The following is a 144,179-nucleotide window of genomic DNA, read 5'->3' as shown; positions in this document are numbered from 1 at the left end:
ACTCAAAGCAATAATGGCCTGAATTATAAATTTTGCCTCATTTTAATGCTACAATTTTTATTATTCTCTGTGCACGCTGTTTGTTTATGGTCCTTTATTTTGTTTCTAATAATAGATGCCATTTACAGTTAATTTATCACCAATTGATAGAGATGGCCCTCTGGTTGTCCTGCCATTACCTGCTCTTGCTTAGCCATGCAAAAGAGATTTGTTACACAAGCGTCACATGATATTCAGCCTATGAAGCAGTTACCTTTGAGAGCTGTTTGTTAATAATGTAGTGAGGAAGGTCGTTTGAATGAAATGCCAAAGAGACACAGAGTTTTAGGGAGTCTTTTTAACTGAAAGTGTTAATGAAAGTGAATATGATACTGTAATGTCAGTGTTCATTTTCATATTATTATTTTTAAAATCGGTGTGAAACCATGAAACCAGAGTTCAAGAAGTGTAACTTTTGAATGGTGTTGCTGGTGTCAGGGAGCTTCTTTTTCTCCCTCTACTGGGCAGGTGAAAGGTGACATGCGTGTGATATCCTACTGGGACAGTCTCTCATTATTGCCTATGTTGGGGACCTTGCAGATAACCTCACACTGCAATTAATCACACCAGCCTTAATTATCTCATTATGAAAGCCAATTCATCCTTCATGCTGATCCTCACAGAGAAGGAGCAAAGGGGGGAAAAAAGGGGGGGTGAGGCGGGTGGGGGGCGAGAAAATTAAGTGAAAGGTGGATTTTTGAATAATCCCAAAAGATATGACTACAGGAATATCTTTATAACTCTACCTCCCCACTTTTTTCTCTCTCTCTCTCTCTCTCTCTCTCTTCTTACCTGGTTGGCTGTCTCACTTGCTGACAGGAACTGTCGAGTGAGAGATCTCTCCTGCAGCAGACGGCGGTGACGCCTCATCAGACTTCCAGCAAGCCCTGTGGCCCCTGATGGCGCCACAGCTGGGTGGATGGACATGATCACTCACTCACAGACAGGATTAACCCCCCCAACTGCATCGGTCTTTGCTGTCCTGTTTCTAATCTCTGTCTCCTGGCCTCTGCCTGTCTTCTCGCTTCAGATTGTCTCTATCCCACAGCGCTCGTGTCCATGTCACAGTGGTGTTAAGTCTAGACAAAGCAGGCTGTAGCCCAAATTCTTAAGACTGCTATTTACCGAACAGGCTTTGAGGGATTTTGTCGGTAGCACACAGGGTTGTGCTGTAAAACTTTTAAGACTATTGCAACATTTTGGGTGATTGCAACCATTTCAAAATCTTTTGCATCTTTAGCTTTTTTTGCATCAGATGGCACGCGAGAGAACAAAAGAAAAACAATTATTTATGATAAGCTCAAACAATCCTTATAATGCATATTTCATATCAATTCTCTTCCATATGATGATAAGGCTTTATCATTTTTCCTTTGAAATAGAGTACATGATCAAAGATTCTTTTGTCAGAAAAAGATTGGACTATCATTTGACTTTAACGGCATTAAAATATGTCCCATTATAGTCCAAGGCTCTATGATCAGACACGTTATCTGTGCTGTTTCTAAAAATGCACTCTTTAATTTTAATGTCTATTTGCTGCCTGTGAATCACACTGCTGTGCTGAAAACTCACTGATCTTTCTCCAATAAACATAAAATGGAAATTAATAGCGTCTGAGAGCTCTTTAATCTGACTTAAATATTCTTGTAAAAACAGGCCCCTTTTACTTTGAGTTTCTCCTAATCAGATTTTAGATACATTTTAGCTCAGTTGATCTCTAATGATTTTCCTTGTTACTGAGCCTTGGTGTCACATAAAAATAAGCTAATTATGTAAAACGGCAAAAGGAAAAAGAGTGCACAGCTTTATATGATATCGAAAGAGAGCCACACTAGAAAACTGGATGTCTTACTGTACTGTCATCAATATCATCACAAGCAAAAGAGTTATTAAAAAAAAACTTAAATGTAAGGCTAACTGGCTGTTATTATATTTTAAAATACATTTACACATTTACTCTATTTGGGTTATGAAAAATATCCTGGATATCTAAAATAAATAATTTCTGATTGAATCATCGGTCTGCCGAAATGTAAAGTGAGGTTGAAAAATAACCACAAAAACACATTATAAATACATTAGATATATAAATGCATGGACACACAGAGAGAATCTATAAAATGCTTCCAATGCGATATGCAGCGCAAACTTCAAAGCTTATTCAGTTCATTGCCACGGTCGTTTAACTTCCCGTGATGCAAGGCGCACAGCCACCACACTGACATGCATTTCAACCAGCGCCATAACACACACCAGCACTGCCCACTTTGGCTGCACTCTTCACACCAGCTAAAGCTTTTAGGGTCCCGGCGGACACACAGAACAGTGTCATGCTGAGCTGCTTTGATAGAGAAAGCATACGTTCTGTCGCAAGCAAGATGGGTTGGGAGGGAAAGGAAGGGAAAAGAAACTGACAAAACACTACATCAAAGTGTGGTAGCAGAACAGATCTCTCGTGTGGCTGAGTCGTTTACTGTCTCACACATGCATGTGGTGCACATCACATGTACAGTTTTACATGCATTACAAGTTATGAATATTCCAAGGTGAAATGATTCCTCATGACTGTTCCAGAGAAGTGCCTTTTCTCTTCTGTGATCTTTTCCCTACTCCTTTGGTCTTGTTAAAGATCGGCTCAGAACAAAACTAGTTCTGCAGACATAAACTTGTAGTCTTGTACTGCATTATGACCCCACCCTACCACTGGAGTAGCTGTAGCTCTTTTATCTTTCTCTGTTGGTGTAATTTCTAATAATGGACTTTTCTTTCCACCTTTTCTACAACAGTCTAAAATCATTAATGAGTAAATCTCAGAATTTAAACAAAGATATGATAATTTGTTTATATTCTGTAACCTGCTGTGAGTCTCTTTGAAGCTCTATAGCCAATACTGTTGAGATGCTGGCTGTTCATGTATCAGGTTTTAAAATACATGAGCAACATGTCTCTGCATGAATAGGCACTATCTTGCTCAATAGGAGGGATTATAATGATCATAATATTGATTAAACACTTTCCAACACATCATTTGAATTGTCAAGAAGCTACAAAAGTTACTTTCATTTTTTTTTTAGATATGTGCATACTTAAAAGTAAAAAAACAAACAAACAAAAAAAAACACAACAAAACTAATAAAGGACTAATTATCTTTAATTCAAAGCCCAACGCAGCACACATTTGTATCCCTCGGCAAATACTTCCCTTTGGGGATATGCCACCTGTCTGGCTCTTTCCTGCAGTCTACACTTGTCAGATGTTCCACCCATGATACAGGAACTAATTGGGCATGAAGGTGAGAAACCAAGAAGCATCCTGTACAAGCCCTCTGCAACACACACCTGTCATAACGGAGCTAAACTCAACAGTATGGCAGGTAAAGTACTCAGGGTTGTGTGTATAAGAACTTGTCAAGTTGATAAAATGGATAAGTGATCCTAAAAAAAGGATGTGTATACCTAACCAAAGACAGACTGATTTCATATTTTCAATGCTGAATGGAAATTCCTGTTTATTTATTTATTTTAATCTTCACGGCTGCAGTGGCATTGCGAAGAATTAAGTTTGATATGAGCCTATGAAGTCCGACAATGCTTAACCTCACTGTGATGTCCCAATACACTTGACTGAAGTCTTCCTTCAATGAGTCAAAGTAGAGGTTATTTAATCAAACAAGCAGCCTCGTGATATAAGTTGTAGGAACCTGTCATCCAAACCTCTTCTTCCACTCTTATTTTGAACCCAAAACAATGTAAACCAAATGGCCCAAGTGTGAATGCTGAGTGTAGATTACATCAGATTTATGTGTTCCAGAAAAAAACAAAAAAAAAACAATATTGCAGCATCAAATATTCATAGTCGTCTGTGATCAGCATACAGCCCCATTGATCCATATGGAAAATGCAGCTGCCGGTAATACAGACATGATCTATCAGCGGCAGGAGAAATAAGACTGAGGAACGTGGAGTGCAAGGGAAATTTGCAATCACATGGAGAAAATACATGAATTTCCTGGAGTGAAGTATGAAGGTGAAAGATGTTGCGCCTACGTGAAATTGGAAGCAGACACAACTCTTACATAAATATGATCCTTGGACAAGTGGCTTTCTCCATCCTGACAGCTTATTTTCTGGGCAGACAGATGAGTGATGTTTCAATGGGTGTGACAGGAAGAGAGTGGCTGACAGTGGTTTTCTGTTTTTTTTCCGCCATGCCATGAGGACAAGAGAAGCTTCATTTTTCTTTTCTTTTTTTTTTGCACTGTATCGAGAAAGAGGGACAGGATATGTTAAGTGATGGAGAGAGGTTTCCTGATAGAAAAAGATTTTTAGAGGAGAACATGTTTTTGAGTTTAAGTAAAAATGGGAATAGGGCTAGAAAGAAAGAGGTGCATCACAGATTAAGAGGAAGCCTCTCCAGTTTAAAACATTTTTCTTTTAGGAGTGTGCAGTACTCACCTGAGGACTATTTCCCCCATCAGCAATAACAAAATATAATACTCTGTTTTATTTGTACTTATTTTTCTAGTCATATTTTATTTCAAGTTACATGTAAGAAAAAATAGCCTTAAAACAAAATCTCAATAGTTTGTCTCATCCTCACAGATTTACTTGATGGCAATATTTTGAAACACTCAAGGTCACCACAGCAGAAACTAAAAGCATCACGCCACTTTGACAAATTGTTAAAAGGACAAAATATAAATGTTAGAGACCACAGTGTGTCTGCCACAGTAAATTACAGGTAACTGCACAGAAAAAATCACAAGACAACAAGACATCATTTTAATGTTCTGATAGCGTTTTAAAAAAGGAGTTTCAGACAACGGGGAGAGTGCAGATGAATGCCATGGCAGAGCTTTACAAGTGAGCAGAAGGATTTTGAAGTCAGTTCAGAGTTGAAGCTGGAATAGCCATGTAAAACGTGAAAGTAGGGTGGTCGCATGTCTCTGTTCATCCTTTGCCATGTCAAAAAAACAACAATGACTAATAATATGCTGTGTTGCTGCGCATCTACTCCATCTGCTAATACAAAGATTGAATATGGACATTTTGAGTGGTATAAAGTAGTTTACAAGTCCTCCATATGAATGACAAAGTGCATTATTTGTCATTTAAAACTGCCAGACTGACATCCCTGTAGACATCTTTCACAGCAGACATTCTGAACTGAAGAAAACCACAGGTGTAAAATATAACATTAATCATAGCTGCATGCCTTTTCCTTGATGACAAATCAAAATATCTGCTGTGAAGAAAATACTTACTAGCAGGACATTATTGTTATTATATACATTATTATTGTTAAGGTTTAATTAGATTTATGAAAAGTTTGTGGTTTGGATTAATCCTTTTAAAAATTGTGGTTGGGGTGGTGTTTAGCTCAGTTGGTAGAGCAGCCGCCCCATGTGCAAAGGCTCAGTCCCTGCTGCGGAAATCAGGGTTCAAATCCAACCTGTGGTTTGTTCCCCATCTCTCTTTCCCCACATTCCTGTCACTCTTAAGCTGTCTCTATCAAAATAAAGTTTGAAAAGGCCAAAAAATAATATTTAAAAAGTCCGAAAATGTATTGAAATGTATTGACACCATCCACCTCGACCTCCTCCCTCTGCTAACTTGACTCTGTGACAAAGACAAAGTTCTTCATACTTTGTTCCTGATGGACAAGAATCATAAGTCACTTAAACATAAATGTATATAGTTTTGGGATATTTTCTAAAAAGACTGATCTGACAGAGCCACTGTTAGAAGAAGATTGATGGAAGATTGAAAAATAAAAGAATTTCCCCTCCAGAGATCAATAAATGACAATATTTTGATTTTGAGCTTTAGTAGTAGTAGTAGTATAGCTCAAATGATGTAGTGATGCAATATAAGAGGGGAAGTTACTCAGTTTGGTTAAAATGTAGTGCTAGTCTTATAAATTATTTATGAGGCACATACTGTGCCTGTGAATATATCTGTGAATCAAAGACTGGATTCAATTAGATGTGATTATTTTGGTGTCATGCTGATTAGAGAGATGAGATGTGCATGTGTGGGTGTTTTGTTCTGTATTTCTCAGATAATCTTCTTTATTGACTGTTTACTGACATTTTTGTTATTGATTTAATTTACAGTGAATGTTGCAAAAAATAGGTTTCCCGAAATTGCCTAATTCTTCGGACTATGTGATGACGTCGGTTGACATTTCCATTCAATTAACTTGGATGGATATTTTTGTACCGTACTGTTTAGTCTGTTCTCGGGCACAGCATCACAAGGATGCTTAGGGAGAAGATGGATTTAAGTGCATGTGGAGAATATTATTTATAGCAATTATCTGCCAGTGGGTTATTTTTACCCCTATAGACAGTGAGCCACAGTATCGCTGCAGGTCATACAGGATTGTTCATATATTTGTTGTCACTTCAACATGGATCTTTATGATTTACATCATTATATTACATTATTAAGAAGATAATAAGGCTGTACCAGCATTTACACCATTTTCAGGGAAGTCAGGGACACACATGATGTATGGGTTAATAGCTATTTGCAGTCATAAGTTAAACTGAACTAAAGCATCTCTACCTCAATATAAATAAGTGTACAGTAAATAGAGAGAGAGAGGGTTCATTACCTATAAAAGACAGTAGATGCGTCAAACAGAGAGGAGTGTAAGATCTGAGGTTCAAGACGCTTTAAACGAGCTCAGAACCATAGGAATGAACAAAGATAATGCTTTCTTACTACCTGTTTTATACAGGGTTTTTGTTATCTCATGCGGAAACTTATGTTGGGGTACCTGTAGTTATCTGTGCAGTGCACAGAAGCAGTGATGCTTGATTTCTTTGAAAAGTTCATTTGGATTTGGCTGATGAGTTAGAACAGCAAACATCAAACGTTGTCAATGAAAACATTTCAGTGTAAAATGGAAAGTTGAATTTGTCTTTATTTTGCCACATGATACCAATCCTAAAACACCAAATGACAACTGAATCAGGAGAGACAAGTAAATGATGTAAACACAACTGTTTATTATAACTCACAAAATGTGATGATTAAGTCTTGACAGAAAGTCTCTGGTGTCTAGACAGGGAGATGTTTTGTGATCAAGGGGCATTGGCCCTGAGTAGCAACAAGATAAATCCCCCCATGGAGTCCAGACACTGGCAATGGTTGCTGATGACTCTGCTGAGACTGAAAGGCTGATGAAATGATGGAAATGATGAATCTGCCAAGACTGGACAGAGATTGGAAGGTGGAGGGGCACGCAGAACAGCAGCGCGAATGCACTGTAGGCAGAGAGAGAGGATCATATTTTAAAAGGCAACAGCAAGATGATAGGCTAACAATGCAGGTGTGTCGCCGTGCTATAGGATGAGAACAGCTGATATCATGATTGACAGCCCCAGATAATGACAGCAGGGGAATTAGAATGAGCATCTGTGAGAAGAGTAAACAGCAGTATGGAAAGAGGAATTAACTACAGACCTATATGCAAAAGACTTCCTGGACTTTTGCTAGAGCTTTGTTAGGTTGATAGCTTTAGTGCAGTATTATCGCCTGGTAGCAAATAAAAGGGAAAATTATGACTTTGAAGTCCTGATATTCTGCCACATCAGTGATCCTAATGTTTATTCATTTTATCTGATAAATATTATTATTATGTTTGGCCCCAAGTGCAAAGCAAGCTGAGTCCCCTCGGCCTACGCAGTGTTTCAAGTACATTGTAACCTTAAAATAATTTCTCTGTCACTGTTGCTTTACTTTATTGTTCAGTAGGAGGATCTAAACCAACTTCATTTGCATGAAATCTTGTTATTTTTCATTTTACCTGGTCATCTGGAATCAGAGGATGCTGCTTATCAATGTATTATCTTCACAGAGCTCCCAAAATCAATCAGCACCGCTGGTCAAACCTCACAGGAAAGATATCTGCTTACATCCTCAGTTTAAACCAGACCCAGCTGCATAAAGATGTTTCTAATGTCTGTGGATCCTATGAAATATTCACATTTAACTGGTTGAGACACTGCTGTCTGCCCATTGACCTCACAGGGAGGGAAAACAAAGTAACCTTTAATGTTCTTCACCTGGCTTTGTTTTAAATTAATCTGTGCTTGTGTCTTTTGCTTTAATAGACAAAAGGCTATTGACGTTTACTTTTCACATTATCTTGATGTGATCTGGATGAGCAATGAGAGTCATTTCAATGCAGGACGAACCAAGCAATCATACATTTTAATAAACGATTCTGTCAAATGCATGGTTTGAGTAGAATGCCTTTGAAACTGTAGATATGCATCAAAGGAAAATATGACTAAGCCAGCAGCCTACCCCAGTGTTGCTGAAACAGGAAAAATACCCTGTCAGTAATTTAGAATGTGAACAGTTTGTTAGAATCTGAAAACGATGGCAGCAGAATAATTATTGTTGACAAGTCGATTGATAGAGTGTTGGGCTGTTGACAAATTGCAATAACAAATTCCTGTTTCTGTCAGCCACTTTTGTGTATTACCATTTCCTTTTATATGAACAGAACCATAAAAATTGACATCTGAATTGATACAATCTGTCATTTACAATATATTTCATATTTCTTTGTCAAATTTAGAGATCTGCACAAATGGCATTTTGATACAAAAAAACCCCAAACAAAACAAAAACGATATTCCTGTTTTATATAGAAACGGTTGATAATATGAATGTCACTGTCATGGCTTTAAGCAAGAGAAATGGTCTGTGCTGTGGAACAACGGCACAGTTGAGATGCACCAAACACAGATCTGCAAAAAGTGTCTTGGAGTAAGTCATAACACAATATTTTAATAATTTCACAATCTTACAAGTTGGCAAAGGCTATTGCTTCTATTTGTGGTCCAACCAGTCACTTTGATGACTAACATTAATGACCAGAAGTGTTTTTCCAAACTTCAGAAGTCCCGGTGGTTGCTCGAAATGTTTCCAAAAAACAGTTGCACAAACGTGGCAAATCAGCACTACAGACATTTGTATCAAAGCAAAAGTTCTAATGAATTTAAATAATTAATTACAAGTCTGAGTTTTAAGTTGTAAATGTGGGATAGTGAGGTTTGTGGTTTGGTGCCTTAGGGAGGTGGTGCGTACAGTTTGTGTAAGTAAGTAAGATGTTATTCTACAAGAGCAAAGGAAATGCATCTGAACAGTGCATCTCAGAGCAACACATTAAGCCTCCTTCTCTTTGCTTGTTCAGTCATGATGGGGAGAACCAGTGGAGTGCATTCAAAAATACTTTTAAAGGATCTGCTAAGAATAATCCAGCAGTCTCCATTGGACTCATTAGGCAAGTAGGCTATTGTTTTTTACAGGAAGTTTTTCTTTCATTTGCAATTTCATCTATTTACAATTTCAGTCAACGCAATTAGCATCTGGAAAAAGTAATTCGCTAAATGTTATATTGTTTAATTTGAACGCATCCACATCTACACGTCACCCTTTTGGAACAAATACAATGAGATCCCCAAATAAATGAAACAGACTAAATGTACTTCCGGAAAACAACATCAACACTGGTGTTGATGTTATTGACATAAAGTGCTCCCATAATGAGGACCTGAGCACCCCCACAGGGACAATTAGGAGCAATGAGAGAGTTATGCTGACATCGCTGATCTGTAGAATAATTAACACCTCTGCCCTTCGTGTTATCCCTGAGGAGAGACCTTATTCACCACAGTGGTGCGTAAGGCTGCTGGAAAGTTTTACACAACTGTAATAAACACATGCTAGGGCACATTATTGTAAACATTTAGCAGTCTTGCAGATTTAATACCTAGTAAATATTGAAGACACATTTTGCGGTGTCACTTTAATACACATTTAGTTTTGGCAATTTAGGGGCCGAGGAGCAATTTAGCTTTTTGTCGTTTGCTTTGTAAGTGGCCTCATTTATGTGTAACTCTTTGTGCAGTGTTTGGTGATTAGTATATCCATTTTCAATGAAAGTAACAAGCACATTTTCCATTAGTCCATCATTTTGTTTTATTTTTCAGTCCATCCAGTCCTGCCTGTTACAGCAGAAGCAAGCAATAATTGTAATTACTCAACAATTCACTTACCATTTGGTAAAAATTAGGTGTTCTAATCAATATGGAAAATGCTTGAGAGGGGTCCAAGTTCAGACTCCATCTCTGTCTGGAGACTCTCCGCCTCCAGTCCAGCCAGTCAATGCTGACTTCAGTCCCCAGGCACTGTTAGTCACCTCTCAGCAGGCTATGATGCAGTATTCAATGTTTAAGTAATGAAAAGTACTTCCAAGACTATTAAATTTCACTTGACTGTTTGAAGGCATGAAAAGCTATTTGAACAAGATGATGGATAACTGAAAAGTCACAAACACAGTTTGCCTTCAGTTTAGTTTTACTTAAATAAATCACCACACACATTCAAGTGGAACCTAAATAAATACATACTGAGTATACATTATCTGACTGTTTAACACATGATTTTTGGGTCCCATTTTAGATGGTCTTAGTGACATTTAAAGTGTTATTGACTGCATGTTTTTTTGCCTTGTGAGAAGAATGTTTGAAATTCTAGTCTGAATTACATTTCCACATTTATTCTTTTTTTTTAGGTAATTGCTGCCCCTTACTGTTCTAATATTTATTTTTGACAGCTTTTAAAAGATGCATGCAGGGAAAATATGACCCTGCAGTAGTAAACAAAAATTACTGTCAGAAATATTCCCCCCTAACACAAAATCTGTCGCAATGCTCAATATGTCCATCATTTAATTTTTGCTGGACATTTAGGAATGAAAAAAAATGAAAAAAAGAAAATATCTGTATTGGTCATTGGATGAAAGTAGGGTGAATTAGCTGAGCTTTAGATATTCTCTTGGAATAATAGTGTCAGGCACAAGAAAAGGCCAGAGTGGTATGATAATATTCATAACTGAAAAGAACAGCCCCTGTTCCCCCAGGTACCCAGTGACTCCTTGTCAATTTAGTAAATTATATTTCCATTATTTTCTTTTCATTCCACTTATTAAAATGGTTGGGAAATTAATGAGGGATATAACCGCAATACAAATTTGCCGTGAAGCACTGTTTTTTTTTTCTTCTCTGCTGATCACAGTGCTCTTGAAGGATAGAGAGTGTGAAACAGGGGAATAGGAGAGAGTTTGTGTGTTGGGGATGGGGCGTGGAAAGGGAAAAGTTGTGGGGTGAGTTAAGAGGACCCTTGGCAGCAGCTTTAAGAGTCATAGATAAAAGTGAGGAGGTAATGTGACTAGGCTGAGCAGGTGAGGAGCACTGAGATCAGCCTAGAGGAGAGATAATTACACAGAAGCACAGGGATTACCATGATTCTAGATGAAGTGGAAAAGCCATGCAAAGCATATTATTATGATGAGAGGAAGTAGAACTAGATCTGTATATAATTTATCCTCCGTGGCAGCATGAAAGGGGAGGATTGAGGAACTTATTTATCCCTAGAGGAGTTCAAGGTATTAAGGCCTAAATAATAAGCAGGGAGACATCAATGGATGCCACAGAAAGAGCATCAACCTTATCAAATATCATGATGTCCGCTAGATTATCGTATTTTCCGGACTATAGAGCGCACCTGAATATAAGCCGCACCCACTAAGTTAAAAAAAAAAGAAAAAAAAAAGACATAAGCCACACCGGACTATAAGCCGCCGATATCCAGGTTGAGAAATTAGATATTTACCGGATACACAGAAAGATTTTGTGCCGTAAATGTTTATTTATATACCTGAACTGATGGTTTCCGAACAGTGCCTAAGACACGGCAGTAAAAGTGCTCACCATGGATTCATTAACGCCAAGCTTACGTGCAGCAGCTCTGTTTCCTTCCTGGATAGCCAGATCGATGGCCTTCAACTTAAAAGCTGCATCATACAAACTTCTTTGTGTGCTTTCCACGATGAGGGGGTGAGACTTCCCCTGTCTGCCTAGTTTTTGCACTTCCTGTTAGAGCGCCCCCTGGTGGCCGAAGAAAAATCGATAGAAAAGCTGCATTTCATAAGCCGCATGGTTCAAAGCGTGGGGAAAAGGTAGCGGCTTATAATCCAGAAAATACGGTAATAAACAGATATATTATGGGTGAGATCACCCATCCTAAATTCTTTTTTTCTGAAAAGTAAATACAGAAATAGTCATTATTGTTTGTTTACATTAAGAGTTATGCCAACTACACAAAATGCTGAGATCAGAAATCCATACATAATAAAATATACATACATACATACATATGTAATATGTGTTAAAATATTCATATATGATTCAGTCAAGGATCCCAGCACGTGTAGTTTCTCACATTAAGCAAAAATCCAAGAAGCTACACTTTATAATAGTATGAAGCATACTTTTGACCAGAGAAGTGGATGAGCTTTCATAGTTGTATCACAGTTTCAAGGTGTGTGCTAACATTTCTGTTTCTTGTTTTTTTGTTTTTTTTTTTATCTATAGACAGTAGTTGCTTGTTTCATACTGTAGAGCATTGGTGTCCCTTTTATGCATTTCTGCTAGCTGTGATTTTGTCAGCATATAATTAGCCATAGTAGGTGGGCAAATTAGTCTCAGGAGTATGTTCTGTTCATGCCCTGGCATGATGTAACACAGACTTGTAGCACAGAGTAATATAGGTTTTCTACTACTGTACCTAACTACATTTGTGGTGATGATATAAACCTAATTATGATAATTTTACAGTTATTTAATATGCTCTTATCTATTGGGTCCCTTGCGTAATCTTTATCTTCTTCCTGATCTCTTATCTCTTGTGATTTTTATGAAACATACAGTGATATCAGGCTACTTGACTTCATATCACAACACAATGCTATCACAGAAGAAAAGCATGGGGAAATACTGAGCCTGAAACGTTTTAATACAGGTACTCCACTAAACTACAAATTCATGTACCTGCTATTTGTAGTCGCTTGTGCTGACTTAAAGAAAAAAAGAAAAGAAAAAAAAAAGCAGCACCAAATAAAAAACAACATATTTTGAGTTTCAAAAAATTAGCTTGGCCTGTGTTGATACTGACCTCCAACATAGTTTAAAAAATTCACCAATTAGATTTGCAATCTCAAACACAAGTTGTAAAAACAGCCCTTAAAAGTATTCTGCTGAATTTTGCATCAGGTCCCAGTTTGGTTCATGACAAAAAAAAGGAAAGAAAAAAAGAAGGCCAGATTCCTGTTAAATATGCAGTGGATATTTATAATCCTAAGAGAACAAATTGTAATGATTTTGGAGACACCCTCCTCCTCTGACATTTGGCCTAGCTCTACCATCACACCAAGAAAAAGCTGAATCTAACCGGTAGATTTGGTTTCTGGTATTGTGCAGCAGATTGCGGATGACTCATCTCATCGTTGAGAGCCTTTGGGGGTAGAGAGGGCACCTCAGAGGTGTCTGGCAGGGTGGTTCAAGGCAAAGTTGATTGGACCCACTGTGAGGCTGAAGTCATGGTTGAAACTGCTGATTCTCTACCAAGTGACTCACAACTTGCCACAATGGCAGCAACAATAGAGGAAGGGCTGAGTCGATGGATGTTAAGAAGATGAATTCTCCATTACATGCACTACTCAACTGAAATTCAACCTGAGGAGTAAGACGGTGTAACTGCAGCTTAAACAAAATTTCACACAGACAAAACATCATGGCTCAGTGGCAAGGATCAAGACTGAAGGGTCAAACATTGGTCAGCCTTGTCTCCTTTGCCTTACAGTGTTAAAGTGTTAGGACACCAAGTATCAGTAGCAGAGACATTCAACTGTAGATCACCTCTATGTCCATAGTTCATGTGGAGAATGAGTCCATCCGTTTCCCTTATCTGATCAAGTTGGGAGAATCTTCAACTTCAACTCATAATACTCTGGGTGAGTTTCCACCACTTCACACATTTAGTTGCTGAGTCCATTGCTCCAATGCTGTTGTTGTAGCCAGGAAGAGATTAATGAGAGATTGAGAAACAGATACAGTACCAGCCACTCAGAATTGCCCCCAGTCGGATATATACATTCATTCCAACCAGATAAGCAAGGGCCTGTCATGGACCTGTCATGAACCAGCCAACAATTCAAGCCAGCTGTATCTGTACAAGTACACACTTAACTATTATTTCAAATGCAACCAAACAGCGTCACTGGTCTAAACAATGTTGATGTCTGTGCTTATGAAAGCCTTTATCAGAATATGAAGTTCTAACATTAGATTGCTTTGACTAGTCTTGGACTTTCTTGAGCAGTGATTGCCAGTTTTACTATGTTAAGATTGGTGGGTATATTTCCTGTGCTGTTCCAACACTTCCAACGCACTGCATCCCTCTGTTATGTTCTTCCAACCTCACACCGAAACATCACCCTGGGCTGCCAACAGAAGTGTGGAGAGAGTGCTTTTCACAGTTAGCACGGCAGATTTCATACACAGCAGTAGATCTGACATCAGTGGAGTCTTTTTGCTGAACCAAAAGTCTTCTGATCAGCGTGTTAAACTTCATCGCAGTGTTAATGGTCTATGGTTTTAAAATGTTCTTTACTTCTAAGGTTTTGAAACTTTTTTTCCGTTGTTGATGTTTTTGTTCTGTAACAATAAAAGTAAATATTGGGGGATAAAGAAAATGAATGCATAATGCCATCAACTTCTGTCACTTTTTAAAGAATCACATGTTTTCCAAAAGGTTGACAAGCACACAGTGTTACAGTGCCACATAATTACTACCAATTCATACTGCAGTTCTGTGACAGAGCTACATCAATGCAGCTATTGTCAGCATGTAACCTGCAGTGTTCTTTCTCCTGGTACTGCTGCATTCTTCTGAACAATATCATTATAAATACAAACTGTACTGAAGAAAATAACTCAGCTTCGAACATTTCTTCTTTTAAATGTGCACGGCACTCACAGAGAACCAGTTAAATGAAAACAGTACATCAGTACTGCTGAACTTACAAAACACTCACTGATTTCCACTGACAGTGGCTATCTGATTCTCTTTGAAAGACTAAAAATGAAATTGCAGATAGTTTTATTTTATTCATTAAGGAACATACTGCTGACAGTAACATCATAAACTTGTTTTATACTGTGATAGGTAATAATAGGCCTATATATTGTAAGTTAGTATTGGGAATGTACATTGAAAAGCATGAGGTCTTAACAAAGTGTATCATATGTTTTAACAAAATCTATCAAAGGTTCTGACATTTTATAGATAGAGTTCTCAGGACTTTGGTGACATTTTAGGGCATCAAAATATGTCACCGAAGTCCCGAGAACTCTATCCTAAACCGTGCTTGCGAGGTGGATAAATATGCTCTCATTTTTCATCCTCTGTCTTGCCAAGCCGAGCAAACTATCCTCCATTTGCTAAGGTCTTTGCCAATAAAGACAGAAATTTGATATCTTAAGATAACAGAAATGATATTACCCAGAAGCCATAACTGAGTCCTGTCAGAGAGGAGACGGAGTGAATGATTGCCCCCAGTTATGCAAGAGCTGATCTATCCCATTAGGGTTTGGTGTAGGCGCAAGCCCAGGGCTTGTGCCGCTGAGGCTCACTAGCGGTTATTGCCTGACATGAAAATTCTTCTTCAAGCGTAAAGTGTCAGAAAGTAGGATTGATGCCTCTGCTCATTATTGCTTCTGCATTTTGGGATGAGAAAGGTAATATTGGCTTGGAAAAAAATATGAATCGCAAAGCCATGTGATTGATATTTATGGGGACCTTGTGGCAGTTGAGATTTCAACTGATATAAATGAAAGGATACCAAATAAAATGTAAATAAATAAACATAAAGAATATAACATAAAATAACATACATCATACATTACAGACATCACTCACAAACTCTTTTAAAGCTGTTTTCTGCTACACACATACAGACCTACGTTTAGTGCATACATTGAAGCACATATTGTAGTAATATAAACGACTGTTGGCTGTTGGGAGCTCTCAGGAGTGTTATGACCAATTTATCCGCTTGATATGGCCCACCCTCTGCGGCCTCCATTCAGACCATATTTCACAGGGTAGAGTAACAGCACTACCTCAAAAGTGTTGTGTTTTGGATTCTCTTTCTGTTGCACTGAACAATAGGATGCTTTCGAGGTGGAAGACAGGAAAGGCCCCAGACTAGTCCTCAAGATGGTTTATTTACACAAACCAAAATAATATTTAAAATGAAAAATGTCAGTCATGACTTCATACAGGAATCTTTTGTATTTGGACCCAGAAGTATTTTTGTTGGTTTACTTCTCACCATATGTGCATACTGTATACACAGGCTTGAAATGTTTTCCTCAGAGAATAATTCAAGGTCTCTGCAATGGCAGAAGGAAGAACTTGTATCATGATTTCTGGATTGCTGTTGATTTTCTTTTTTCAAACGTTTTGTTTTTTGCCGCTGAGGTTCATTGTAATGGAGTGATGGCAGACATCTGCTGCAGACATCTTCAACCCTCGCCAAATCAGACTGAAACAATTTGGATGGGGAGATAGGATTCCCGGTAAGAGAATCAGTGTATGACCCTTTAGTTCAGACTAAGGTCTGGCTGTTTTAGACCATTTATTGTAACATCTTCCCACATATCTACATTTCACAAAATCATGACCAGACCCTGGTACAAAATATACAACAGATTTGTAGTAACAGTACCTTTGGGATTGAAATGACCTTTCAGGGTACATACAGAAACATAGTATTCACAGAAGATCACACAGTGCATGTAAACAGAGCTATTACATTTCACTCCTTATGATTGAGGTGATTAATGAATGTCTGGAAATAAGCCTGAGCGAGACCAGTGCAATTCGTTACGGTGCTTTGCCATGTTAACTTAGCTCAAGTTTAAGCTTCACTGGCTAATAGTTACATAAGTAAGGGTCCAATTTAAAGTAGTTTCAAATCATTAACTGGTGTTGTCTGGTACAATATAGTTCAGGCATGGCAAAATCATTTGAAATACGGCACATTGAACTAGTGGAATACAAGAATACAAACCTACCCTGATGTGTTTCCGAGATTTTTATTTAATGTGTTTTAGAACCATAAAACCACTTTTTTAACATGGTTGAAAATGTATAAAATGACCTCTGGCCTTTCTCTTATTATCTAGTTTAGTATCAGTTTATATGTGCACTAGAGGTTTAAAATGTTCATATCACACTTACATCAATGGATCAAGCCTTCTGGATTGTATTGCTTTCAAACTTTTGATGGTGTAAATCATGCTTATATAAGATGAGCACAGACAACCCCCTTTAGAAGATGAATGTGAAATCAGCCTTCTAGTGTCAAACAGCACCCACATCATTCTGTACAGTGAAGGTAAAACATCCAAGTGAAGTAACAATAAGCAAAACATCTTTACAGTGTATGAATATAACAGTGTTTCTGTGATTGTTTCAGGAAAGTTATTAACAGTGGGGTACCAGTAAGTTTCTCTACTGGTCAAATGTCAAACATTTACACCAACATTGTTCACGTTTTCGATTTTGTAATGCTTAACTGTTACTAGTACTATAGATTAAAAAAAAAAAAAGAATAAATCATAAAAAATAAAATCATTTGCCCTTGAAATCTAAGTTACCTCTGTAGCATCATAGAGTGTCTCAGCAGCGCCTATTTTGTATTACTACAGCTTTACCAGCCACATAGTTGACTGTGTTTTTTAAAACATAACATTGTCAATGGTCTTGACATAGTTTCAGACACCGTTGGAGCCACATGCTGTCTACCAACAAGACAGATGGGAGCTGGAAGGAAGCCCCAGGGGAAAGGGGGCTTATGTCTCAGTTTCACCGCAACAATGGAGCACGTGCGCTTGGTATTGTTGCTATTGTTCACTCACACAGTGTGCATCAGCTGACTAGAAAACTACATCACATTCTGTCTAAGAACTATTGATCTTGAGTTACAGGGCCTCACGGTATTTTAACGGATGAAGAGGTTTCCTTGGCAATCTTCTGCTGTGAGTGGGGCCCCAGTGACCTCGGCACCTGGCAGATGCATCATTCAAACAGGAACAGGAAAGTGATGACTTCCACCAATCACATCATGACAGTTAATGGTGTTTGGCTGTTTTAACCAATCAAATATCTCTGTATCAATTCAAGCGGCTTTTTCTCTCTCTTTTTTTTTTTTTAACCCTGAGTGACGTACAACCCTTTATATCCTGAACTGCCTTGAAATTAACAAAGCTTTAAATTGCATTATATTCAGGCTGACGGTTATAGTCACGAGATTGAGTAAGCTTTTTATTGAATAAAATCCTCAAAAGGTAACATTTAAGGGGTGTCGTTTAGCTCAGTCATGTACGAAGGCTCAGTCCTTGCTGCAGCAGCCCAGGGTTCGAATCCGACCTGTGGCTCTTATCATTCCCTGTCTCTCATTCCCTGTCTCTCTTTCCGGTCACTCTTCAGCTGTCTCTATCAAATAAAGCTCGAAAAGGCCAAAAAAATCTTTAAAAAAGGTGAAACAATGTATTATATTGTGTAATTTAATTATTTAATTTAGCATTCACTTGGGTCAAGCAACACTGCTTGGGTAAATGGATTTAACTGGAAAGCTTTAGTAGGCTTTAGTACTTTTACCTTGTGCAATACAGTATGCATATGACAGTGGGTTTCTTTTAGGAATGTTGTTCTGTGGGGGAGTACTGTATATAAAGAATAACCTTGTATTATGGAGAGAAAAAAAATAAATATAGTGCAAAAAAAAAATGTTACATAAGATTATTTTAAAGTTGTTTTTATTTATGCATTGAGAATCTCTAACAAAACGTATTTTTACCAACGCTAACCGTCTGCATTTAATGCAATACAACCAAATTTTCATTATTACTACACCCTGTTGTTGTCTGTGATGGTTGAGGTTTTTAAATTTGAATTTGTCAATTTAAAATGTATAAACGGTTTCAATAGGCAGCTGGGTTAAAGAGTAATACAAGCAGCTTGAGTATTGAGGAAGCTGATGAAGGAAACCTCTTTGAATGGGAGGGGCTGCACCATTGGACTGCTTTCTATTGTTGACCATCTGTAAGTGTGCCACACACACACACACACACACACACACACACACACACACACACACACACACACACACACACACACACACACTTTTGGCCAAGAGCCAGAGGGTGGTGTAAATAGACCTATAGGGGGAAGGGCAATTTCTACCGTTGAAAGTAATTATTTTCTTAAGGGTTTTTACATGGCCTTTTTGAAAGTGGGGGTTGGATGTTGAGAGGTCATTTAAGGAAATGGAATTTCTTTTCCGTTGGTTGAGGGGAAAGTTTTTCTTGTTGGGAACTGACAGATGTGGGTTGAGAACATCACAGAACAAAAAAGAAAACAACAGATTTTGGATACCAGCACTGTTATGGGAGACAACAATTATCATGTTGTGTTTATTGTAAATAAAAAATATGTCAGCAAAGATCAAATTAGTGCTGAGTAGTCTAATCGAAAATCAAATCTAACTGACTCGTTTGTGTATTGTTTTGCATAGTTTCACTTTTACAAGTTGATCTAATGTGTGTGTGTGTGTGTGTCTTTGTGTCTCAGCTAATCTTCTTACTTGGGATTGTATGGATTGGGTGTCATCCAATTTGATTGACAGTGACCTTGCAACACAAGCAAAAGACCCACCACCTGTCATCAGATTTTAATTCAAATAATGCTAAATCCTGATTGGCGCTCTTGAGTGACTTCACATTTTTTTCTTTACATCTGTGCACCATCTACTTCCAGCTAGTGAGAGACTAAAAAGACAAGCACAGAAATAACTTGATTAAATAAAAAAAGCACAATGCAAGATTACATCATTATAGTAAAAAGTAAAAAAAAAAGAAAAAAAAGAAAGTGGTTTTCTTGGTCTTTTAAAAAGTGTTTAAAATATATTTTTATTGGTTGAAAGGACAATTCATTAGGGACTGACAAATGCCACAGAATATGGTAGAAATAGTGTTGTAATTTTATTTTGTTAGTTATAATCTCCTGAAAATCAGAATTCCTTTTGTTCCCATAAAGCAAGACACATTATTCTGTGACCACAAGATACAATTTGTTCCCACATTTTGGTTAATTCATCACAAAAGTGTAGAGAGCCATCACACTAGACCAGCCTTTGTTCCCTGAAGCATGAAGCACAGTGCACCTGCTTCAGGTATTATGTAAGGTATGTTTTGCGCATCCACATATTCTTGCATGCAGATGCAGTGAGCTCACAAGCACACCAACTGAAGACTGACAATTAAAGTCCGTGTAAAGGCAATTCTGTGTTTTCTTTCAAAACACAATAAATATGTTGGAAAATGTTTGCTGAAAAAACGTGGAAAAACTTTGAAAGATACATTACAGGACAAGCACCGTAGGGAGCGCAGCCTCAACACCAACCACAGTGAGTGACAGACCGACTGAGAGATTAAATAATCATTGTCTTTTTTACATGGGAAATGTGTGCTTATGAGGGGTGCCTTCACGTCCCTATAACTTGCATAGTGAGCATACAGTATAGGGCTGCCCGGCTCTGCACGATGACAGAAACGCATCCACTTATGTGTCCAATTTAACCCCTGAGTATACCCACCCAGAATGCACACAGCTCATTCAACACGACCATTAGCTATACCCTAAATTAAAAAAGAGAAAAGCTATGTGCCAGCTGGTAATATATGTTTAGTCTTGCATAGCCAGACCTCAGATCTCCACAGTGCTGTGTCAGCGCTGGAGAAAATTATTAAAACTTTTCGAATGTATTCAGTGACTCTTAGCCATTGTGCGTGTGTTTGCTCCATTACATTCTAAAGTTCATGTTTAAAGCAGATTCCTTTTGGGAGAAGAATGAAATGCTATTCCCACATTTTGAAAGACAGTTACACTCAATCAGGTAAAACAATATGACAGTAACCTCCCACTAAACACACACTAGACCATGTCATAACATACCCCTACCTCAAAAATTAATGAACTGAGGGTTTGCTATGTATTGACCACTGGTCTTTCCCCATAGTCCACCATGTTGAACTGCCATGTTTTGACAGTAACCAAAATGGACAAACTTAACATTGGCTCTAGAGAGGGCCTTTCATGTTTTCACTGTAGTTTCTCCTTTATGCTGGGAAGGAGAGGGTGAGGCTAGGGAGTTGCAATCAACAACTACATCACAAGCTCACACTCTCAGTACCAGAAGGTGATTTAGGCAAGGCCACAGCAACTGAGCCTGATTGACTTCAAACAATACTACAAGCAGACAAACAACAAAGCCATGGTCTGTCTGTATGTTTTTTTTTTCTTTGTTGTTTTTTTTTTTCTTTTTTGGGACGCCGAGTCTCACGCAAGATAGAGGTGCCCATTGCCGCCCTGTCTAGGAGCCACTGAAACATCAAAGTACTAAAAGTGTCTTTCAAGTCTACAGGGGCCAGCCGGTCACCTGATTGCACTGGCTAGAGAAGCTCTTTTAGTGTGATCATCCAAAAAGGCGTACACGTGGTCAGTAGGTGCAGAAATGGCATCAAATCTTGAGAACCAGAAAATAACCAGAATAGACTTTTTCCTCCCTCTCCCCATCAGGAAAAATGGCTGACTTGACATAGCATGGCTGCAACAATAAAGACTGATCTGCTGGGAGCTTAAAGCCCTCATGAAGTCAAAAATTCCAGGTAGTTCCAGATATTCGTATTGGTATTCTTCAATTTGACATTTCCTTGTTAAATGATAAAAAGTTGTTGATCCTGCATTCGTGGGCGTATACTAATGTTGCATCCAATGAAACGGTCTCTTGCTTGTGATGCTGCTGGAGTGGAGTGATTCCTGTTTGATACAGTCTATGAGCATCTATGGCCAGGCCTCACTGATTACTGTAAAAAGCAACAGCTTTCTAACTTTATTTTGTGATGTTTAGTGAAAGTGGATCATATTTTATACAGAATATACTGTATTTGCTGTTTTTGTCTTCTGGTTGCTCAGTTTTAACGCTTGTGTAATTTACAGAGTTTCCTGATGGATACATAGCCTTTAGTCTAACAACTTGCTAATTAACTGCTGCTAACTGAATCTGCCATTAGAAATGGGCTCAGCACCTGGACCAAACCGGGACTCAGCACAACCTTTGACAACACTATGGGGTGATTTACTGACATTCCTGATTAAAAGATTGCAAAGTAGTGAAAAGTAGCCACTTCTGGTTTCTAAGGTTGAGGTTTCTGTCCTGGGTCAGACTGTGTTCACTCAGAGCTATTGGCCATTCCAATCAACATTTGTGATTCAGCCTGTCAGCCTGTTTTTACAGGAAATACATAAATACACTCTGCTTTACTTTTCTGGTCAGAGGCCCAAAACTGTCAGTTTTCCTATGCCTCCAGAATGTCTCAAGACGTTTGTTGTTGTAGAACGTTTTGTCTGCAGATAGAAAAAGGGCAACATACTTTGTCACCAAAATATATAAAATGGCTTCACCTGCTCACATTTCAAACATAACTAGAAGCGTTTGTGGTTGGAAACTGTTATGGGATCATGTCCTTGTCTCTGCACTACTGACTTGTAATGTTTGCTTTGGGTGCATGCATTGAGAGGGATCAGCTCGAGGGGGAATAGGGTGAGAGAGAAGGCATATCACTGTATACTCAAACTGCAGTAGGGGGACATCAACAAAAGTGGAAAAAAAAGTATGAAGATCTTAAATTGAATTATGTGAAGTGTCTGTTATGTGCTCTTGACCGGCAGTCTACAGATATAGAAGATGTGCAGCATCATCGGTTGTATGAGTCATAGGCTACAGTGAAAACTGTTTATTTTGCTCAGATTCATAGCAATTTTATTTTGCAGTCAGTCAGGACCGGTTGCAAAAATTAATAATCAAGGTAGTTACATTAGCTGAGATATTCCAAAATGTGGATTAAGTAAACTCATCTCAGATTTATTTCTGCAGTATCTCAAGGGCATGTTGCCAATTAAATATTTAAGAATAACACACATAATCACAAGTATAGCAAAGCAGTTTTCTTATAAAAAAAAAGCTACAAGGAAAGAAGTCCATGGCCTAATTTTCCATTATACCAGGAGGAAGGCCAGAGGTGCAAACTATATGATATGTGCTGAACACAAACATCAATAGTCTGAAAGATGCTAAGTACATGTGCATCCTGGTGCTTTTCCTTTCCATTTTGCAGTGTAGGTGATGTCTGGTATATGAAGCCATTACTATTGTATAAAACATTTATTATGATTTATTCATTCTTTTCCTTTTAGGGGTTCAAGGGCTGGGTCTCAGTATATTGTACATTGAATGAAAGCCTTAGAACAAATCAGATAAAAAACAGCTTTTGCTTTTGGAATGCAATTTTTTTACTATTTATATAATATTTTGATATACTAGCAAGAAAGATGACCATCGATCTGATTACAATGCTAACTGGTCATATGGCAGAAACATTGTTGCTTTTAAAAAAATAGTGGATCTATGGTACGACACAATTTATCTCTGGCCTTGACCATTCTGATTATTTGTCTGAACTCAAATTCAGTTAACTTTGGGTTTCAGCACACTAATAGATCGATATAAGAAATTCACTGTCCTGTATTTGGAGTTGTTGTTTTAGATACACAGAGACAGGATTAGTATAAAAGGTCATGGTTTTAGTAGCATCCAGGGAAGTCACTTGTCCTGCTTCCAGTGATAAGAAACGATAACTCTGAATCACCAAGGACAGAGAACAGCTGCACTGTTCTCTGTAGGCAGATATTTCCAAGCATGTCACACTTTTGGCCACACCCCAATCAGTGGTGTCAAAACTATTAAAAGCAGATTAAAAACACCTGCTTGCATTATCAGTTATTATGTAATACACTTGTGTACTATTGCATTTGAGGCTACTTCAATACCTGTTATTGCACACATTTCTCTCCAAAATTCAGATGGCCAAGTCAAGAAGGAGCAACCCAGAAGATTTCAATGCCATTAGCCACCCTGCTCAATAATCAGCTTAATTTGCTAAGAAAACAAACTGGGGCCAGATGGTGAGGCTGATGAGTGTTCATCGATCTGGGGTCCCTCTTGCATACTTGCTTAATTTTGGAAATGGAGGGGATGGCCTAAAGGGTGAGATGGGAAACTCTAGGGCAGATGTGACTTCACTCCTCTATGCTAAGTACAACACTCAAAATATGAGTGGTATAAGAGCTTTGAAGCAGCCCTTAGTTTGAACTTGCCCCAATAGTGAGCCTGTGTTCACATAGGTATTTTTTTTCTAACTGCAGCCAGTTAGCTAAGCTTGTGTTAAATAGAACTTCTCATCGAGGTAATATGAACATTTTGAGAATAACTCTTACTTTGGTCTATTCAAATTTGCAAATACTGTTTTAAGACTCTTAAAGCTATATTTGAGAATCCCAATCTGATAATTAAAGTAGTGTTTGATGTGCTCTTGTTTCTCAGGTAGAGGAGATTGATCCTTCATCTTATCAGATAGTGGTTTTGTTCGAGTAACGTTTAACCTACAGTCAGAGGTCATGACACCTTCATTTTTATCTTATAAAATAAACATTTTTGCAACCCTTCACATAGTGTTAAAAGTAAATATTTAAATAAAATGCAAGTTTGATTTTAAGAAAGAGTGTGTTGCATAATATAGCCATTATCTTGACACTGTAATACCACACAATAGATCTTAATATTTAAATCAGTTTTTTCTTTGAAGTTTCAAACGATACGGAAGATTTTGGAATTAAAAGTGAGCCAGAAGTGAGCAGCAATTTCATCTGGATTTGACCCGAGTGACCCTTCTACTTAGGCTGAGATATTAGTCTCACATTCCTGTGAGATAGAACAGGCAGCTTATTAAAAACAACCCTTCATTACCATAAGACATAGCAAAGCACTTGGCTTCCTAATCTTTGGGAGGCTCCAGATGAATATCTATCCTTAACCCAAAAGTTGTTATGGACAATGCAGCAGAATGCAGTGCTGTGAGAGGGGACTGGTGGTGGTTGGTGTTGATTTTTAGCTGGTGTTATGGCCAAATAACTATTGTCTCTGTGAAATCTTGTTTAGTCATGCTATGATTTTCCTTCATTGGCAAGGACATGGTTGTTGAATATTGGTGTCTGTGAGTGGAGGAGGGAAAGCAGAGAGAAACAGATGGTATCAGGATCAGGGTTACACACATTTAGCTAAAGTTAACAAAAAAGTGAGCACGGAAATGTTTTGGAGATTGAAGGGAATATTAACCTGGTCATTAAGCTAATTTTCAAGAGTGAAACAGATAGTAAGTAAGTATCTGATTATGATCTCTGATGAAGATCAAATGACCAGTGGCGTGGGATAACCTGAATCTACGCCAGGGTATGACGAACACAGGAAGGCAATGACATGCTGGCTGAATACTAATTGATCTGGATATAATGTGATGGCGAGTGCTGTCTAGAATAGCTGGCAAGCCTGGCTTCAACTCTACCGGTAGCAAGAGACCACGAAACAGATTGAGCTGATTATGCTGATTATGTTAGCAGGAAAAGAGACAAGCAGTGCTGATAGCAATGGAGGAAAGAGGCCTGCCTAATGAACAACTGACTTATTTGCTGGACATGCAAGTAGATAGAACCATTATGTTGATATAAGCTGCTTACTTTAATGGTTTGACTGAGGTGTCTAGGCTTATTGTGGGATTTTGTCCTGGCATAACAAGTAAAAATCTAATTATGTATCTCACAATTAGGCACTTTTGTCCAAGTATTTTATTTTTCAAAGTAATGGAGGGCTTATACCCTACTCTTATTGAATCTTATGAATAAAAATTATATATATTTTAGAAGCTCTCATTGTGAAAGCCTTACGTACTATTGTTTTAGTTTTCACACTTAATAATGGAAATTATAATTTTGTGTGAATAAAAGTGTATGTTGTGTAAAAGGATTTCAGTTAAATTGGAAGGCGTTTGAGAAGGTTTTTCAGGAAGTTGAGGAGAGAGGCCATTTCAAAATACAGGGAAATTACTGTTGTTACTTCTTTTGCCACCCTGATGTCTGCTCAACAGCTTCCGAGTAGCCTCATCAAAGCAGCAGAGTTACTTAACAATATGTCAGATTATCAGAAACCTGTCAAATGCGACAACAATTAGCCAAGTGTGGACGCGGTGGATAGTTCTCTAGCAAGTGTAGTGCCAAAAAAGGTATTGTTTGTGGAAGTGTGTACAGCCTGTTATTCTAACACTTATAATGTAATGCAAATACACATATTATTATTATTATTTTTATTATTATGTCCTAATAGCAGGTATGTTATGAAAGATGTGTCTTTGTGAAACTGAATAATTACAAAGGCAAAGTGTCTGCTCTTTATAGCATAATCAGGCATGACAAGCCTCACTTTATGGTAAGCGTACATGTTAGCTTAAATGAATCCACTCCTCCCAGTCATTGTAATACTCATATTCCTCAAAGTACCGGTCCTACACCTTACATACAAAGCTCTTCATGCTCATAGTACCTTACTACCCTTCTAGAACGCTGCGATCTTAGGACGCTGGGTTCCTTGTGGTTCCTATAGTTTCCAAAAGTAGATTGGGAGCTCCTCCTCGAGCTCCTCCTCTGTGGAACAAACTACCATTCTGGGTTCGGGAGGCAGACATGGTCAACACTTTTGAGAATAGACTTAAGACTTTCCTTTTTGATAGAGCTTAAAGTTAGGGCTGGCTCAGGTCATCTCTCTGCTACTGTAATTGTACAATATGTCTCTGTTGATTTGTTCTGTACACGTGACATCTATTGCATGTCTGACCGTCCTGGGAGAGGGATCCCTCCTCTGTGGCTCTTCCTGAGGTTTCTTCCACCTTTTTTCCCTGTTAAAGGTTTTTTGTGGCAAGTTTTTCCTCACTCGAACCGAAGGTCTAAGGACAGAGGGTGTCACTCCCTGTACAGATGTATTTTGTGACTTTGGGCTATACAAATAAAATTTGATTTGATTTGACATTTATGTGCTGTTATGCTTAACATGCTTCTTTATGTTTAGAAATTAGACTGTAACAAGTAACACTGTAACCACAGTATGGTTGTTGAATCTGCAGAGGCTGCTTTTTGGGTGAAAACATATTACATCGGCTAAAAAAATAAGGAATTCTTCTAACATGGATTTTTGGATTTTATTTTCAAAAGTATACTGAATTGGATCCATTAGACTATCGTATTGCAAAAGATAAAAGGGCATGAAAAAGCATGATGTAGAAAAAGAAGCAGCCTTGGCCTGGTAGTATCTTCTGTATAATGAATTTAATCATTCATTTCACTTATGTATTCATGGTACTGTACTCACTGTTCCAAGCAGCAGAACTTCCTTTGAGGAGAAATCAAATTGTTCCTTTTGTGACAGTGTTTTGCTAAAGAGGATACTTTCAGACAGACTACCAGCTTTCCTCATCTCCTCATCATTTATTTAAATTAAGATAACTAGAAAATCTGTGAAATATATTTTTTCATCATATGCATTGCATATACACCTGCTACAGCCCACACATGAGTGAGTTTCTGAAAAAGAAAAAGCTTGTATATTGCTTAGTTTCCCACGTTACAGAGAACTGAGAAGAGGTTCTGTTGCCAAGGCTTCCTGAATGTAAATGATCTGGAAATTTAGCTTTATAATATTTGGTGGTGATGCCTTTAAAGAAAATATTGCTGCCTCAAAGCAGAGTGTGCATAATGAGATTTCGTGTTGCTTTCCTAAAACTCTATAATGATGTCAACCTTAATGTATTTGGATCATAATCCACTGTTAATGTAAAATATGCTTCTCTATCCAGCTTAATCAATTAGGATTAAAAACAATATTCAGAATCCTGTGAGTAAACAGAGCTCCCATATCTGGCCTCATAATTGAAGGGGGGGAGAAAAATGAAAGCAGTGAGATTTTCAAACCAAAAACAAAGTCACCCATTTTCTCTGTCTTGTCTTGTTGATTCTCTTTTTCACACAGCGCTGTATGTAAGTTGGTTCCATACAAGTTGTGTACTCTTTTTAATCCATTTCTTTTTGGTGTGCCGGTGTGGATTTCTACTGAATCAGAGGTGGGCAATAGAAAGGCTAAGGCTTCAACAGAGAACAGAGGTTTTTTCCTGTTCTTCTTCTCCCAGCATTAATGGCTAGAGCATTCCTATTACCTGCTCTGAGCCCTGAAGATGGGATTCCTGTGGTGCAGTCTGGGAGCTGCTCTGCTGCGCTGCATTGTGATGAGTTCTCCACTGATGTTTTCCTGCTCTCGCTCCTCTCAACTCTGCCAGTCCTACTTTTCTCTCCCGCCTGTCTTCAACCATGGTGTAGTAGCTTTCTCAATATGTCTAGCACTTTTGTGCTGCTTTTTTCTATCTTCTTGCTGAATTTATTTGTACTCTTTCCGAACCTTTTCTTCTTGTGCGTGTGTCTGTGCACATGTGCACATCTTTTCTTACTATGCTGCTATGCTACTATCTGTTGTTACTATTCCTATTACCAAACTACTACTGTGGATGTGAGTGGAATAATATCAAGAAATGCACTCAAAAATGAAAATTGAATTGGTGCATATTTCCAAGTGGGCTATTAATAAAGATATCAGGTTTTTAAATTGTCATCCTCTGACCACAACCAACAGAACAATCTGTACCATGTAAAAAAGAAAAGATAATGTAAGATAAGTGACATGTTATTAGAATGGATTATGCTTTAAATCAGCAAAATATTTAATTCAGTCTTACATTTATTATGAAGCTAAAAGCATAAGGATATAATGAATCCATATATTATATTCAGCACATGAGCAATGACAAAACCATCTGAGAGTTTTATCTTAGAGAAACGACGGAAGCTTCTTTGGTCTTTACTGTCAGTTTCTCTCCCTATTTTCATCTTGTGTCCTCTTGCTCGTTTCTCTCTTTCTACTAATGCCTCTCTGTGTTGTCACTCCACATCCCACTATCAGACACCATTGCTGTCTCATCTCTTCATACTCTCTTGGGAACCCTGTTTGTCTCCTTATTCCCTTTGCATCCTCCTCTCCTACTTTCTCTTTCTTCCCAGGAGTCTCCTGTCACCTCCTATGGTCCCAAGTGGTACATCTTGGAACAAACAACCCTGAGACGCCAATGCAATGTGGAGGGTTAAAATGAATATAAACACAAGAGCATCTAGAATATTTAATTGACAATGAAATGCTTCAGTGGTATGTTCAGTACAAGGATATCTCCAATACTCTACTAATTAAAACTTGGAACATGTGCATATCCTTGTGGGTGTCTTTGGGTGCATCTCTATGCATTTGAAATATTCCACAGATGGACTTGATAAAGCGGAGATGAATTCCATATTCCCCAAACAACTCCTCACTGCTTCCCCAGGCTATTGCCCCTCCTGCTTTTACACCCATCCCGGGGGTAGTTTTGACAAGGGAGCCTCTTATGCTGTGGGGTTGACAGGAACCGATATCTCCCCCACCTGAGCCTGCATGAAGTCTGGGTCTCTCATCACAGAACTGGCTGTCTGACAGCTCATCCATTCAGCCTGGCCCCACTAGGCCTTGCCCCAGTGCTTGCTGCCTTAACTGGGCCTCCATAACAAACCTCTTCACTGTGTTGACTGTGTAAAGCAAAAAGGGTTTAGAGCTGAAACTGGCCAGTCTGTGTGGTGCCCTGGTCTCAAGGGCTTGTAAGGTGGTTGAAATGAAAGGGGTAGAGGAGGAAAGGCTAAGGGAGTGCAACAGGGAAAACGAAGTAAGGCAGAATGAAGAGAGATGTTACAGTCAATAAGTAACCAAATACAGCAGTGGTGGGCAGACCAGGCATTCCTCTTCTCAGTCCCTTGTGGTTAGCACAGCGAGCCATTTTTCAAGTTAAAAGAAGGATTTGGGTTAGATGTGCAGGCCCATGAGAGTCAATGTGGCATTTGCACTATGCGTACCTAGTATGGGTATCTGCTGAAAAAAGAAAAGGAGGCACAGCTACTGTGGGCTGTAATAATAATCTCTCAGTGTTACTTTCACTCCCCATGACAACAGTAAACTTCACTGTGATGAAGGATTCAGCTGAAGGGAGGAAGAAGACCTTCAGTTAAACAATCTTTTGTCAAGTCACTATTTCTGAGGTCAGAACAAGCTCAACAAGTTTTTATTATATTTATACACAACTGAAAACTAAACTATTTATAAATGATGAATTGGTGTTTAAAGTGTTACCAAAGAAAGACAAAATGAGAACCAGGAACGTCATAAAACACTGTTGAGTTTGGTAGAAGACAGTGAAAGAATATCAAACAATAATATAAATACACCTTCATTGAGAAGAATATGGGCTTAAGACACCGTTTTAATCACTTAGACCTAGATACTGAGGAGCTCAACCAAAATAGCTCAGTGTTCCGCCCCGCTTATTCCCTCACGTCTGAGTGGGTGCACCATTGCTGAATAACCTCCTCCACACTGATGGTGGCCAGCTTCTACTACAGATGGAGGGAAATTGGATGGATAGAAAAAGAAATAGAAATAGGACAAGCTAGGCCTGAAGCAAATAAAACATAAGTGGAAATCAATTTTATCATCCAATTATCATTTTGGCCTGACCCCTGTGCACTCAATATTACTAGTTTCAATAATAGATTTAAAACCGCTTTCCTTATATCCTAATTAGAATTACTACAAAAAATACAGATGGCCATCTTATGAGATCACTATCATATGAATTTGCATGTGTATATTAGATTACTAGTTTTTGACCGTTGATGTTCAATGAATTATCAATAGCAGGATGTATGTAGAAAAAAAAACTACTGTAGGTATTCAAAAGGTATAAATGGATCTACTAAATGTTTTTGAACCTGCTTAAAGTATACATTTTTAAATAGCCATGCAAGGACCTACTTTGTCTCCATTTGGTTTCTGTTTCTTCAAATCGTCAATTCCTGAAGTACTCCCAACTCCTGCACTGTTGAGGGTCATTGCGGTCACACGTCCAAACCTGTGCCTGCTGCTTAATTTCATGGTGTTCATTGGCCTGCAGTGTTCATTGGCCTGCAGTGTGTGCATGAATCACGATCTGAAACTGTAGGTGCTAACTTAACCTCTGTGTAACCTGAACCAAAACTAAACACAAGCAGAACCAAACAAAGTCAAAGTTGGTTCCTGAAAGGCACCAGCTTTCCAGGAGGGACCAAAGGGCTCCAAGTAGGGGACAGCAATCCCTAAACAAGGCACGAGGGCCTATACAGTCAGGATCTAAAAAAGGAAACAGATCCAGGCCAGCACAACAAATATACTATCTTAAGGTCACAGAAATATCTCCAATAAGGCTATTTTGGATGAACTATTGAGTCTCTATGGGAACAAATAACATAATTATGAACTGGCTGCTGCACACTGTGAATACGCAGATTGCTTACCGTGGCCACTGAAAAGGAAATGGGCTGCACTTTGGAGTGCAGTCCCTGGAGATTGGCTACAAACACGCAGATGAAAGGTTGCAATATTCAGAAAAAGTACCCCCATCCAAAAAATGACTTAATTACAGTAATGTGAGTAGCTGTAATTCATGACTTCCACCCCTGATGAAATCACACACCCACATACTCATGACAAATAATATTAAATGAATCCAACAAAAGTTCTAACAGGATGAACATATTCTGTTTCCTCAAAATAAAAATAATAAACTTGAGGGCCTTCAGTGTATAAGCAAGATTAATCATATACTGAGAAATTGTCCAGCTGCCATTGGCCAGGGACAGTCACAACTATGTAAACTATATTCCTCTGATGCTTACGGCTGCCAGAGAAAAACTATTTTGTCTGAATGTGCACACAATCCGGTGCCACACGAGTTATGCTTATTGGATTCTTTCACAGCGATCTGCATAACTTGTGTGCTAGATAAAATGCTACCAACCTCACCAGATAAACGTCTACACTGACTAATTTTAATATCCAAATGCATGAAGTATAGTTAGGGAAAAAATGTAGGGTAGTATTCATCAAACTGTCAGAGAGTGAAACTTTAAGAAAAACAACAAAAAAACAGATCCTTGGGAGAAGTGCTGGCGCAGCGTAACAAGTCCTGCAGGAATTAATTGTACAGATATAACTAATTCACTATGTGGCTTTGATGGGCAGAAGATGAAAACTCATTTTTCAGGTTTACATCAAATCGGTGACAATAAACAAGATTTTATGTACATCTGCAATTAACTCGACACTTACCTCCAACTTAATGAGGGGGCAGCTATAGCCCTAAAATAGCTCAAAACTGTTATTGTAATTACTTATTTTTTATAGAAATAAAGTGAGTGGATCACAGTTATCTCACATAGGCATTTTCCATACTTACATAAATCTTAATACAGTCATTTATTCAGTATGTATATGTGCATTTTAAACAGTCAGAGCAACATCTACAATAGATTTACCCTAGCAAGCTCTTGCACTAAACATTAATTTTAGATTCTTGCATGTTGTGTTGGCCGACTGTTAGCTGTTGTTAAAGTTAGTCTAGAATTTCCTATTGTTTATGATGCAAAACACATGCACAATAGTTCTCCACTGTTAGCTGCCTGTATGACGGTTTGTTGGTTGGTTTGATGCCAGGCAATCATTGGTAAACACTGAGTTTGCACTGAGTTGTTCTTTGGAGATATTGGCTCCTGAAAGAATAGATGGATCCTCACACTCTACATTATACACTTCTAAGGTTAAGATAATCTTAACAGTAGAGGTTTTGAAAGCGGGTAGGTAGTCTTCCCAGGGGCTCTCTCCTCCAAACCGTTTCACATTAGTCAAAATTAGATCACACAGAATAGCCTAAATGTGTGTGATTTGGTTAAGGAGATAGTTCAGAGAAACAGTAGTTTCGGGGAAACATTGCCATTTTTCTTCCTTTGCCAGAAACTAACAAATGAGAGAGAGACCTTTTATATGTATTTGGTGTAGTCTTAAGTATTAAGTATTAAGACTAAGTTAAAGTGTGCCTTGTTCAGGAACATATCGAAATGAGAAGGTTGATACAGTAACCGTTGAGGTTAACAAAATAATTTATTAAATACAACTCAATATAAGCTAACTGCACTGGGATAAGTCAGCCATTAGTAGTGAAGTGAGGGTGTTGGGTGCCACGAAACTGTAGGTGGAAAATAAACTATGTGTAACATAAACCTAAGCTAAACTAAACACAATCAAAACCAAAGTGAGTGCCTGAAAGGAATCAGCCTTTCAGTAGGGAGTGAGAGGAAGTCATCTTGAAATTATCCAATTTATGAAGGCTCCCAGCAGGGGACAGCAATCCCTGAATGAGGTGGGAAGGGCCAAAGACAATCAGGAAGACTAAGAGGAAACAGATCCATGCAAGCACAACACATATACCATCTTAAAGCATCGGCCCATCACAGACGTCGCCGCAATATATGGTTATTTTGGCTCAATTGTTTAGTGTCTATGGGAGTAAATAACATAATTATGATCCGATAGGCCTCCAGGAGTGAAACTAAGCAAGTTAAGTATTGCTGGGGTGTCTTTGTGGTATCTCAGACTTTGTGCCCAATACATCAAGTCTCTGAGAACCCCTGGTATAGTATGTTAGAAAAGCAGCGTGACAATTGGACTGTTTTATTAGTATTAGTATTATTATGAAAGATAAAACTCACCTAAACCAAATAGTTCTCTTACTTGAAGAACATTCAGGTACCACATGCCTAGAAAACACTATCTGATGAACTGTATGTAATTGTGTTTCACTTCCCTGTCGCACAATATGCAGACACCATGCATGTTTGTTGAATAGCAGAGGTCGTTGACCTTTGCCCACATGAACTACTTGTGGAGCGTGTAGGCCTGTTTATGTGCCTTGTGTGTGCTTCTGTCACTCTGAGACACTCCACTGACAGCCAACAATGACCTCTGCCAGCATGTCACAGACCTGGACTGCTCTCAAGATAATGGACAAATTATGCAAGGAGCTGAACAAATAGAATGAACGGGCTCCTACCCAACTCCCCTCTTCTAGTGACACAGACATGATTCCAGTTCAAAAACACTGAGAAATTTGATTTTCCATGTTCAAATCTATAATTCTTACACTTCTAACAGAAGAATTACACTTTGATTCAATAAAATGGGGACTTTTTGTGTATGGAAGGGCGAAATCAATTCCTGAAGGATGTAATCCCCCAACACTGTGACATCTGAGACAAACAAAGCAAAGCATGCTCACAAAGCAATGGGACCCATCACCAATTAGTTTCACCAACTCCATCAGGAAGAAAAAACCTATGCATGCAGTCACAATGACCAATACAAAGGCCGTGCACTTGAGGATAACAAGTGTGTATTAAAATGTACTTTTGAGTTTAAACCAAAGAAATACATATTTATAAGAAGAGTACCCTTAAAAAAACAGTCTGAATTTATTTAATTTCTTTCAAAAATGTTAAGAAATAAACAAAAATAACTGTCTGTGTATTTATAAAAAAAAACAAAAAAAAAAAACAACAACAAATATACATGTACAATTCTTCTCTAGAAGAGACACAAATGACTGTACAAAATTTCATAGTAATCTAATAGACTGAAAGACTCACATACAGCCGTGGTACTAATGTGGCCAAAAGTAATCCAGACTGTCTTCTCTAACAAGTAAATGAAGATTGCTGATAGGAATTGCAAGACACTGATCCGGCACTACAAATATGCAGCCAAAGCCAGATGATGAGCCTTTTAAAGGTGAATCTAAGGTTATGGTTGACGGTTTAGTTTAACACTGAATAATCTGCGAATAACTATTTGTGCAGTTATTGCCACTGTAGTACAATTAAATTAGTGCAGTACAACCACACAACGATAAATGCTAGAAATGAAGAGTGTCTCCTTCAAAATAAAGGCTGCTGATGTTGGTATATTGATTAACAGGGTGGAAGTTACACCTACAGTCTCCATATCCAGTAAAATTGCCAATGGTTGAGTGAAACCTGGTACTTATACTTAAGGGCCTCCAACATAATGAATTCAAATATAGAAGTGACCCTTACCAGCATCTTTTGTTTTAATAGAGTGGGATGGGTTACATCTGCTGGGTTGGATGGTAGCATTTCCACCACTAAAATTGATGTAATTATTTTAAGTGTGCCAGGGGAGACACTGCACAGATGCAGGCCAGCACAATGTGGCTGAGGTTAGTAATAAAACTTAAAGCAATTGTAACAGTTTCCACAGAGACCGGTAGTAATCCATATGGGAACCTTGCAGAGATTAAAGCTTTTGACCTCAGTTTGGACCCTTGTAGGCAGTCAGGGCCAGCAAAGTTTCATTTAGCTGGATAAATGACACTGGAAAGAAACTGATTCAACTCAAAGTGATGACTTAACTTTTTCCTCTGGTTCTCTCTAAACGTCAGTCTAACAGCATGATTAGTGCATTTTAGTTGTTTTTTATTTTCTTCAGCATAAAACATTTCATTTCTGATTTGTCATAAGTTTCTGATATAGATATAGATCGATATAGATATATATTCTGCCTTGTTCCCATTTACTGCAGAAAAAATGCAGAGAATTGTCATTTCTGTTTTTCTTCTTTATGATGACCACCTTAGCTATTCTTGATAATGCTAAACACATTATTAAACATTTTGGGGCTTTACTTTAAAGAGCCCCAGCAAACATGATCTAAGCCTTTTAAAATACTCTGCTATGAATAATAATTTGTGTCTGATATGGTTTTCAATTAGCTAGTTCAATGAACTACTCATTACTCATCAACAATACAGAAATCTATGAATATGCAAATATTTTTATTTATTAATCTTTTTTATTTCCAAGTTTAACAGCTTCACTGAAAAGTCCATTATGTGCAATGTGAACAGAACAGCCTCCTAGTATCAAATTTTGCACGTACATCTTTCTGCACAGTGAAGGTCAAACGTCCAGTACTGTCGCAGTGAGCAAAACACATTTTGCCTGGTGGGGGACTTCTATCTTACTCCAGCCAATAAAATCCAACTTTAGTCAAACAAGAAGATAAACATAACTGATTCATTTTCTTGAATAGTTTGTAATTTTCAATATCAATAATCAGAAGTTGTGACTTTCTCAACTCCGATAAAGTCTAATATTTTTGCTGCCAGCTAGTAAGAACTGCAGTTTAAGACATTTGTCCAGGGACTTAATAACTCAGCTGTTGTTGTCAGCTTGCTTGCTCAACAAGCTCAAAATTTCCAATGTTTTTTATTTAATACAATGAACAATAGTTCCTTTGTCCCATTTTAAACTGCAACTTCAATCTTGTATTCTATTAAAGTCATCAAGCAATGATGAATTCAACACACACAAAAAAAGAGTTCTAAATGGTAATTACAGATAATCTGATTGATCGTGTGAGGCAACAATCCTCCATCTGTAAAATTATCCCGCACCTGGGCTGGGCTAACACACATGATGATAGCAGTCTGACCTACATGTTGATAAATGATAAATTGCCCATGAGTTTGTGTGATTCTGCTTTTTTTTTCTCATTTGTGGGAGAACAACATGCCCCATCTCCACTGTTATGTAGGAGAACAGGAGTATAAAAGTACCCTCTCTCACACATTTCCTCAGGTTCATGCTCACATCCACAATTATTCTTTAGTGGAGCATAGAATACAGTGATCTAGACATCTGGAAGTTAAAGGTGGTCAGCTCAAGAAAGCCAAAATGCAAAGATACCAAGACAGTGGTATGCATGTTTCCATTACCTCAGACAAAGACTCTGAAAAACCCTGAGGGTCTGAGCGACAAACACACTCACATATTTACATAAATGCAATACACTTTTTGTGACAGGATTTGTCATACTGCATTTTTATCTTACAGATCAGTCAAAGAAATGTAAACAAGATGCACACACTGGATGTGATCCTGAGATCATCTAAGAATATGCAGTATCTATAACTAAAACAGAAACCCTGCTGTGGTAAGCCGCACATACTGACATACAGTATTCAGGGGAGGATTAGGAGTGCCATGATTGCATGGGCCAGATGGCTTGAACAAGTAAGTGCCAATAGATATAACAGTGCCACTCAATGGCTCTGCCACCAAACCCATTTTGATTAAGCCCAAGATACTAATGTCTGGCAGTAGTACTGCTTGCTACCCAGTCTGATGTCTTGATGACAGGATCTTCAGTCCCCAGTATGAAACAATCACTCCCACGCAGGTTCTGTCTGAAGCCTTGAGACAAGACCCCAGGAGAAAACGAGAAATCGAAAATATGGTGTAAATTGTGACAGAGGGCGACAGATTTTCTGAGTAATATAAAACAGTGAAACAAAAGCACAATGCTGTCTTTCAACCTCTACTGAGATGCAGAGGTGTATTTTTGTCATCACAACAACACCTGGATTTGCACAATACTCAATACAAAAGAGACAAGTGGTCATGGCAGAACCTCCAAAAATTAATTTCAACTGAGATGTGTCTGAAATAAAAACCTTGGAAGCATATTTCATTTTGATCGTTTTCTGTGTTCCTCCACCGCAAATACCTTATGTAAGTGTGGTCTTTTAAGCACACATGTTTGGTCCTGGTGCAGTAATAGAAAATTAAAACATTGCCTCAGAGCATGAGGATGAGTAGAAAGCCCTGTTTGAAGTTCAGTTTCAAGAAAGAGAGCCACGGTTTATTAGACAATGAGCTCAATAAATATTTAGACAGCGATACATTTAAGCTTCATACTCACATATTTTTTAGATGTGAAATAACAATAACTACTGGGATATTTGCTCAATTTCTGCTTTAATTAAGCAAAGGTTTAACCAAGATATAGTTAAGCGGTAACAGACAGCAGCGCTTACAATAGTGTCCCTTTTTTTGGTGGCACAAGTAAACAAAAATATATAAACTACGCTCACACTGTGTCTACACAGGAGGTGTAACGTGAGCAGCAGGTGAGAAGAGCAGCAGCAGCTTCGTTGCTCGATCTGTGTCTATCAGAATGGATTCAGGTACAAATTTGTGTTTAGGTGATCTGGGTTTTTGCAGCCCACAAATATACAGTCACTGTAGTTACTTTAGAAAGGCTGAAATGCTGTCTCTTAGGCATGCTTCAATGTAGCTGTAAATGCAGCTGGAGCCAGCAGGCACTTAGGTCAGCATAAATACTAGAAGGGGGAGCTAGCCTGGCACTGTCCAAAATTGTCATATTTTTACTTCTAAACTAACAACTTTTTGTTCCAGACACAATCTAAGTGTAACAATAGAGGTTTACAGAGAGTTGTGTGCTGAAACTGCATCTTGTGCTATGACCACCTGGACATTTGCCATAATTGTGCAGGCTCCAAGAAACCCGTTTCCAATTTTTAAGTTAAGCTAATTGTTTGCAGATCTCGATTAATATTGAACAGATGGTTCATTAACCTAAAGGCCAGTGCAGCTACCCTCTAATATTAACAATTAGTGTTAGATTCAACATCAAACTGTTTGATGTTTGTTATAATTCGCCAAATCAATGAAAAGAAGAAACATTTTGAAATAATGTCAGCAAATAGTCAGTGTTATAGCCCACATTTGAGAAAATGTGAGTGGGAATGTCAAAACTGCAGACAAAAAAATGAAGACATGCAGCAGTTTATACATTAGTTAGAAATATCTGTATTTAGACCAACAGACACTATTATTTAGTAAGTATAAGTCTCTGTGAGTGTGGCCATGTTTTGCTATTTCAATTAAGGATGTTCATCTTCTTGTATTCACTTTAAAAAAGGAGCAGACAATCTTCTAACTCTTGGCAGAACCAAGAGTCTAGGGTAGTTTCTTGTGAAAGAAACTTTTGGCACAAAGATACAAGTTTCTAAAATGTTGCCATGATTTCCATGTTTAATTTTTGGATAACGGTGATGTCTGTGCAGTTAGGTAACAACTACAGAAACATGTATAACAGAACATTTTAATGTTTCCATTTTTCTGTTTCTGTTATTTATGATTATATAAAACGTCTTATACTTGCTTACTGTATGTTGTGCAGAGTGACGCTGTTGCAAATGAAAAATGAAAATGCCTTTCATATGCTGTCCACCTCCAGTGGTGCTATTTCCAACAACACACTGGTTGTAGAAAAGGTAGAATTATTATTATTATTATTTTTAAATCAGTAAGAAAGAAGTTCAGCTTTTTAAATGGGTCATACTAAAATAAAAAATGTCTCCAGGTAAAGATAAATATATATTGAGTAACAAGTGCTGTCTCCCTTCTTCCTCTTTTATACTTAAAATACCAAACTGAGAGCATTGTATCACTTTCGTCTTAGTCAATTCCAGGCATTGACGGGAGATCAATAAGACATGCTGTTCTCCTCTCATGGTGTTTGGAGATCATGTCAGGATGGAGTGATGAATGGCAGAAGAACAGGCTCAGCAGTAGGGAAAAATGAGCTGGATGGGGAACAGAGGGTCAACAAGGTTAATGATGTTGGCCATGATTATTTGCAGGTGTGAATGATCTGAGATTAATCATTTAGGAGGAAGGCTTGAATGACAGCAGGTGAGAAATGGCAATGATAAAAGTGGTGAAAACACTCACGAGCTCTACAAAACCTTAACTGAGCTGGACCAACACGATGAAGTAAGGGGAAATAATGCAGCTGGTCATGCTTCACTGTGTGCATAAGGATAAATCAAGAACTACAGGCCATGCACTCTGCAACTAGTGACTTGAGACCTGTGCCCTTTGTGAAAACTAAATCAAAACACTGGATTGTATCATCTGGATGGATTGTTCTATCATCACTTAATAATTGTACTGAGAATTTGTCAGAAACCTTAACTAATAGCAAATGATATTTAGTATCTTAAGAGTTCCCTCCAGGTTGTAGTGCTGGATAAGTAATTAAAGAAGTAATTAAATTGTGTCTGTGGTATGGGCCACACAGATTTATTTGACTTTAGTTCTGCACTTGTACATCAATGACAAACTTACTTGCAATCTAATAGATTTTTTTTAAGAATAGTGTGACAAATTAAACATTAATCTACTAGCCAGTGTAGCACCATTTTATATTTAACAAATCAGCTGCATGCAAATTATCGTTCAAAAGAATCGAGTTACTTCCTAAGAATGCAAAATCCTTCTTATGCAGAACTGAAGACATGACTAAAACGGTGTTTGCAGAATTAGCTTAATTGTACAAACAGATGTATCTGCATAGTTTGTTTCTCAACCAAAAAATAAATAAAATCTTACTGCACTGTGCATGTGACATGACAGACACGTTGTGCTCAGTTGTCCGGCCGGACCAAAGAAGATTACCCAAGGCACTGACAAGAGGAAATACATGTATGTTTTTAAGACACACATGAGAGCCCCAGAAAGCAGCTGATATAGATTTATCGGCTCTGCTTAAAATGCATCAGCACGTACATCTAGAGCCAGCTGTCTGTGTGCCGCAATCAGCAGCACAGTTCTGGGAATACTATAGCAACAAGGATAATGTGTGGGTACAGTTCCAGAAGGAAAGGCTGTGATATTGGAATCTCCATGTGAATTTCATATACATACATATTTCCCTTATTGTATATACTGTGTGTGTGTGTGTGTGTGTGTGTGTAAGTATTTAACACATTATTATTATTTTATTAAACAAGTTTCACTGCAGCTTGTTTTGACCTTACACAGTATTAACTCAATAAAACTATGCAGATAAAGAAATCAATGGAGTGGAATGAGAATAAGAATAAGAATAAGAAATGGACTGAACATGCTAAATTAAATTTATAAATAACACTTGGTGGAGAAGCCTTTGTTTGTAATGACAGCCTCAAGACACGAGAAACAGGCTTTAAATCTTGAATATCTTCAGTTCTTGTGATTCACTCGGCCAATCTCGCCTTAATTTTCCTCCTCTGGCACTCTCTCCCTCACACTTGACCAATACTCTTGCTCTGACATTTCAGGCTGAGGATAGACGGGTTTGATCAGTCTGATCGTCTCATGGCCACCGCAGCAGCGTGACGTTGGGTTGCATTTCAATGTACCCTACAGCATGTTTGTATTCAGTGTACTAAGATTATTTCTTTTGTACAACATTTGTAAAGCCAATGGGGTCAAAACAATAGCAAAAGACATAGTCTGCACCAGACTTTGTTAGACAGCTTTCACACCAGCCTTAAGGAGCTGAATCCAGTGAGCAAAAACACCTGTGGTCGTTTGAACCGAACCTGGACCCTGAACCTGGACCCTGTCCGTGCGTTTTTGCAAAGGAGCAGCCAAATATTCTGTGCAGTGTGCAGTTTTACCTTAACATGTTTGCATACTCCTGATCAATTTTTTGGTCAACACTGACGCATATGCTTGACACTTAAGTCACAATTTCACACTGAACCTGACTGCAAAGTATGCTATTTTCATACATTACATAGCCATAGTCTACTGTTCACAAAAGCAATTTTTCTGTCACAGCTAAAAGAAAAAAAAAACAACTGTTTTTGCAATTGGCTTTATATGAGCACTGTCTGCTGTTAAATACATAGGTTAATTAATTTTTTCACAGATGATAAAAATGAAGTCATTATGATAGAGGTTTATTAATTAAAATGATAAAATAATGAATAAATTCCATAACGAATAGCCTAGGTTGCAATATGAAGATAAATATAAGAATATAAATATATTAATTTAGTGTCTTTTTACTGGGCAATGTCATGTTTCGCATGTACTGTTGAAAAAAAAATAGACTTAGCACAAATGAACGTGGCAGGTCATGGTTACACAGCTGAGACAAGAGTCCATACAATAAAATGATATATATGTAGTGTATATAAAATGATATTATCTGTTGCGTGAGACGTCTATCTGAGCATGTCTGGTGAGCTTTTAGTCTAGACACATGGTTAAAGTTAAAATTATGTGGCATTATATTGAGGTTGGGTTAAAGAGTAAGTAATGGTTTGTTAATGGCCTTCAGGTATAGAAATATCATCCATTTACAGTATGTATGTGTTAAAAGCAGGAGAAGGAAGGAAGCTGACGATCTATGTGGCCCGTTTACATGCATAACACATGCACCCATATGTAGATGCATACACATCTAATTCCAACCATTATTTTAAACGTGTACATGCATATGCATTTCCCATGATGCTCTTCAAAATCCTGTGGTGGTATTTAAAACCACATCTGGCATTTAATGTGATGCAGAGATTATTCATCATGGCTGGACACACTGTCCTTAAGTGTCATGGGGTAAGTATGTAGATTGCTTCCGCAATAGATGCATCAGGCTCAACTCGTGGGAATAACATGGCTTGTCACAAGTATCGCAGATGCTGTTTTATTGTGTAGCATTTAAATTCTTGTAATTTAATGATTATGACAAGGTCCATTTTCATAAGGCACACATTTAATCACGAAGGCAGGATTTTTCTGCCAGAAGCCTGTCATTGTGGTAAAACCACACAGCATGGAGCTGAAGCTAATCAATAAAGTGACCTCCCACAGAGCTGTTTATGTCTCATGCATTTGACAAATAATCAATTGATAAAAGTGGAATTATAAACTTGAACCAATCAGCTGTTTTATTCAGAGTCGCCAGCAATTCCTACATTAGCTGCATGACTGAGCAGCATACTTAAAAAATGATGGATAGGAAACTGAAGCAGGGAACAACATAAAGGCCACATCCACTGTATTGCTGTACAGGCTTGCAGCAATGGTAACTGTGGATACATGGTGGGGATGACAGCAGATGATTCACTGCATATAAATATGATATGTTGCAATGGAGAAACACGAATGGATTTCACATATCGCAGGTGCTACAGGGCTACGTTTTTATTCTCGATGACAACACTGAATTAATTGAGTTAATCTTGGTGTATTACCAATTTAAAGAAAGCCACTCAACATTCCAGTCTTCTATGACATGCAAATCCACAAACTCAACCACTAAACGTGTCTGCATTACAATATACTCACTGTATCTCACATTATTGTTTAAGTGTAAGATAATTCTTGAATCAGATCAATTCTAAAATGTAATACGTTCTTCCTTGGCCCATGCTATATCCTCCATAAGAATCAAGAATCAAGCCAGTAGTTGCTCTGTATTGCTGACAGACAAACAAACCAGCAGCACTCAAAACATAACCACCTTGCCAGAGGTAATAAAATCACCATTGTCTTGAGGCATATTCTAAAATGAACTATACATTTTGTAACAGGTAATTCAATTGCAGAATCTGGATCAGTTATATCCAAAGCACAGGTAGACCCAAAGTGACCATGCTATCAGATGATCATTACATAAAGCTTGGCTCCCTGAGGGACAGAAAAGCAACTACATTGCAGATATAGAATTTTCTAAATTAAGAATCCAATCATTTTCCAATCAGCAAAATCACTGTCTTGCAGTGGTCTCAGAGGATGAGTAGCAGTTTCTAAACCGGAGGGAAAACAAGGCCAAACACTCAAATTGGCTAAAATAAAAAGTCCTACAGTAGTCACTGATGAATCCTAACTTGAGATTTATGGTAATAAAGGTCATGTAAGGAGACAAATGCGAGAGAGATTGATACTGCAGGATATCAAACCCAAAGTAAAACATAATCTGGAGTTGGACATCTGCACCCTGACCAAGGAGAAGTAGCACTCTCTGGTATCTTTATGGAGAAGGATTCATGCACCAGGATAATGACTCTAAACACGGTTTAAAGTTTTGCAAGTACTATTTCACGACCAAAGAAGGCCAAGAAGTTGTGACTGTCATGGACTTTCTTCCACAGTCAACTGACCTCAACTCTATTCAACATTTATGAGGGCACCCAAGGTCTGAAGAGGCTATGCACTTTGTGACATCACAACAAGGTCTTTGGAACATTGTCATATTATGCTGTAATAACATGAGTCATCAGGTTTTGTAGAGATATTTAAGCAAAATAAATACTAGATATTCTATTTTAAAGATTCAACCTCACATATTTGACCTTTATGTTTTGCATCTGGAGATAATTTTAATAGGCATCTGGAAATCAGATGGCAGTTCCATCATAATTATTTTATCCCTGTAATAGATACATAATTAAAACACTGAGTACAAGATTATATGTGTTGGAAGTTAAAACATAAGAAAATAACTTTTCTGTCCATATTGTCCAGAAATGTAGTGCTACAGTGGCACAAGGACAAAAATAAGAACCGATAGGGAACTTAAAGATCCATAAAAATACTGAAAACAGTGATATAGAAACTCCATATAGTACAATATAGGTTCAACTCACAAAACAAAATGACAGGGGGAAGCAAATGCAAGAGGAAAGACAGGGATGACAGCCTTGATCTTATACCCATTCAGTCCGGTTGAGCTGAATTCTCCCTGACGAACTCAACTCAAAGATCCTTCAAGGATTTGTTCAGTAGTTCCAGTGAGTGGTATGTGGATCCATATTTCAGAACCACAATTGGACAGTTGAGAGATCGAAGGACTTTCTTGAAGTAATTTCACTTTCAAGTGTTCTAAATATCAGCGGCTCTTTATGGTTAGTTGTAAATGCACTTGCTTTCTTGTATGCGAATTCAAATTTTCCACTGTGAGTGTGCAACATTATAAAGAAGATGAAACACAATCCATTCTTCCCAGTGAATGACATTTTTTGCACCATGCAGTTCTCCACTTTATACTTTGTTTCTTTCATAAGTTTCTCTCAAGGATAAGCCTGTCTGAACTCTATTCTCATTACATAACTATTGATGCACTGTAGAAGCTACTGTACTGCTTTTTAAAAGGTACGGAGTGGGGCTGATTTAATTGGCCATGATTGATGACAACCTCTTCAACTTTCAAAGATAATTTACATCTCCAAATGCAACCTCTTTTACAACCGCTCTGTACTACCCGTGGATCCTGTTACAAAATTACTAAAAATCTTTTGTCATGGCCTATTGAGCCTTTATTCGCAGAGAGAGGGCCTTTCTACTTTTAAAATAGATCCTGTCCTGAAAGGCAGAACTCCCAGAGCAAAAACACATAATCACCCACACACCCATGACTTTAGCCATAAACAATAATGAGGTAATAGCTAGTCTCATTAATTTCAGTGCAGGCTGCATGCGCTATGAAACAGTACATCCTTCAAAGGACCTGAGATATTTCAGAACTGTACCCAGACAAGGTCAGAAAGTGACCTTGCGAAATGAGGGATAGGTTGGTTTGAATGTGCACCTGTCCTGAGAATCCAACATCTCAGGGCTCTGTTGCTCTTAATAAATTGTGCAGGCAGGAGCTGCGGCAAAGGCACAAGCTGTCTTTGTGCTAGTTTCACAACCAGAGGCACAGTTTGACACTGAGTGGGATTAAGAGGAAAGCATAATCAATGGGCGTGGTAGGGGTTAACATCAGCCTTGACCTATTAATTCACCTGTTTTCATTCCCAATAAAAGCAGTGCACTTAAAAGAGTGGATCTGTTATAGGTGTTTTTTTTCTCATGCAGACATGCCCTGAGTGAATATATTGCATCTTAATTAATGAGCTTGAATATGGGGGATAGGGGATAACACATTTGGTTCGTTTGTTTATTCGGTCCAAGGTGAACCTTCTCTCACTGTAGGAAAAAGTTTTCCTGGACTAAAGTGGCACTATTTATCTAGCCCACTGAACATGTGTTTATGTCAGAAGATAGAACAACTCAGGGTGAGACCTTGATACCAACACTCTTTGGCACATGTGCCTACAGCTGAGCTCATGGTACATCAAACAGTCATAGGTGCAGGACACAAGATTTTAAAAACAGCACATAATCATGAAGTCTTCACTGTTCTAAACAAGAAAACAAGACTTGACCAAAGACCTTTAGATTTTAAAGCCTAAATATTAAACTGTCAGCATCAGTCTGTGAATTTCTAGCAGGAGCCACCAACATGATTAGCTGGTGAGGTCAGGGTTACTTTCATGATCTCCGAATCAATCTCTCAAAATGAAGACAAGAAAAAAAAAAATCAATAACATAACAGTATATTTGGCTGTATATATGGTCAACAAAAATCCCAAATCTCAGAACAAATATGTTTGTGATCTTTCTACATCTGTCTGTCATCTGTCCTTAAGTGCAAGGCAAGTTATTTGGTGCACTTCAGAAGCATTTGTTGACAGTCCCTCTGACGGTAGTCAATAAAAAAAATAAAAAAGAAAAGGTTATATGGTATGTAGCTGTCGCAGGGTTGTAACAAGCCCATGACAACACCAAACAACAAACAAACAACGTTAGTTAGTAATGTATCTAGTAGTTATGTAAGTAATGTAAACGTTATCTAGGATTTGGGTTAGCAAACTGTTGTTATCAATTCTCAGAGCCAGCACATCAGCTCAGGACGACGATACTCCCAGCTCTCCTGGCACTATAGCTAACATCATAACAGCAACATATCCTGGCAAAGTAGAAATGCTGAATATCTGTGGGCATTCAATTTTGTTACCTGAAACACAAATCCTGGCTAGATTAACAAATTAGTGTTGTGTGGCTCTGTCCGAACCACTTTGTGTATTTCCTGTTTACCGAGCCAGTACTGTGTACAAACACAGACGCTCACAGTTGTTCTTGGGGAGACTGTCATAAAATTTGAAAAATAAGTGTAGTGCATCACAATCAAGTTACCTGGAATAACATTAACACCTTTAAATATTTGTAAAAGCCCTGGAATAATGGCACTCATGCAAACCCTCACATCGCAAATAAATAAAAACACTATTTTTTTAGAATACGTTCAAAGAAGATATTTCCTAAATTGGATCATTTTCAAAAACCAATCTGAAACCAACATCACTCCTGATTATAATTGGTCTAATCCTAAAAGATGATTGGGCTGATTCACTCCACACACACACACGACTTCATAATCAGAAGAGTTGGTGTAGATATTAGTATTCTGTTATTTTTGTTCAATCTTTTTATACCCATACCAACGATGTCCTTGATGCCAAACAATCCAAATGATATCAGTATTAACTTGACTCTGGGTTTCGCCACATTGAGATTAGAATTTAATAAAGAAAAATCACGAACTAAATTGTACATTATTATTCTGAAGGTAAAGTCAAAAAGAGGGCAAGCGCAGAATCAAAACAAGAGTTTATGTCGCTGTAAACCAGCAGTAAGTGCACTGGTGTTAGGTTCATAAATCAAGGAGCTGAACATACTTGTTATAATGGCAACAGATTACCTTGAAAAATAACCAATGATCCAAACACCACTCTGTTTTTTGTTTTTTTCCACTAAGGTACTAAGGAAACTTACATCAGCAGGGGAAGTGGTAAACATATTTTTTCACCACTTAAATAACTTGAATCTGGGATATTACTCTAAAACACAGCTGTTTTCTTTATAATTAAATGTAAAACTACAAAACCACAATAGCTTGGCAGTTTTATTACTCTTGCAGGCTTTCTTCATTTCCTTAATGATGAGCTTCTGACAAAAAGTGAGACTTTGTCTTTAAATTTTAAACATAAGACCATGAAATCCTTCCAACCCAAGTATTTTTGTCACCATGTTCCTCCTGAATTGTTCTCACTGCCGAGGTTGAAATTTTATATCTGCTTACTGTGTCTCATGATGCTACTGGATGCTTAAATTTCATTCGAGAATCAATAATCTATCTATCTACCTGGCTCTATCTGTGCAAAATCTCAGGCTGATGTAAACAAATCAGGCTTTCTTAAAATGGTGAATGACCATTGTTAACATATGGCCCCACACAATAGAAATAAACAATTTTCTAAAGTGTATTTTTAAAGGCTATTCAATGTAGGACTAAAAAGGATAGCAACAAAATGAAAGTTTGCCCAGTTGGCTTCAAAGATTTAGTTTTGAGAAGAGAGAAGTCACAAGGACATTTTCCAAAGGGCAAAATTTGGAACATTCCACAACACTGTTCAGTATGATTTACAATAAGGCTGACTGATGGACATTAAAGAGTCGGTCAGAAAACCTCTGCATCTGTCCATGAAAATCTAGAGGTCAAGGAAGCTCTAAAATAAAACATTACCTTAAAACACAACACAATATAAAGCATTCTAATTCATTCCAGTGGGAGTGCCAGGGTTAGGCTCACACTCCTTCCCCTCCTCCTCTCCACTCTAACTAATGAGAAGCTATAAATGAGGAGGTTTGGATAGTGTTTATCTATGTGGCTCTGAGGGGGCCAAGGTGCCCTCACACACAGCAGTGTGTAGAGAGGGTGACTGCTGGGCATAATACTTCACACATCAGCTGCCTCTCACATATGGCTGTCCTCGCCTGGCCCTGGCTCCTGCCCCATCTGCCTTCCCACCTCAGTCCCAAAAGTTTGTTTTTCCAACCTGTGATTGGCTGCCTCCGAGTCCTTATTGTGTTGCCACGTGGCCCCGAAAGCCAGCCGTTCTATCATTCCATGCCCTCTTCTTCATTGTCATGTGCACCTAACAAATCTGCCCTTCTCCACTCAAAGCAAGCCCAGTCATCCTCCTACCCCATAACCTTCCCTCCCCCCCTCTGGATCACTGCCCTCGTCCTGCCAAGCTTGGCGTAGGGTCACATCTGGAATAGAGAATTATTGCCTCCCCATCCCGACCCTCCCTTCCATCTATTCACAGATGGCCTGTTGATTATAAGCCCTCTACTGTACAGTGAATGCAGCTCGTCCATGGTTGGTGGAAGCATGTCAAGGGCTGCAATACTTATATTGTTATATTTGGGCTTTTATTTTGGAAAACTGCATTAATTACTAACATTTTTAACATTGCAGTCTTAATATTTACACTGAAGTAATGATCTGTTCAGGTCTGATCATAGCAATTGGCCTGCTGCTTGATAAGGCCAGAGAGTAACCCTCTGATCTGTTAAATAAGTGAGCTGGATCAGACGAAGAAGCAGGAGTATAACCCTTTTTGGCTACAGTTGGAGCTTGAGGAGCCATGAGGTTAATCCTGACATATGTTGCCTTTTTCGAATAGAGAGGATTCCCTGCCATGTATCTCTGAAAGCTTGTCTCCTTTTGACTTTCACACTGCTCACATTTTTACTGTATCAAAACAGCTATCACCAAATTGGATGTTTATAGTACAGAGACCAAGTGCTCTTTTACCTGCCACTGAGCAATACACTGTATGTTATTCTGCACTCTATATTGATTACATGGTATGGAAAAAGCACTACAATGTACAGTGAATCCTTGCACAAGTATTATTTGCAGAGAATCTCTGCACTAAAGGCAGGTAGGCGATGTTATCAAATTATCTACAGGGTTTTGTATTCATGCAAACAGGATCTTGTATTACATTTATTCTCTGTGTTAAATTTATGTAAACAATGTATTCTATTTTTTTTTTTTTTTTTTACCTTAATGTTAAAAGAGCCCGGGGATGGTATTTTCCAGACAATTATGTGCATCAGGGATCTATGAACAGCTGCTGGATTCTCTCAGTTGTAGAAGGTGTTGGCGTTTACACTGGTGCGGTCTAAAGATTAAAAAACAAAAGCCACAAGTGGGAGACTGCATATTACCTTTGTCTAAAGCGTCTTTATTGTAAAATTCCAGCTGCTACTAGTCAAGGGGATACACTGATTTCTAGAATTTAAAATATAAATGTGTCTCGTCCTGTGAACCTACAAGACTTTAATTTTCTGTGCAATATAAACTAGTCATTTAATATACATGAGCGTAATTATGTTTTTGCTTAACAATTTAGCTCTGCTTAAACTAGAATACTTCAAATGAGGTGCATTAGAGTGAATAAAAGTGAGAAACAAACACAACATTGACTTGCAATGTATGAGTTTCGAATATCCAAAGCCAGTTTGAGATTAGAAATGGTTTGAGACACCCATAATTTGGCATTATCGTACTGTAGCATTTCTCCATAAATATGAAAGAAATTCATTTCATAACGCATCACCTGCACCATATGTCCCTTTACCCATGTATAGCCAAAACCTATTATTTTGAAACTGCTTACAGCTGTTCTTGCTCAGGAGTTTGGCAAATGCAGTCTGTCAACATCATCACACCACTGAAAGCCAGAGGGGTGATAGTGAAGCCAAAGAATGAGTTTTCAAATTTGGGCAATCTTTCTATCAGCTGCTTATCTGCTTGGCCAACGGAATAAAAGGAAGATTTCTTTATCTGAAATAACTGCAACCTTCACAAGATGGATTGCATGGGTAAAATCGTCTAACTAAAATAAAATTGCATTTAGAGTCAGAGTTTTGACATAAACTGAGTAACACAGGCGATTTCTGTTCATCAACCCAGGATGTTTAAGCTACATTTCTTAATATTTTAAAGAAAGGAGAGTATGGAAGGATTAAATAAACAAAGTGTTTCCTGTCATCGTAATAATGTTGCCAAATCTTTTCAGCACAATTTAGTTTTTACTTAACATAACTGTGTCACTTGCAGTGTTTTCCCACAGAGGCTTGCAACGGTGTCCTTTTGCTATTTAAAACACGCTGTTAGTACTGTACTATGACTTTCTTTCTACATTCATACTAAAAGTAGAGCACAGGAACCCTGGGAATAAGCCTGCACAACAAAGGAAAAACAGATGTAGAGGAAACATGCGTTGGTTATAGTAATAAACAAAGCATAATAGAAAAAGAAACCAAGGTTGCTGGAGTTTTGAAAGGTTTCGACTTTTCACGTTTACCAGTAAGCAGCTTCGCTGAACTGTGTTCACATTGTACGTCATCTATTTGTTATAAAAGTAAAGTTATGGACTCTACTTTCATACCAAAAAAATAGGGAAAGAAGGCTTTGTTTCTTCAACCCAGATGATTGTAATGCAGGAACATCCAAAACGTCTATCCTCTTTTAATTTTTCTATACAATTCTCCTTGCTGACATGGCCAGTTTGTTTTGCTTTCTTTATTCCATGCATGGAGAAAGGGAGACAATCCTATTATTCTGGTACTTCCCATTCAAACAGAATCACTGTAGCACACAAGAGGACAAGAGGTACCGTATATTAATAATAGATTTAAAAAACACCAAATGTCAAATGAAGGTAAATATTGCAGAATGGAGTGCAGTTCAGTGTTAAGCCATTGCAACTTGATTCATCTGCAGGAGCCTTTTGTGCATGCCCAAATAGTTGGCCTAGGGAATTTCTGTCTGAAATCGCATTTGGCAAGCTTCCCTTAAACACCTCTTTCCCCTGATAGCTCTCTGCTGGTAGATACTGGCAGCGCAGGTCTATCTATATTTAGCATCAGTGATTATCGTAGTATTACTGGCAGATGTTTTATGATGCAACATGTGTAATATATTAAAAAGATACAAAAATAGGAGGATCATCTTTTAACATTGACTTGTACCTTGTTTTGCCCTCGAAACAGGCTTAGTTAACCGCTGTGCAGATGGTAAAAGGCGACAGAAATGTCAAACAGACCTGCTGGTTCACGGCGACTACTATACTGTACATCAAGATAGGTTGAGTGAATTTGATTTCAATAGTGAAATGTTTATTCAATCTCTGTCTAATGTCATCTCAGTTTTAAACATATTCTACACACATGGAGGAAATTCTGTTTCGCTTTTTTTTTTCTGTTTTCCTGCCACTATAGGGAGGTCAGAAAGGTTCTGCTGCTCCTCAATAGCAGTATGCTTAAAGACTTTTAAACAAGTTGGATGCCTGCAGTCAGAGGGTCTTGTAACCAGGCCTTCCAGCTGAATGGTAGTGTACCTGTTTTACACCAGCCTGCTGCTTCTTTAATAGGATCTACTGACAGGGAAGGTAGCAGTATGGTGAGTTTGTCATGTTTGTGGGATCATTCCTGACCAGAAGCCTTGTAGTATGTGACATTATCACGCTAAAAATGAGAAATGGATTCATTACTCTAGTTAAGGATTGCACCAGTCTGGCAGTGATTGCAGTAGATCCTGCACTCTCATGCAGTCAAATTGGTGAGTCATTGCCCATTGTTAGCTTGGAAACAATGAGCTTATTTTAGGCTCACCATCCTTTTCCCCCCACAAAAAAAACCCAAAACAAAACAAATAAACAAAGACACAGCCCATTATTAGCAACATATGGTAAAGCTAAGTGCAGACTCACTGCTCAAATATAGGTAGGGCTTCATGTTTATACAAGTCAGTAATTGGTTGCACACATCTGGTACAAAATAAAATGGGTTTCAATACAATTCCATGACCAAGTTCATTCTAAAATAAATAATTTAGGGTTTTAAATTAAAAATAGCTTACACTGAGACACTTAACTTTATATATATAAAAAAAAATGAATAAAACATTTTAAGAGTAGGTCAAATAATGGGTCAAAAAGGGAACATAATTACAATTTTAAGAGCATGTTGATCAATGAGGTAGAGCCTTATTGAAATATAACCTGTAGTTAAAATGTTATACTTTTAGATGGTTAAATTACGTTAGAAGTATCCACAAGAAGACTCCACAAGTAAGCTTCAGTTAAATCTTCCTATTCAAACATGTATTTATTCAAAAAGAAACTATCTGCTTACCTTGTTTTTTCATTGTGTCACTGACCTAGATTTACTTCCTTTCTTTATAAAAACAAGGAAAGATTGTGAGTCTCATCAAGGTCCAAGCAGACCTAAATTAATCACAGAAAATATATCCACACGATTACTGTGATTAACACAGTAAGAAGAGGGTTAAAATGTGGGCAGATTTCAGACTGGCACACACTCAAACATTACTATTTCGAGTTTTATATGAACTGTTCATTAGTGACTACCCTAAAAACTACTTTAAAAAAAAAAAAAAACGAATGCAAAAGAATGTGCAACAGAAATAGATCAAGAGAGGAAGGGGGGCACAGACCTTGAGCTGTCCTTGCGTCATGAGGTCCCCATTTCCTGTAAACTACTGTGGGTATTGTCTTCTTGCATTAGGAAATGGAACAATCTTTTGAATGGAAACATAAAGTGAAGTGGAAGGTTTATAAAATATCTGCCGCTCTTTTATTTTTTTAATTTGTTTTTCTTTAGTGTAAAATGGAAAATAAGTAATTGTAAAAATAGGACGCTTTGTGATTAATAAGGACGTTCCTCTGTATGATGATTGTTACAGAATTTAATAATTCAATATATCATAATGTATAGTCAATATTAACATGGTCATAAATGTTTAGAGGCATTACATCATAGAGGTAGTAATGGCTGAAACATTAGAAACCACAATGGGTCTGTTGCTTCCAGTGCAGTGAAAGAGTGCGTTTGTAGAAACCACCAATGACAAAATAACCCAAGGAAAGCCTCTGGGCAGGATCTGTCTAGCATATGCCCATAGCCTATTTCTATAATGATGAAGAAACCATTAGAAAACTGCAGATGGGTGAAGCTTGAAGTTCAAGTTCAGTATTTTAAGTAGCCTTTCATCACAAATGTTGCAGTGGGAAAAAAATAAATTTTGACACACAACAAAAAAATAAATTGTAACTACATCCACCCAAACAACAGCACAATGCAAACAAACAGGTCTGTATTGTAATGGGTACTCAGCACCAGCCCAGCATGTAACCGGATCTGGCATCACTCGACACCCTGCCTCTAAACAAAGTGAAACATTTTCAGAACAGGCTTTGATAATTTCCTAAGATCGTGTTCACTTGATTTCAGTAGTAGCCTGGAGGTTAGAGAAACAGCATTCTGACTGAATATTTGCCAGTTCTGGACTGACTACAAAAGGCTGTGTGGATACCACTCTTACCCTCAACAGATACCATCAAAGTGCAGTTGAGCAAGGCACTGAACCCTCAGTTGTTCCAGGGGAGCTTCACAGTTGCCAAGAGAGTAAAAGCCATAATGGTACTGGGCAAGTGTGGGTGTAAAACCCTGCGTGGGTGTCAGACTCTCCAGCTTTTAACAGCCTGCCGTAGCTCGTTTGTGCAAGTAAAGATATCTTTGGCATCAACTTGTCTTGTTAAGTCGACATCATAAAATAATTCGTATTATGTTTGAAAAAGGAAAAAAACAAAACAAAAACACCAACAACACTGAGCTCTCCTTGGAAATCTGTCCTGGAAAATGTACTGTAACCATGAAAGTCAATTTTATTATTCATGACATCACCTCGCCGCATTTTTGTATCATTGCAAGAATGGCAGAAAGCGTGAGCTGACTACTAATTTACTTTCATTTTGCATTTGAAAGTCACAGCGATTTGTGTTATTACAGCTCTGTCAGGTTGATGGAGGCGGGATTGATGGAGCCGGTGAGCTGTTCCTGAATGCTTGTATGAGAATGGAGGTTACAGTGTTTTTCTCATCAACACCTATGACACTGTGACGAGTGGAGGCTTGTAGTTTTGACTGACAACTAAATGCGGAGGCTTGCCACATACTTATATTTGGATAAGAGGCCGCGTGTGACACTAATTTCAGGAAAACACTGCAATCTAGGAAGCGTGGCAAGACATGGTTATAGTGCTGTGTGAAAAGAGACAATAAAAAGGGAGAGGGAGGACAGCAATGGAAAAGTTAGAAAAAAGTGTGTGTGTGAAGTTAAGAGGAGCGGGGACAAGAAAAAAAAACAACGAAAAGGGGAGCTAAAATAGATGGGAAGGAATACAGCAAGAGCTAGTGGCATCAGCAGTATGGTGCATAACTTTATTAGCTTATACCCTAATTTTACACAACAGCAGGCGGAGGTCTAGACAGAGGCAAAGAAAAACATGTCCTGCAAAAAGCAAGAGCACTACCCTAGCAGAGATCGGCTACCCAATTGACCCTGATGAAAAGAAAGGGGTAAACAAAACAAGGTACAAGAGTAAGAACTGAGTGATGACTGACACAGCAGTGAGAACCAGGTACAGAAAGTTAAAAAAAACAAACAAACATTCTACAATCTACAGATAATAATTTATTTTATAATCGCTACATTGGTAGCTAGCCATGTTAGTCAAAAGTTATCCCAGTTTTAACAGGGGTGCCAATAGCTTGACCTTTTCAATGTCATGTTGTTCATCTGTTGTAGCATCTGTTCGTGAACAAAACGCCAAAGAGAGAAACAAGCAATAGGAGTTGTGAGGAAGACTGGTTGATTATCTGCCCCTCTCTCGCCCTCCCCCCTCGGTTTTGTTTACATGGTGGATTTATGATGATGTGACCTCTGTGATAATCAAGCGGGACAGGCAAAGGTTACGCCAGACGGTGTAAGAATACTCATAATCCTGCCATATATTTCTCCCCTTTCATCTCTGCGTTTGCCTTTTTTTCACTCTAGTTACGACTTTTTGCATGAGTGCCTGTATCACAGATCCCAGTCCCCTCTAAAGCAGACATCAGTTGGCAGTTTATCTAACTCCACAGGCCTCCTTCATCACAACAGACCTCCAGCTGTCATAGTAGACATCCTTCCAGCCACCACACTGAGGGGAGAAGAGGTTCAGTCCAACAAAGCTGTCCGGGCTCCTCTCTGACACATCAAGCCCTCCTAGGAAGTAGGAAGCAGGAGCAAAGGGAGCCTTTCCTCTCCCCTGTGGCTCAGTGTGCAAAGCTAGTTATTATCAGTAGGAGGAGGTGAGAGAGCAACTTATGAGGCAACAAGGTGCAGAATGAATGCATGTCTTTCTTTCTCTCCTTTTTTTCTCTTTGTACCTCTACCCTACAGTCTTTTTCCCTCGCTGTGCTTCTTTCACCTTTCCTCTCCACATGCCTCCCTCTCTGCTCCTCTTCCACACAGCTGACATCAACACAGGTAATTCTGACTAATGTGACAAATAAACTCTTTTAATCTCAACAAAGTGGCTGTTGCTTTCTCCTGTGCACTCATCTGTGTTAAATCAAAGGTTTTATGCAAATAAAGGTTTTTTACAGGGTCTTACTTTTCATCCAAATAAGCAGCTATATCAGCTTGTAAGCTGGACAGCTTTGAACTTACTGTGTAAACAAGTGTCAGGCATCGCGCTGAAATGCAAACCTCCCCAACGTTCACCTGTCAAAAGCAGAGTTTTCTTTCTCCAAATTACAGCGTTTCTAACGAAACAACATCTCCGGCAGAGAGGTTTAAGTTTTTAATCAGGTGTGTCTGGTGAGTGATTCACCTGCTCTGCTGTACTGTGACCTTAAAGAGCTTAGCACAACATCATCATTTCCACAGTAGAGCCGTACTGTATATGCAAAGCTTTAGGCTGTCAGCTGTGCAAACTAGATAAATAATGTCGGTAAATGCTGCAGTTCCACAAGTAAAGACGTCTGGTTTGTAGGTGTGTGCAGTCTGGTCAATCATATTCCAACTTACATCTCAAAATAAGCTTCACACTCTAAATAGACCCTGTCTTTTTTTTTTTTTTTTCATTTCTCCATCACTTGCTTGTGAGGAAGTACATTACCGTGTTTTCTATTGGCATGGCAGTAAAAGCATTTAAACATTAACAACAATACATCAGGATATATGGGACCTGTCAGGGTGTATGCTGGGAAGAACACTGCCAGGGCACAGCTGTCTTGTAAGCGAGGGTAGGTTCAGTGCAGCAGAAAGACAAAGCGTCACCCTGCAGTATTTATGAACAATTTTTTAGAGGGATGGTGCTGAGTGCTCGCCTTTGTACTCACCAGTCTACATATCCTGACCTACATAACCTATGTGTGACAACAAGCATCATCTGCTGAGTGCTGTCTGCTCTCCAAGGGAACGTCTTGTATTCCTCAAACATTGGCAGCACCTTGTACTCTGTAATGTGCCAAACAATTGATTCATTGGAATACAGGTGCACAGTGAAAGCTGTAACTCATGTCAGCTCGCCCAAATCACAAATAAACATATTTCCCCACCTTTTCCGAGTGGTACCTAGCCATGCAGATAGTTTCGGTTGTATTTGCCAAGGTTTTAATATCTCTGCCAGTGGGATTCATGCTGCCACCCCAATGCAATGAGTCGGTGTGATCAGAAAAATGGAGAATTTTTTCACATTTTGAAAATTAGGCATGACATTTCTTTAAAATGTCATGTTTCCAATGCTTTGTCATATTTTTAGGGATAATACTAATGTTTTGCCAACAATAGTATCAAAGTCCTTTGTTCAGTCAAAAAAATTGGGTACACTGTATTTAATGATTACGGTATTTCTAGCCTAGAAAGAGAATCTGTTCTGGGGGATGTGATTGTGATTCACTGGGCTATAACAGAAGGAGTAATGACGTCACAGGCCTCTTGATCCAACACACTGAATTCAGGTCAACACGTTTGAACACAAATTCAACACAAGTTGAATACTGGAGAGGCCAAATATGGCAAGTTTATTATTGCTCATCCTACCACTTGTTTTTGTCATACTTCAAGAGTAATAGTATTATGTGCACATGACCTGCATGTTATCTCATCAGTATCAATAAGTATCAATATCAGTTGATATTTGAGTAATGTGGTCTAAACTACTCCACATAAAAAACACAACCAAGAGCTCACATATTACAATTGTGAGACGATGTCTTGAAAACACCAAGCGCCAAACTCAGTGGCTTTGAAATGAAGCCAATGCCGAAGTGCCAAAAACTGCAGTCCCTTGAGCAGCCGCTTAAGGCTGGCTACAGAACAGGTTATAAGCCCTCATATTAAAATAAATAAACAGCCTGCTACAAACAGTTTTGGTCTCTATAACAACTGTACAGAGGGGGGATTTTTCAAGGCGTAAAGTTATACAGAATTTAAAAAATGGCTTCTTTGATGGCTCGTTTGAGCACCACTGTGTCACTTTAGGTCGGCCAATGATCCACATCCTTGCCGATGTTTAGACTGCCAGTATGAAAGAGAACAGAGCCACATATCCTGAGCTTAAAAACACTTCAAGTCACACTTAGGCTGTCCATTCTTTTTACTGTCAGTAAAAACATGGTCTCACTCCTAAATTTGCAGCTAATACATTTCAAAATACGACGCTGTAGATACCAGTTAGTTAACAACAATTAATGTGCACCATCCAGTTAGAATAAAAAAACTTAAGTGCTTAATGTTCTGAAATGGTTGCACTTTGGTTAGGTTTAGGCACAATAACTAATTGGTTTTGTTTAGAAAAGAAGTCACCTTATGTCCCAGATGCAGCTTAAGTACATCACGCAAGTTAGCTTAGAAATTAGGACATGAACAGCGGCCTCCTGGGTGGAAAATCTGTTTGACTCATCCCTCAACCATAAACAGACTTTCTTTCTCTTTACATTATGTGACAGGACCTTGACTGCAATGTCCAAAAATTATGCTAGAGGGTTACCCACACACATAAAAAGTAGATTTCATGACAGCGAATCTAAAGAGCTGTACAAACATGTGCATACGACATGAGCACAGACTTTGTTTACCCAAATAGTCTGAAATAGAACATTCAAACATACAATTAAGCCTTAATTATGTTTGTTAAATAAACTGTATTTAGAATTAAATAAAGACTATCTCTCTTATTTGACATTTTGTAGGCACTGGGCAGTTCTTCATATGACCCTGACAGTCATCAGTGGGCATCAGTTTGTGCCCCAGTGATCCTGGATGATGCCATCAGGAATGGATGTGGTCTAGATACCACACAGGCCTCTCAGTAGCATGCCAGATGCAGCTTTGCCACCCGTGGCACCATCTCAACCTTTTGAAATTTAACGGTTCATGTACGTCAGGGCTGAACCATCTGGCCCTCCAAAGAGATTTTTAATGTAAAAATGACTTTAGAGGTGAAGAAATGGACACCCCCAGTCAGTACAAAATAGGCATTATGCATTTTTTATGACATTTGATTAGTGGTTTGTTGCACCATTAAATTTGTTTATGAGCATCCAGTAGTGGGTCACATTGTATATCTATCCACCCATCACTGGTCATCCATTATCCATAGGCTGTGAGAGACAATCTGTACCCTTTTTAGCAGAGCTCTTGTTCCACACGCCTCATCCTGTTGGCATAATGTGTTTCTAAGAAGCCACATCATGATATTAGAGTACCATGTACAAATGACTCAAACTGATTTGAGTTTCTGATCTGCCATTTCTATGATTATGATGTAAAACTCTTTAATTAGGTTGCAATTATGGGCTTGAAGAACAGATCACTTCTGTATGTACAGTAGCACTTCTATACCTTTTCCTATAGGTAGCACCTTAGGTTTATAAATTCAATGCCATATATGTAGTTAAACCCTCATCATAGGTGTGTAGGCATCTACTACAAAAGACAAAACTCATTTGAATCCGCACAAAACCATATATCTGTCCCATTACTCAACTTCTAAATCATGTCAAAGAAATTAAAAATGACTGTATTTAATAGACAATAAACAGGTGGGAACCAGAATAAGAAATCAGGCCTAGTCAATGCTGAGTTTCGCTCCGGTTCTTCACTGGTCTGCAGTCTTCTCACTCTATTTTCTACAGCGTTAAAAATGCACACATTAAATTTTCACCATCAAAACCATCAAAACTTTCTGCCAAGCTCAGGGGTCAAATATCTCGCTCACTTCGCTCACTTCACTCTTGTTCGTCCACACACTCCTGCCGCCCCTCAGCCAATCACAATACAGGAAAAATGACATGACTCATAAACAACCAATTACATATATATAAAAATAATCATATACTGTAGGTTGCGCTTTATTTACGACTTATGCTTGCCAGGTAAACTGCAAACAAATTCTTTACAGAGGCAAAATACAGCTTACTGGAAGGAACATGCTATAACTAACCAAAACATGTTTACTCTGGGCAAGACATATTTAGCCAGAGAAGAACAAATATGAAAAAGAAGAGTAGTTTGAATAACATTAAATTGGCTACAAGTCGAGAAACAATCACTGTCAGTATGGTAAGGGTATGCCAACAATAGACACTGGAGTCAAAGCTGATCCAAACCATCCACCCTGACTTTGTCCCTACAGATGATTGCAGCAAGTACATGTAAGAATAACAGCTTTGGGAAAGAAAAAAATGCTTATTTTAACCACTTAGTGTTCAGTGCTAAGTGTTTTGTTGTTTGCATTTTAAATAAACTTTTTTGAACATATTTGGTAATATGTTTGTTATCAAGCGGCAACCTCCGGTGCTGGGAAAAGAAGTGTAATCACCCATTTAAATTATATTGTGTGCTTAAAGTTGTGCATAATTAACAGTCTGGTCACTTTGATTGTCAGGTAAGTGCCGTTACAGATGGCTTATTAGAACACCCAGGCATCAGGTCCGCCTCTTTGCCAACATGTAGATTAGCCAGGAGGCGAATAAATCAGTTCAGCCAAAATGGCTTTCGAAAAGACCCTTTGAAAACCTATGGGTGACGCCACTCATGCTCTGTCCATTCTTTATATTGTCATTGTTTGTTATGTGTAGATAGTGACATAAAATATGGATGTCAGATTATCCCATGTGGGTTTGGCAGCTTGGGTGTGTAACAGGGTGAATCAATTATTTTACCAATAGCTTAATCTTTTGAGCAATCAGTAGATCAATAAATTGATCAATCAATCAGAGAAGCTCTGCACATGATTTCCAGAAACAGAATACGTAATGCAACCTGACTGATTTGTCCATGTTCATATCCTTTGATGTGACATCTTAATGTAAACTGGTGTCAGGCACATTGTGTCAGGGGCAGCGGATCTGAGGCAGGACTGTCACTGTCCCTCTGCCACTCAACTGACACTTGAAAACAGGGTGTTCAGATGTGCACTGGGCTGTGATCTGAGCTGTAACACAAGCCCAAATGCACAACACACACACACACACACGGTTACACACTGACTCACACACTCCTGTCACTCGCTGTGATAGTCTGGGTGGTCCAGAGGAAGAGAGAGGCAGAAAAAGAGCAGAGCAGTATATATCTAAGGGGGGTGGGAAACCTTAGAAGGGCATCTGTTGTGTTTCCCATTAAGGTAACGGCAATGTGATGGCAAGGATGTTGGACCAGATAAGAACAGAAGGCGACATAAATGGAAGTGGAACACTTTCTTTCCCCAGGATCACCTAGGGCTAGCATGATTTCACAGTGATTTCAAAAACTCATCTTGTAGCACTGCTTCAGTGTTAAGTTAGCTTTTTTTTTATATAAAGCTGCATCACTGCTCCATACACAAGCAAAACATAACATGCAGTACATACTAATATATGTAATATAGTACAGACCTGTGCAGTGGCACTTCAAATGATGAGAGACAGACAGAAGCCAGCACCATTGTTAAGCCAAAGTGAGAATCCTTAAAGATAATTTCCCAGCAGCTGTTAAGTAAATGTCAGATAGCATTCAAACAAATCAAACACCCAAACCAGGGAGTCTTTGTGTAATGTGGCACACGTCTCTGGGGACTGACTGTTATTTACACCCTCTCATCCTGTCTAGGTTGGTGCTGTGCGGATGCATCACATTCTCACTTTGTTGTAGATCAGCTTTAGACTGCTTTAACTGTCAGCTGCAGCCCTTTAAATCCCTGAAGGCCCATTCTATTTGCACTAGCCATTAGCCGAGGAAAAGGCCTCTGCCTGTTGCCCAGCTTATTTAGCAACTCTTTGTTTGTTTTTCCCTTGCTGATTTCCATTTGATTGTTTCATTCCTCACTCCGCTCATTGATGTGGACTTTGTATTCCTTTTTTGTTAGTGTTTTAGTGTATAAGTTGGGGAATAGTTGGGCGTTCAAAGCTCCAAGCATGGTCTAATCACATGCAGGCATGCTTCAGAGGTTTTAATCGCCTTTGTCAGCCATGTCTCTGAGTTCAGAAGGGGGCTGTCGTCCCTGCATGACACCCGCTGTGCTTATACTGGATATACATAAACTTTGAAAACAAAGGGAGGAAGGCAGATGCACAAGACTTTGATCCGACTAAAAGTTGCCTTCCTTGTACATACTATACCATACGAAAGTTTGGTTCAGTTTTTGAAAGCACGCCAACGGACAAATGTCTCATATATTTACATGCTGGTCAATTGACTCTCAAGGGCAAAGTCTTCAGCCACCAAAGTGAAGTGTTTTCCTGGCAGAAGCATTCCTTATACAAGTAGACCCTGAGTGAGCTGTCATGACTTCACTGTCTTAGATTTTTCCTTTAAACGTGTTTAAACCTTGTTCTTAACTAATTTAGGGTATTTAAATTGTTGTTGTTTTTTAGCTTAAGAATTATAGAAGAACATAACTAAGACCTGAAGGATCAGACTTGGCGGCATCCAATGTGTACTTGCAGATTGCAACCCCCTCCACTCAACCACACTTTAAAAAAGAGAACCTATTAAACAGAATCAAACTCCTGGCGCTGAATGTCATGAATCTCAGAAATGTCATTTATGTTAGTAAGAAATGCAAAATGGCTGAAAAAGAGCACAAGCTATAAAATACATCGAATTAAATGATCTGCTCTACTAATTTATTTTTCAGAAGTGATTCATTATGCAGCAAGAGTAATTGACGAGTGTGGAGGTGCATGCACTCTTATGAGTGAAATGTAACACTGTATATATTCATTATAGACTACATAATGTTCTTATTGTGCTGCACTGACCTCAGACTTGATTGTGACTCTTCTCCTGGAGCAGATTATGTCATGTAACTTTGTTTTGAGCTCTCACCTGAACATAATTTTCACAAGGATCACTTCCAGAAGCCTTTTAGAAGAATGTTTAAATATAGAGTAGACAGAATGGGCAGCTCAGGATATATCCCAGAGAACATTTTCAAAATGACATTGTGGTGAAGCTCACTTAATGACGGCATAGCTAATTGATATTAGAGCAAAGGATCAATGGTGCAGCTCTGCCAAGGGAGAACAGCTTCAATAGTAAGACGTTTATCCCCAAGGTCATATTCTGTTACTGTAATATTGACCTTCCTGTTCCCTCCTGAGATTCTGTCCAAATCACATCCTGTTATTATTGCACAGCCATTTAGGTATCTATCTTCTCTTTCATCTCATCCAATACATCCTCTCTGTGATGGCCCCTGCGGAAAGTTATCAAAGTCTAACAATAAAATCACTTGAGTATTGACTATTAAAAACAACTGATCAAAGTATATTATCCTTGGAAAATCTCATTATGGCCACAGATTTACAAATTATAAGCAACAATATACTGCAGATCTTTTGCTGTACCTTTTCATTCCATTTGCTTGTTTATGTGCACAGATTTCAGAACAGCATTCATAATAAGGGAACTGTTGCATTTGTTTATGAGACAGCTAATGCCTGTGCAAATGAAATAAAAAGTTCTCTACTACCCTGGAAGAGCCAAAGATGAAGCGCTATAATGGCAGGAGAACAAATAGAGAATGTATGCAGTTTGTCTAGAAATTACCAATACCAATTAAAATGTGCCAGTAACAGGAATCTAAATAGGTGAATAGAATTGACTTAAAAGTCCTGGTGGCATTTAGTGAAAGGTCTTTTTAGCGCTTGACTGTCTTACACATCAGACATTGGATATTTCTGAATTGATTCAGCAGTGTCAGTCAGTCCTGTACTTTGCCAGGGGCACTAATCCATGTGATGGAATTCATATGTCTACTTCATATTAAGTTTCCCGTGTTGCTTATTGACCTTTTCATCTAGCATTTTCCCTAACTGATGTGAGCTGGCCTCTTCACAGAAGCTGTCTGGAGTCATTATTTCGCTGTTTTCTATTCTGCTTCCGGTGAGAAACACTTGAACACTTAACACACTGCTTTCCTCCAAAGTGACTGCGAAGGAGGTCTTGAATGTGAAAGAGAACCAACAGTCTGAGGTGTTAGGTGCTGTAACAAGTTTCTTGAATAGCTGAAGATAAAAAAAACAAATATTAATTGTCAGGTTTGTGTCTTCAAGCATCTATTCATGTATCTATTTTGTGATTAAAGTTGTTATTTTTCATAGGCTTGCATGCTTTTGAGTTCCTACAAACAGCTAATACAGGCTGAAGGATGGCTCTCTTTCAAAGAAGGAAGAATTTGAATAGAGCCTGAATGTACATTTACATTCTGTCACAAAGGCTCTCATCACCATGGCACATTCATAGTGCCATGCATTGTTAGGCATGTGACGCTGTTTGCCATGATTGCGTGTCCCATCATTTCTTCTTCTGTTTGATGAAAAGTGATTCAAACACCCACTCAGACACTGTGGCCATAGATACCTACTGTGTTCCTGTTTTTCTTTTTGACAGTGGCATCAAATCAAAGTCGAAACGCATGACTGTTCCTGTTGTGAGCATACATTCATATTTCCAACTTCTCCGTTTACGCAACCACACACTCTCCCTTTCACACATGTCTTAGACACACAAGTTTTTCAATTTGCCTACCTTTGCAAACACGACCACAAATGAAAGGTGGAGCCTTGTCCTTTAACTTGAATATGATGAATACCTTCTCTTCTTCATGTTGAAAAGATCTTCTCTCCATTTGCCCTTTTAGCCAGCTCAATACAGAACAGTACTTGATTAAATCACATTAGTGCAGCTATTTGGATCAAGGACCTTGATTAAAATGCAGAAATATAATTTTGCTATCTAGTGTTGCTCTAAAATAATATCCATGAAAAATGTGTATACATTTTCATGCTCTATATATCAAACCAACACATGATAATTATGATGTGTGTTTCTGTTGCATGCATTATGCTGCTGATTTATGCATGTTGTCAAATAAATAAATAAATACACTTCTTTATGATGATTAGGTTGTGTATGAGGTCAGGATTTGTCACATTATGAACATGTTGCTGCTCTTTACCTGCCACACAATGTGCCATTACAGTATATTTCACACTTTGCAAGTTGCATGATCTGCAAAGTTCTGAGGAAATATGACTGAAGGTGATTGGCAGGCAAGAGGACAGGCTGTTATGTTTTGAAGGTATGCTGTATGTTTAAAGAAAACTCCTAACCACTGGGCCAAATGAGACAGAGCTGAATGCAATCGCTGGAGTCCTAGAAATTCTTTTTTTAAAAAGCGTACCTCTGCTATCTTTTTAATTAATATCTGCCTTGAGGCGACTAGACACAAACAAGAAAAAAAAAAGCCTTGGTGCATACCAATGGTTTCCAAATCCAGTATGAAGTAAAACATTCCCTCTGTGGTCAAAATAAAAATTCATTTGATCAAATCCTCTTGAAATGATAAATAATTCTGCAAATATTTTATCTTAATGTATTTGAATATTTACAGACAAATGTACTAATATCACCACCCCAGTTATTTAAAAAAAAGCAAGTGTACTTGGTTGGATGAGATTGAGACAACCTTCAAGAACACTTCAGTTATAAATTTGAATTATTTCAGTTTTATATTTGATTTTTTTTGTAAGTTTCCTAATATTTAATCACTTCAGCACCAAGCACCACTGAGGAGGTTGTGTTTATATTTTAATGCAATTAGGATGTGATAATCCTTAAAGAGCATTTACAAGGACTGCAGTCTGGGAAATGACTAACTTTAATCCTTAGACAGCAATACGCCGATTTATGCATGAAGTCACAAAAGCACATAACCATATGTACTTCTGCAATTAAACAGTGATGATGAAATAGTTTCATGAGATAAAATGTAATGGTGTATCATTAGCTTGCATGGTCTGTCATTTTGTATTGAGAAACACTGAAAAAGGACATTAAAAACCCATTCCAAAGCACTAATACTTTAAGCAGCAGTCAGCTGCTAAAAAGTTTGTTTACTATTCTTCTTGAGGAACTAAACACCAAGAGGGAGGTCACATCTGCCACTGCCAGTGTATGTTCCACTCTGAGCATCTAACACCTAACAGCCATTCATTAGGAATTAAGCAAACCAGATTTGACTGAGCAAATGGGAAGTACAGTATAGTGTATATTTCTCTAACCACAGGCCAGTGTTGAAAAGACTAGAAATTGGCCTGTGAATGTGACTCTAGCTGAAGGGTGGAGTGCAACATCTTATCTGAGAAGCATTAGTACACATAATTTCAAGCACCAATTTATTTGCCTCTAAGCAATTAAAAGAGAGAGAGCGAGAGAGAGAGAGAGAGAGAGAGAGAGAGAGAGAGAGAGAGAGAGAGAGAGAGAGAGCATGAGCAGTAATCTTTTGTGTGGTGAAAATGTGAACTAATGTAATGAATAAAGAATATTTTGCCCAAAGCAAAAATCTAAGTCAGTGGGTATGTTTGTGTACGCTAGTGTGAGGCGCATGCATATGTGCATTTAAAACCAAAGAAAAAATAATTTTTATCTTTTTCCAAAATAAGCTGGCACTGTGACAGTAAACAGTGCAATCCTATTTGACAAGGCAAAATTGGCCACGTAGACGCTTGAAGGAACAAAAATATCCGGCGTGTGAGGTTATCTCTCGGGGAGAAGAGAAATTAAATCAAAGCCATGACTATCCATTCCTCAACCAACTCACACAAGGACAAGAGCAAACATTATTAGTAATTGCTTTTTTATTTGATCTTTTCATCTTTTTTTTTTCTTTTTTTTTCCAGATAGATCACAATGAACACAGCCTTTAGACAATAGCAGTTGAAATAATCCATACAAATGAATGTCTCTGGTCTTTTCACCAGTTGCCCATTGTAGCGTGGAGCCCTATGCTATCAGTGTGGGCTTGGGGGTGAGGGGACGACACTGACAAACATTGGGTGCTTGTTTTAACTAACCAAAATGGCATGTTGTCTCTATGTGTGTGAAGCAGTGGCTGTCTTGAGTCTGTGTGCACCTGCATCAGTGTGAGTCAGAGACCACAGGCGGTTAGCCACATTCAACAAGGCCCGGTCCTAATCACTTGGTAAAACCAACAGTCTCAAGTGGGCAAAAATAACCCACTCTAGATTTGAGTAATGCACTACCAACAGTGTGTAATTAGACAATAATGAGAGGCCTTACATTATGCTCAATCTCCAACTATGTGTTGACCTCAGCAGCAGCCTCTGCTCTATTAGACAGCAAATAGCCTGAGAGAGGGGGCATGGCTTTAAAGAGTACCTTCCATCCACTGGACCCAGCCCATTTCATCACAGTATGTGAGTGTACAGACAGTAGCCAGGCCAAGAGAACACCATTAGAGGGGACAGCACTTTAAATGTGCCTGAACTGTGACACTGACTGTTTGTGGCAGCCAAACTGAGAAAAGACAGAATCCTGGGGGTGACCTCTGCACTTTGTTTTTAATTAATGCCCAAAATAAAGAGACCACAGCAAAGGTTTAATGTGAGTTGGAACAAAATCTATAGTACACAGGTAACATAAATTAAATAAGAAGGAAGGGAATTGTTTTGGCAAACAATGAGAGCATGAAAGTGAATCAAGCACATGCACACACACACACACACATTGAAGGATGCTTGATCCAGCATGAAGACTGAGCACAATGAGATAAAAAGAAAATAAGCCATGAAGACAAGTGTGGAAGTGTCACATTTGTCTGGGTAGTGTTTTGCCCTCTCTTTCAGCCTTTACTTTACCTATGCATTTAAATGAAAGGCAGTGTGTTGCTAAAGTCCCCGGGTGTTTGTGTGAATGTGTGTGTTTGCAATACAGCATTTCTGTAAGTCTCACAGATGCACCGTGCACTTTGAACAACTTTTAACTGTTTGTGCCGTTTGTATGGTGTGAATGTCAGGCTTGCTTTATTTAGCCAGATATTTGAGACAGATAACAAAACAAACAAACAAACAAAAAATCTATTTTTTGAATATTTTCCTTCCTTTTTCTTTAGAGCGCTCTCTAAAAACAGCCTCTGCCATCTCCCAGGAAAAGAGCAAGGGTAAACCGAAACAAAATACTTTACAGACGAAAGAGAGGAGAAAAGCTAACAGCTACTTTGCTCCTTGGAGGCAAGAAAGCAAACAGCTGAAGAGGAGAAAAGTAAGCAAATGGATAGTGAAATAATAAAAAAAAAAGATGGCAAGCAGGGAAAAGATAACAGCAGAATGGCAGAATGACAGGAGGATGTCTAAACATGTACCTCGATTAAGAAAAAGAAGCAAGAACAGAAATACCGAAATAGATATGACATGTGTGATATCTGCTGTCAAAATTCCAACTCAGCTCAGATTCAGTTTACAGTACGCACACCAGGAGCCATAAGTAAGTAACTGTTCCCTCTCATGGATACATCTTACATAGATTTGGTGATTGTGGACATATTTCCCAGAACACATCTAGTCTAATAGCCTACTGTTCTGCTTATTTTACTGTCAGAGAATATTAGAAAAAGCACCTCCCATTCTTAGTTCAGAGAGTGGCCGAAATGTGCCAAAATTTTCAAAAATAAATGTCTGTATCATTATTTTTTAAGAAAGCCTGAATGTGAAGACACTTGGTTATATAAACCGTGTACCTAAACAGCTAAGACATCAAATCCAAAGTAACTTCAGATAGAATTTCAGATGTCAAGTTTCTCTGCAAAGTATGAGAATTCTAACATGTATAGAGGAGTACATACATAAACAACACAGACTGCTGAAAAAGAACCTCTTTTGGTCCTTTATAGAAAATGCACATTCTGGTGGACCAGGGCTTTATAAGCAGTCACAAGCTCCACAGATACAACAAGCTCTCCGCAGAGACAGTAAGGCAGTTTTATGATCACCAAGGAAACCACTCCACTTTCCATATGGCAGGTTTCTTTTTTGGAAAGAAAGTAAAAACATAATGAACACAAGGTACGCATACTAGTTATTGTTAAAGAAAATAGCTGCCCTGTAAAAATCTGCTCAGTAAAAATATTCAAACTGTTATCTTGTGGTTGTTGCTTTTTGTTGTTGGTTTGAATTGTATTCTAGATCAGCTGGCTCATTAAGCTTTCAACAGTTATTGTATTTGATCCAGCTGGATCTCACTGTAAAAAGAGGCGACATCTCAAAAGCACTGAAGCCAGCCTGCAAAGATGCAGAATAGAGAGGAAAAAAACACCAACAAAAACCCAAACTAAAGCAAACTCACAGAGTTCGACAGCTACTAAGGCAACTTTTGCCAAATACAATATAAGCCCATGTATATTGCAACACAACTATATATTAATTTAATAAAATACACAATATAGCTTTTGTACACATAACAATTTGGCTCAAATGCACAGAAATTGCAGTAAAATCAATAAAAATATGTCAATTTTTTGATGTAAACACATCTAAATCGGATACATTTACACATATAATGATATTATGTATAGTGATAATGTGAAGGGACATTTTCTTGTTTGTTTACATTTTTGGATATTTGTCTTCGAAACAATGGCAGTGTCCTTTGCAGTTCTTTGAGTTAACACCCCGCTCTTGACCTTAATCCGAGGACACTTTTTTTTACTGAGATTCCTCATTTCTTTTTTTTTTCTTAAAAAATGTATAAATATTTTGTTAATATTTGGACACTATACATGGATTCATACATATAATCATCTATATAATCATATAGATATCATCTTTTCACAGTTGAGGAAAAATGTCCCTTTTTATACAACTTGTGATTGCCTTAAGGCATAGTCACACACATGATAATTCACTGTACACAAGGGACTGAAAGCTGATGATGTTCATGTATAAGACAATTACACAGATGGCCAGTTGTGTGTAAGCATTAGTGTGTATGTGTAAGCATTAGTGTGTATGTGTGTGTGTGTGTGTGTTTGTAGGGGCATCAGTGCATGTCAGTGTATCAGCAGGTGTAGTGCACATGTGTGAAATTGGTGCGTGCAACTACAATGGCCAGCAACATGAATGTTTAAATAGAGGCGTGAGACAGACACAACTTACACATGTGGCTACAAATGACAGGTGAAACATGGTTACACTGTTAATAATTCTCCTTCAGCGTAGCATTGAAGTCCATAACCAACGCCTGCGAACACACCCCTGATTAACCAGTCTCTTCATGTTCAGATACAGGATCCATCACACGTTAAACACCTATATTAAAGTCAGAAAAAGATAAGGTTGTTTTGTGTATTTTGATCGTATTCGTATTTTTCGCAGTCCCAGATAGATTAGAATTTGTTTCTCTGCTTCCGCATCGATTGTCGTGTCTGACCATAAATAGTCCTTTTTCATTCAGTTTCTATGGCCATCACACATAACAGAAATCCACCTACACATACTTAGATATGTAGGATTTCACAAGAGACCATGAACAACACACTTATGAGCTGGTGGGCACTTAGATAATAGCTTGCGAGGTGCCAGAGGCATAAGCCTCTGCAATTTGCTTAAGAATCCAAAACAAAAAGAGTTTATAAATTCAGCAGAATTCAGATGTTTGTTACTCAGTTCCTTTTTTGTTGGTAGGGAGCACCAAAACTGGTGCCAAGTAATAAATGTTCCCATTGTTCGTCCAGTGTTGGTACTTTTAAACAACAAATACAGTGAAAAGAGCTCCTATCATAAGAGCAATTTAACCTTTTTGATTTGTTTTGGTGACAGTGACAGTTTTGGCATGAGAGTTTTTGGAATAGCATTATATTCCTCTCTCTACCTCCCTATTTCTTTTAGTTGGAGTCCTTTGTGTCACTTCCTGAGTGTGCCAGTGGCCTCACTTCCTCTGCAGTCCTGCAATAATTTGTCGATGTCTCTCACCACCTGGTCAGCGTCCATCCTGTCACGGTTCGCATCAGGCTCCACCTGCTCCAGGACACACTCCATTTCACCTGTTGCCTCTTGGCTGATCCTGGAGCGGGCCTCTGCAAGCACCTTGGCCACTGGGTCTGAGGGAGGCAAGGGTGGGTAGACCCCCTGGTCTCTGGTTTGTTTGGTTGGTGACAGGTACTGACCATCAGGAGGTCCGTAGTGGCCAGAGCAGGTGGCAGGAGGAGGTTTGCCTTCAGCCCCATCAGCTGGGCTTTTGACTGAGGAGCAGGGAGACATGGTGGAGCAACCCTTTGTAGGACTGCTAGAAGCTGAGGGTACCTCTTGGAGCAGTGGACTTAGGGCACGTTTCGCCTTCAAGTAGGGCTTGACATTGGCGACCAGGATGGTGTGGTCACGCCTCTCTTTTCCAAAAGTACAGAATGTCTTCTTGCCATTGGGGTTGACAGACTCGTAGGTCTCTGTCTCGGGCACAGTCTCCATCCCTGCTGGCACAAACATATTGTTGCGGTAGTCGACGCCCTCTGCCTGGTTTCCTCCTGCGGGGAACTGGGGCATCCAGCAGCGGTCAGAATGACCCAGTACTCGGCACTCCTCTGTGCAATTCACACAATCCTCATCTGCAGAGAAAAAAAAAGGGAGGGGATGGATAGAGAAGAAAGGGATATTAATGTCAGTAGTGTGCATAGAATTATAACATCAAAACCACACAGGGATAGAATAAGAGAATCATACCACTATTAAGAATCCGTAAAAGGGTTGGAGCCAAAAGTTAGGGAAGCAGAACAGCCATAATAAATTATGCAAAAAAAGAGCCAGCTTAAGGATGTCCCAAACACTATACATGCATGCACACATGCACCTTTCCACGAGACTGGGGGACACCTGCTAACATTTTCCAAAGCTCTGATCAAGGGGATGGCAGAGCATACAGAGGGGATGGAGGAAGGAGGGTAGGGGAGGTTGGGTGGGGGGACGAGAGAAAAACAACAACAGTTGAGGTTTGGCAAAGGCATCGTGCCGTTATCATAAATTCATGTCAGTGGGCTTTGATGCCCTCCCTAGACAGAGAGACTGTGCCAAATGGCTTGTGCTTCTTCCCCACGTGTTTGTGCCTGTTTATTTGTGTGCTCCTTGTTGTTGTGTGTGCGCGCATGTGTGTATAAGTGTGAGTGTGTGGTCCCTTCTTTCATCTCTATTCAGAAGGATGCACACTCTGGCTGATTATGGGAGTGTGCATGCCTGTGTCAAACAGATCCAGAACGTGGTTAAAAAAATAATAATAATAATAAAATAAAAAAGAGCAGCACATTTTTCCCCCTCTTGGGCGTGAAAGTGAAAAATATAGAGAAAAAAAAAAGAGCATCTGTTGTCCCGTAAATGGGATTTTTCCATTGGTTGGGTGGGATGAAACCAAGAAGATACGAATGAAATTGGTACATGTAGCTTCTTGTTTCTCATTCTCATCCACACATCAGACAGTCTAATATACCGTAAGTGAACATGCTACAGTACTATGCTGCCTTGACAGAACTCCATCAATCACTCCATTAGTTAAAGAAGTGCAAACTTGACAAGCTACAAAATGCATCAACACGGCAGCCTTTAACACTGCTCTCCAGTAAGAATCAAAAGGTTGCTTGCAGCCTTCTAAACGAATGCAGCAGCTCAGGCCCATTTGCATATTGGTTTAGAGATATGTGATGCATCTCTGCCCGTTTGCAGAGCCAAACACTGCGGTCAAACACTTTTAATTTCTTACAGCAATGCAACGTTTGCCTGTTTGCTAAAATAAAGAACCGAGGCATCTTTCTTTGTTAAGAGGAATTAGTATATTCATAGGAGTTTCATTTTTGCACTGTTGGTACAGGCCAGTGTCACATACTGTAGAAAACACAGTCATATATAATTAAGAGGAAGCAGCTTGTCACCTTTCACCTCCCCTTCTGAATGTTAATGGTTCAAACCTTAATTCCTCATGATTAATCCTTGTCTTCATATATTATATTTATTCCTTTAAGAAGCCTGTTGTTGGCTTAAAGTCTGGAAACACAGTCAGTACTGTTGGTGAAATTCTGAGGGCTGTTTCAACACAGGGTTTGAACACAGTGAGGGAGTAAGAATGAGGCTACTACTGAGAGCTGTGCCGCATTTCCGCTCTCATCCTCAACTAAATGTGAGAAGACAACATTACTGTTAGGAGCTGTAAAGCCACCCCATCAATTCCATTATGTGATGCATGAACCTTTACAGCATAGCCAGAGTGCTGCTTTAAAAGACCACAAACTTGGGACTAATACAATCTTTCGTTGATGCAAATGAGCGGGCAGAGTGGATGTGCTTGAGTGCACTTGGCTAGGCTGTCTTTGCTGTGTTGCGGGTCAGCAGCCTTGATTCCTGAGAGACTGCCCTGCTAAGCTGTGGAGATGAGCTTAACACTTCACAAATGTTTGAAGAAGCCAAATAGCGCTGGCAAAGAGAGCCTGACATTTCCCTTGTCGAGGCAGTCATCTGAAGAGGAAAATAAGGTGAGCTGGAAAGCGTGGGCCAGACCAGTTTGAGATGGACTACATTTAAATGGCGTGGGGGTGAGCGACTGCATCTGCACGCACCGAGAAGCATTGGTGTGTTGGCGTGTGTGTGTGTGCGCCTGTGTTTGTGCAGTAGTCATTTGAGATTTGAATAAGAAAATATCAACGCACAAAGATCGATAATATGGTCCAAAGCTTGTACATACATAATACAAACCTGAATACACTTAGACTATGGACCGTGTAACCAAGCTTAACAGCTGGACAACCATGGCCTGTCACACACCCTGCTTGCATGCATTCTAGACACACACACAATTAACTTAGCCCCTACAATGTCTTCATGCTCTCAGAGGTGATTGTCCATTCACCGTGTGCATATTAAAGCATAAATAATCCATGCAGACATATTTCCCTCTATTTAGTTGGAGGAAACCTCTGATAGATTATTCATGTCTCAACTGCACGTTCAACCTTGAGGCGTTCTCCTCATATCTATGGCTAGCAATATGACATATGAGAGCAAGGGTGACATTCACCCCTTCCACACACACACACACACACACACACACACACACACACACACACACACACACACACACACACACACACACACACACACACACACACACACACACACACACACACACACTCCTCTCCTCTCCTCTCCTCTCTCTCTTTGTCTTCATCATGGCACCACCAGCTCTCTGGGATGGGCTACAAAAACCTCCACCAAGGACACATTTGCCTGTGATGATTTGGCTACCAGGGGTGTGCTCAGTCAGTCCCTCTCCAGTCTCCTCTTTCAGCAATGTGTTTGATCCAAGATAAATTACCCTGATAGACACAGTGAATCACGCAATCATTTGTGACAATTTGATTCACCCCTTACTCACTGATTTGATATGGTGATGAAACACACTAAGCTACTTGGTTCACTATTTTTGACTGCAGTAAAATCATTAAGAGAAAGAATCCCACTACGATACTGTATCAACTGGCTTTACTAGTTCTGCATCACTTTAGATTTGATTTTATATGTGGAAATAGTAGACAAACAATCCAAGGGATGATATGTAAAGTGTAAAACAATACCACATGGTCCCTGATGTCACAGAAACACTCATAACGTACAGAATCTCCAACACAATAAACAACAAAAAAACAGAAATCCTGCAAACTGTTGATGACCTCAATCTATCAGAACATTATCTTTTTTTTCTTTTCCTGCAACATCATTGCTTTCATTTTGTAGCTGGAATCCGAAGTAGTTGTTAATTCAAGATAGCCTAAAGTTAAAGATTTGAATCTAAGTTTACAGGCACACAGTATTCTTTATCTTTCAGTGTCCACTCTTTTTTTTTTATCAGGTTTGAAATCTTTGATGCTGATATAGTGAAAGAAAAACGTGTCCTTAAATCTCATCTTGCATACGAACCTTGAAAATAGATGGTACATCTTGGTACATTGGCCCTGAACCAAATAAGGACAAATGAAAAAGACACAGGGACGATGCAATGATATGCAGCAGGAATTTTAGACTCAATATAAAGCGTGACTGAAACACTGTTGGACACCGGGAAGAAGAGAAGAGTCAGAATTCAGCTTAATTTTAAAGAGAAAGTGTCACTGAAACACTGTAAAAGGGTTGATTGAATTGTCAGGAGGCAGGCACGGTTGATGTTTGTATCTTTGCAGCCCTATTGTAGACACTTGACCTGAATTCCTGATTGAAATCAGATATTTATTACACCTCTATTGGCAACAAAAAAGTTTAATTAACTCCACACACTCTTTTGTACTTGCGGATGCTTTTTTTAACAGCACGCAGCCAGAGCTATCTTACTACCTCTAGCAGGGTTAATTGCCTTGCTTTAGGGCAGAATAGCAAGACTGGGTAACAATGAAGCAGATAGGACAGCTATGTAGCGGCCAGTTATCTTTACTGCTAAGAGCACATGAAACAGATATAAAAGAAAGCAAAGCTGCTCTAAGAAGTCTTTGAGCAATAGCAGAAGGACACATGGTGTCAAATAGAGAGGCCCTTAATTCAGCAACACTGCCAGAAGAAAAAAATAAAAAAAACAGGGAAGAAGTAAATGATCCTGTTTCACTGTGTTATTTCTCAACATCAGATATTGCCGTGCCTCGTAACAGCAGCTGCGGTGAGATAGGCCAGTGGAAGTGAAGGATAGATGAATGAAGGATTTGTTAATTAGTTTCTGAATCAGTGAGGTGCCTTATCTAAAATGTAAAAAATCAGTCCCTACATGCATCTCTTTAAAGTGACTGGGACTGTTTCGGAGGTAGTTCTTGCAGAATAATTTATGAATAATTTGAATGAATCAATTTCAAAAATGAATTTCATTTAAACGCAGGGTATGCCATCTAAAACAGTGTGTAATGACTGGCCAGAAACAGAAGGAGGCAACAACAAGAAAACTACATCTATTGTGCACTGAAAGTGCATGTAAGTGAATGAGCATGTATTTATACCCATAACTTAATATTTATACCCAAAGACGGAGATCAAACCATTGAGGTTTTTTTTTCTTTGTTCTGTTGAAAAAGTTTCAATGTTGCCTTTCTCTGCTTTCTTTTACTTGCATGCCCTGATCTTTCTAGAGCACTGAGACTGTGCTGTGTAGTTATGGTGGATTTACAAGAACAGGGAACTATTATTGGTATCTCATTTTTCAACCTACCCTTTTCTAATACTCCTTGAGCACCATGCAAGTGCAGATGCAACAGAAAGTACACAACAAAGACTTGAGTATGATATCCCCTCCTCCTCCTCCTCCTCCTCCTCCTCCTCCTCTAACCATCACAACTTCACTTGATATGATTCACAACACAGTGTTCACTGTAAAATGTCAAGATGGAAGGTCGATATTAAAAAACTTCAATAACCAAAGGGGTCCGAAATAAATGCTGGAGGAAAAAAAAAAAAAAAAACTTAATACAGTGATAAATCCAGTAGACTACTAAATTGTGTTCTGCTGTCATTTAGCTAGCAATCATTTAGCTTGTAATCACAGCCATATTTTATCACCATCTCACATCATGAGAGTTATCAGTATCGTGAAAACCTCCCGCAGTGATTTCGGCATTACAGCAACAGTGAAGGTGTTTCTTCTACAGAGCCATAAAATTACCCTCATCTCTTTCCAAACAGTAAAAAAAACAAAAACAATGCTCTTCTGTTTTCCTTCTAGAAAAAGTGTTTTACCAAATTACACTTAATTAATGAGGGCCACGTAAAATCACACATTCGTGGGCAAGAACGCGCAGGGCTCTCCCTAACTACAGACTAATGGAAAGCAACTGGTCACCATCGCCAGAATCCTGTGTTGTTGTTCTTTTTTTTCCCTCTCTCTCTCTCTTAGTCTCTCCCAGATTTAATTTTTCAAACTTTCGGGTTGGAACCTTTCAGTATGGCGCATGAAGGATGTGCACCTAAACCTGTGAGTGTAAACGTGTGGCTTGTGTATCAGTGTGTGTCATAAAGCATGGTGTGATTTCCCTAAACACCCTTTTCTCCCTCCAGACGCCTGCCCCCCTGGCCCTACATGCCCATCCCTCCTCGCTTTATTACCCAGCCCTGTGATTAATGTCCCTCTGTCACACACTGTGGTTCTCGAGGAGGGGGTGGGGGACCAAGAGAGAGCTGTACATGCGGGCTTTTCCTAGAAGCAGGCCTGAAAACAGGACAAACTCAGAGTGTTGTAAGAGTGTTTCCTAACTTGAAAAACAAAGTGCAGAAAAAGTAAAAAGCTACAAAACACGTAACAACCTATCAGTGGCTGTGAATCATTTTACCGTCGCGCACACCTGGGTAGTCATTAGACAGCTCTGTCAGCTACTGAAGTAGCCTATGAGGATGGGGAATGATCTGAGATAATGTGTGTGTATTTGTGTGCTGAGGTTGTGTTGTGGTGAATACCCCCAACCCAGCCAAGGTGGACAGGAGGACTGGCAGCTGACGAATTGCGTAGAGCATCTGTGACAGACCATGACTGCACCTGTTCACCTGAGGGAGCTCACAGTGTGTGTTTGCTTGTGCATGTGTGTGTGTGTTATTGTGTTTTTTTTAATCTCCTTGCCTACTGCTATCTGGCCCAGCTGATCCATGCCTCCCCCCCCCCCCCCCCCCTACTTTCGCAGCCAATCAGGGCGACTAAATATTTGAACTGCACAGATGAGAGAGTCTCCACTCTGACTGAGCTCAATGTTTAGTAAATATCTTATGACTTCTCAGGTCGCCAGTCTACTGAATGACACCAGTTCAGAATCTCAAAATTTTGCGGGTCTGGATGAACAGAGAGTGCTTCTAATTGTGTTTTCTTAGAAATGAGACATTTGAAGGTGGCCTTGAGGGTCTTTTTGTCCTCAATTAATCACAGTTAACACTATTTCAGTGTGTTGAAATGACTGTGAAAGTTTTATACAGGAACTGCTCTGGTCTCCGTTTTTGGACACACACAAAGAAATATGGGACAAGCTAGTTTATAGTCCCTTTTCCTTATGCTGTGTATTATCTAATATTGTTATTATTCTGAAACAGAGCTATGCTGGGAAAACAGGTTTGCTTTCTACAGAGGTTGCAATGCAATAGTATTTCCATCAAAGTGCTGTCTTCGAGTATTTTGAGTGTCTGCTGCGAGACCTTCATTTTATACTAGCCTACAGCTCTGTTTGAGCTCTATTAGCAACTGTAAATGGTGCCCGTGATGTGATTTAACATGTTACTATTGAATAAACTGCAGTTTTAAATACATTTATCCCTTCTGTTTCATGCCAAAGCTCATGTAACTGTATTCAAATTAAAACATATATTATATGATGGATTGTTAGTCAGTGTGCAATTATTAATTTCAAGTTCTAAAGTGGTTGTGTGTTGAGGGAATTGGTCTGAATTGTTTTGTTCAGTGGGTGGCTTAGCACAATGAGAAGGATGCTTCTCTCCAGTGTATTAGCTTTTATCACAGTAGGGAGGCAAGAGAATACCGATGCATAGCTGGAAATGCTTGGCAGCAGCAGTGAGGGTGCCTCATGGCTGGCGATGCCGAGACTGAATCAAGGACATATACCTCAGGATCAAACGCGTCCTCTCTTCAGGCATTCCGTCACAAACTGCAGGCCCCTCCATCAGCTAATGCCTGGCTAAGTTGTTCAAAGAACACCCCGAGGAGAGAGTATTTATGCATAGGAGGGAGAGGGATAAAAACCCAAGAGGAGGAGGAAGAGGAGCATAAGCTCATATTCAAACAAAAAACAAACACACAAAGCCTAATCAATGATGAGCAAAGCAGGGTTGTGTGCTGTGGGTGGCAAGTAAGGTCTGTGGGTTGCAGAGATGAGTGGCATCTGGACAACTAGATTGATGTTCTCAAATAGCACTTTCCCTTTAGCACAAAGCAGCAATGAGAGCCCTACAGCGTGCAATGTGGTCCTTACAAATACAAATCTGTGCACAAGTGACCTACCTAGTTGTATAAAAGGCTGCCGTCTGTGTATACACATGTATATCTGAATAGAGCAGAATAGACTGTGCACTTAGACTCTGTCAGTGTCAGTGTGTCTGAGGGCATATTGATTGTTTTTTTGATGAAGCTCATTATAATATAATCCATTAAAACATGAATAGCCTGTCCTCACATTACCATATGTTTTTACTACATGCTTTAGGCTTGTCCTTTACAGTCGAGACGTGTGCGGCGTGATATAATCTCAATTATCAAAAGGTTTCTGCAATCTTTCATTGTCAGTCTTGAGGTCAGCCTCAAAATAGCTCTGCGTAATAAAGACAGGATGGGGATCTCACCGTTCCTGTTATCTGTTGACAATCAGAACTCAGACTAAGGAAAAAAAAAAGAAAAGAAAGAACGAACAACCCCCAGCGAACAGGTTTCAACAATAATGAACAACTGCCATGGGAACTTATCCAAGGCCAAAAAGCGCTGAGAACGGCCAAACTAGTGTTTATCTGTAACCACATCTGTGATGTGTGACAACTCTTCAGAAAATTCCCACTGCTGTGTTCGAGCTTAGTTTTAAGTGTTCTTCACGGAGGTTCTAATTTTGCATTCTTTCTTTTACTCCAGAGCAAGGTCGGTCAAGGAAGATCTTTGAAAAAACCAATAAAAAACCCTGAGCTTTTTTTTCCAACCTGTGACTTCAGATGTTGTATATAATTTACATCACCTCTGGCTATAGCTCACTCTTCAACCCTCTTTCTTTCACTCCTTAAGTGTTCTAATGGTGGAGCAATTGCAGCAGAGAAGCCACAGGCAAGCTATTACATATAGATGTCTGACAGGAACCACTCTTATATCGTTCCTGCTGTTATCAAGCTATTTATAACTATCAAACAATTCGCATGAACAAAAAAAATTAAGGAGTTGGAAAAAAATAAAATATACAATACAATACAGCCTTATACTGTATGACAACTGTCTTAGGATATGTGACATTAATCAGCTATAAAAGACGGTGACCTGAGCTAACTTACTCACAACTGTTTTATAAAATAGTTCAGCTTGTTTTAGTGTCTTAAACACTGAAAACATTGAATTAAACACACACAAAATAGGTCTACAGACAAATTAGATACTGTGTGACATCCTCACACCAGCAGTTATTTTTTTTTCTCTCATGGCTTGTCTCTACATGGTACATAAATAAACTTATTTTGCTATCAATAAAAGATGCTCAGTGTACTCACCGCTGAATAAATGGACTCTAGTGGGAACATTTAGCTAAAGCCGACCAACATGAAAATTTTAAAAAGCACATATTTACCTCCGTGCTAGAAAGGCACAGCGCCAACACATGCACTAAAACATACAAACCTATATATACAAAACAAAAGCACGTACATACAGATGTGAATGTGATCCTACAATGGAAAAAAAAAAAATTGTAAATTGAGGAGAACAGCTAAAAAGAAACTGCTGCTGCACAGCCTACTTTTGAAATGGGATTATCACAGGGATTCCCCTGTTAGGTGTTGTTTGAGGCAGACATGTTAGCAAGGAGGAACAAAGGGAGACAGGAAGCCACAGGTCAATAGTATCTTGCTACCTTTACCTGGAGAGAGACATGGAGGGTGGCACAAAGGGTGGCAAAGAGACAAGAAGGGGACTTATTAGAAGATGAGGCGAGAAGCGTGGTGAATCAGTGGCTAATCCTCCGTTTCCTCTAAGCCTGTGTAATTAGGACATGGGGGATTGCACCGTGACAGGGGATGCTTCTGGACCGCCTTGCTTTTTTTCCCTCTCTTTTGTTTATTTCTACCCCCTTTAGCCTGGGTTTATGGCAGTTTGTCATCTAAATATAGCATAGCTTGTGTTTTGTTGTGTGTGCATTGTGGCATGTTCACTCGCCTGCAACATAAACAGACACAGCATGGCCGCAACATGTTTTTATTTCTACTTCACCACTACTTACTGTTTGCAGACATGAACGAGAGTGCACTCTCTTTAGCTGCTTTGGTCTCTGCGTGACACCCTTAGATTGTATTTGGGCACATTTGTGGGAATCAAATGGGCTGTTTCAACTAAACAACACTTACACCACCACTACACACACACACACACACACACACACACACACACACACACCAACCAAATAAACACATCATGTCTGAATGGTGCCTATAAGTGAAGAGCCTTAGGAGAGAGAGCACAGTGTGGACCAGACATGAGATCAGAGACCAGAAAGGCTGATCAGCATCCTCCTGCCTGTTAATAGCCTTAATCTACTTCCTTCCCCCAATAGACAGTAAGGAAAGTTGCCTTGGCCCATTTAGAGAGGCAGCGAGCGCAAGAAATGAAGTGAGAAAGAGAGGAAGTCAAAGACAGAGAGAGAGAGAGAGAGAGAGAGAGAGAGAGAGAGAAAAGGGAGAGGGGCAGGGAATTAAAAAAAATTAAGCCGAGAAAATCTATGACTCACCAGCTCATTACAGAAATCCTGTTTCTATCCAAGGAGAAAACAGGTTTAAAACACCCTATTAAAGAAAGAATGAAGGGAAACCTTTTGTTGCTAATTCACAGAGGGTCATCTTTTGAAGTGCTTCATGCCAACATTTTTTTTTTACATTTAAACCAAACTGGATTAAACTGGATTCAGTGCCTAAAATGAGGTGCTGCGGCCCCTGTCATGACAACTGGCCTAAAACAACAAGGATAAAATCCATTTAGCGATCGTGGAAGCTTCCTTCAGACAATCCAGACAATAACAAGATCCACTAGACATCATACAATCCTGTCACATTTGCTGAATTAAATCACTTTCTTTTATTATCTCTCACTCACTCTCTGTCTGCCTGCCACTCTGTTTTGTGTGGCTCTCTTTTAAACAAAGGGATCTGAACAACTCAGGGTGTCATGGCTTTGTGCAAGTAATCATTCCCATGTGTACTGCTTTAGTAGGATTATGGAAAGTGCTTCTGAATCTCTCTCTCTCTCTCTCTCTCTCTAACCATCACTGTACAATACATACAGTGTGCAGCAGCAGTGTACTTTTGTCCTTACTATTGAAGTATGATTCTTATTCGGATTCATTTTCAGCATCTCCTGCTCTGACGCAAGTTGTGATTGCCAGTCATCAAATCGTGCAAAAAAAAAAGAAACGAAGAAAAGAAACATTATGTAACCCATATGCTTATCTGACAGCTATTGCTACTAGCAATACCTTCCCGTTAGTGGCAAAATACAGGGTTGGTAGGTAAAACATGTTGAGAGGCTTGACACTTGGAGCCTAATGCAATCCAAGAAGGTGCCAGAACCTATAAGAATGAATTGATCTTGGCTGGTGCTGACTATGGCTGGATGAAAAGCCAGATGTGCAAATGATTTGTAAAGTGATTTGCAATGTTATCTTTCAGCTTCAATTCTGCAGACTGTGATAGTGCCACCAAAAAAGCTTCAGTATTTCCCTAGAGAACAAGCTGTGACACTTGTGCGTTGATCTTTTGTGCAGACATCCCTTTCATTAATTCAGTTAAACTAACAGCTGTGTAAAAATACTCTAAGCACATACCTGATATGACACCAGTGAGATGGTTTCAAACAGTCTGATCTGACAGAGCAAAAAGAGTCAGGCATTTTCACTGTGAGTGTATTATTTACATTTATTGAAATTCCATAGAGTGTACTAAATCACATGTAAATATGGATGTAATTTGATAAATAGACGTGGAAAATCAATACCGAGACAGATTTCTGGCTAACATAATAATGCACAGTGTCATAAATAGTGAATATATATATGGTAAAGTTCCTAAAAATACTTTTTCTTTGACACCGATGCTGTGTGAAGTATCTAACGATCAAATAATAGTTCATTACCCACTGTAATGAAATGGGATCACTCTTAGCATGCTAAACAGTGTGATACATCTACCAAAAGAGGGAAAGAAGTGTAAAGACACAGCACCTGTAAAGCTACTTGCCATGCCGCATAGCAGCACACCACTTTAAATCCATCCTCCTGCACATGTACTCATGAGACTAATATGTGCAATAAGAAAACTGTACACTTTAGCATGTAGGCATTTGATCAATTGTGCCAATGAACAGCAGTGTAGCTCCCCTAAGGATATTGGCGAGTGTTGAACAGAGGCTAAGTGGAAAGGTGGAGAGAGGTAGGTTGAGTCGATGGTGTTGGCTTTCTCAGCCCTGGGGCCTAACACATTTAGAGAACTAACTGACACACTTTGGATGTATTAGCCACAGTGAGCTCTGCCAACCTCTCCTCTATTTCTGCTGCACCTCCTCCTCCTCCTCCTCCCGCCGTCTGTCTGTCACTCCAATCTCCTCTCCATGCAAGACTGAGGAACATGCCTAGTGTTTCAGCAACATTGCTTTAGCATTGATGTTCCTCCGTGCCCCAGTCAAATTGGTGTTTGCCAGTCTAGACACTGGTTGCTTGCGTCTCTCTGTGTGGATAAACATACGCACAGACTAACACTCTCACTCATCCGTTTATATGTATGATTAGATTAAAAGAAACGGACAGAAATGCAATAACGGTCTATTAGTCTACGCGTCAGGGGGGATAATCGTTTCAAAAAGAAATGTGTTTTCCATCGCACTATCTAATTTATAGTTTTTTTTGCCTTTCCATATGTTTCACTCCCGAGGCTGGTGGGGTATGAGCATGAGGCTTTAAAAACAGGCCGGGTTCAAATCCAGGCCACCGCAATAAAACGCAAATAAATAGAAATATATAGCAATAAGTACCTCTCAGACTCGGCTCGTGAGAACGCAAACCCAAAGGCAAGAGGACCCCAGCTCTCCCTGACAAATGTATGCATTGAATCTGAAGGTGAGAAAAACAACTCCTCTCAGTCCATGTTTCCTCATTCTATGTGGTGGTTTAAGATTAGGGTCAAAGATTAGAAGGCTTAGACAAGATAAGAATGGGATTAAAAGAGCTCAAAGATGTAAAATTACAGATCAGAGAACTGGTGAAAAAACACCTGAATTGTAAACAAACTCATAACAGGCCAGCCACCTGTCCTGCTGAACAATCCTGGCACCGGGATGGGGGTGGAGATGTGGGGACAAAACAATGTACTCCTGATGAGAGAGTAGGAAGTGAATATTATAGAAGCAGCATCCAATATTCCAGAGAGGGATTCAGCACACATCAAAGGCTGCCTCTGCAGTAAGTCTGTTAGATTTGGGATTAATGGACTCCAGAGGGGCCTGGACACACACATGCAGGCACACACACATACACATACACACAAACATACACAAAATCCACTACCACAACCCCGCCTGATAAGATTCACAACCCAAGCTAGCAAGCAAAGCACTGCAGTGCAGAGTATATTCTAGTTCTCCACAGTCGACTCTCTACTGCAGCATGATACCGTGTTACACCATGATGGAAGTCAGTGAAGGAAGTGAGTCTAATTTTTTAAACATTCTAGTAAATTTTGGGCAACAAATGCTTGAACTGCTCAGGTGGTTCGAGTGCACAATTTCCATAAAAGCAGCGCATGCTCTTTCCAGTCATGTCTATTGGATTGTTTGGACAAGTTCTTTATTTTGCTTGTCAAATTATGACGCACATGCCCACACACACGCGCGCGCACACACACACACACATGCCTGCATGCATACATGCACACACAACCGTAAGTTGCCTCCAAGGTCCAATGAGTTCATGCAAATTACAAAGATGCAAATTTGGGTGGTAAGGCTCAGCTGTCCTCTGATGCATTTTGAGGAAAACACGACAAAACGGGGGGAAACTCAACTATGAATCTGTTTCGTTTAATCTCGACAGACAGAAAGACAGACTAATCCCAACCCTGGCTGCCTTTCCACCCCAATGACCAGCCTCTCCCCATTCTGCCACCCCTCCCTCCTGCATCTCCTGCCCTCTGGGCTAAAACCACAGGTGCAGGCAAATGTAAACCACTGGGTGGAAAATGCTCGTTGACAGCATTCTGGTGTGTTTGCGATTGGTCAGTGAACAATGAGGGAGTTTCCTGAACCACTTGTCGTGCTGATGGAACAGCTGGACACCAACACCAGACACGGATCAGGGTGGGAAGAGACCATGCGGAACAACGGGAAACTTAAAACTAAAATGAGATTCAGCAGAGCTTAAGCACACTGTCATTTCACAAACTGTTTGTGAGTCGCAAAGAAAAGAAACATTCACAAAGAACACAAACAAAGCTATGACACGGTTATTTGGAAGAAATTGCCTGCGTTTAAATGTTTTGCTTATAATTCACACTGCAATTATGTGCGGGGGGAAAAAAAAAAGCTTCAGTTGGATTTGTCAATTTTTTACTGTCACTTGAAATTGCTGGATATTAACTCATATTCTGCTAGAAGTGGTCATAATTTAGCAGCTCAAAGCTCAAAAAAGGAAGATGGTGGCAATCACCTGTTGTTTGATATGTCTTGAATTCTGATGTGGTTGCCTGGATACAGCAACAGCAAGAGTGTCTGTGTCAGTCTGTGTGTACTAATTTCACTGGCTCACTCTGCTATTGTCTGCCTCTTCTCTTTTGAGCACCACCACCACGTAGGCACACAAGTTGGCTACATGCACAAACCCACAGCCATGCGCACACCCAAACCCGCTCTCATCCACATGATCATCCTGAGCAGCATTATCACAATCTAGGGAACTAGATTATCCCTAGGCTCAAAACTTCATCCTCTTTGATCCCCACTTGGGAGGGGATGAGAGGCAGCACCGGGGACCATCACCCAGATTTTCCCACTTGTTAATCAAGGCAGATTTCGACCACCTTCAGGGACAGCTGGACAACTTTTTTTTTTTTTTTCTTCAAAACACCAGCACACAATAGTCATTATGCTGTCGAGGATCCTTCCTCCAGCACCTCACCTCACATTTCTAAGATCCCATAATAATCTCAGTAATGCTTACTTTTTCCAAACTATATCAAATACAGCTGCAGACATTTCAATTAATATGATGCATTGTGGGGTGCCTCTGAAAAATATATGTGCACCAGTGCTGCATTTCACCTAGAATGTAATCAAATTCAGCCAAGATAATGTATTGCTACACTCTCTGGTACTTTAATAAATGTGTTTGACTTGCTACAACTAATTCCAACAATGAAAACTGTAAATATGAGTAAATCTAAGCAGTGGGTAGTAGTAACGTGTATAGGCTGATCAACTGAGTGCTGTTCTTTTTCAAACCTGTTACAAAAACTGCCTACACATCTGCAGCACATCCAACCATCTACCTCACCGTGGTCTGAATTTCAATGAAGTGTGTGCAAACCAAAAGAGGACGTGCAAACACCCATAAGCACTGTATGAAGATCCATCACACTTAGTTGTTTACACTGCAAGCTTGCTAAATCTCCATAATAGATCTTTGTTGTGGTTTGAGGTGGGATGGCGAGGTCAGCTGTTAATTGGCTGCTGGTAATTACAGATGCATCTTAAGCTTGCTGACGCTGTCCGTGGGGCTTTGGAGATTTGCAACAAATGCACTGCAGAGATTACGACAACGTACAAAAAATTACACAACTCTCATTCATGCATACTGAAGCAGCGACTAAAACTTAAGTTTAACCTAGTTCTCACCCTGCCATTGATCCATTGTATTAACATCCACCACATGTAAGGTATATAATGTGTTTAGTGGCTTAAGTTATAGTTAGGTTTACAGGGGTTTTCAGTTTTTTTTCTTTTTTCTTTTTTTCAAAATCACCCACGCCTCTTTATTTAAATCTTCAAGCTTGTCATTTCCTTCAACTCTCCCATGCTTTGCCGGTAGCTATGAGGGTGTTTTTCCCCCTCTGTGGGGCTGCTTCCCAGGGAAGCGAGGCAGCGCAGGGACAATTGCAGCCACCCAATTAAAGCTGTGTTGGCCTCACAATTCCTCAAGGTATTGCCATGTGACAGTTTAATTAACCAAGCCCCTTATCTTAATTTAGCAGGATCAAAAAGTAACAAACTGAGGTTATCGGCGAAAAACACTCCCAGTTGCCATCGTCACTCACCAAGACACACTCGCACACAATTCTCTCTCTCAATCAAAATCAGTTTGAAAACGCTATAGAACAATGACACGAGTAACACCCAATTCATACAACAGGATACTACAAAAACAATATTTATGGTCAAAAGCTTTAATGCAAATTCATTTTCCGCTGTAGGGGACGGCCTAATGAGAGTCTTTATGCTGCCGAGGTGTGTGCACATGTGACTGGGTTTAAGTGTGCCTTAGCAGGGTATATGTTTACCTTGACAGGTTTTTCTTTTGAATTTGAACCGGTGGCTCAGTGACTGCAGGAAGCCAGGCACCATGCTACTTAAGCCAATCTCCCATGGAGCCCGCCTGCGGTCCTGTCCCTCTTCATCCATCCATCCATCCATCCATGTGCTCTTTCTTCTCATCATCTGATCACTTATCAACTGGTTGCCAGGTTTCTTCCTTCCTTCACAGCGGCTCTGTTTTTTTTTTGTTTTTTTTTTCCAGATTTTCATTCTTTCAATGCAGAATTGAAAGGCTCTTTTTCAGTATACTGAAAAAAAGTGTAGATGGGTGTATACTACACAGTTTATTTAGGCTGAAAAACCATTACAAACTGCATCTCATATCAGAGGGTTTGCTGTGGACCTCCAGAGCTTTCTACATAGTGGAGGTAATTAAACCTTATCAACCTAGTTAAAAATTGGTCATTCAGTCAAACATGGTCAATATGTTAACCACCAAGATGTTAATATGCATTATTTTTTACTAAGATGTGATCCAGTTTATCTGCCAGTATGCAACTTGAGCTAGTTAATGTTAATGCAAACGTCAGCTATGATTCATTAGCCACGCTATCATTAGCCCATAATAACATAATAGCTAGGTTAATGGTTAAGATTAATGTTTCATGAAATGTGTTTCATGACATGTTGTTGTAGCGGAAACAGACTTACACAAGGTTTCACCTTCAGAAGTGACACGTGTTAGCTTTGTTTCACCCCCGTGACAAGTTTTTAGTTAGTAAAAGTAGAGAGAAACAGCTCAGTCAGTGTGTTTCATTTCAGGTGACAGCAGAGGAGAGCAGCAGTTTAAATTATGCAACGTTAACATTTACAATGTTCTTTTAGACTTGTGTTATTGTTCCTCTAAGCATTTGGTGGATGTAATATTGTCTCGTCTGATTTTGTACTGCCTTATATATATATATATATAAAATTGCAGTGTTTTTTTGGGTGGGTTCAAGAACTATATTATGGTCTCATCAAATGTTGGATTTTATTGGAAAACATGTCAAGATGGACATGTTAAGTACATACAGTGTGTATTACAGTGCATTTATTAGATTTTACTTTGAGTTCAACATCAATTTTGTACAGTGTTCTTTGACCAAATACAAACTATTTCTTAAGAGATGTGCTTTTAGGTTATTGCCATATTTGCTTTAAATAGTGTCAGTATTAAATTGTTGTGAGATTTAACAAGACCAATCGACAACATTTGCTCAGTAATCAGATTCTAGAAATTGTTATAGAACTGAGAAACAAAACATATCAAACCTTCATAATTCATTGGCCTACTTTGGTTGGTTGAACATGAAAACAATACATACATAGTAAGAGTCGTGTTACTTTAACTGATCATAATTGAATATACTGAACATATTGAAAACATTTAATGTGGCATGAAAAGGTTAGTTTAACAAATAATTAAATATTTAAATATCTGCATAAGGTGTACATATTTCTTTGATGTTGATCCAGCAGATGTTTTTCTATTCATTTCTTTCTTTTAAGCTCTACTTACTATTACTCTATGTATCCTTTCACATGTCCCATTTTTCTTCCTTTCTGACATCTCTGATCATCCCATCCACTGTCATCGCATAAACCACATCCACTCTCTTTGTTTTAGCGTTCCCTCTTTTTCACCACTCCATTATCTATAGCACTGCAGGCAGTGGATGAAAGGACATTACTAGTTATGGGTGAACAGAGAAGAAGTCCTGATGCCTTGGACAGACTATGCCCATTTATCTCTCTGGTTCCTGATGCAGTGTAACATGGGGGGAACAATGCCCGGGGGCACCACAAATATTCATTCACATCAGCCTAGGAAACAGCCTGGACAAAAGGGGACCTTCACTTCTATCTTACTGATTCGGTGGAAGTTGTGTTGAATTCACTGTCTTGGGAAATTTTTTCCAGGCATTTTATTTCCACTTAACCAAGCTGAACAATTTCCCCAGTTTGTAGCCGCCTGCATTGAATTGATCAATCTGTCACTTGGTGTTTTTTGTAATTAATATTGTTGCTGCATCCAATATAGCACTACTGGGCAATTTTTAATTCAAACATTGTGTGCATTGTGTGATCCAAGCCTTAGCTGATTTTGTCTGTCCAACAAAATCCAAACAAAAATATATTAATATAACTACAAACTGGAGAATGCTACGCAGCTACCGAATTACACAAATATGTAAAGCATGGCAATTTGTGAGCCATTTGCTAATTCAAAGTAACTGGTATTGGAAAAGGGCAGTAAAATGCACAGATAACACACTCACACAGACAGGAGACAAGAATTCATTAAACGAGCAGTGGATTTGCAAGTGATAGGCCTCTGCTGAGATCAGAGACAAAGTTGTGTGAGAAAAAGATCTGTGCCACCCGTGATTTCACCTCCCACAATATTGTTACCAGCTGATGAGAAAATTAACTCCTCTAACTGTGAGAAAGGGCTACAGGTGTGAATTTGTCATATGAAACGCATGACTGTTGAAAAGTCTCCCATCTGTCTGTTCATCATAAAAATGTTATATGTGCTTGATTTGAATATTTCAGACAAAGTTAGGCTGGAGGAAAACATGAATGTCTGCATGGAGAATACTTGTTGTAGCACTTCATGTGCAGTTCCACTTTTACCATTAAACCATTTTACTTCAAACAAGAGCATGTAAAATACAGTCATACAAGCACAATTCACAGAGCCTTAATCTTTATTTAAACCACAGAACAAAAAAAAACTAAACCCCAAATAGTTGCATGTCATTATCTGTAGTGTTCGTAATGTTTCATTCATTTCATGTCATGGAGTCTTGGAGGATTAGTTTCTTGTGGTCTTACAGAAATCCAACTCAAGAGACAAAAACGCGAATAGCAGCACTGCTTTGACTGCTTCAAGAGGACACGAATCTACAAAGACAGTAAAGAGGCAACTACAAACTACTAATCTAAACATCATCATTATCATTAATTCATTGGTTTGTCTGCAAAGCATTGCAAGTAATGACAAATACCAATTAACCAACTAATTTAGTCTTATTTCTATTTAATGTGTAACGATTTGAAAAAAACGTAAAGCAAGCAGATTTGACAAGCAGCAACTGTTTGGTACTTTTACTTGATGAACTGCTTAAACAATCATTGAATTTGAAAGCAATGCATATTTAAAGCCACGTAAAGCAGTGCTGAAAGAGATGAGAATTTTAATGTATATGACTCTAAAACAACAGGGGTGGGGGGTAAAAGAGGCTATCAAAGCATATGTAAAAGAATGTGGTTAATGTCTAGAATTACACCCAACACACACACTTAAATACACATACAAATTCACCAGTGGCCTGCTGTCCATGGACAGAGGACAGATGGCTGTGGAGTGGCTCTGGTCCAGGAAGTGACGATGTTCTGTATCATTATAATCTGCTCTGTAGTATCCTCCCTACCGCTGTGCTGGACAACATGTTTCACCCACTGAGAGCAGATACTGGAACAGCTCTTCTGCTGCTCTGTCACACATACTCTTAAAGAGGTGCTGTGACAACAAACTAACTTCTATCCTCCGTTTAACCCTTCCATTGTTGAGAAAGAAAAAAAGGTCATTTCATAGCCCACAACTTATAGTGCCCACAGTGATTTTCTTGATGCAGCCAATAAACGCATGCAAGGACATGGCGAATGTACAACAGTATGTTCGAAAACACATCCACTCAACCCTTTACTATCAACCTTGGGTTGCTTATAAGAGTTATTTACGTTTGGTTAACTCGAACACCATCACAGGGCTGCAAAGCACTGACAGTTTTTCTAAGGAAAAAAGCACACTTGGTACCACCCATAAACTGAAAAAAAATAAAAAATAAAAAATCACTCTCTGAATCCCATGCTAGAGCTTCTATCTTTACATCAAAAGTTGATATGATAACATCCTAATTGTGTGTGCTGTTATCACAAATTTAACTAAGCTTTTTAATTAGAGGTTGATGCCTCGAGGAAAACAAAAACAAAAAATGTAGGCTGCACTGCCATGTCAGCAACACAATGTTAATTTCATTTCATTTATAACACAGACACCGCATCTAAAGGGTTGGTGCTCATGTGATTAGAGAACAACTGGGAGCAGAAACATTTCTGTCACGATGACAGAGGTGATAAATACTGTCTCTCTTGCTACTGTTGTGAGGGAATATATAGCTGATGTGTGTGTGTGGTAGAACAGGTTTGGCAAGGTGGGGTTTTTATCCTCTCTCACCAGTGTGAAAACACACACCAGATGATGATGTAGGTTACTAGTGTGTTTACAGCAAGCAAGATCTGTGTGCATGTATAAAGTGTCAACATGAAATATGCAAACTAATCAAACCGCCTGGCCTCACTTTTTGAATTCTATTACACACAAATGAGGCAATAAAACAAACAAATTCAAATTCAGCTGCAGGTGAGGCTTCATTGTCAAAAACATCTTCTGCTCCAGACCTAGAGCTCAGCATAGTTAATGTCGACGTAATATTTTCCAGACAGCCCAGTAAGACGTGCTCAAAACACAAAAATAATAATATCACTGAGGTTTTTACTGGACCTGGCAATGGATGAAACTTTAACAATATGAATGAAGAGTAATTAACTTTAAATCTCATGACTCTGGACTAATCCTCAGACTCAGTGCACGTACATTTTTTTAATGAGTCTTAAATAACATTTCCACAGCATTTAATGGCTTTGTGTGTTTTTTCAATGTCTAATAAGAGTCAGCATACACTTGGATTAATACCCTGTAATGTTCTCATTACAGAGCGGTGTGAGTCGAGAGGGCTGGGCAACCATAAGCTTTTAAGGCCAGTTGCTCTTATTGGAAGGTGCAAGAGAAAAGCACTCTCTATGGGATCAAACGCAGACTTTTTTTTTTTTTTTTTAAAGATGAGAAGTCCAAATATGCTCTAACAGGTCATAATGGTACTTGGAGTGAAATAAGACATATTTTTACTCATTGCTTCCATAAACATGCCATAATTATTCACTGCAGCTTCCAGGGTGAAGAATATCCCAAGTGGTAAGAGTCTGAGATATTCATCACTTCTCTCCAACGCTGTGGTGCCACAGTGCTTAAGATAGGCTTGAGCTGCCGTGCAGGCAGGCTGAGGTTTAGAGGTGGAAATCTCACCTCTCGTGGACAGCCCAGCCAAATATGACACAGGAGAAAGGACACAAGAATGGACATTACCCATCATCAACCTCAATCATAACAATGGAATTTAACTGCATGTATTAAAAAAAATAGACTAATCCCTTCAAATCTTCCATAATGAGAAAGAAGAAATCCTAAGACTGTGATATATTCCCCTCCCTTCACCCCACAAGATTTTAGGCTTTCCACAGGATTCCACTAGCTTAGCCGCAAATCGTCTCACTGCTGTGCAATACCGCCACATCCTCTGAGAATGGGGTGAACACACGATCTGGCACATGTGTATGGGCGCACACACACACACACACGCACACGCACACGCACACACACACACAAACACTCACAAATCTTATTTGACTTTGAGTGATGCCCAGATTGGTGATGGTTCTCATTTTCCACACCAGGAAAGTAGCTGGTGATGTTGCCATGAATCAGGCTATCAGCCCAGCCAGGGACAGGCTATGGAGAGCTGAGAAGATGAGGAGCAGGACAAGATGAAAGGCTCTGAGACAAATCCTCTCTGTCCAACGACTTGCACAAACAGCACGAAGAAACATGAGCATCTGGCTGCCGTTTGCAGTTGTTGCTCTATGATGTTTTTCTAATCTACACCCCCCTCCCCCCCCCCCGGTCACGCTTTTAGATGGATTCTTAGATCTCTTACTCTTTATGGAGTATCTTCTCACACATAATCCAGAATGTGAAGCTGAAAAATGAGCCTAAATTTCAGGTTAATGATTCCTGATGAATGACATGCAGTCAGTCATCTGTTAGGCAAAGAGGACATCAAGTCCTGCTCATGTTGCTATGAGAGTTCACTGGAATGATGCACGCACATGGCTCTACTGGAACAACGGGTCTAAACGCACTCTGATAGCCTCAATTAATCATGTTTAAAACAGACAGATGTGATGGCATCACATGAAACCATCACTCATCCATATGCTACCTGTTCAGAGTAATGTTTGTAAACTAACTAATTACAATGCTCACAAATGACGTTCCTCTCTTAGCAGATGTTTGTCCATTAACCTGCGGAACAATTGCTTGATGGTGTGAACAATCATATATTAACAATGCCCCCTTTGCATTATTGCAATAAAGCCTCTTGATTACTAAAGGGCACGGAAAGTATATGAATAGTATATATTACAATATCACATTTACTGTATACGAAAGTCAGAGGTAAGACGAATCTATTAATGGTAATGAGAAAAGGGAACTTTGCCAGCCCTTTTAAACCCTTGTAACTTCAGTAACTGATGAATAAATGTCTAAAAGTCAGTTTCCCAGTTCATAAGAAATGATTGAAACACACTGTGGCTGTGTCGTGGCTCCATCAAATCTTCACTTTGGATCCGACGCCGACTGGAAATGTTTCAGAAGAAGTGCGTCTGCCTTTCAGCAGCCAGATTTTGTGTTGCTTTGTTCATTTGGTTTCTGTGTCTTAACTGGGTGATTCTCTTCTTCTTTCTGCCTCTCTCTTGTTTCATTTGAAAACTTTATACTGTCCACTTTATTTAATGCCTAAAAGAAACTTAAAGATACAAACTTAACCCAAAGACTGTGATAAACACTTAAAAAAACATCTGCAAAAACAGTGATAGTTGTGTTTAAGTTAAGTATCTTTAGAAATAACAAATTGACTAAATGAATTAAATTAAACTAAATGATACAATCTTGCCTATCAAGGTACAATTTTAAATGTACCATTTCTAATAAAGAAGATGTGGGCTACACTACATGTCAATAATATACCACCATAGCAGGTTGAATGTGTTGCATTTTGAATACAAATTCAGAAACATTCAAATTGCAGATGTAATATGTATCTGCCAAGCTCATGAAAAACATGTCTGTATTTATCTGTACATGAAATATGAATGATGTTGAATGGAATGCCCTTTTCCAACACTCAGACAAAGGTTTATTGAAGGCCAGAGTGAGCAGGATAGAGGTTGCCATGGCTACTAGTGTGAAAAGGGCATCTGATCTGACTTCTGACCAGTCAATTAATTTTTGAATTGCGTTTTTTTTTTTAATCAGAGGTTCATGATTCAAAATTAATTGCTGCAAAGAAAAAAAAGATTAAAAAAAATAAAGAAAGAAGAGAAAAGAAAGAGATTGAAGTGAGCTGAAACTCTTTGGAAAAGTACCATAATGCTAGAGTCTTACGATTAAGACTGCCACAAGGAAAGATGAGTGAATATTTAAGATGGATTAAGGTCTGAATATTTTTCATATTTGTTTGGTCTCAGTGTGAAGTGGTGGAGAAAACCCATTATTCAACAAAACAACTCATAAAGACGCACTTTCTCAGGATTTTACAGATGAATAATTGTCACACCCTCCTATTGTTTGGAAGTGTTACAATGAAGATCACACTTTTAAATATATATTATTCTTGTTGTTTTGGCTAACATGTTTAATTGAAAATTCTAATGATAAGAATAATAAGAGAAGTGAAATTCATTAGCCCTATACCCAAAGGAATAAACAGCCATGTTATATGAATGTAGTTACAGTAAGATATCCTGTGATGTCTCTATGTCAACAGGACTTCCATATTTGACATGGCACCTTATTGTAGGATAAAGGATGGCAATATTCTCCTACACCAAGAGGCTAAAATGGCAACTCAACCCAACTCAAGGAATAACTAGAAAACACTGAAATGCTCTACCAAGACACATATTTCTTTCAGTTTCTTTACTAGGCTTTTGATATTGTGTAAAAACTGTACTGTTCACTCAAATCTGCTTTTAAGACACTGTGCTATCAGACAGAGAGAGAAATATGTAGATAACATGCATGCATGTGGGGACTCACAGATGTTCTCAGCACAATAAATAAGTTAATATAGAGAAAACAAGCAACATATAAATACAGGGCTTGGTGAATAATAATTACATATACTGTACTGCCAACGCGATCATGTATTTGTGTATGCAGGAAAGTGCATGTGTGCATTTATACCACTGTATGGCCGTGTATGTGCCAGGAGTTTGCAGATGTGTGAGCAATTGACAAAGCATGACATTTCCCTTATTTAAGCTATTCACAAGTTGAGGGATGATGTGGGGGTGGGGATTTCTATCACCTAGCCACAAATAACAGGGAAAAGTCAATTTCATCGCCTTTTACTGCGCTGTCATAGGAACACATCTCATGCTGTCTCTCCTCACTGTATCCACGCTGCCCTTGTAGTATCACATTCTCCTCCACCCTCCCTCCTCCTCCTCTGCCCCACTCATGCCTCCCTTTTAAAACAAGGCAGGAGGCAGCTTGATTATCACACTCCAATCACAGCTAATTAGGATAGGTCAGCTGGTACAGTCAAACAGTATCCCTGTCAAACCGTGTCCCTCCATGCTCCTCCGCCTCCTCTTCCATCATCCCTCTCTCTCCATTTCCTCGGACAGCCCTATCAGTGGGTAACATCTCCCTACACCACTGCCGCCTGTCTGTTCGTGATAGCGACTATGGCAGTCATCTCCACAGAGGCGAGCGATGTGCTGCCAGCCACTCTGCCGGAGCCAGACAAGCCCGTATCAACGTCTGCTGCAGACGCTTTGGAGCATCAATTAATCGCCGTTTAAAACTGGCAAAAAAAATGCATTTGATATACTTAAGCTTAATTAATACATTGCTACCAATTTTGCAGGGCTAATTAATCAATTTCAGACTGGTCCCTGGTGCGAAGATGCCAAGATTATGTTGTCTGGAAGGAAAACGCAGGGAACATCAGAGAAGAAGATGAATTACAAGCATGGAAATGGGGGAGTTTTTTGTTTGCTCTACCAATGCTTGTTGCCAGAAGAGCACATAAATAGTAAAATTGGGAGGAAATGAGGTATAATAGGAAAAAGAAATGATGGGAAAATTTGAAACAAAAAGGAGAGAGAGACAATTGTGTATACACTGTAGGATACAACCTAGTGACTATAAAGGCTAAGAACTGAAATAGGGGATTGATTGGGACTTGAACTACATGCTTTGTGCACTTGTAGTTCTGTTTATACTGAGCCAGTGAATGAGGCCGCAGTGTCCTGGCAGGCAAGCAGAGAGCTACAGAGAGTAATTGGGAGGGCTATGCTTAGAGAGAAACAGAGGACTTAAGATGGGATGAAGGAGGGTTGGACGGGGGGATAGAGAGAGACCTATGAAGTAGATGCTAAGTGCTGAGATGTGAAGAAAATAAGCCTGCAGGAAAACGACCCCAGAGACAGTGACCAATGACAAGCTCCCTTTTTTCCTCCATCTGATAATAGACATATAGTACCTGTGTGCTTTCATGTGTGTGCGCACAGGGGGCTATATTTAAACCACAGGAAGCAATACCTGAATGCAGAGCAGTGCATTAGATCGTATTTACTTCAATAGCTCATGTTTCAGTCCACTTTTTACTAAGGCTCATTAATTAGGAATAAAATGACTCTAATACATTTCATGTACACGAGTGGGTCTGCTTAAGACAGCTTACCAGGCACAAGGTGACCATCTTGTAATGCATCCCAAACAGCTGGAGAGCATAAACTATAAAAAACAATCCTTTCTAAGCAGATGATATGGTAATTTAAAAGACAGGAGATCATGTAGAAAATAATATTGATTTCTCGTGTAAATATGGATAGTGAAGCATTATTTGCTGCTTTTAAACCCCTTAATAAAGATGCACTGGAACACAGCCAGAGTGATGTTCACCATCCCTCACTCATCATCACTGTTTTTGCACAATGCCTTGGCCTCCTGCCTCTGCCCTCCCCCACAGCTTAGCTAAGCCCACATGTTATTGGCTAAACACAGCCAGCTGCAGCCAGTTAACTGTCTAATCTCACATCAATCGATTTCCCCAAACAAGGAGAGGTGGAGAAGTGGAACAAAAGTCGCAGAGCCGAGGTGAAAACACAGTGGAGGGTGTGAGTAAGTGGGAGGGCAACAATGAGTGAGACACAGGCAAAGGCAGGTTACAGCCTTTCACGTTCTAGCACCAGCCGGGCTTGTGTGTGTGTGTGTGTGTGTGTGTGTTTGTGACTGTCTGTGTGCAATCCCTTGTTCCGTCAAAGGGAAACCATCAAAAGCATACTGATCGAAGGCGACACACAGAAAGGTGGATGGACAGGCTGAGTTTGGCACTATCAGGTGGTACCAGTACACATAAACAATGTTGTGTTTTTTACAGACTGACTACTGGCCAACACACTCTTAGCTCCCTTTGTCATGTGTTCTCTGTGTATAAATGTGATTCTTTCAGTCCCTCACGGACAATTAAATGGGAACATTTTCAAAATGAGAAACATATGGAGCCTTTTAATTGGCCAATTTCTCTTGCCAACATGTGTGGCTTTTTTTTCATTCAAAAAACCAATGAAAAGGAAAAAAAAAAATGCTATCTAGTCAGACGTGCATATTGCAGCACAGAGTGTTGCACAAATTGTCATTGTCCTTCCGCAAGGAGTAAAACAGCCCTTCTGTTCCCTCTGTTCACTGGATTAATAGCACTATTACAGAGGATCCATGTTCAGTATACAGCAGTGTAGTTCTGGATCCAGTCAGTGAGATGCATACTTGTTGGTACAGAGACTTTACTGAATTTGTATTTCTGTGGGAATATCTATTTTTCCAAGCAGGCAATTGCCCACACCGAGATACATGACTGGTTGAAGCTATAGTGAGAAATGTACCATACTATACCTCCTGTCCCATTACTTCTCTCTATACCTACATATAATCTTGGTTTCTTGCCTCCCATGACCCGGCACCATCCAGGGGCTGGGGAGAGGAGGATGGCAACAACTCATATCTGGGGAGTTATTGTTCTACACATGTCATGTGTAATCTGCCCGACCCACAGCGCTTAGAATAATTATTCATATTTAATCACCACACTACGAAGCTACATCGCCTGCCGCTCACTAAGTCATTTTCCATGTTCCATTATCAAAGTTTCAGAGACGGGTGCTCAGGAAAGGGGGACTAAATGGAGAGGCTGAAGTAGTTGGGCTTATAAAAACATAATGGGCTTGTCTGCTTTGATAAACTGAGGACGTGTATAGAATGCACACTCCCTCACACCCTCGGATACACACAGACATACACACACCACACACACGTTAAATGAGAAAAGTGCTGAGAACAAAGTAGTGGGAGAATAAAGTAGCCAAGTAGAAGTTCAGATTGTGAGCGTTCAGGCAAGTCAGGAGCTCAATCGTTAATCCAAATAACTGCAGCGCAGAAAACGTACTGATAGTCATTTGGTTCAAGTGTGTTTGGCTTGCGCGGCAGCTTTCATGTCTTGTGCAGTCTAATTTGTCAATGAGGGCTCACCTTGCTCCAGTGGTGGTGGTTTGACGCCTGTCGCCTTCAACTTGAGGGCTTCTTTTGCAGACATATCACAACAGGAGCCCTTGTTGGTGTCTTGGTCGCTGTCAGCCTGGTCGCTGTCACCATGACCACTGTCTCTGAGGCTTGCCCGTTCGGGGTCTTTAAATGTTGAACTACTAGACAACAAACAAAAAACAAAAAACGGTATTAGTCTACAGTGTATGACTGAGAATTTGACAATTCATTTTCTTTTCTTTTTTTCATCCTTGGTGGAAGGTTACAGACAGAATGAAAAATTGATGAGTGCCCCTGAATGATTAAACAAAACAAGAAAAAAATCCTAACAATAGGATTTTGGATGTAATAAAATGCTTCCAAAAATACTGCACCAGCAAACTGTCTGCTAAAATAAAACAGATAAAACAATGTATGTCTTGATGTATTATAGACAACACTGTTAGTGACCACTTTCAAACCTAATTAAATGTACATGCCCTCCCTCTCCCTTCTATGACTCAGTACAATTCATTGCCAGTTTAGTTACTGACTTTAAAACACAGTGTTGGGACTATTGGAGAAAAGAAAACAAAGGTCTGAACTGTAGTGATGGTTATAGATCCCAACTCTTACCTTTGAACAAACTGTTGTCTGCTACCCATATAATTAGGCTCAGTGGGGAAGTTGTCCGTCTGTGGAGAAGAGAGAGACAAAAAAAAAAAAAAGTATGTATTGGGCTCTACAGAGTCCTGCTGTGAAACATCTCCTAGTGACATATGATTAATTATGCAGAAAAAATGAGGTAGAGGACAGAGGAGGGACGAACAAAATAGCTATAAAGGATGTGAGCTTTATATCGTTTAGGTTGGAGCATTTCATTAACCACATAAAACAGGCTAATTAGCCATTACAGAGTGAACCGCACAGCTGAACATCAAAGCTGGCAAACACAATATAATCAATAACTGTTAGGACAATAGTCTTGATGAGCATAGAAAACTTTGCAGTAACTGTGTTGAAGCATTAGCTAAACATAAAGTAACCAAATTACAGCACTGCTTGTGCTGAAATTAAAATGCAATTTGCTATTTCCTTTAACAACATTTATGTGAGAAACTGTTGGCTCTCTGAGCCTCAACACTTTTTTTTTTTTTTTCTCCTTCAGAACATGAGAAATTGTTTGTGAGGAACCGGGGCTTGTATGTGTTGAACCATCTGGTGTTTATTTGATATGGGGCTACCGGATCATACACAGGGGGTTTCATGCTATGAAGATCGATAGGAAAAAAGACACACAAAAAAAAGACACACATACACTGTTGTGCGTGCATATACAAACAAATATATATATATATATTTGTCAGTATTTATAGTATAGACAGTATAGTTTGACAAAATACAGAAGCATATTGGAATACTGACAAACCCTATAATGCATAAACTGCACAAACACTCAGCACTGTGCGCAGCAGTGCATTACAGACCGGATCAATCACGTTGGCACTGGAAAATACTCTGCCTCTCTCCCAGTTTGTCTCTCTCTCTCTCGTTAATTATATCAGAGTACGGTATATGAGGTTTTTAATCATGTCAGTTCAGATAAAAGGTCACAAAGAGCCAAGTTTCTATCTGGCATTTACAGGAGCACCTGTCATTTTTTTACTAATAATGAAAACAACAAATGCAAAGGCAATCACATGTATATACTTCACTCTAAGCCACGCAGAATTCGAGAAGACGGAAATGAATGTGCTTATACTTTGTTAAAATTATTATTGGACTATCTCAAAGTCCCTGTTGTGTAGAGGTAGTATGAGTGGAAACAAATCCCTACAAGAGAAATAGCTCTCATACTGTTGTAGTAGTATTCATCCCAGTAACACAAATAAGTGTATAATAAATAATAAGTACACTATAGTGCACAACTCTCTGCCTTGAATTGATAGCAGTAAAATGTCATGTTTGGTGAGTAATGTCTCCTTGTGCCAGGCTTTTTCACATGCACAGCTTGACTCACAGTCGATAGAGTATTTCAATGTCATCCATGCTCTGCGGTGGCTCAGTATGAAAAAGGGTGTGTGAAGGTCAGACAGGCCACCTCAGTACTTTGACCTTCCATGCTTTTGCCAGCACCTTTATCTCTACCTAAACACTCCATTCCACCTCAGCCTTCGCCAAGATTAAAAGAAAACGCCCACAGAATATATCAAAGGCCGGAATCTGACTATGGAGTAAGAGAAGAATGAGTGTTTGAAATACTTTGGCATTGAAATGATAACAGCGTGAGTTTTTCAAAAAAGGGGAGATGGAAGTCTTTATATTGATGTGCACCTTCTGTACTTTTTATGACCACAGACTTGTCCTTGGACATACTTTTCAATCAACTCAGCTCTGTTGGCATTCAATCTGATCGGGATGAAAGGACATTAACAAGGAAAGGTTTTCCAGTGACTGCTATAGGGTTTAATTTACTTTCTGCACCTGCGTCGATAGAACAAATACCTAAATTATATTTAGTATATGTGGAATATCTTACATTGCTTTTGTGAATACACCCCTAAATCCTATACCATGGTGCCCATGGCGTAGTTTTATTTTCTTGTCACACTTAAAGTAGCATGTGCTCTACATCCCTCCACGTCCTACCCTCCTTACAAGCCAATAAAAAGCGCATTACGCCACTTCATAGAAACCTCTTTCCTGCCAATTAGAGTCCAGGCTGATCTTAAGCCTCCATCTCTTCCTGTCTGTCCATGCTGCCCAGCCCTTTCACTACAATGGGCCACTTTCCAATTAATGAATCGATAAAAGCCAGTATGGGCTGCTTTGTACTTAGCCAGTCAGTGCCCACAATGAATACATGATAATTTGAGTGGGAACGATACATACTGGCTAGATGTCCAGTAGTTTTATTAGCATTATTAGGCACTGTATTATACAGTACATAAATTCATTTAGCATCGCAAGTATCATTGAGTATTTCATTTTGCATGCCCACACTTCTTGCCTTTGAATTTCCTCTCGTGGGAGTTCTTCATATAAACTGAATTGAACTAAAGGGAACCGAATTGAGCTGAACTAAACTGGCCTACTATGGTGTGTTGTTTAGCTCAGTTGGTAGAGTATCCGCCCCATGTACAAAGGATCAGTCTTTGCTGCCCAGAGTTTGAATCCAACCTCTTTCCCGCATGTCATTCCCAATCTCTCTCTCTCCCCACATTCCTGTCACTCTTCAACTGTCTATCAAAAAAAGCTAAACAAAGGCAAAAAATTATCTTTGAAAAAACAACAACAACAACAAAACTGGCCTATTATGAATTGAATTGATTCACACTGTGGCATCTTTATATTTTGCCTTTAAAAAGGTCTCCAAATCTGACTTGCTTATTGACCTAAAATATGAGTCTTTGACCTTAAAGGTTCAGAGAAGCATTTAACCTATTCAATACACAATGAATCCAAGCAGCTATGGGTCAGCGCACTTTGTGCAGATATCAGCAGAGATTAGTTTTGTTGGTAGCATGGATATGAATTGAAATAGCATGCTGTTGAATTCCACTAAATTTTGTGTTGTATGTAGTTCATGCAGCAAGGCCACAAAGGTCAGAGACATACTAAGCACAGTGAGGCTGAGTAAGTGTAAAAAGCTGCACTCTATTCTGTATTCCCATTGAGACCCTAAGACTGACCGAGCAGACAGCAGGCCAATTGAGACAAATGGGATGAGCATATTGGAGTGCTATTCTTCTCTCAGGGCTTGTTGGTGCATTGTGGGGCAGTGTTCATCTCGATGCCACTGTTTGTGTGTATCTACCTGTGTGTGAATGTGTCTTTGATATCTGAGGTAACGGTGGTGAAAGAGGACGAATTGTAGCTTCTCTTTCACACATCATTGGACAGCTCTGTTTTATTCACAAGAACGAGTGTGCACCCCCTCCCTCTACCTACCCTTCTAGGTATGATACATGCATTTGTCCTTTACTGTCTTCCAAAAACACACATAGTACTCTCTCGGCGTGTACGCGTGGGAGTGCATGTGCTTCTTCGTGTCAGAAGGTGTGAGCGGTTCCAAATCCACCATAACCTTGTCAGTAAGCCAAAAAGATCTGGACTGCAGTTTTTAATTTGATAAACTATGTCTCTGTTGTATGTGTGTGTGTGTGTGTGTGCGCGTGTGTGTGTCTTACATTACCACCAAGGGATCTCTAGTTTATTCTCTTGGAAAGCTGTCAAAGTTGCTCAGCAACAGCCAAACGGGAAGTGTGGTAAAGGATAAAAATTGAGCTTAGAGGAAAGGAAACACATTGTTGAAGGGCAATGCAGCAAAAACAGGAAATAAAGGATGGAACCAGGAAAGGAAAGCAAAATGGTAATGTGAGAGGATAATAAAAGAAGTTAGGGAAAAGGGGCGGTAAACTCAACAATAATTAGACCGCATTGATTACCTAGTGGCTGAGGAGCAATTGTAAGTGATCAAATCTAATTAGCCGGTCCTACATATCTTCCTGGAGATAACACACCAATCAATCAAGGGGCTTAAGTGAACTTTAAGCCATCATAGTCTACTGCCTGCTAAATATCTTCCACTATCTTCCAAATAACTTGCAAGAGGCCCAGTTCAAATGACTTTAAGACAAGTAAGGGAGTGCCGCTGGAGCCAGCAAATGGAGCCTAGATGGATTTCAACCACACTGAGGTCTGGATGGATTTGCTAATGATTATGGCCAGTATTTAATCATAAAGGAGACTTTCAAAGATGATATCCTATACATCTGATGACAAGTCGAGATTTCAAGTTTTGGAAGGCCTTCTCCATATTCATTTTGGGAGGAAGTTGTTTCTCTGTGCCACACTTTTTAAATGCCATTTATCTTTTTGTACCACATAATTTGTACACTATCTGCAAATCATCCTGAAAAGAAACATGTTTCAAAACAGGCAAAAAGGGTGCAACTTCTGCACCAATAGCTGATTTTGAAGTATGTCTCAGAATACTAAACTAAAAGGAACAATGAGCTCTGTAACACATGTCAGCAACACTCAAAAACAACCTCTTTTATAATTCCACAGTGCCCTGATGAGCCGTGTTGTGGAGAGGTACAAATTGGTAGTTAAAACGGCATCTTCAGAGTGCGAACGAGTGCAATTGTATCAATGACACAAGGCGCAGCTGAAATCGAGCATGCATGCTCAGCAACCCCGTGAATGAAGTTTAGAAAAACACTACTAAAGGTTTCTTTTACAGATAATCACCCATAAGGGAGCCTTCGCACCTTGTCTGTTGGGTTCATTTGAAACTACTGTACTTCTTTAGTTCTGCTAGTTTCAGCTGGAGATCACACAGTATATCATTTTTTATTTTTGTACATTTTGACAGCAGGATTTATGTCCCACAAGGCTATGTTTAGTGTTACGGTTTTTCCCAAACAAATTAAAAGAAATTATCTTGTTTTTGTTTTCCCCAGCTGTACCAAAGGCATACTGAACCATGATTCCAAAACCATAGTGCATATTCGACTGTGAATTTTGTGTGAGTTAAAGTGCTCATTATCTGAATATGTTGAAATACAGGATGTATCATTTCCTGTTGCGTGGTATATATATGAGGTATGAAGTCAGGTTTTCTTGACTTCAGAAACTCTTTGCTGGTCAGACCACAACAGAAGATAAATAAATCCTTGCAGCAGGGCTTTGTGCAGAATGACTTGCTACAGTGAGTCACTTCGATAAACTGTGTTGATTTTATTCTATACCCACAATGTTTGTCACAAGATGGCAGGTTACTATAACTGTCACATGAGCTAGCCCAGCCATATGTTTAAAGCTCTGGGTTTGTTTGATAGGACTTGAATGGACTTGCATGTACAGTGATGGATCATTTTCTAGCATTATGAAAAAAAATTATTTCTTTAGAATGGAAAGATCAAATTTAACACTATGTACCAAGGAATACTTCTCAAAGAAAATACCTTTAGCAAAGCAAGAGAACAACCTGTGAAATTAGTGCAAGAGTAGAATCTGGAGTGTGTATCAGAATGTATCGATTATTTGCCCCACTCCTAGTGATCAGTCATTTAAAGTATCTCTCCTACTGACACTCTCTCCTCTCTTTTCCAATTGTACCGAGCTCGACTTCAGGCACCACAAATCTAATACAACTCAAGCTGAATGAAGTCGCCCACATCTGCATGCGTTAGACTTGTCACCGCCTTGAAATATAGTGACTATGTTCTTTATGGAGGAGCTAGGATGGGGCTTTTTGTAGAGCTGCTGGTTTAATACGAAGCTGGTGAGTCGGACAGCTCAATGATCTCATCTTGTTAATCATAGTTTGTCATAATTAATAATTCATAAAATAACTGCATTCCTTTTTATTTTTTGTGTTTGTGTTCATTTGGTGGGGCATGGGGCTTTTTACTTCATTAAATAGGGCTAAGTAGCACTTTGGAGGCTTTTATATACAGCTGCATAAAGAGCATGACCTTTCCTTCGCATATTCACTGCTCACCAGAAAAAGACACAATATTCATTAATTAATATGCAACCACTCACATTGATTGCCTATTATTTTGGCTGACCATACAGTGTCATTAGAGATGTCTATTAGGAGCTTCGTGGAAAGTGTCGTTTTATTCTCAGTCTCGAGAAAGCCACTTCATATAGTGAGAAAATGGTGTGCAAATGAAAGAGTTGACTTGTTATTCTAACCACACACTGAGCACGGGACTGACATCGCCGATGGGTGAGGACAAAAAAGAAAAGGTGCACAGGGCAGAGGGAAGGGTGAAGTGGCTGTGCTTGCATCTCTTCATCAAGAGAGATGAGACAAAAACACTACTTCAAAGGTGATTTCCTTCAACCTGTGCGGTTACTGCTACTTTATAATTCCTTTTGAGGAAGAGCCTGAGCAAGCATAGATATCATTTTCTCTTCTGTCTACAAATTACTATGTTAGTCTCATTTCTAAGGTAGTTTCCTTATGTGCAAGTGGGACAGCTGCATTTTCCTTTGTGAGTAAGAGCTATCAGTTCGCCCCCCCCCACCCCCCCTTTTTTTTCCTTCTAAGAGTTGCTTTTGTAGAGCACATTCATTCCTTGTAATAATGTTTGTCATTTAATTTTGGAGACTAAATTACTTTCAAAGAACATGAAAAGAAAACTTTAAGGGATAAACAGACCCCCTCTGCGAGATGGTCAACAAAGTGTTGTTAAACTCTATTGTTAAGCCTATCATTATCATCTTTAGAATCAACTCACGTAGAAAATAATAAAATGCAAACCTCCGGTGAGTGCATATCCTTGAACTTGTTTTTCTCTCTCTCACTTGCACATGCACAGTCTGCGCACACACACACACACACACAGACACACCCACGCACCCACACACACACACACACATACACACACGGACACAAATATCATTACAGGTGTTGGAGATCTTACAGTCTAGTCTATTTTATGATGCATGAAAAATCAAATGATAGGCTAAACTAAATCCTACATAAACAAAATGGCTCATAGTAATAGGCATATAGTAATACAGAATAATCGGTTTACCACAAATTACAAAACATATATATATAACAATCTTAACGCCTATGCATGTAATTGATTTATTAATATGCCGATTACGCTATTATAGAATGAATCATCCATATCTAATCAAAGAGGACATTACCCATAAACTGTGATGATGTGTTGACCAACATCCCCTCGGGTAAAGATTATATTTAGCTGCCATATTGGAAAGATACAACTGAGGCTCCATACATCGGCAGACTGTCAACATTTTTTTTTTTTTAAATAAACCCAATGTGGCTGTGACCCATTTTACAATGCAATCAAATTTAATTCAATATAAGGCAACAGAATACAAGACAGCAGTTTTGTATTTTCAGCAGGTTGTAGAGATGAAGTGCTTTGTGAGCTGTAGTTTGCCAATCTCCACCAGTACTTAATGCATCGTCTATAAATGTTGATAATGCGATGATGGAAAACTAAGCAGTAAGCTCTGTGGCTGTGAAGTGAAGCCTATATGCGGGAGTGCCAAAAACTGCAGTTACAAGTCAACCTCCATAAGTCCCCATATTAAAATGTCCAACTGCATAGCAGAAATAAACAGTTTACAGCCTGGTACAAAAAACGGTGTTGGTCTCTATAGTTAAGCTAACCGGACTGATTCAGATTTTTGTTTAAACTCATCCATTCAAATTATATTAAGGCCTAAAGTTATGCATAATTAACAACGTGGCTGCTTTGACTGACAGGTGGGTGGCATTACAGATGGCTTGATGGAGCACCCAGGTGTCATTTGGCACGCATCAGGTCCACTGATGATTCACATCTTTGACGATTTTTGGATCTAAATACTGTCAGTGTGGAAAACAGGACAACCCGACTGAGATTTCTTTTTGTGTGTGTGTGTGCGTGTGCTGCACATGATATGACTATAGTGATTTTTACTTGGATTTGTGTTTTGTTTAATTTCCTCTCTTCAGGTGTTTTCCAGTCAAAAACATTCAGAACACACAGTCAAAAAACAAAAATAACAAGCCTAAGAATACATCATTTTCACCAGCACACATGTATATTTAATGACCTACACAGAGATTGCGTGCCTTGTGTATATGTGTTATTACTATTATCATTATTATCATTATTAGGAGGTGCAGTTGCACCTGTATCCAGTGCAATATAATGAGGAAGTCTGCTCAGGTGTTGGCAGTCAACACTACACCAGACAAAGAAAACCCTTAAATAAAAAGAAGAACTCCTCGTTCTAATCTCACTTAAGAACTACAGGCGCTGTTGTATGTGTAATTATCTTCTTCGGTATTACTTCTGTAGTTCTGCAGTTCCTACCAGCATTATCTTTTTTTACAAACACAACAACAACACATATAACAATTCAGCAGCCAATTTAGTCTCAGCTGCCATGTCTGAATTCAGCTCAGAGGAAACTTTTCTACTTTGAAGAGGAGGGGCACCACAAGATAGCACGTTTGTACTCATATCAACACAATCCACATCTGTGGCAGTTTAGCCCCAGGGGTAAATGATAAATGTAGCTTTTGGCATAGATATTTATTACAACACAAAAAAGCCTAACACAGCAGTTTGCCAGCTCTACTAAAATAGCAATATCGTTTTCCCTCACTATTTGAATTTACTTTGTGTAGACACATTTAACCAGCTGGTCTGGGCACTATAGCTTACAGCTGGAATCAGTCTTGTGTTTATTGACAAAGGTAAATATGTTAAGTTTGGGGGGAAAAGGGCAAAGAGGAGTTAGAGACAGGGGAGTCTACTTGATGCTGAAGTATTTGTACAAGAAGGACAGTGGAAAAAAAAAAGGAAAGGGAGTGATCTTGGTGTGTAAGCTACTAATCATTCAGTACTTGCTCATCAATAGTTACAGCAGCTTTGCTGTTAACCGAAGTCTTGAGTCAGCACTGACCTTGCTTCACCCTCATTAATCCAAAGCTAACTCAGCCCAAAAATCCACAGCTGTTACGGGAGCCTACCGAACTGTACATTTGAATGCATGACATGCATGAATCTAATCATACATAAGAACAAGCAAAAATGTAGACTCATTGAACCAAAAGCCTGGACTTAGCAATAGTTTTAACAGTTGTTTGTTTACTTTACGATAGTAAGTTCAGCAGATTGACGACAAGGCACCAGGAAATTGCTGCTTCTAGCCAAGAAAGAGTTGGACACATAAGCTCCTATAAAACAAGTGTTTTGTTTTTACATGTTGTGGTTTAAACAAACAAAAGTATAGCTAATTAATTAGGGAGCTTTAGAGGTACTGTTAGGGTTAGTTTTTGTTAACTTTAGACCGAGCCAGGCAAGCATTTTCAGGCTTAAAACAACAGTGCATCAATCTTCTCATCTCTACGCAAGAAAGGGATTCCCCAAAGTAAGTTTAAAGGTCCAGTGTTTGAGAAATATAATATGCATGGAATGCAGTGCAATGGAAACTATGTTTTCCATTAAGGTGCAATCACCTGAAAACTATAATCATTATGTTTTTTTTGTTTGTTTGTTTTAACTTAGAATAAACCTTTTATGTCTGTTCCACAGAGTCCACCATATTTAATTGCCATGTTTCCTCAGTAGCCCAGAAAGGAGAATCTAAACGTTGGCTCTAGAGAGGCTTCTTGCACATTTCACAGCCACAGTAATTTGTTCATGGCGCTAGGATGGAGAGGGTGAGGCAAGGCGGTTACACTCAGCAGCTACACCACTAGACGCTACTGAATACTGCAGATTGATCCTTTAAGAGTAAGTCAGATCAACAGGATTCATACAGCCAATTAGAAGTTATCAGTGAATGCAACATAATCAACCAAACTGTGGCCCAAACGTGGATTTAGAAAATAAACTTAACAAAAGTCTGCATCCTTCAATGTTTGGCATGATTTGCAGTAAGCCAATGTTGCACTTTAAAGAAAAAAAGCAGCCTTGCAACGTATAAATGAAACACTGTCAACCTATTTCCAGGCTGCTAAAAGCACATGCGTACTACATTTTGGGATCTTTTATTTGCATGCTGTCTCCTTCAGTATTAGCCTCAAAATTGACAAAATAGAAAAACAAGCATTTTATAATTTAGCTTTGAAACAAACCATCCTCAAAATGCGGTCTAGTTTGTGGGTTAACAAGGCAGAAACAGGGAGGTTGTGAACAAAAAAACATTAAAGAACACAATTATTCCATTTGAATTGATGGAGGAAGAGCCGTTCTGTGGATGAAAGGATTTTAGATATTTCCCCAAAGCCCAGAACCGAGGCCAGACGCAGATAAATAAATACACAAAGACAGACGCACATGCAGGCACACGTGTCTAATATCAATACATTTATAAGTGCGCCTACACACACCTGCCTTCTCCTACTCTGTTTTTATATGCACACACATACATACACACATACACACGCAGCAGATGGATTATGTCTAGTTTCACTTCAAGGTGACCTATCTACTGTATATGCATCAGGTCAGAGGTATATGAGCAGCAAAAGGAGGGGCCGGGTAAAAGAGGAATGGAAGACGAGAGGGATACTGTCCATACACCTGGGTAAAAAAATACTGACAGAAAAGGCTTTAGGATAATGCTTCGTTGTCAAAATGTTGGACGTCAGTTCCTTTCAGTCTCTTTTAAGTGCGTCTATGGTGCATTAAGGATCTGTCAGACCAGCTTTAGCATTAATCAGCTAGCCCAGAGAAGAAACAATCACACATAATCTCAAGCTCTAAACCCTTCTGACCTTCTCTTCAAATGCACAGATAAACTCCCCTTGAAAACTCAGTCATTTAAAGACACACGCAGACCCAAGCTCCAATGCTGGTATTTCTTCCCTGCTCTCCCTCCTCTGTAGTCTATCTGACTGGTTCCTCCCACAGCAGCACCCATGTCCCTCCACCTGGGAGTACATCGACTCAGCATGTCAACGTGACCTCAAAGAGGACGCATTTCAGACAATGTGTGTGGGGAGAGGGGGCTGTTTCACCCCATCAATCTGGAAATAGGGGAGGAGGAGAGGAGAGGAGAGGAGAGGGGAGGAGAGGAGAGGAGAGGAGAGGAGAGGAGGTACAACAGGAGGAAGAGGTAAAAGAAAGGAGAAGGGCAGAATACACAAGTTCCATTTATCATCTCAGCAGCGTTGAGAGTGTATAAATAGCGAGATCTGCTCAGAGTTATCATTGAGCCAACGCTTCCATCGCGGTACTTCATTTATTAAGACTGTGCGCAGATCAATACGGCAGACATATACACTCTGTACCGTTGACAAGATAATCTCATCATTATGAATTTGGCTTGGGTCGTCAGTAACATGAGCAATTGCAATGCTTATCTGAGATGACAAGAGCAGAGAGAAAGAAAGGGAATCCTAAAAAGGAAAAGAGTCGGAGCAAGAGCAAGGGGGAGCAAAGAAGAGAGAAAGTGAGCACCAGCTCTTCTTCTTTTTTTTATTTTTTTTTTTTAAACTAAGCTATGCTCAGAGCAGTAGATAATGAAATACAGTATTTCAGTACCAAACAGAGTAAAAATCAATAAGAAATGGAGCAAACCAGCAATTGATCTGAATGCTAAAGGCCCCAAAAAGATCTCTCTCGAAGACATAAACCCAGTGAGGGGTCCAATTGAGTACATCTGTGTCGTACAATAGAAACAAGATGAAACCAGCCAAATATACCATTTTCAATACGCCATTAGCACTCAGCATCGCATACTGCTACCCCGAAGAGCAGAAAGAGTCAAACGTTTGATGGCAAATCTTGTGTGCCCACCACTTAGCGAGCCTTTTGTTTAGGCAATAACATGAGAGTGCCGACTCATTCGCCTCTGTTGCCACAAACAGATAACAGCCACTGCAAAACACAGTGGCTGTCAATTCCCTTCAGACACACACACACACACACACACACATGGCTTTAGACATGGGAGTCCGATTTCAAACTGTGCTATAGATATAAGCAGAACCAGAGGAGACTGTGGGATAGCTCCTATTAGAGTGTCGGACCTTCTCAGACACACACAATCATGCAAACATACACTGGCAGGATTACAATGTTTAGAAAAGTACTCCTCAAATTGCAAAGCAAACTGTCGTTTCCGGATTGAGCGACTGTAATGCACTCCAGCGGTTACATGAGGGAGAAGAAGCCTGCTTTACGGCGGCTTGTTTTGACACATAGTTAGGTGAAATTAGAGCAAATGAAATGGTATTCATGGTATGTCCCTCCAATCAATTAATCACATTACTGATGAAGCTGAAGAAGTGCTGAACTGTAAAAGGCAAGGACAAGGAGAGAGATTCGGGTGTGTGGAAGGGGAGGGGTAAATCATTTCTCTTATACTAATGAGATAGAAGGTGAGAGAAGATTCACATAACTCATTCTTTGAGCTGTACGTTGTTTCTAAAGCACATGCCTAGGGGGCACAGTGAAGGAAGATGTGGCAGAAATAAAAGCTCTCTCAGGTTGGACTCACGCCAAGACAGAGCAGAGCGAGTTCCACTTTGTTTGACTTTGAAAGTGTTTGATTTACAGCAAGGAGACCCAGCTGCTGGCAGTTTAAAGAATACATCCCCACGCCATCTATGCCTTTGGAGCCCTCTATGTGCTGTGCATCTCAGCGCACAGGCGCTCGTTGAGGTAGCCTGTATGTATACCTATCTATTGCCGAAGCCCTGGTACCCTGCTGCTCAGAACGTTAAGTCTAAAGACCCCAGGAGGGATCTAAAATGCCTCGGGGGGCAGACTGCCCCTACAGGGAAGCCCATTCCAATCTGAGGGAACCAACGAGACCGGTGCTTCAGAGCACAGCTGGTGGTAGCACAGGTGCATGTGTGCGGGTGATAGTACATAAACACACACATAGACACATGGCAGCTGAGTCTTAGATTCCTCCACTGTGAAGGTTATGTTTTCTTCTCTTCTTTCAGTGACCTCAGTTCATACTAGGTTGACTCCTTTTGAGTTGTTCTATACCAACAGCACCACGGTTTCAAAATCCACTGGCGGCATGCACAGATGTCTTCTTCTTCCTTTATAGAATGGCATGTATTGAAGGAGTTTGTATTAGAGAGAAAACACACTAGAGGAAAAGGAAAAGGTACAAATCGCACAGAGCGATGCGGTGTAGGCGTGCGCTTGCAATGCAACAGAAATATGGGTAACTCTCAGGATCAGCAGGGTTAGGAAAACAATGACGACAACTACAAAGATCACCCACAACAAACACAAATGACTGGCGACATAAACAAGTCAAGCTGTCTGTAGCTTTTTAACAGATTATTTTAACAGAATAGAAAAGTAATTACTAAATCCAACAGGGTTTGATCTGATACCACTTACAGTAAAATGCCAGTCTGTGGCTATGGAAGGTAAACCATGCTAAACGACGGCACTTGCTACTCAACAAAATGACATGACAATATGACACGATAGTTTGAAGCTCCAGCGTCAGGCAGAGAAGAGGAGTCCTGATCATCTACTTCCCCCTCAATCACAAACACGCTCATGCGCACAAAAACAGTATCTCAAGAGTGAATGTCCACTGACAATCCACAGTCTTATTATCGTGCACATGTCATCTCCAATAGCCTGCTTCCTATTGAACCAAGCAAATTGGTTTAATGTGTCCGGCCAGTCTGGCTATCATGGAGGCCAACTTGTGTTCTCATATCCTGCCCCCCGCCCCACACACACACTAAATTCCTTTGTTGCCTTGCATTGCCAGGTTGGGATGTCTGTTAAAATAATAAAATTATGCAGCACAGATAAGTGCTGAATCTAGATGAATGCACAGCAGCTGGCTGAAAGCGATTCTACTGACTGAACAATGAGACCAATATACTACACACATACATAATCGTCTCCATCTATCTATATCCATCTATTCCTGTCTCCAGTTTGACTCTACTGGAGTTTGTCTAAGTTACAGCAGGAAATTGTGTCTCGTGGTGGGTCTAGTCAGGAGCCTCCATTTATATTCAATTATTTAACAGGGTTACTTGGCTTTTTGAGAACTTGCAATAAATAAAACATTCACTTCCACAGCTCCTCCAATGTCAAACAAAATTTCTGGGTAGTTGTAATATGTTTCTGCAAATGAACTATTAACTGAGTAAATCTTTGAGAGATTTTCAGCCTGAGTCAGTTTAATGTTTTTCATGATAAAACAGTGGATGCCAAAGAAAAGAGATAAATACATCGGTGGTGTTTATTACTACCAGAGACGATTTCTTCCGTCTTTCTGCCTAAAACTTGAAATTTTCATTACTATTGGGCTGCTTGAAAAATGACAGTCATTTCCATTTCCCTCATACTTCCTCACATTGCAAAGTAAATGAATGCTCAAATTCTGCTTATATCAGAAAGTAAGTAGCTTCTATTTCCCACTTACTCTGTGTTTCGCCCTCTTTTCATCCCCCCATGTTAACAAATATGTAGCCAGAGACCTGATGTTTATCGTGACATCTTCCGCTTGCCTCTGATTTGTTAAACGTCATGATTTATTAATGAAAGAGGATGCAAATATAGCTGCTGTTTTGTACTGTGCGTTATACTTACACTGCTACAGCTTCAAGACATACTAACGCATTTGTACTGAAACAAACACCTCTACAAATTGAAATACGAGGAATGGCAGCTAATAAACGAAACACTAACTCACAAAATTTCTATATTTTGGTTATAAAGGGATAACTTAATTTACTGTTGTTCCCCTGAGCAACATTTTGTGGTCTGAAGGCACTTCCTCTCAGTTGGGGGAGATGAAGAAAAATAAAACTGGCTATTAATAATTCAGAATTTCAGCGTGTAGTGTTATGTACAGTAGCAGAAGGTTTATTTGAGGAAATATGAAGATACACCCTAAGGCGAGCTGATAATTTTTTTGTTTTATGTACTGGCAAGCTCAAATAAAACAAATCTGGCTTAGTGGCCCAAAACAGCCCAACTGGGGACAAAGTACACAAATTACAAATGGCTTCTTGAACTGTCCCTCATTCCTATAAATAACTGTTTGTGCATCTAGTCGCTGAGCTGCTCAGTCCTGTCTGCAAGCAAGCTTCAGTAAGTACAGGTTTACCAAACTCATTCCATGGAAAGCTCCAGAAGAGAGCAGTTATCTAAAGATGAAGGGAGAGGGAGAGAAATGAAATAAGGAGTGCTTTTCTATTCATTGCCTCAGTGGCCACTGAAGTGTGGGAGCAATTTCAATACAATATACAGCGGAGGCTTTGATAAGACTCTTTGGTAGAATCCTTAAAAACAGCCCAAGCCCGGGTTACATGCACATCTGCGTGTTTGTGTGCACGAGCATGTGTCTGTGCGCGTGTGTCACTGTTTGTGCGTTTCTTGGAGGAAGGGTGTTTCAAGGTTCGGACAAATGCAAGATTGTCCCGCTCATAAAAGAGAGGGGCTCTGTCACGGAGCCTGCCAGCTAAAGGCTTAAATCACATGCCTGGAATACACAATGACGTTACACCCACACCCACACCCACACACACACACACACACACACACACACACACACTCGCACTTGCGCACACACACACATACAATCTCCCTAAATTATGCAGAGTACGACCATTCCTGGAAGCATCCATTTCCAACATCTGCTCCAGCTGCATTGTTGGCATGCACATGCTCAACCTAAACAGATCAAGAGAGTGAAATTTTTATCTCCTATATCGTGCTACTTAAATGATCACAGTCATTGGTAACGAAGCTCCAGCTTTCTTTAAGATCACTCATTAGGTTTATCACTGCCAGTCATTTTGATAATCCATTCAAAGACCTTCTAAATTGTTATGGAAGAAATCAGCCTTGCTTCTTTTTTTCCTTCGTTTTTATGCATTTTAATTCTGATATCAGTGTCTCTTCGCTGAATTCAGTGATTGTCATTCAAAACTTTCACTCACTTTCCCATTACTTTATATTACTTTTAAATGTCATTCAGACAATTACAGAAAAATAGCATATATACACCATATGTTTGTTTTATATTTAAATCAGACACTCTTAATTAAAGCAGTAGGAGCTTCCTTACCAAGTGACAAGTGACAATGTCAAGTCAGCAGAGGCGAGCACCCCTTTTCTCCTTGACACCCTCATCTCAGTGCCAACCTACACAAGGCAGAATGCCGCCACCTTAAGGCTGCTTTTATAGCCTATTGCCTCTGTACCACCTGCACCTTATTAACATGGATGGTCTCCCACCGAGACAGGATTCTGTTTAATTAGAGTTTCATGGTGAATCAAATTACAACACCCAAAACTTATCAAAACAAATCAATATGATAAATTACCGCCAAATTAAAAGTAATGACACAGGAGTCGTTGAATATTTTGGGGGAAAAAATGAGACCAGTTTCGAGAAAAAAAAAAAGGTAGCATGAAAGCAGCAGAGAAACTTATGAACCAGCCAGTCTGTTACTGAATGGTACATCCCCTGAAGCTAAACACAATGTGGGACAAAAACCTAAAACATATTCAAGATAGAGTGGGCGCAGGCTCACTCTTTGGAGCGAATTACTGAAATCCCTTCTTCCTGTGCATTGAGGAATTTTGCAGCAGATTGGTTTTAACCTTGATTCCACTGTAAGTAATTCCCTTCAACGCCTTAAGCGGAATTAGGCATCATTACGTATCATCCATCTCCTTATCCCAGGAATTCTCTTTAGAAATGAAATGAAGCTCTCCACCGGGCTGGGTGCTGGCATGGTGGTGACAATGATAAGGCCAGCAGAGCTCTGCTGATATGTTCATATTATTCTCCTCTCCCAGCTAGAGACCAAGCCCAGCCTGTCTGCCAGTGCACCACTATAAAACATCATTAGAGGCCAGCAGCAGTGTGGAGAGAGACTGGGAGTTACAGGCAGTTACAGTAGCCCTACTAGGAGCCGATGAAGACAGCAACACTAAGGTGCCCTTGTGAAAATTACTGGCAGGCGATATGCTCTCCTGCTTTATCCATCTCTTTATTTATTTTTCCTATTTAGCCTCTCCTCCCGTGGCAACTGTAGTGACAGATGGGCTGAGAGGCCTTGGGATCGATGGAAGGGGAATTCTGTCTTTGTTTCCTGACATTTTTCCCATAGCCACTCTCCTCTGACTCAGGTTACTTACTGTCCACACGAACGGAGAGAGGAGGCAGAAGCAGAGAGGAGGGTGGAAAGTGATACGCTTCTGTACAGCTTCTGAAGAAACTTAATGCCTCAGGCCATCTCCCTCTACACAGGTTTCTGTTGAATAATACAATAGAGCACCCTGCACGCCTGATGTGTCAAGGGGACCCTCTGTAAACAAGACACTAAAGAATGTGTTGTTGCTGCTTTTGCTTGTTTTCCCATTGACAATCTGAAGGGGGAGAGAAAAGAGCACAGAATGGGTGTGCAACAGCCCCCCACACAGTCTAATTCATCATCACTACATTAGCAGAGAAACAGCCTGCAGAGTGGACCAGCAATTATTCTGTCCCTCTGATTAGGAAGCCTTAACTGTCTTTGTGCTGACCTTTGCCCTATGCAGCTGGCTCATAATAGAAGCAGGGCTCAGACTGAGAGTGGGAACAACAGACAGTCGCCGTCCTCCCTGGTGGGAACACGTCACATCTGATCACAGTCATCGTCACATCCACATCCAGCACAAATAGTGGGATAGAAAAGACAGCAGAGAGCCTAATTGAGGGACTAATTGTTACAGAATCAGGATGTAACAGGAAAGAATGTCCCCAAAAGTACGAGGTCATATGCAGGACATAAAAACAATAAAACTAACTGAAGGCTTTTATCATTCCTATCAAATTATATTAGGAACATCAAATATTTATTTGTTAGCAATAGGTAAACATCAGAAAAATGGTTAATTTTGCTACCCATTATCCCCAGTGTTACATACCAGTGGCTTAAGCAGACCTTAATCCTCGTCTGACACGACAGACTTTTAATGGGCTTAAGGCCAAAGACACAGAGAAGTTATCACGTTAGAGGCTTAGACACCCAAGTACTCCACACAAAGACGTATAAAGTAGCTGTGAAAATAAGTCAAATCTGCTAATCTCTAGGAATTAAAATAGCCATAATAACCACAAAGAGCTATAGAATTTACCGACTGACCTAATGTTATAAACAAGCATCTGTTTATTAAAGTGTAGCGGTTAAGGTAGAGGTATACAGGTACAAGAACATTCAGGTGTCTGTGGGATAATTTTGTGTTTTAAAATAGAATTGGTCCTAAAAGAAAATCACATACCTGCTTATAGCTCAGCCACAGGCTAAACGCTTTATTCCACAGGAATGAAATGACAGTGATTGAGTGATTAATGATTTTTTTTTTTTAACATGAAAACAGATTTCAAAAGCCTGCCGTGACATATTTCAAGCACAACTGATGTTGTGTTGATGTCACAGGCTCTGTTCTATGAGAGCACCAGAATGACTGTTTAATCCTTGTAATGCTCACCCCTCCCTTCCTGCTTTTTTTTTCTCTGTGCTCCTGGGCCTCTCTGCCTCTGCCTGTCCTTATCTTCTTTTTCTTTCATTTTACAAAACAAGGGGCAAACGTTGATACAGGGAATGGGAGCTTTCTGAGGGGTTGTGATGTGAAAATGGTGGCATAACAGTGAAGGAGGAGAGTGCAATTTCCCTTACCTGTATGATGGACATGCGGTTAGTAGGTGTGTCTGTAGTGCTGGTGACTGGGCCTGTGAAGCTGGTGTGGCATCCCACGTGGCCTTGGGGCACGCTGAGGTTATTGGCAGTGGGCTTGAGGTACATGACCTCTGACCTTGGTGAGCTGAGTGGCAGGCGTGTCTGGTAGTCAAAGTACATGGGAGAGGTGGCCAAGGAAGGGCTGCTTACCACATTCATCACATTCATGGCATCCCGCTCCTCCACCTCGCTCTGCACCAGCATGATGTCGTTCTTGTTAATCTTCTTCTTCTTGCCTTTTCCCAGTTGAGGGTGCGAGTACTCTGCAATGCGACAATTATAGGTGCGGATTTCCTTGTTTTCCCGTTTGCACTTAATTGCTATGGTCACCATAGCAGCGAGAAGCATGATGGATATGATGCTTAGAGTTACAATAAGAGGCAGGGACATGTCCCAGTTCTGATTGTCCTTCGTACGTGGCAGTCCATCAGGAGGACGTCCGTCCGAGGCCTTGATGATGAGCCTAGCGGCAGCAGTGAGTGTTGGCTTGCCATGGTCTGATACTCTGATGATCAGCTCCACGATGGGGCTTACATCATCCCAGAGTGGGTGGGCCGTTCGCACCTCCCCAGTCACTGGATCAATCTCAAAGAGGTGCTCCTCATTGCCATCTGAGATCTCATAAGTGAGCCTCCCACTCTCACCATAGTCATTATCCACCGCCCTCACTGTGGTGACAATGTAGCCAACACCAACATTACGTGGCACATGGATTTCAGCCGTGTCGTTTAGAAGTAGGGGGAGAACTATGACAGGGATGTTGTCATTGACATCCAAAACACTGATGCGCACTGTAGCATTGCTCTCCAGGTGAGGAGATCCGGCATCTTTAGCAAGAACCTTAAAGTCAAAATACTTTATTTGCTCATAGTTAAATGATCGCACTGCATAGATGGCTCCATTAGCAGCATTCACATTAACATAGGTGTTGACATCACCCCCGCTCACATTGGAGTTGACTATGCTGTAGTACACTGTGCCATTCTGGCCAAGGTCTGGGTCATGTGCCAGGACTGAACCTAGGTACTCCCCCGGGATGTTGTTTTCAGGTATTTGAAGAAGGTAAACTGACTTGGTGAAGCGTGGAACATTGTCATTCTCATCCAGAATCTTTACAGTGAAGGATTTTGTGGAGTTCAGAGGAGGCATGCCATTATCTTTAGCCACAATGGTGACATTGTATTCATCCTGCACCTCTCTGTCCAAGGGCCTGTCTGTCACCACTGTATAGAAGTTATCATAGTTCTCTTCAAGTTTAAAAGGGACATTACCTAGCACTCTGCACTGAAGCTGCCCATTCCTGCCTGAGTCCTTGTCTGTGACACGGACCAGGGCAATGACGGTGCCTGGAGGTGCTGCCTCACTGATAGCTCCCTGTCTCACAGACACAAAACCTATAGATGGCCAGTTATCATTCCTGTCAAGCACTTTAACAGTGACTTTACAATGGCCTGGGATTGGATTGGGACCTAGATCCTTTGCCTGGACGTCAATCTCAATAACTGGGCTCTCCTCGTAGTCAATTTCACCCTGAATCTTTATGACCCCTGTCCTCGAATCTATGGAGAAGAGCTCCCGGATTCTCTCTGGGGCATACCCACTAAAAGAATAGACTACTTGTCCATTGTTGCCCTCATCAGGATCAGTAGCGTTTAAATCAATCAGGACTTTACCAGGAGGAGAATTTTCAGGAATTTCTACAACATATGAGGGCTGATCAAACACAGGGCTGTTATCATTGGAATCGATAACTTTAACATTTATCTGCATGGTACCTGACCTAGGATATTCCCCACCATCAGTGGCTGACAAAATGAGAGTGTGATGGCTTCGTTCTTCTCGGTCCAGTGGTCGTTGAATAACTAATTCTGGGAATTTAGTCCCGTCCCCACGGGATTTTACCTCTAAGGAGAAGAGATTGTAGTCATCGCGTGTTATCTGATAGGTTTTCAGGCCGTTTTCCCCTGCATCTGGGTCATGCGCGCTGGTCAGGGGAAAGCGTGTCCCTGGCACTGCGTTTTCAGAAATGTCAATATCAATTTGATCCGAGGGAAACGTGGGTGAATTGTCATTAATGTCCTGAATATCTATTTTGATCATGCAGATCTCCTTGTCATTGGCAAACACCTCCATGGAGAGCTGGCACTTGGGGTTTCTCTTGCACAATGTTTCCCTGTCAATGCGCTGTTTTGTGTACAACAGTCCGCTTTGCGGGTCCACGTCGATGAGATGCGGAGCTGAGTTCTCCAGCACCCTAAAGTTGGCTTTCTTACCCTGTCCCTGACCAATCTGTTCGAGTCCGAGTCTGGCATCTTTGGCAATGTTCCCAATCACTGTCCCCGGACCCTGTTCCTCCGGGACAGAGTAATTCAAGTTTTTCAATGTCAGGGCTTGAGCCCATAGGAGGAGGAAAAAGAAAATAGAAAGATACATCCCCACTCCGTAAAAGCTGCTATAATCTGTGTTATGTTTACAACTCCTTTGACCTGTTGATATTTTGTTCAAATTTGGTTTTTCTATTATTCAGAATCAAATAAAGAGTTCTGTTCATCATGTGAGGCCTTGGCATTTGTCTTTATGGATTGTCTTTGCTCTGTCTCTCTCTTTCTCTGCCTCTTCCAGCAATCTGTGGTGTCGAACGCCTAATTTATATTCAGCCACGCGCCCAGACTCATCTGAGCAATAATCGCGATCCAGTCTCCAAACAGAATAGTCATTGTTTAGTGTTCACTCATACCACCTATGGAGGAAACAGAAAAGGATACATTTGTTATAATGTATATATGGCAATTAGTAAACCAAATAAATATAGACTCAGCTATATTACAACCCTTCTGCCAGTAAGACATCAGATCTACCACTGAGCAAGAAATGAAACAGGGCTCATGCGTAATTCATCTCCACAATTATGGGGGAAGCTTGTCAATTAGTTAACCTTGGGAAGACACTCGGCGCAGCCCTGATACACAGGAATATAGTGATTCCCCTTGAAGCTTATTTACTACTATTATAAAACACAAGAATCAGAATGCAGTTTTTCATGTTTTGATGTAATACACGACCTGACCCTGGCGTAATGATCTCCCATTCACACATTATGAGAATGCTGACTACAACTGTAATAGGGCAACTTTAATAGTATGATAACACTGCAAGTGTACAACTGAAGATGGCTTATTGTGGCGACTATTTGAATAAGTGTGTATAAAATGAGCCTCTTACACGCATTAACAAATCCGCATAATCCGGATATTCACAATTAGCCTTATAAAAAAAAAAAAAATCGGAAATGAGCTGCCAACATCTCAGCACAGCCGCGTAATGCTCTCCACTGATGCTGTCTGTATCTCTCTCTCTCCCTGCGAGAATCAACGGTCCTTGAAAGAAGCTGTTGCATCCGCATGCATAGGGATGGTTGTGAAATAGCAATCGCAACAGACAAGACTTCTACAACAGAAAAAAAAACACGACATAAAAAAAAGGACAAAACTTACCCCAAAAAAACAAAAACAAAAAAAAAACCCAAACTGCTGTAATAGTCCGAGAAATATGTAGAAAAATCAAAACAGTCAGTTCCAGCAAGATTCAGGGAGAGTTTCATCCCCAGACCACTTCACTAGGTACCACCCGTATCCTCTTTCCCCTTCTCTCTGTGCAGGCAAAAAAGCCACAAGCCTCCGATGCACACGCAGGCTACAGTGCAGCGCAGTGGAAAAAAAAAAAAAAGTGCTCCAGAAAAGTATGACTGTAATGTCAATGAGCTGAAGTCCTCCCCGCTGTCTGATTAGGATGCAGCGGCTCGCCTTCTGCCTGCAGTGAGTCACCGTTCTTCAGGAGGAAAAAACTGTTAGACAGAAATATGACTCTATGAGAAGACAGGGGGAGAAAAAAAAAATCCAGACGAGTACTAAAGGTAGATCCAAAGTGGATATTTAAAAGGCGATCAGTGTTTTTTGTTTTTTTTTCCCCCCGTCCGAAACACAGCGCTGAGTGACTGATTCCCGTTGTGGCATTTTGTCCTTGTCCGCCGTCCCCCCCTACCCCCCGTCAAAGTCCACACACACAGCAACAGAGAGAGAGACAGCTGCTGAAGAGGTGGTCAGCAACAATCCCGCATTCTGGCACAAGTCTCTCAGTAGCAATCAGGAAAGAAAAAATGTTGATTTTCTTAAATATATACGCACTAGTCACACAGTTACTTAGTATTTTCTGCACGTAAAACAGCCCTAGGCGCACTGAACGCTTCCTCTCACTGACTGAACTCCGGACACCGCATGGTGCATTAAACATTGTCGCTACTCCTCTGGCAGCCAATGAATTTGAAGAGGTGGGAAGAGAAGGAGGGATTCAAAAGTCGCTTTGGGTACAGACTACAAATGATTGGTGGCTCGTAGCTCACCGGTGGCGCATCTGTTTTTTTCAAATATCACACTTCATTGTTGTTTTACAATAAAGGAAACCGTGCGCGTTGGACATCCTTGCCAAGAGACGCGTGTAGCGGTCACACTGAAGTGGTTTGAAATTTCAGTTAAGTCATCTATCAAAAAGAAACGGAAAAAAAAAAAAAAAAAAAAAACGGACAAAGCGGTTTGAATTCAGTGAACTGAATGCAAAGATCTCAGACTTTTATTCTGAAATTCATTAACGTGTTGAGTCTAATAAGAGGACATGTCCACTAGTATTCATAGAGAGGCATATATAAGTAATTACTGGATTGTTTGTATATACTACACATCACGTTTCCTACATTTAAAGTGAGATAGGCATTTTCCAGATCTGTGTTTGAAGTCTTTTAGTCAAAGTACAAACTAATTTACATTATCATGCAGGTCTCTTATGCCACCCGAGTAGTAGCAGTAATTGCATTTACACTTTTGTATGCAATTAAAAGTGTTGAATACCTGTAAAAATGATATGAAGGAAAATGATGAGAGATTTGGAGTTGATTATTGCAGCAGGTTGACAATGACACGGAACAAATTTTCATGTAATACTCGAGAATGCAGATTCTCGAGTATTATTCTTCCACTGTTGTACATGAAAACTTCTATCCATAGTGTCTTCTTGTGTTGGAAGTACAGCTGAAACAATAAGTCAATCAACAATAAAATGATTAATAATAGGAACTATTTTCGTAGTTGTTGTCAGCCGTGAGCAGATTTGCTGGTTTCCATTGTCTTATGTGATAATGAATTCAATATTTATGTGTTTTGAATTCTTTGTTCGACAAAACAAGGAAATTGAAGACCTCACCTTGGACTTTAGGAAATTGTAATGGGTGTTTTTTATAGACCACACAATGAGAAGAGATTATTCAATAACGGAAATAGTCTTTAATTGCAGCCTTAATTGGAGAGTGTAAGGAAACACACTGAACAGTTCATGCAAGGTGAACACAACAGTAATTAAATCTTTTGAAGCCATCTTGCTTTGTAGGAATATTGCCAATCACTGAGTCTCAATGTCATCCATATTTGTATATAAAAACATATCATAACTAATTATATATCAACAGAAATATCAGATCACCGTCCTGTTTTTTGACTTAACTGTTGACACAGAACTGTGATTTTGTCAGAGTTTAACCATGCCCTTCATTTAGTATTGTCATTTCAACATGTCAGCTTTGTTCAGTATAATCATGCCGTGAATCCATGTATAAACATGGGTCTCAACCTCTTTGCCTCTCTCACTGACCTTTCTCACTGACAGGAAGGAATGACAAGAGTGTCAGAATCTTTCGTTAGTCAGATGGCGACCAAAGCTCATTATTAAACAGCAGGTTTGATGTACTAATGTCAAGATGTTGATAACTGATGAAGGTAAATGTCACATCACTGTCTCTATTTGCATATAGTGTGTGTGTGTGTGTGACTTCTGTCCCTCTGTGTGTCTATTTAAATGTGATGCATATTTTGATCATTAAGTCCATCTTATTCATAAGTCTTCTCAGGTCGTGTTGGCGTTCCTGGAATTAAAGAATTTGATGACAAAATGCTGAGTAACAATGAACCAGATGTGAGCGTGTGTGGAAAATAATTTTAAAATAATTTAATCTGCTATTGAATGAAGTCGAATGATTTTTTCTCAAGACTACATTGTTCCCACCCCATTCTTTCTATTTGCAGAAATAACATGTTTACTTTTTTCTCTCCGACTAGAAATGCTGTACACTGAGTTTAAACAATGCCAGTAAAATCACCTGCCTTGGTGAAATGTCACCAGTGCTGCCTGAGATAAACCCAGCCATTAGCAGCTTTCTTCATTAGCCCAATTAAATGGCCCTCAGGAAATGCACTGACAGAAAGTGTATTTGGAATGGGCTGCTGGTGAACAGCTGCATTAAAACTCTATTTCGTAAATTAAATTTCAATCTAATGGCAATGGCCTTTCTTCAGGTGGAAATAAGAGAATGAAGGCCTCTTCCTGCCTACACTATTTAACCCATTCCTGAATTCTCTTTCTTTCCCTTCCTAACACTCAATGATTTCACTTCCTCTTCCCTCGAGCAATAAAAAAGTGTTACACTCTTTCATCTTAAAGGAATTTAAACCATGAGGATGGACCATGAGGAGTCAGAGTGTGAGCTTTTTCTCTGCTACCTCTGTCAGAAAAAAGGGGAGGGTGGAAATCAGAGCTGACTTTTTACACATGGAGAGTTTTCCCAGCAACTGTCACCTCTTTCCCCGCTACTTTTTACTTACCTGTTGTTTGTCTCCCACATAAAATTGTTTCATGTTTCCATCTGAATCTCTGCCTCTTTTCTTCTTTACAACGTTCAAGTGTTTGCTTTCTTGGAGGGAGAAGAGGGAGTATCACCTTATTGTTTTCCTCACTTTGCTGTGGTTCGGCAGTGGAGAAATACTGGTTTCCAACACAGTTGGAGTAGCTCTTTGTCTATGCCTGTGATTACATGAAAGCTGAGACAGTAACAGTGATGATATTTTTAAGGATATGTGGCTCTTTTATCCTTCAAAGACATGAGCCTTCTGTACTGTACATTAGACACAGCACTCATGCATCATGCTGTCTGACTGCACTGAGCTATTAATATTAATCTCTTTCCTACAGATTTTGATGCACTACTGAAAGTTACTTCAGCCTTCATTTGACCCCCATACAGTATATTTTACAGGTTAATCCCCACGCATCTAAAAGAGTCTGTTGAAGCTGTTGTTCCCTTAAAATTTAATGCCAAACCTTCGACTTTAACTGACTTGAAAATAGTGACATTACATAGGATAAGATCTTGTTCCTCTTTAACACACTTGTTTCTTATTCTCTTACTGTCTTTATTCTCTCTTAAACCATTGTAGTAGATAAACGTTTCAGTATACTTTAAATTAACTAGTGTTGTCCAAACACTTGTCTAAAGGCAAAAGTGTTTATACCTGTCTCCAAATGCTCCAAAGTAAGGTGGACTTGATTGTATGCATGTAAGGCAATGAAGCAGTTTTGTGGTGAAGGGGAAAAAAAAGTCGATGAGACACAAACAATTTCTTTCTTTTAGGTACACTGATACCTTAAATTGCCATGACTGTCAATGAATCCTTTAATAACAATAAATGCAAATGCCTATTGCAGTAAAACGTTATTTTGATAGTCTGCCTATAGATATTTTTTGCAATATTACAATTGTTTTGTTTTGTCTGTAGATGATTAAAAGATTAATCTACCTCTAGACAATCTCTAGACAAATCAAGACAATACCCTAACTGATATTTTTTGCCCAAACCAAACTTTTACTTTTTGTTTGTTGTGAAACATTGTTGAATCTAATAAGCTGCTAAAAATATTGAGTATTTGAGCATTTAACCAACAAGGTCAAAAGGAAGGTTGGAAAGCCAAGTTAGATGTCAATGCATTTACCCATTCAGGTAGCCTAACAAGGTATGTTTACTGTGTCAGTCAGGTATAATAGATGTTAGTACTGATGAGCATAAGGGTTTGCTGTTTGAGTCATCTATCTACTGTCTATGCATATACCTGTCTTTCTTTCTTTCTTTCTTTTCTTCCAGCTCTGTTTCCATCTTTGCAACTGAGCGGCTTAAATCCCTGACCTAGCTTAGCAGTGTCATTAAGCCTCAAGAAAAACAAAGGTTTATTCAAAGAGGCAACAAACGCCCTTCATGTCCTTTGCATTGTGTGTGTGTGTGTGTCTATACACTTTGTTTCTTTTTCAATGTGTCTGATTTCTGATGTATCTTTACGTGGGCTGTAGGTAGGAAATGCTTCTTGTACACAGTTGATTGGACATGGTGAATGTGTTTAATGATGAGCACAACCTGCATCTGTTTGTAGGCCTGTTTCTGTTCATATGCCTGTGTGTGTTTGTGTCAACCAAATGTTCACAGTTTGCACGTTCCAAGAAATATTTCCTGATCAATGCTCACTGTGCAAGTGATTCTGCCTCATCACGATCTTCACTGTTGGATTGTGAGCCATAATGGGCTTCAACAGGTTGACGGCAGGATCATGGATTTTCACAGTGAAACAGCTTTTTTTTCTCCTGTACTTCTATACTGACACCTTGAACGCATACATAAATGCTCTCAGCATTCTCTTAGTGGAATAACACTTTATTCCTTGAACGGAACATCACTGAGAGAGTGAATTATGATCGTCTCCTATAGCTTTTTAGCATCATCTAAAGAGCCAAATTGTGTTTAGCCAGCTGAGACTGGACAGAGGAAATAGAGTGCAGTAATGAGGCAGGCTCATGGTTAGTTTGTATTTTATTCACCCTGATGTGCAAATAATTACCTCTCCTCTCACCTGCAGAGCCAGGTATCGTGCTGAGACAAGGAGATGAGACTAGCAGCTCCCATTGACATAGGTGGGCTTTTAAACGTCATCATCAACATCAAATGATACACCAACACACATAAAAACGTTTTTTTTAATCATCATCCGCTGCTTCAAATGAGACAAAGTTCCACATCTTTATCTCTTCGGTTGCCAACATAATTTTCTTCTTGATCAGATCTTTCTGTTCTTTCATGAACAGTTTCAAATCCTATGCGAGAAATCAAGTTGAGGCGTCATTGTTATTGGCACTAAACATTTACACCTTTCCCTGCAATTCTATTGTTTTACTTATTAGTATTATGGAGATTAATTAAAGCAACAGACAGAGATGTTTATTAGAAGCAGAAACAGCTTACAAAAGTGACAGAGGAGGTCCCCTGACATACAGCGCACAGACAATAGCTTTTCATCAACACTTATTAGCAGGATATTATCTTTTTCTTTCCCTCTTTCCACCTGGCAATATGAAACTACTCAGTCTAATAAAGGTTAATTTTCCCGTGTTCATTGAGCAAAGTGAATGCAAACCAAAGCATTGCTGTACACAGTCTCACAAGAATGTTAGGAAGATGATTGTGATATTAATATGCTTTTGAATAAGTGGTTGCACTCGTGGTCTTTTGGACAAAAGTGATAAATAGTAATGTGTGACATACTGCAAGGTGTCTTCAAAAGGCAATACAGTATTGGTTTAAACTGGTTTAAATTGAACCTGTTGAAAAACTCAAGTGAGTATAGAAACTATTAAAACACTTTACACTTTCCCTTTATTTTGTATGTTCTCTTAGTTGTTTCTGCAGCCCAAATAAAAGGCAATAGATGTTGACTGAGCAATACAACATGTGTAAGCAGGAGTCAGTTAAAAAAAACGAGTTTTATTAACACAAACGATGAGAAGTTCAACAAAGACAACGTCAGCTGTCTGCACGCACCCATGAGCCATATTACATTAATAAACTGTCACCTGCTGTGAAACAGTTTTACCTTTACTTCAACCTCTTGTAAGTGTTCCTATAGGATCCAATGATGCACACCTGTTTTCGCGATCAGCAGATAAACTGCAACATCAGCACAAACGCAACCGAAAACAAGTGCGCTCTATTATTTGTGTAACTTAACTGAAAAAATCGTACCGAAACAAGAGAGTGAGATTCTTGTTTTAACATTTACATAAACCTGCTAATGCTGGAGAACAGGGTTGTGTGAAAACAAAACAGGAAGCTGCTTTTTTTAAATTCAATGATGCAACACGAAACTACCTTAGATTTAAAGCACCACCTGGCCACCAAATCTAACCTGAGTTAGAGAGTTATGTCTTGTGGGGAGATGAATATTTTTAGGAATGTCAGTGAATAATGTCTACACTGTACAAATATGTTTAAAGTTATTCCGTCTCATCTAATTCCTTCTTTATATGATAAAAGGCAGAAATAAGAACATGGACTACTTTACATCAAAATAGGTCAAAGTGATTTTCTACGGAAGAGATAGAATCATATGGGTCACTGCATTATTTCTGGAAATTCAGAAAGAACAAGTGTTGTAGGATTGTTGAAAATTACCAACCAATTTTATATAGGTGACCTCGTAGTGTGTCTATATTTGGGTTTCATTGGGCTTACTGTATGTGGAGGGAGTGGATTTGTCGCTCTCTCTCCCTCTATTTCACATCTCATTTCACTTTATCTGGACTTTATCGTCCTCTCTTCCTCTCTACATGGCCGATTGTCTGTGTTAGCTGCCCATGTCTGTCAAGGCTAGAGTATTATAAAACAACTGTAAATTAGCATTTTGAAAGTCATTTACTTGTCCCATATTTTGTAATAAAATCACAAGGTCTTGTTTTAGAGAATTTGGTATAATGACTTTTAATTACATCTAACATCAAACAACTTAGTCCTAATTATCCCAAAATGAACTATTAATTATTCTTTTCTAAACAACAACAACAGTGAGAAGCATTGTCATCTTGATTTCCGGAGATTAGGGATTTGAAGGGATCTTAGATTTCCTCTTTGATGTTTGGCTTCGACTTGGACTCAACTAGTCCAGCTCAGTTTATCTTGTCTAAGGCAATTTTGACTCTTGGGGTGGTCACAGTCTCACCCCCTTTAGCTCCCCCCCACCCCGCCACGTCAGCTGCTATCGCCTTCTTTCTATCTGTTCACTACACCAACTACTCCTCCTTCCATCTTGTCTCCTTCCCACTCGGTGCCCTCTGTCTCAGTCACCCTGTAGTGAACAGGTGTATCTGTCTCACTCCTGATGAGTTTATTACTCTGAAGTGTCTCCATAGTCCCCGTGGACCCCCTGCCTCCTAATACGCTTAGCCCTCACAGCTTATGTCAGCCAGAGTGGGTGGTCTGATAACGCTCCACTTGATCAAGCCATCCGCATCAGGGTCCATCTGGACCACAGTCACTTTGGTCAGCTTGTATGTCAGGGAGTAGACACACAGACAGACAGACACCCACAAAGAGTAACCTTCCCCCACCCATTTAAGGTGACGGGAGTGACAGTGCACCGTGGTACCACGGCGACCAGCTTTCCAGACTTGGGGAACATTTCTACACAAACATTTCTTTTTTCGAAGATTAATGCAGAGTGACTCAGCTTGGTTCCTTCAACACATCAAGCTGCTGTGCTCTCAAGAGGAATCAGGAAGAAGGCCATTATGTATGCAGCAGCTAAACGACTGAATTCTCAGTTCTCTCTCAGAAACCATTAACCATTATATCCCAGGTTTAAATGAATAAAGCTTCTATCAACTTAAAGCTGTAAATGTCTTGTCAAAAATCTAAATAATAAAGCTTGGTAGTAGGATGAGAGTAATGGATTATAAAATATATTTTATCTCAGTAGTGCAGCTTCATGATTTTCAATTTAAACCTGCATGAAAGGAGTTGTTGGCTATAGAGCATCAAAAACAAGTTATAAACTCAGCACTGATGTATCTGCCGCTTTGAAATTCATAACCCAACATGAAGTAGCATTGGCATTCATTTGTGTGGAGTTGTGTTTCTGGCCACCTGGTGAATGGAAGTCCAATATTCACTTTTCTTCTAGCTCTGATCTGGTGGAGGAACCAACTGCTGGAGGAAACATCCAGGTCTTAAGCTGCTGTGTTAACAAGTTCTGCCATTTGGCCATACAGAGGATTTATCAGAGCCTTTTCCATGAAAATGACTACCTGCTAGCTGCATCTGAAATTTAAGCAGGTGGGTGGAATGATAGTGAATAGGTTCCAAGTACATCTGAAGATGCTTCTCCTTCATTCACCTTAAGTGAATGTAGCCATGGCCATGAGGAGTCGATGTCATCAGGCATACCCACTGTTCATTGGGTGTTCCGACCCTTAACCACAACACCCTCCCGGTGGTGTGTTGGCAGTGGTGACCAAGTCACTGCCCATCTCCTCCTCCTGGCTTCCAGCTTAACTCCTCTCTCCTGCTCCAAAACCAGCAAGAGGCTCTTTTTGCTGCCTCCCCCAGCCTTCGAGCCACTGTCTATCTCTCCTTCCCTGTCATTCCAATGGCTGTGAGCATTCTCCAGACTGACTGGGCAGGAAATCCTCCACAGCCGACCTCGGCTAGGAATGGCCATGCCTGCCATCCTTTCCCCCTAGTCATGCAGAAGGTCTTGATATTTGGTGCTCTTCTTTTCCAAGGCCTGTTCACACCCTTCTTCCCAATGGGACTGTAAGTTCTATGAGGATGATCTTCTTTCCCTTTTCAGACCACAGTACCATATCTAGCCTCAGGGTTGTCTGGTCTAAAAAACAAAACAATGAGCTGAAGGATGCTGAAATGCTCGAGGTTAGGCGAACTGCAGAGTAATCTTTTGCGGTGAACCCTCAAAAACTACTACAAGTGACTCTTGTTCACATTGCACAAACACATTTGATCCATTGCCAATCCAAAAATATTGATAATAGTAGCTTTAAAGCCATATTATATCTTCCATGGCAAGTAATACATTTAGATCATGACATCAGTGAAGCAATGAAACACAGACAGACAGTTAATAATATGGAATGGGACACACTACCGTGATACAGGGATGAGGATCGCATGTCACAAGGTGCTATTATGATGTATCAAGGTTCATAATGTGGTTTCATTGGAGGGGTTACAGTAACAGGGAAATGTGAGACTGGATCTTATTTTCAGTCCTAAAGCTACCCTCCATTATTTCTTCTTCACAGTACAGTATAGAAATAACAGCAAGCTAACATATGTACTGAGTTATCTACAGAGGCTCTGTGCTCTGATTCTGGACAGCACAAGAGGCAATATTTTGCTTCCCATCAACAGAGAAATGATCCAAGTCTCCACCCACCTTGTCTCCTTCACTCCTCTCTTGCTGTCTCACTTCTGCAGTTTTTTTTCCCCCTCTGTCTTTTACATGCAAACGTCTACCCCTGCCCAACCCCCCTCCACCTTCCCACCAGGAGATATCAAAGGGGTCGAAAGGAAGACAAAGACTCCAACCCATCCCCTTACAACTGTGCAGTGCCTTCAGTAAGATGTGCATCGTGCTGAAGTGAGAGTGCAGCACCTGATACTCTCAGAGCTGCTGCGAGTCTTTGTAGACTCTCAGGGCCTTGACGTATGCATATGGATTGTGTTCTCTATCAGTAGATGTACACAGCAGCAGCAGGAGACACACTTCTGACTCAGTGATGTGCCTACAGGTGTTACTCACAATGATGTTTCACATGCATAATAATCCGGGGTTGTGGTGCTTATATTAGGTGCATTTCCCACAAGCATCAGAGTTATTTATGGTGTGTTATTTGTTGGAGCCAAAGCTGCTTTGCACTCCCATAAGATGCATGGAGTGAGAAGTAATAGCTTATTTACAGTGATATGTTGTATTCAATTTACACTGTTTCCATTATCCATTCCCAGTGTTTTCTAGCTCCCCACAGACCTCATCAATTCTAAAAAATAAAAAATAAAATATAGAAAAAAGAAAAGTACTCTCTATACGTTATACCATAATTTCATATCTGGTTGTCCATGGTAACCCCCAGCCCCCTTTCGGTAGTTGCAGAATATCCACACAACTCATACTAAGCTGAGTCTTTGAAATGTATATTTCTTTTTTGTTGTTGTTCTTTTTACTACCGTAGATAATTCATCTAACACTTTTAAAATACATATGTTTAATTTATGTGTTTAACCTTAAATAGTTCAAGCATTGTAAAAAAGAACACCCATCTGCTAATAGGAATGGGGAGGGAAACACATTAGCACCATCTGCTGGTAAGTTTAGAAGAGCCTTTATGTTCCATTACATGATACCCACGTAGTCTTCATGTGTGGACACTGCAAATGCTTGAGCCAAATGCAAATTATATCATATCAGCTTCAAACAGTTGAAAAATAAAAGATTTATATGAACACTATCTATCTATCTATCTATCTATCTATCTATCTATCTATCTATCTATCTTGTTTACCTCCAGGAAACTGCAATAAATTGTACTGACATGCTGTCATCTTGCGTTGTAGATAAAGTGCTCTAATTAAGAGCAATCTCAAACTGGAGCTAATTAACCAGATAATAAAGAATTCTGAATATCAAGTAAATTATGAATTCACTTCCAGCGTGTTCATGTAATTATCTCCAAATGCATCCTTTTAAAAATCCCCCTTTACCTGTTTGAAAGTGCTTCACGTTGTATATAATAGATCAGCCCATTTGCAGGGGCATTTACAGACTGCTAATAAGCCTTCCTCATGAAAGTCACGAATTCATCTCCAAACCATCAAAGACATCAATGCGACATAACCAGCCTGTCTGCGCACATGCCACGGTGCCCTCACCATGTGATTTGTAGGGATTTGTTTGATTTGTGTCATTCTTAATGCTGTTTCCGTGTCTAACATGGAAGTCTGATTCCAGTCTTCTTCTTCTTGTACAGTTTTTATTTGTCTTTGGTTATAATTCTGTTGTGTACCCACGAGAGTGAGACCAAGAGAAGTAGATTTAAGTTCTGCAAGGTAAATTTTGAATCAGTCTGAGCTAATGTTAAACCACTGTCTCACTCCCTCTAGGATATATTTGGTTTTGTAGCATCCATATTTAATTGCACAATCTTTGTTTGAAGAATTAACTCAGCCAAATACGTACCTATTAATGAATGTAGAAGACTTCATGTTAAATCTAAATAAAATCCACATTGCAAGAAAATGTGGACAGGGTATTGATATAATTCTGATTGTGGGTTTTTTTTTTTTTAGTTTTCTGCATTCATATGCAGACATCCATCCATAGAGATCAGCAGAAATGCCTCCCTCACATAGCTCTTGTTTTTCTAGGATGTAAGAATAAAATAATCATATTAGAGGTCCTTGTACTGTACCTAAATGTTTGATTATGAAAAAACTTTAAAGCCTCTTTAAGTTTTTCTAGGATGTAAGAATTAATTTACCTTGATGTGTTGCAGTTCTAGAAACACATACTGCAGAACGGACTGTTGTGTTGAAATTAAGTCTATTTTTTATGTACGCATGTGAGTGGTATTTGCAGAATCAGAAGGGTGACTGAGGTCTTCTGCCACCAGTTTTTATGTTGTCATCATGGTGCTATATCTGTTGAGCTTTCTGTTTAATTTTTACGTTTTATCTTAATGCTTTAATAAACTTGGTGAAAATGAATGTATTGACAGTATCCTCCATATATCATATTTCATTTACCCAGTTTTGCTTCTGTGTACAGGTGCTCTTACTGCAGAGCAATCAGCCAAAGCAAAAACCTTCATTTGACAGATAGCATGACACAAATTTGAATTCAATGATCCCTGGTCTAATTCTGTTGAGAGTTCATTTATAACACCAGCCAGTAACTGTAAAGTAATTGCTAAAAATCTATTTTAGTGGCTACACTAATGTGTTTTGAGGAAGAATAATGAGATTATCCTCAACACTTTTGCAGCTCTTGCCCTAATCACCTTGTGGTGAAGCTGGCGTGGAGTAACAACATGTTGGTTTTTCCTGAAAACAGCCACAGAGTTTATCTTTCACTTATTCCATTTTGAGCTAGACCCATGACGATGTTGTTGATGGTCTCAGCTATGCTGCTGGTTGTTTTAATACAACTGCTGGATACGATAGCCTGTGCTGTGAGTTTATTCACAAGGTCATTTTAGGATGAGGGAGAAGTGAAGGGCTGCTTTAGTAGACTAGTGGACTGACTGTGGAACAGGGAACCAGTTGATGAGCTCTATCTCTGCTGCTGTCTGCACAAGAAGTCTTTCTTTCAGCCTTTCTGTCTGCATGACTTCAGTGCAAATTTCTTGACTGTATTATAAGATAAATGGAATTATTCCACAATCCAATAATAATTTTATATAAACTAAAGTGGTCTTTGAGAAATCTTAAGCTGTGAGAGAAAGATTTATACTTTCATTGCTATTATACCTTAGAAAACAACAGTTAACTCTATGCTCAATGGTCCTTCCTGCCTTAAAGACTGATAACTACATTCACTTGTACTGAAAACTACCACTAATCACTGTTTTGCAATCCCAGAGCAAAATGTCCTTTGAAAATGCAATCACGAAATAATAAAATAATTCATGGGAAATCAGTTTAGAGTTGTTGTGATTGAATTGACATTTCTTTGATATACTTGATAATGTAACTGGATGAACATTCATAATATAAATGTTTCTTTCTCTCTGTTCTGTCTCATGTATTGTACCCTTTTTTTCCATCCTCAGTGCTATAATACCTGTGGTGAATGCCATGCTTTAAGCATGGGTAAACATAGTCATTTATGGTCTCTCAGTGTGTAATTGTGGTCTTTTGCTACGACACAAGGAAGAAAGAGGCATGAAATCACAGCATGATATTTTTGGGGTCTTATCATGGACAAATGTGGAGACAGTAGGGGACAAGAAGAAAGAGCGAGCGAGAGAGAAAAAGATGTAAACCCTAAAAAACATTGTGTTTTTGAAAGAATTACTCTATATTTTAAACAGAATGATGTTTATTTTTTAGGACATTTTTTTACCTCACATACAGCTCGTCATGTGAATCAGAGGGAATAAATCACATTTTGCCAGATTAGAAACAAAAACAACCATCAAATAAATTTTTGCAACTGTATCAAAAATACAACAGAAAAGGAAAAACTACCAGCTCTTAAGATCTTCCAAGTATTAAACCAGTTAGTCCAGTTCATGGTTTGTATAACAATGAGTCATGGGAGATTCACCTGATGGTTGGAAATTCATACTCGACACAAGCTTAAAATTACCCACATTTTATAACCCAAAATGTATGATTCACTTCAAACTGTTTATTTATTTATGAGCTTGTTAAACTTAAATTGCATTATTGTTTGTATATGTCAACGCTGTGTGCTGTAACACGCTCCATGGTGCTGATCTTGGATGTGAGACCAGCTTGGGGGCTGTCCTGGCTGCTATCTCACTTCCTGATCTTGGATGTGAGACCAGCTTGGGGGCTGTCCTGGCTGCTCTCTCACTTCCTTGCCCACACCAGTGGGAATGTTGCCACCAGTAAAAAGTAGCTGATAACTTACCATGTATAATCACTGGCTTCACCTGTTGCCAAACATAGATATGCTCCCTCTTAGTGTTTCCTGGTTGCAGAGTCTTGAGCCTGCTAGAGAATGTATCTCAGTTATGTTTGTTGTTTTCAGCACATAACCTAATAGTTATTTCAGAATTTCAAAATTATCAGCACTTTGTGACAAATTACCTTTTGCTGTCATGGAAATAAAAGACTAATTATTTTCTCTCAGAAGAAAAAAAAAGTAGACTACAGTCTGTGAAAGTTGGTTTTGTTTTAATCAAAACTAGGATTTTTTTCCCCTCATCCTTAATTAATTTGTTTCAGTTGCCTCAACTTATCCTCATCTTAATCAAAGAGGTGGCAGCTCTGAAAATGCTTTATAAGTCATTTCAGAAGGCTCTGAGAACATGTTTTTTAGGCATGATGACTTAATGGACAAGTTGTACTGCTGATAGAAGAACCAGACACGCACATGGACATGCATGGGGGAGACAGAGTACATATTCGTGCCAGTGGTTTCGCACCATCCGACTGTTATACAGGTGAAGATAACACAAACAAAGGCAAGGAAGAAGGGAAAAATCACAAATGTATGTGAACGAGGGTTTCAAAGTTTTCAGGAAAATCAGCTTTACAAATATTTTGTACGAAGAAGATAACACGTTCAATGTGATTGTGACCAAAAATTAATTTAATCCGTAGCAATAAGAACTGCCACAGAGAATGAATGGAGTTTCTGACAGCTTCTGGTCCCCAACAGACAATATATGCATGCCATTATCACAATTTGAATTTTTATCATTTATAAAGATTATGTAAAGATTAAATATGTTTATATTCATATGTTCAAGAATTAGCACCTAAAATCTTTTTTTTTTTAGCTTTTGACAATTTTCCACTAAAATCTTGTCAGATTTTTGAAAATAATAATAATAATTTATGTTAAATTTAATTTACATTTTCTGTTCGCAAACACCAGTATTTCTTCGGTTTCCAGCAGTGAGATAACACTGTTCCCCAGGTTTTATTTTAAATACCTACAGTACAGCCTCCTTATTGTGAGCACAGCTGGGAACACAACTATATACACTTATTCTTTACAGATCTGTATTTAATTTTTGATGAAGCATTTTGAAGCATCTATTGAAAACACAAAACTTATGTATTCATTAGATTATTTTTGTTCCCAGGTTGTTTAATAAAGCTCGGAGTCATAATGAATATTGATAGGATGAACATAACGAGGTAAGCTGTTAATTGATGTTGTACCAGCTGCGCAGAGAAATATTTAAAACTGCAGGAGCAAAAAGTTACAATGAGGATTTGTGGTTTCTTAAATGGTTCAGCACTGGAGGACCTAAATTTAAGAATGACATTTAACCTTTCATTATCAACAATACATTGACACCAAAAGGTTCTCACATAAGTATTAACACAAACACCATAGCTACTCTATTAACAGCTTTTTTTTTTTTTTTAAAAACACTATTATTCTGAGTCACCATTTTTTCCTAATATAAATCAGGTTTGATCACATGTTGCATTGTGACTGTACTGTATGGCATTAGTGACAAAATGGGGATGTAAACAGTAATTTATAGACAATCTGCTTGCTATATAGCCATCCAACTTGCTTGAAGAGAAGGCGAGCATGAAATTATATAACCACTGTTCACACAGCTCTTATAGCATACAGTGTGTATAATGTGTTGAATGAACATAGGAAGAGACTGTTAAAGCATCTAAATATAACACTATAATAATATAGTATAATAAAGTAAATAAAACAGTGAACATTAAAAAAAATCAGTACAGAAAATGCCTAATAAGGTTATACAGTATTTGTTATAATCTTGTTTAACAGAATTATACAGTATTTGTTATAATCTTGTTTAATAGAATCAATTATCTACAATTCTCCTGTCCTGTTCAAAATGAATATTGACACTGACTTGCACATTTTTAGGTGTCAAAGTAGACTCAAGAGTAAAAAAAACAAAACATTATCATTCTTTTTTTTCATTTTCAACTATCTTCTCTTACAAGAGTTTTGAGAATCCTCTTTGACTTTGCAAAAATTCCTAAAAGTTTTTTTTTTAAGCTCATTTATTTTCAGTGTTGATCTTTCTCTCTGCTTCTGTCTATTCTGATGGTCTGCCAGACAGTTCCTTAGCAACCGAAAACACACATTATCCCTCGACAGCAACATCCCCTCACGCTCCCATCCCAGTCCTCACAAAAACATGAGCATGCAACTCTTCAGCATCTCTGTTTCCCCAGGTCTTCTGCTAAAGAGGCAGAAAATGAGTCTCTTCTTTGAAGTTGGAACGTAATAAAAGCAACACAGTGAACACTGTAAACCGCTGTGGTAATGGAGAACAAAGCCCATTGAGGTGAGCAGGTATGACCCTTGACTTTTCAATCCTCCCTTTGCCTTTGTTAATGCCACCACCTACAGTCACTAACACTTCTCATTAAAGGGCACTTCCCATTAGAGTGAGTCAGTCCTTCAGAGTCTAGCTACAAGGCTTGGGTTATTTCTCATCAGTCCCACGCTGTATTCATTATGTCTTCTCCTTTTTTCCATTCAGATTTTAATTCCTGAAACAAGAAAAAGTAGGGCCGATGTAAATAATCAGTGTTAATGTCTGTCTAATGTATGCAACTCTGGTATTGATTTAGGTAAAGATCTGGGTTAAAAATAAGTATCTAATGTGCCTTTTTGTGTGAAAGTTTCCTGCTGGTTGAATCAGAGAGACCAAAGATTTTGAGCACATATCCAGGAATACTCTGCACAGATGGTCTCAAACGCAATCACAGTAAACCTTCAGGTTCCTGCCAAAGACATTATTACAATCATATAGTGCAAAGTTTTACCAGTTACTGAGACAAGCCAAATTCTTTCAGCAACATACTAAATCTAAACTACATATAAGGTATATCACCTACATACAGTATACACAGATACGTTTATACTGATTATTACATTGTATTTACAATTTTAAGGTGGGAAAAACAGTTTGTTTGCATTTTAAGTATTTTGAACTTGAGCTTCAGTGACCAGAAATCATTGTTTTCAATGTCATTTTTCTTTGGAGCCTTTGCAGTCTACTCAGTGGTTAGACTGAGTGGGTTCAAACTGTGAATTGTTGGTGTATAGTGTGTTCAGCTGGTATTCTGTGATTACATTCCAACAGTGTTAACAATAGATTAACCTTCTATTTCTATTTTAAAGTTTTAAGAGTTGCTTTGCCAAAGCAATACACCCGTTAATTCCAGCTTGTTATAGCCATCATTGTGCACATGACACTGAAACAGGTACCTGTTCTTAAAACGTGCTCAGAGATTTTAATGTTAAGCTTCCAATTTCTTTTACTAGTGACAGGAGCTTTCTTATATTCTTATATTAGGGACTAATTTAACAGTTTTCAGAGTTTTCTTCAACCGTGGCTAAAACTCTTCTAGCTGGAGCTCACTTATGGTTTGACTTGAAAGCAGCCAAACAAACAAAAAGAGTTTCTGCTGTTACATAAATTACTATGTCATCTGCATACATTTCACAAACTCTTTTCAAAGAAAATTACATTGAATTAATTTTAACACACTATTATGATGTAAATAATGTGAACAATCTTACAGTTTGTTGAGAAAAAATAGGTTCTTTATTCTTCTTTCTTCGTCTTCTAAAAGTCAGTCGAGAAGACTCCAAGTCACATCCTTTTTTTTTTTTAAATCATTGTACACAGAGCAATGCTGTAAACATGACTAACAGAGTCTCGCCTCAAAATGACCTAACCACAACACCAACTGTGTTGTAAGTACAGAAATCTAATAGAAACTGAGGGCGGCGTGATTTAACAGCTAAAATAAATGTAGTAACAGTTAGTTAATCAAAGAGGTACAGCTTATTTCTAGTCCTGCTGAGAGAAGACAGAGAGTAGACATTATTATTTCAAACTTTAATTAGTGTATGCAGTAACCGGTCAAAAATAAGCATGAGAAAGGAGGCTTTGTTATGAGAACAATCGATGTGATCTGTTTTAGTTTTAAGACAGAAAATCTAGCACTTCTTTGTCGTCAACAATTTCCTTCTGTGATTACAAAGGCTCATCTCAGTTATGTTGATTTGAACTAAAGTAGACAGAATTTCTCTAATACAGCACAGCGAAGCCAGCAACTTCTTTTGAGCTAGATGATGGTACAAAGTGCACCATTGTCGTCCAGTGTGACCGAGTGTTCGGATGACAGCGTTGTCAGCAGTCCGGCAGGAGAGAAGCTAGGATTTTGTAACTGAACTATGATCAGGATCCACACTTTTTATTTCTCTGTCTGTGTGGGTCTAAAACTTGAGACTAATGTAGGCTGATATAGGAGTTTAGTGCGGGGTGGCTGTTCTGCAGTTGTGCTGAACTGACACTTACTGGGCAGGGGGAGTTGGGAATGAGAACACGTTATATATTCAGCTAATTTTCACAATGCATTCTCAGACCGAGGCATTTATACTTAGGCATTTCATGTTTGCTGATTGTTGACTATGGGTACATAAAGGCAGCTCTGTAAACCTTTTTTGTTTAAAAAAAAAAAAAAAATCTTTATGGTGTGTAAATCTTTATTATCTACCACAGTTTCAGAGATAATAGGTCCACAACAGAAGACAATAGAACACAGACACACACACTCTTCAGTCCCAGTCCATACTTAACAGGTTCAATACAAGTGCAAACTCAATACACCAATCTAAACTGAATGGGTATATATGACAGGGACAAAAACAAGAGAGCAGGGTAAATGGGGACCTCAGCTGATTTATAGCTTCTCTTCCTACAATGAGAGGCCAGGTGTTTGGATGGCAGTAATCCGTGTCTCTGTGTCTCTCTCTATCAGCCAAAAGCAGAAGAGCTCTGCTGTAAAGATGGCCTCTTAGCCCACCTAGGCCACTATTGGATTACCCTAGCTTTTAAAAGAATTACTGGCGTTATCAAGTTTTGTGCCCATGTTGGTTAGTGATTCATTTTCTTGTACTTCCGACAACTTTGGTTTAATCTATCGTCTTACCAGAAAATGAAATTGACTCGTTTCATGGAATCCAGTGTTTTCAGAGAGTAGGTCGACACATAAAACACTCCCCAGAGATTTTCAAACAATAGAATAAAGTCAATAAAGGACTTATTGAGAATTGCTATATTAGTTCTCCATCACTGTGACAATATTGCCAGTCCAGTGTTCATGTTGGGCAAGCCTGTCTGAACATTGTTTCCAGAAATGAAACTCATGCAAGGAAGCAAGAAAGCATTGCTTTTGTTCTTTTATAGACGACCAAATGTCCAGATTCTTTTTGCTGCAATTTACAGTAAACAATTCAGAATTTTTCTCCAGTAATAGAAAGTAAAGAGCAAGATGGTGAGGAAAAGCAGCCACTCTGCTGTTTCTACTGTTTTTCAAGCAGAATCCAAAGAACAAAAATATAATTATTTTTACTGGGGATTTTATTGATTTTAAGCCAATTAAATCCAAAGGATTGTAAAAAAAAAATGACATGACATTTCCCAATTGAGTAGTACATCAGTAGAAACTGATCTCATCGTAGCCACTGTTGTGGTCAACCCTCTCCACAGATGAACTACTTGTTTATCACTGGGAATGACAGAGCAACACCCTGTAAAACGTATGGTAACAATGGACCACAGTGGGTGTTGAGAGGTGCAGAGGTGTAGTGATTTTAGTAGAATTGCATTAGGAGAGTGCTACACAGTCTCTTAGAGTGCATCCCTATGAGCCTGTTTTTCAATCACATTTCAAACTTGTTTGGCTGAAGTGGTATTTTGATGGGGGAAAAAAAGTGAAATGGAAAGAGAAATGCATGAATCATAAGTGTAAAATCTTTTGAGAATGTTATCTTAACATATTAATGAATGTAACATAATGATGTATTTCCATCATGTGGCCCACATCATTTTTGCTTCATTTGAGGTTTGAGGGGCTTTTTTTTGTTAATGTCATCTCACAATGTTGGTTAATTTGTGCCAAATCTGGATGGAAACCTCACTAGACTAGACTATTTATGCCTTACATGGCAATGGTCTACAGAGCACATTGCACCATCATCCCTGTATGTGTCCTTGAGCCGGGCATGGACGCAAAGTGGTCCATTCCCTTAATAGTTAAAGGTCATGGCTTGATCTACTTTTCCATACAGTTTATAGTTCCTGAAAATGATTGTGATTCAGCTTTACAGTCTATGGCGAGATGTCCAAGCATCTGGCATCTGTATGAAACAGAATAAAGGAGTTTGAACAGTCGCCCTCTTACTAAACAAGCTACAAGCAAACAAAAAGCAGAGATTTCATCAGTTACACTTTTTGTTTTTATTGTTACTGCGAGGCACTCGTTCAGAGTTCTTGGAAATTTACCAGCATTGATTCATATCAGCTGCGGATTGTGGGGGAAAACTTAATCCTCAAGTGTTATAATTATCTTTAATTAATCATCAAAAAACAAAATCCGAAATAATTTTAATTTGGTCTTGGTCCAACATTACATCTCACCATCCAACACTAAAGAAAAGGGATTTGATTTGAAGAATTGTAATATCCGACCTGCAGTGCAGTCACACATGTAGTGTGGTGTGTGTGTTTGTGAATCCATCTCTTCTACATTTACTAGACGTTTTATTTGAAAGAAAGGATACTGAAAAGTATAGCATAAAAAAAAATCATCCCCAGAGCATATCTAATATCTGTCATAACACCAAGCTTGAAGTATAAGGCTCCAAAACAGTTTATCTTGGGCTTTCATAGGCAGGGTACATTTTAGGATTATAAAACTGCATTACTGTGTATAACACATAGGTCATTTTCATAACATCTCTCTTGTTCATCACCACTAATTAAAACAATGATTAATGTTAAATGAATACTGTAAAGTGTGGAACTGATCAAGTTAAAATGACATACCACACACAATTTTACACAATTTTTATTTAAACAGTAATGTGCTTTAACAAAAACATATTTCTGATTTAAAACCAACATTACTCATAGAGGTTTTTTAGACAAAAGGAATGCAGTCAACAAAATATCCACCGTACATCCAAATAATGCAAACCAATAACGCAAACTGCAATGTGAAAAGGTTTTAAGACAATATGATTCAGGGCCGCTATGAAGGAAAACTACTTTTATGCAACATTTAATGAATACAAATGGGCCGTTTTTCAGGGTCCAATGACAGCTGAGAAAATTGTGTGCTTTTCTAAAGCTACCTTAGACACAGAGGGCCTGACTTTGCAAGGGCAAAGTCGGTAATCCTGTCACATGCTGATTGGTTCGAATGCATTTGAATGACAGTGCTCACCTCATCACGTATAAGTTCATGTTTGTGTGCACTCCACTCGAATCTGAGTTGCATTTTAAAGAAAGCCCCGATGCTGTTCACATTAGCATCCCCCATGGAGGCATCCTGGTCATTTGCATGCAGAGCTCACACTTACCTCCCCATGCTCAAACTAACTGACAAATATAAACAGGAAGTTATTTTCCATTGGCACAACACTGTTCATAGATCTACTTCAAAACTCTTCAGTGACTCTGTCTTTAGGTAGCCCACGGCACCGAGCACAAGGCCATTAGCAGGAGCAGTTTAATACTTTGTGCCCTGCGTTAAATTATACAGTTCACATAGTGCACTTCTCTTACACTATTTATGTAATTTCAGCAGCATGACTTTCACAAACTCACATTCATGAACGCTTCTTACTGTGTTTAATGGCTGCTGTGAGACTAACTACTGATGGAATAAAATGGACATGAAGAGGTTTGGCGGATTATTTGCCTTTCTGTGTTTTGTGTCCGTACGGTGTGTTGAGATGCATAATAAAACAAATAGTTGGTACTTCTGATAATTAAGTCACAGAGATGTGTAGAAGTAAAATTATGGCTGGGCAGCAGGGGTGGATCTAAAGTCAGTTAGAAAGTCAGATCTGGGTCTTTGGCCTGAAATCTTTGAACTGAATCTCTTCACATCTCCCACTTTGAAGTTGCAACATGGATAAGTGCAACAGGAATACATTATGGTTATTACTACTATTATAATGACTTCAAACACACTGTTAACTGTCAAAAAAACAGTTCTCACAGAGATGAGAGGAAACAACCACACGCATCATTGCTTAAATTGGTATATTCGGTACCGTGGGTACATTGGCTATTTGTGGCATGAAAACACAGACTTGCTAAACAATGATGGTATGAGGGTTATTTATCATAGACGTTAGTAATTTCCTCAGCAGTCATAAATTGAATGTTTACCTGAAAGTAGGATTATCCTGTATGACTGTTTAATTCTTAATTAGTTTTCATTAATCAGCTCATTTAGCCTGCAGCGCACAACATGGTGGCTTTATGTGGTCAACGTGTTGTTGTTACTGCTAGCCTTTAACTGTTAGTATACAGACCCTATTATGATCCCTAGAAAATTATCAGTGCTTGTACAATTACTTTAGATGTAATCAGGTACATAAAATGGAACCTGTTCATTACTGATTTGATCTTGTTGTATTTAATATCTTGGAGCTTATCGTTGAACACTGTGATAGGTTAATTGATGACTGTGTTTAGCTCAGGTTAATATAGCTGTGTGTTTAGGAGACAGTGGGCCAGACTGGGCACTGGGTAATGATAAATAGGTTCAATCCATCAATGATAAATAGGTTCAATTCAAAAGGTTGAAACTGCACTGTTCCTTGTCCTGTTAATTCATATATTAATTTGCTGTTATTGTTTTACTCTTAGACCACACAAATGTGTTGCATGTTTTACTTTTTCGCTCAGTAATGAGGTCAGCTGACTTTTTCTCTTTGACTTCTGACTAAAACCTCTGACTAAAATCACTCTATCCTTACCTGGTGACTCGATTTCTCTGCTTACATGGCAATGACAACAGATAGTGCTATTGATCTCAACAAACTGGTTGCTGGTTGGTGAATTGTCATCATTAATTATATATGTCATCATATTAATTTTCGTTTTCATTCACATACATTTTATCACTTTTATTTCACTTCTATTCTTCAGTCATTTTTAATTACTTGAGGCCACTTTCCTTCAGTGATAAATGTCAATTTTCGGTTGTGAATGATGAATACAAGATGGGGAAAATTATGAAACATGGCCCTGTTTTCACCACATCACAATTGTTTTAATTAAGATGGTGTTAAATTCATCAAATCACTTAATCATTTATCACCCATTTCTCATTTCACACCCAATTTTACCTGTCTATTTTCCATCATTTTTAATTAGTTAAG

At 39.2% G+C, this 144,179-nt stretch overlaps 1 protein-coding gene across 4 annotated transcripts; it reads right to left on the bottom strand.

Annotated features, from left to right (window-relative positions):
* Positions 1 to 66,376: 66,376 nt before the first annotated feature.
* On the bottom strand, positions 66,377 to 121,803 carry pcdh17 (protocadherin 17). 4 transcript variants are annotated; one of them, XM_019262354.2, is made up of 5 exons: positions 121,013 to 121,803; positions 117,669 to 120,258; positions 98,921 to 98,979; positions 98,294 to 98,466; positions 66,377 to 71,104 (listed from the first exon to the last, which is right to left on the bottom strand). In XM_019262354.2, exons 2-5 carry the CDS (start codon positions 119,949 to 119,951, stop codon positions 70,407 to 70,409), a joined length of 3,213 nt encoding a protein of 1,070 aa, XP_019117899.1. In that variant the 5' UTR covers positions 119,952 to 120,258; positions 121,013 to 121,803; the 3' UTR covers positions 66,377 to 70,406. The 4 variants fall into 4 exon arrangements, with proteins under 4 accessions (XP_019117899.1, XP_027137266.1, XP_019117898.1 ...); XM_027281465.1 differs by having other exon boundaries at positions 98,294 to 98,463; XM_019262353.2 differs by having other exon boundaries at positions 98,294 to 98,463; positions 117,459 to 120,258; positions 121,013 to 121,802.
* Between the last annotated feature and the right edge of the window lie 22,376 nt (positions 121,804 to 144,179).

Source organism: Larimichthys crocea, chromosome VIII (genome assembly GCF_000972845.2).
Source record: "Larimichthys crocea isolate SSNF chromosome VIII, L_crocea_2.0, whole genome shotgun sequence".
NCBI lineage: Eukaryota > Metazoa > Chordata > Actinopteri > Sciaenidae > Larimichthys > Larimichthys crocea.
Note: the sequence above shows the minus strand (reverse complement) of the source record. Positions and strands in the feature narration are given on the sequence as shown.

Bases quoted from the DNA above. Each gene is read 5' to 3' on its own strand.
- pcdh17 (XM_010740101.3), bottom strand. From the start codon at position 119,951: ATGTATCTTTCTATTTTCTTTTTCCTCCTCCTATGGGCTCAAGCCCTG. The intron at 98,980-117,458 runs GTAAGGGAAATT...TCTTCTCCACAG, and splicing joins ACCGCATGTCCATCATACAG to ACGGACAACTTCCCCACTGA. The intron at 98,467-98,920 runs GTAAGAGTTGGG...TTTGTTGTCTAG, and splicing joins AGACAACAGTTTGTTCAAAG to TAGTTCAACATTTAAAGACC.